Raw genomic sequence first — 104,391 nt, 5'->3', positions numbered from 1 at the left:
TTTTGTTATGAGAACTTATATCGGAATTTCCGAGAGAATTATCTCAGAAAAACAGAGCTTTTTTTTTTCAAGTGAATGCAATACGCTTTCGTATTAATGACCTCATTTGGAGTTGAATATGAATGTCTGGGTTTCCGGATACTTGGAGAACACCACAGGAGCAGTATGGAGGCATGTTATTTTTTTCTGTTGTTTTATTACGTCTGAAGACACCATTGACTTCAATTGTCTTGGATGCTGCTCGAACAAAGTTTACCCCCTGAGACTCCAGAAGTGTTTTGTGGACTCAAACACTTCACTCTGGTGTTGCATCTTTCCTGCCATCAGATGGATTTCGGATTTGTATTTCTGACAGGTCTGACAATTCTGCACAAAATGTTTCACCTCCAAGCTCATGCACTTGCACATTGCAATCTGAGTCACAAGGGCCCCTGGACAAATCATTTGGCAAATCATCTGGCATGTTGTACTTCCTCTTCCAGTACTCCACATCAAAATGGAACTCCTGCAGATGAAAGACCCAGCGGGTGAGGTGTGCCTTTGGCTTCAGAGTATTGAAGACCCAGACTAGTGGGGTGTGATCAAAACTGTGAAGTGTCTATCCTCCAGATAATACGAGCACTATGGAGAATACCACTGCTCCACCTGGAGAATCCAGTATCTCTTTGATGGTTGGTAATGGATAGGCATCAGTATAGGTTACTGAATTTTATGTTATTAATTCAGAGCCGAGGTTTTCTCGGCATGAGCACTTTCATCATCTGAAGTTTTGCTGCGGATTGACGATCAGGTCTCTGCTTTATTGGCACATTTTGGGTACTAAAGATCTTGTGGGTGACTACCTCGGTGCATCCCCACTTGGTAATGCATATGTAACAGGTGAGGATGGTGATTTTGAAGAGAATTTGGGGTTATTGTAAACTCTGTGGAAGTTCTTGTGGTCTATCAAGGGCAAGAGCAGTGTCTGTGTGACCAAGGAGATTACATAGACTGTGGATGTGCATTAAAGGGATAGTTCATCCAAAAATGAAAATTAACACATTATCTACTCACCACTATGCCGATAGCTCAAACTAAATTAAGAAGTCCTCAGAATGTGGGCTAAACATAGAAGATGAGGGGTGATCTAAAAGTCCATTAGAGGAGCATTTACATTTTTAAGCCTAAACAGGAGGATGCGTGTGGTACCAGCCAATAAACCCTGGGCCATATGCCTCGCAGGTCACTGATTCAGAATCTCCCTTTCTCCCCAGGAGACACGTCCACATCAGCCATGTGCACGCAGCTCTGCTGCCGCCTGTGTGTACGCTACCACACTCCAGCCCTGCCTCCTCTCTGTAGGACTGAGTCTAGTCACTCATGGTGTCTTCTCCCATGGCTGAGTGTCGCCTGTGGCCCTCGGTGCTGTTCTGATGTCCTTTTCTCTGTGTGCACCCGTCCACCCTTTGTGACTGGTTCTCGCCATCTTTCCCCCTCTTGCTCACGTCTCACTCTCCATTCCCAGTACCTCTCGCTTGAAGCTCCCCCTCTGTCTGGCCTGTCGCTGTTTATTTAGGTGGTGCTGTTTATTTAGCTGGTGCTGTGCCACACCTGTCGACACTTTCTTGATCGAAGCCTGGGATTGTCCGTGCCTGTGATGTTCATGGGTAGTGGTGAAATAACAAAACACATGCAATGCACAGAACAATTAAAGGACAGTAATCAGACAAGGAGAAATCCCATTAAAAACACAACCAACAAAAAAATAAAATATAACAGCAATTTATAATCAAAACATGCATAAAACCCCAATAACACTGACCCTGTCACAGATACATCACTGTTTTCTTGTAGCTGAAGGAAGAGGCAACCTTTTAGCTGCTGCATCCATTTGGGTTCCAATGGTGGAATGAGCTCCCCATTGACATCAGGACAGCAGAAAGTCTACACATCTTCCGCCGCAAACTAAAAACACATCTCTTCCGACTATACCTTGAATAAAAGTTTGAACTAACAATTTAGTAGCACTTAAATGGCACTTACTTATAGCACTTTGTAGTTTGGCTTTTTTAAAGAAATTGTACTTTCTTGATTCTTGTTGTTCTGGGTTTGTACCCTCATGGTTGAATGCACTTATTGTAAGTCGCTTTGGATAAAAGCGTCAGCTAAATGAAATGTAATGTAATGTAAGCGTGCATGGAGGTAGTTATCTGTTGTATTTAGTGTACAATGAGTGCATATGTCTGATCCGGTTAATCCCATTGTGTGTATCTTGTGCTATGTTCTGGGAATTATCTTGTATTGTATTAATCTTATTGTGGCAAAGGACGTTGCCATCTCGGTCTCCCAGCAACAGCCAGAGACGAATCATTCACTTTTCAGCATGTTTATTTGTATAACAGGGGCAAAACATAAACTCAAACACTGAACATAAATTGTCCAGCAGTCTTTGCTAGTGTCTTGGCTTGGCAGCTCAGCTCAGCTCTGTCTCTCCTGAGAGTCTGTTGGAATGTGCTCACGAGGTAACAGTCATGCCATTAAACACCCACACACAGGATGCTGACAAAATTTCACAATGCTACCTGAGATGATTGATGACGTCATCATTATAGCTCATCGCACATCTTTTCTCCTTTAGGTCTGACAACTCTGCCGATATAAAGTTTCTCCTCATGTGTCTCTCTGCCATGTGTCTCTCCTCTGTGGCAGCTCTCCTGCACTGATTACTCCCCAGGTACAGGTGGAGGTTCTCTCTGAGCCACCTCCCACATTCTGAAGATGCAATTTTGCAATTGCAATGTTTTTGAAACATCTGTGGTGTTTGATTGAGTCACTGAGGAAGGGCAGATCTGCGATTGCTATGTCTTGGCATGCAGTTTGTTTTATGTCAAGCCAAGGTGGAGAATCTTATACCTAAATTTGTGATGTGAAGTGGTAAGTGGGAGGATCTGTGATGTAGCATAAGAGCTATCTCCATGTATTGGTAAGACTGTGGATTTTTCCAAGTTTATAGTATAATCAGACATATTTGAGTAAGTATTGATGATTGTGACAATTTCTTTGATTTATTTATTTGGGTTTTGTAGAAATAGTGGTACATCATTAGTTTTAGTGTTGGGGTTATATTTATCAGGTTGACGAGATGGTGTGTATTATTTGATAAATGTCTGCCTTTGATAAATCCTGTTTGGTCTAGGTGAATTAAGGATGAGATAACTGGTTCAATTCGAATTGCTTGTGCTTTGCTGATGATTTTGAAGTTCGTGCTTATTAAGGACATTGGCCTGTAGCTTGTGCAGTGAGTTGGGTACTTGTTTGTTTTAAGCAGTAATGTGATTAGTGGTGATAGTGTTTGCCAATGGATGGTAGTGGAGTGTCTAAGCTATCTGCTTGTGATTACATCGAGAGAAACTGTTCTATATCTTCTATATTGTTTTCCATGCTGTCACGATATACTGTAAGTCATGGTACTGTTGTCTGAAGATATTATGTATTGCTTGTGGATAATTAGTTATTTTTTTCTGTTGAGTCCTTGATTGTTGAGATTAGTGATTTCTCCTTATTTCGTTTGAGTTGATTTGCTAGGTATGTGCCGGATTTGTCATTATGATCAAAATGGTTGTAGCATAGTCTCTAATTTCTTTCAGTGTTTGCTCTGTTGGGGTGGCTGCATGGGAATTGTTAGATTTTTTTTCTTCCAATTTGTTTTCTACTTTGTGAGGTAATTGCGGAGTCATTGGTTCCCATAAAAATAATCTATTCTCTCTTGAAATATGAGTCAAATTCTTTATCTTTAAGTAAGGATGTGTTGACTCGCCATCTTTGGTTGGTTTTAGTTTCTGTTTTGTGGTGCAATATGAAGCTGATTGGGGCATGATCTGATGTGATGATTGGAAGGAAGGTGGGGTTAGAGATATCTGTCATTATAAAGTTGCTTGTCAGGAAGTAGTCTATTTGTTAAAAATGATTGATGTACTGGGGAAAAGTAAGTGAATTCCTTGGCTGATGGGTTTTGTAGCCTCCAAGTATCGCCAAGACCCAGATCAATTGTTTATTGTTCGGTTATCTGTGATGAGTGCCAGTTTTTGGTATGATGTGAGTTTGTTGAACTGTTTTCTGCTGGGTTGACAACTGTGTTAAAGTTGCCCCCTATGATTATGGATGATGTTGCGAAATCTTGCAATGCTGGAAAGGGATCACAATAGAATGTTGGGTCATCTGTGCTCGGGCCATAGAGGCTTGTAATTGTTAGATTGATGTTATTGATTCTGGGTCTGTTATGGTATGTTTGTGGATTAGTGATGTAGTTTTATTTATCAGAATTGAGATTTTTTGGAGTTATTTGTGGCAAAGTGTATTTGCTTGAAATGCTGCGTTTTTAATTTCTTGTGCGTCTGATAATTTGGTTTGTTGTAGTAAGCACACATCGGCTTCTTCTCTTTTTACGTGATTCATGATTTATGTTATTTTTGCCAGTGAGTTAATGCCACGTACATTCCAGCTGAAACACTTTAGTGCTATGGGCTATGGATTTGTTTGTAGATTTGGTACAGTTGTAGACATCCTGATTTTTCTCCATACAATCTTCCCAAACAAGAGGGATATGATGAGTACATCCTAGTCAAATACAAGTGTTACTGTTTCCCTGTGTACATATTTATATACACATAGAATACTACATATTCACTTCTTTAGCACATACGTACTTGTAGTTCAATTGGTAGATGAGTTTTGTTAATTGTTTATATACAGATATTCAAACATGTGCACATTCATTCACACCACCATACTTGTACAAACAGGTGGCCGTCTATTTAAAGTTTATCCAGTCAGTGGGAAAACCCTGCAACCCCTCTTCTCCCTTTCTCACCGTACTGCCTGAGAATTTAGAACATTTAGGGATAAGTACAAAAAAAGATAGACTAAAGAGATGTAGCATATGGTCTGCAGTTGTCAGATGGTACGATAAATAAAGTCTGTCCTTGTCTGATTAAACTGATTGTCTGGTGTGTTAACTAGCACATAATCAGTTCGCGCTCTAGGACATAGATGATCCAAAAAGCACAGAAGAGTGTCTGTCCTGTGGTCTGCAGCCATTGGTTTCACCAAACATGTTGAAAAGAGAATGGGATGATCAATGATGATGGGTCTCTCACCTGCAAGGACTTTTTAAAAATGTGATTCACCTTTAATAGAATGTTTTAAATTAATATAATTTCTTCATTTGGGTTTAGGGTTTGACATGCATAAAGCAAAGTGATTTATGTTTTTTTTAAAGCCTAATACAAATGTCCCACAAAGTGACCTGTCCCAGATAAACAAATTCAGACAGAATTTTCTTTTTTGGCACATCAAAGACCACTAAAAGCTGTGCCATTATTTCTTCTGGTGTGATGAGAAAACATCTTAAGGTTTACAGAATTGTATAATATGTTGATCTAATGTGTAAAACAGATATCGGAATAAGTCGCATAATTACAAATTGCAAAAAATGTTTGCAGATTACACAAATTCACCCTTGAGATAAAAAGCCCTGCTTTTCGTAATGTGATAAACACAAGAAAAACCCGCCATTAATAAACAAAGTCTGTTTCATAAAATCTGAAGGTGTATTTACTTGTCACTTCTTTCAATTCTAAAAAGGTGGTTGTGATGAAAGTTTGTAAATTAAAAAATAGATTTATTATGAAACTGTGGTTATTATTCATTCATTATGAAACTGTGGTTGGGCAAAATAGACTATGGCAGCCACCATGTAATGAATGAGAATGTAATGATACATAATCCATTTAACAGGATTGTGATGGGACTCAAAATCTGAACTGTTCCATTATTGTTCTATTTATTGCTTGAATTATTATTATTACTGTTATCATTAATTTTATTATTAGTCGTAGTAGTAGTATTTTTTTTCTTTACCTCTTCTATACTTTTGTTTATAGTATGTTGCTGTAACTGAAGAATTTTCATATTATTTTGCAACTTTCACACTTCATCTCTCTCGTTTGCATTGTCCTGTGCCCTATTACATGTAAACTACTGACATGTGACTTCCTGATCCCCATATTGTCCTTTTACTCTTTACATCCAGAGGGTGGTGCTACTGCACTCAAACAGAACTCAGAGGTTTGCATCATTTTGAAAGCGATAATCATTTAATACTGTTCATCAAGCTTTGACTTACTTCTGTGATAGTGAATGAATATAAAAGTAAAAGTGTTGAGATAATTATTTGACTGAGTTAAAAGCGTTCAAATCAACAAAAAAAAACTAAAACCAAAAGGGTAGTTTTTGATCCTTTGTTAACCTGTTAGTCAGCCTATGGTTTTCCTGTGCTGGAACTGAAGGAGACAGCAGTTACCCATTCACCGTGAGAACCCTGCACCCCCACTTTGTCACAGCAGATTCTGCTCTTTCTCTGGTTAGTTCCAAGATCCTACTCACATATTATTTAGGCTAGAGGTTGGAAGAGAAATGAACCACAATGTCATGGACGGTTACCTATGGCAGATTATCAATACAAGGAAAGGGCAGCCACTGTCAAATTGCTGCATTCCAGACCTGGGAGGATTGTCTGACCTCCAGCCAACTGGAAGGATTGTTATCCCATTTCCTTTGAGTGTAAACCCTAGCATACTCATATTACTCTGTTCACCACTGCAGGGCACTGTATGAGCTTCCTTTTCATGGTATTAAGATATGCTTTGTGAAAAAGAATATATGACAACCACGCAAGAGCCTTTTGTATATTTATATTGAAAAATGAACATATTATTTCATAATCACACAATTCCAACAGCTTTTTTGTGGAAAATACATTACATCTTAACATCTTGTGCAGGGAAAAAATCTGTGCAGTGCAGACTGGAGGCAAAATAAGAGGGGGAGTGAGACAGAATAAAAAAAAGCTTGTCCAAAGATCTTTTTCTCTAAACATTAAAGTTAATTCAAGAAAACACAAGTGAATCATGGCCGAACTAACACTGGCAAAAATAAGGATGTAAAGAAAAGAATGTGCTCACGAGGTAACAGTCATGCCATTAAACACCCACACACAGGATCCTGACAAAATTTCACAATGCTACCTGAGACGATTGATGACATTATTATTATAGCTCATCGCGCATCTTTTCTCCTTTAGGTCTGACAACTCTGCCGATATAAAGGATTGAGTTGGTCTTATTGTCCTTCACCAGGAAGATGAAGGGATGATCCACGTAGAAGAGTTTAGGGTCCCTCAGCTTTCCAGAGCCAAAGATGTTGGTGTCGAATGGATTTCCATCAGCATCCAGCTCCAGGGCCGAAGCGTGGAAGACGTTGGAGAGGTAGAGGTCCTTCTTTCCAGAAATGTTGGACAAGTCTGCCTTGGCTTTGTCTACTGCTTCAGTTAGCCCGAGATCAGCCAGGTGTTTCTAGAGAAGACAGAGAAAACAGTGGTGCTCAGATGATTTTTTTGTATGCACAATATATCTATGCTTGTGAGAACCATCAATTCACCACCCTTTACCTGCAGATTATGGCTGACTTCCAAAGAGATTTTAGGAAGAGAGATGGCCACAGCTCTGTTCTCCATCTGACTGAGCCAAGTGTCCACCTGGTTCCTGGTCAGGAGTTTCTCCAGGCGTTTCAGAGGCTCCAGGTGGTAGGGCATGATGAGGATCATGGAGGCCTGCTTCTGGCCCAGAGGCATGTTCAGCACAAAGATACCGTTCACAGTGTCCTCGTAGAAATCGTACAGACCTGTGTGAAGAGCAGTCAAACAAATCAAATATTTAGTTCACACTCTTGTTGAGTCAGACATTAAGAACCAGCAATGATGGAGAAACTCACCTGTACGATGCATCATGGGAACCCCAACGGTGAATGAGCGAGTAACCAGGAAACCACGATCGTCCACCATTTTTTCATGGAACTTCTCATCCCAGTGAGCTGTGGGACAAAGATAAGAAGACTCTGTTACGCCTCTGATTTAATTAAGTCATGATCAGAAATGTAATAACTTGGCATTGAATCAAAGAGATTATTTATACTTACGCTTGAAGAACATGGCGTTGACAATCAAGGCTCCATCTGGGTTCTGCACGTCCTTGGTGACCTCGGAAAGCTTGCCATCAGTTGACTTTGCCGCCCAATCGTTGATGGAGTTCACAGCGCTCCTCTTGTCACGTAAGTTTATTTTTGAATGGTCGAAGTTATAGTGCTTTTTGCTGCTTTTCACAAAATCGTCAGCAAAGGAGACGGAGCTTGGGCCATAAAGGCGATTGTTGATCTTCCAGGTGGTGTTGCGTGTCTTGGCATTGCTCACCTGGGAAGAAACAACATACGATCTGTGAATCTAAACTCAGGGTCTATTTTAAGGCCTCTTGGGTAGAATTACAAAGGATTAGAGGAAATAAAAGGTTTCATTTATTGTATCAGTGTACTTACCTCAGAGAGCAGCTCAGACAGTCCTGCATGCAGATGCTCGTCCTTTAGTTTGTCAGCACTGAGGACAGTTTTGACCTGCGAGGCAGTGGAGGACTTTCCACCAAGAGCCATCATTCCCAGAGAGGAGGCCACCACCACAGGAGAGATGAGGATGTTCTCTGAGTCTTTCTCATTTGCCATCTTGTGGTAGAGGCTAAAAAAATAACAAGAAAAAAAAAGTGCTTTCTTCAAGTGCACAGTCAGGTAAATTAACGTTACATATGTATAGCCATCATTTTATAAATGATTATTGTCAGATTGACAGACCTGAAAGCCAGGTTGGCACTGTTGTCAGCCAGCGTGATGGCATGACTGCTCAGCTTCTTGTCCTCTGCAGAGGCCACAAGGGCCAGCAGACAGAGAGCTGCAATGTTTGTCACCCACATCCTGTCTGTCTCTGAATGCAGCTGTAGAAGCCTGCAAAAAAGAGGATAGTTAGCTTGAACATTACTTAACCTGGGTTGGTTGAGTAAAATCAAATAAATCATGTAGTGAGTAGCATGCATTTCTCCATGGAGGGAATGTGTGGAATAAATAAACATTCAGAACTATATTAATTTATCAAATATATTGAGTAGAAAGAAGTGGGAAATTGTGAGGACACAGACTGGGATGTGAAGCTGTGGTAGAGGCAGGGCTGGGCTGGCTCTGCCCAACCAGAAGTTTGGGAATGCCTCCAATTTGAGGCAGACATGTTCCTCGCCACGTCAGCAGCAGCTAGAGGCTCAGCTGTACAGCCACTGTGTAGCGTGTATAGCTCTGTGCAGACTCAAGGCTGTAACAAGATGGCTCTCATTTTTCCTGCATTCATTGCATTCGATGCAAACTGTTCTACATCTGCACTGATATTGTTTTTAGGGCATATTCTTCCCAAGCCTGTGGAAAGGATCAGAAATCACTGTGTTCGACTTGTTCTCTGTAGCAACACTCCCAGACAAGAGTTTGTACCTACTTCACACTGTATCTAACTGATCTCGTCAAACAAAGAACTGCCTTTGCGCAATCAGATTTTTCATTTATGGGCATCATACATTGGAATATGCTTCAAAAGCAGATGGAAATTAGCTGATAGCTCATTTTGAGATCAACGTTTTTGTGCATTGTCCTTGTTTGATAAAGAATAACGAATAACTAGATTCATAGCCTTAACACTGTAATAAACCAGCTGCCCTGATAGGTCTCAACACTTTTCTTCAATCCACCATTGCAGAGATACATTGTCTTTATCTCTATGCTTGCATAACTTGTTTTACAGCAGAAATTACTTTTGCATCATGTTAGGATACCTTGAGATGTTTTGATGTCTGCGACATCATTTTCATTCTGAAAGACAAGAGTTGTATGTAGTAATCTCCACAGAGCAGTCAATAAAACATTATTCAGGCTCTGATGGAAACATTCTGTGTCATCTGATTCCTCCGTCTTATTTTCCAGTTATTCATCCGTGAGAATTAGAGACTTCCAAGTTGAGGTTATTATGCAAGTCTGTTCTGCTTGTTCACACACGATCAGACATGCAAAAAGTTTTCATTTGCTGCGGTGTGTGACCCAGAAAAAAAAGTTTCATCCAATCAGATGTGCCACAGCAGAGCAGCACTGATTTCTAGAGGACAGATGAACCGTCCATCTTCAAAACCGTGATGGATCCAGATTAAGTCAAAAAGCTAGATTGGGTGCATATATCAAACTTTTCACTGAATTTGTACTGAAATACATTTGAATGCTCAACAAAGCAGTGACCGGCAGGGGGCTAACTAATATGAGAATCATCATGCTGGGATAAGTTGAAGAAGGATTTTAAGCTCTGCTGAGTTGTTTTCCTAAAAAATAAGTCATGTGAAATATGCAGGTCAAACAGCAAGAGAAATAGCAGTAGATTTCAAACGGGTTGAAATGGAGAAATGCTGGACTGAAACCTTAAACCTGAAAAACAATGCAGCCCATTCACCCTCTGCGTTTCCTCCTGAAAACAAAGACCATTATCTTCCAATCCTTACCTGGCACAGATTCACTCTATGTGTCCCGTCTGAGTTGTGTCCTGGGAATGTAATGTAACGTTAGTTCCCTCTTCTGCTCTATATACCCTGTGAGAGAACTTTCTAGAAGTGGGAATGGGATATTCAAATGAGGGGTGTCTGTGTTGTCCTTAGGAAGTTGGAGCTGGGACGTCCCACAGGCTGGAAGGAAAGGGGTTGGCTGGAGTTGAACTTCTCAGCACTGGTCTGGGCTCAGCTTTGAGACTTTTGCCACAATGGCTGAAGAGAAACTCAGAGAAAATCTGACTGTGGATCAGTTGTGGTTTGCTGATGTGCAAAAATAGTGCTCAGCCTTCAGGTCCTTATGCCGTTTGCTGACTCAATCTCCAACACAACTTTCATCACATGGAAAAGATGATGCTGCACTTAAATATGAACAGAATGATTTCAATGCACGAGAAAACAGATGGAATGTTCAAGTTGTTTTTTCAGCTGTTGAAGCTTGTGGGAGTGTGTGAGCCTCTTTAGGGAAACTGCCCCTCTGCACTCTCAGCAGACGAGGCACCAGAGAATGGAAGCAGTTGTTCTTTGGAGACGAGCAGTATTTCATTGTAGTAGAACTTGTTTGATTTCATACGGAAACATCCAGAACTTCAGTTCATTCACTTGCAGTAATCTTTCTCGGAAGTTGCAACATCTCCAGCCCAGCCCCCATCACCACCCCTGCCCCCACCCCCACAGTGCCACGTCTGTCCTTCTCAACTGCTGATTACAGGGTGGTTGAAGAATGGGGTTGTTGAGGACAGCCCCTGTCGTAAAAAAACAACAACTGCCGGACATCCTTTTTCAATTCATGCAATATTGCTTCAAATATAATAAAGTAAGGATATAGGCCTAAAGTATGTAACCCTGCTCAGTCTCAACTTATCCTACATCTGCTGCTATTTTACTTATTAATTACTTCCCATGAAGTATTTTGGACTTCTTTTTTGCACTATTCTGGTTTGCACTACTCACATTCTATCTACCCTGTGCCTTTTGACTGTGTACTATGGTGTGTACTTTAGAACTTAATATGTTGTGTACTTATATATTTCTTCTACTTCTATGTCCTGTACATATGGCAGAATTGACAATAAAATTGACTTTGACTTTTTTGGTTTTGCCTGAATGCGCCAGAATTACAAATGCTGTTAAAGGACAGAGCAAGACTGTAGATGGATAAGTTAACACTTGTCTGTGCACAGTATGAAATTTGGATCACAGTGTTTTTCCTATCAGAGGAATTCCATCAATCTCTTAATTCCCATACTCCTCCTCTTTTACGTCTCTCAGCAAACTGTCCTGACATGCCAACTGATGAGTGACGGTCGGGGGAGTTACCCAGAAAGTTTGACAAAAGTTTGAGGAAACTAAATCTCCATAATCCAATCATGTTGTAAACTTACAGATGTTTTACAACATGAGTCATATGTTGGGGACATTAACATAATTAGCCATTTTGACTTTGTGAGATTCACAGAGCATGTTTGCAGCCTCTTCCCTGCTGTGGGGGGGGGGGGGGGGGGGGGGGGGGGGGGGGGGGGGGGGTGTTAGTCATTCTGAGAAAACCCCAGGAGCCACAGTCAGCAGTCAAATTCCTCAGCATGTGGAGAGTGGGGGGTATTTCTGGGTCAAGCAAGTCAAATCCCCAAGAACATTTAATGTCCATTTAAAGAGTTATACTTTCATTGTGTTCCCTGAGAGGTATAAAGGCACAGACTTAAGATGGGGTAAGAAGAGGAAGCTCATGAGCAGGAGACAAAAAAATCTATATAGTAACAGTAAAAGGAACATAAGTTTACTGCATTGTCGCGTTTGGTTTAAAGAAAAGGCTCCTATTATATGCAGCATTAGTGCACACATGTGACGTTACTAAGTATATCTAAATACAGTGTGTGTACAGTATGTGTCTTGAAGGACCTTTCTGATCCACCACCACACACAAACTGAGGGATGTCAGTGCTGTAGAGTGTAGACGTAACAAGAAATGATGCAATATTTCAGCAAATTGAAAATGAACATATTGTCACATTTCTTTCAAAGACAGTCGGTAAAGTCAGGAACCAGGAACATGTCCGTCACGTTTTCTCCACCAGGGACTCCAATAAAAGAGAAAGACTAGCAGACCTCACAGGTTGGAGCTACTCAACAAAATACTATTTGAGGACCAGAGCCCATTCAACATCTGCACGTCATCAAACCAGCCTCAGCACCAGTTTTGGTCGGCTGCCGTCTCTTTTGCAGTTGCTAAAAAATAATCTGGATTTTGATCTCTAGTTTCCTTCAGTAACTTTAGTTCAGTTCTGGTGTATGAATTTGGATTGAACTTTTGTAAGATAATATCAACATTTTTACTAACAAGACCGGATTGTAAAACGACTAACAGTATTTAAGCAGACTGTTACAACTGTTTTCTAAACACCTCTCTTCCTGCTCATCCCTTTTAGATGGACCAGTGACAGTTTCCTATGTAACATACTTTCCATATCGCTGATATTGTATACTCATTCCAATGGTATATAATTCCACAAGTGCAGCCGAGACAGTTTAAGGGACACAGAAAGGACTACAAACTAAATATTTACAATAATATGATATATATATAAATAGTATATACTGTATATCTATCAGTGTTGGCTGTATTCTATCACACACTACTACAATCACGACTCCACACTGAAGAAATGTAGAGACAAAATGAAAGAATCAGAGCACAGCTGCAAGAAGACCATGATGCAAAACCTTAGAAAAGTTTCACCTCTGCTATGTGATGAAATTGTGATGAACGGTTTCAGTTCAGGCACTTACTGGATGATATACAGTTTGTAATCTGTCTATGTACATTGTCACTGTAATCCAGACGCATCATCATAATGTTGTAGCAACAAGGAACCTGTTTAGATCTTATGTTTTATGAGTAGCTATTTTAATGAATTTTACATTTGTCCAAGAGTTAAAAGCATTTGCTGTCTCTATTCAATGAAATCTGATATTTAGGTGAATGTAGATAAAGGCTGTGTAGCTGTGGACTTGGAAAACATTGAATGTGTAGCAAAGGCATTAAACAAATGTTTATATGGTAAATGGTCTGCACTGATTCTTTGACCCCTCAAAGTGCTTTACACTTTGAGGGGTCACTTATAAAAATAGTGCATTCACTATCTCTGGGATTGAATCATGCACTGACATTCTGATCAGTGGACATCCCCCTCCTTCTTTTGAGCCACATTATACATGGATTATAGCTTTGATACATAGGTAACAATACAAAAGTATCACACAATTCATCTTCAGCAGTTTCTGGTGTTAAAGGCGATAAACACTGTTTTCTCAGTTATTTGATTATAAAAAATGTTTTTCATTCTGCTGTTTTTATTCATAAATGCTTCAGCCCAGAAGGTCCATTAAAACTTAACAATGTGAGGCTCAGTTAGAATATGATTGTATTCAGTTTTATGATATACTTAAAATATTCAACATTCATCTGAATTTCTTTCAATTAAAATGAATGGATGGGATGTTAAAACTTTCTAAAACTTTAATTACCTTGAAATTGCACTGTTCTTTCAGCTAGAAACTTAATTTAGGCCTTAACTTTAAACCGGTCACAAGACTTTCAGCTATTAAACTTCAGATTTTTTAATTATGGCAGTCTAAGTTTAAGGCTTTTTTCTGACAATTTTTCTGACAAGACAAAAATTGTCAGAAAAAAGACACGTGCCTGAGGTTGGTTGATTAGAAGCTTGGTTTTGTTTAGAAGAAAAAGAGAAATTAATGTGTTGTTTATTAATACATTTTACACAATAAGCTAAATACGTGAATAAAAAAAACAAGTCTTGAAATTCAAAAGAGTAAATGACCTCACAATTTAAATTTAAATGTACATAAAATGAACTTGAAAAATAATTGAGTGCCTTAGAATATTCATCATATTGGACATACCAATAAGACGAAATGCATCATGTGTCTGAATATGGGAATTTGCTAAACTGTTTTTCATCAGTGGAAATTTGTGCTTGTGTACAAACACTTAGTGTTTTACTTACATTACCTGCATATTTGCAAAGGAAATAAACCACCCCACAAATATAATTTGATTAAAAAGATATAATCACTTAAAATAACAAAAAAAGTGTATTTTGGCCACATAATTAGTGAAATGTAGTTTTCTTTTGTTTGAATGTAGAGTGAAGATGCCCCCTGGTGGGAAAAGTTTGAAATTTTCTTCAAAGACCACAAAGTTTCCTTAACAGTTATTGTTCAAGTTTGTATTGTTGCTTTTTCACCAAAGATGTTTTAAAATGAAATAAAATGAATTTTATTAATCAGGATTCTTCTTACAATCCAGGTTGTTGCAAGTTTTAATTTTCCAGCACAAATATGCACATGAGCAAAACTGAATTAGACGAGTTCTGCAAGTAAACCAAAGACATCCACCAACTCCTGTATGGTTTTAGGGAAGCTCTATAATAACTTTACATTTAAAGTATATATATTTACTGTGAATATCTACAATATTCGAGGAAGCAACTGCAAAAATATCTGAACCGTGTGGCAGACATAACTTGTACAACAGATAAACTGCCAGCAACTGTATTTTGGAGTAACAACCACTAGATGGAGTAAAAACCAACCAGATAAAGAACCACCACTGTATTTCACTGTAACTATCTTCTTCAAAACAACATCCTGAAACTCACAACAGACATGATTGATTTTTGAGGACTAACACGCAAACATCCTAAAGTTACACGCTTGGTTGGCAGATCAAGGGAAAAAGCAAAGCTGCTCTGATTAGAGTCATTAAGAGGAGCTCTACACACACTGATTACCTTAGTCTGATGTTGGTTACAAATATTATATCGATATTATATTAATTTGTCTGCTTTAATAATTCCATCATATTAAATCAAAGTTTTAAATTAAACATTTGTGAGCTCATAGCTGAATCTCAACATCAAGGCCTCACTCTCTTCACCTGTGGGATAGTTATACATACATGTACTCTATATGTAATATAAACGTGCATATTTCAGATGCATGCAGTTATGTTCATACCAACTCCTTAAACTGTAATACAAAGTGAGTGCTGTTCAAATGTCTCTCTGGAGATGATAGAGGCCTCTGGGAAGATTGTACCCTGCCGCCAAATTCCAGCAGACCTTCAAAGTCAGAATGAGCTGTTGTGTTGGCATTTAAACAATAACACAGTCAAACTCTTTGCGCCCCTCCTCCCCATTTTAAAGTACATTCTGTCTCCTCTCAAACGCTATCAGTCACAAAAATCTCCCTCCTGACCCCGGCTGCATCACGTGACACCACCTGCACAGGAGACCCCTACCAGCAGTCCTCCTCCTTCCTGCCTGTGGATGCTGGTTGGCATTTTAAAATGGGTGGAGTTCTATACAACAACTCGGCAGCTGGAGCTTCTGATTAATGCAAACCTGTGGAGAGAGGAGCAGGGAAGCCCAGGTCAGCCACATCAAACAGGGATATGCCACAGGAAATCACCCTGGGAGGAACATTTCCCCTGCTCCCCCCACCTGTGGATGCACATGGAGAGACATTGTCAAGGTGTGTGTGTACATGTGTGTGTCTCCACTAGCACGAGTGGCTGCATGGTTGTGAGGTTGGAGATGTAATCTCCACATTTGTTTGACTTGCCAGATGTTTGGTCTAAATGTAAGAAATCGTGTAAAACAGCATCTACGACCCTGATTGGTTAACGTTAAAGAGTCATCTGATACTCTACTGGATTGAAGATGAGAGAACTAGAAAACACACATTGGAGCTCCCAGTGAACTCCCCTCTTTGCTCTGATCATAAGTTGAATTAATTGGCCTGGTAGATTTGGATTTTTTTTTCAGATGCAGTGGGCTGCATAGATTTTGGAAGGTATCAAATTTTAAGTGAATAACAATCACATTCTTAAAAAACCAAAAGTGATAACAACAAGAGGAGTAAACCTCAGCTCTGATGGTGTAAGTAACAAGACCATCATCCAAGCCACGGACGACATGATTTCCCCTGCCAAATTGCTCAATTGCCACCTGGTAACTGGCTGCACTATAGGTCATAAATCCTGTATCCTCCATGTTAGTGGATAGGACATGGATCAAAACAGTCAAAGGCAAAGAGTAAAACATGTCTAATTCTTTCTCAAAGATCGTTCCTGTCATTTTAGGTAGTTGTTATCACACTGATGTTTAATCAAGTGTTCACTTTTTAAGTTTGGTTTTAATTAATCATGTAATGCTTTAAAAACAGAATGAAACATCATTATTGACAGCTGAGACTGACTCACAATTGGTTGCGCATGGGTATAGGTGGCACTTTGTTTCCAACAGCTCCCTCCCCTGATCGCAACAGCGCAGTCGCTGGCCCCAAATGGGCAAGATAGCAGAGTTCATATCCAGGATATTTTGAATACATTTTTCTGGATAGTGGGAGGAAGGGAATTAATGAGATAGCCCCAAAATCCCCAAATAAGCTTTTATTTAGCATAGAAAGCGTTAAAGCAAACATTTGTCCTTAAATGTTGTTAATTCAGAAATCATGTTAATTACAAAAAACAGATTTTCCCTCAATTGAATGCAATAGGCTTCCGTAGATACCTGCTCAGACCTCAGACCATATGTCTCAGACACGCTTGAAAATAATTGCATGTTGTTGCGTTCAGGGCCCATCGGGTTTTCTGCTTTCACCTTGGGAAAACCAACCGCGGATGGTAGTTCAGTTTAGTGGCTGAGGCATCTCTCTGTACGTGGTGCTAATTATAGCACAGGATAACGGGAAGTCACTTTGAGACCTGAACAATATCTTACAGTTTTAAATCTGCGCGGTTTAACGACGTGGCCGTGAAGGCGCCGGGCGGCGGTGGAGTCATCTCGGGAACGCGCTGCTCGCTCCCTCACTACGGGAGGGCTGGAGCTAAAAGAGCGACCCGCACTCACTCGCTGCACCCACCCCCAGCGTGTCAGCCCGCCGGTGTGTGCTCATGACACTGCCACACACACCAGGAGACACGCTTGTACCCGCAGACAGCACCGACAGAGGGAAACCGACACGGGACGAAGTGGAGACATGAGACGGGACTTCTCGTAGCTGACAACCGTTCGCCCGGCTCCGTCTCCCCTCCTTTGTGTTCGGTGTAAAACTTCGACCGTGTCAGCAGCTTTATAGCTCGACCGGTGAGCTGCTCACCTCCAGCCCGTCACTTCCCACACGGGTTGTCCCGGTTTGACTCTCTGCTCGCCGGGGAGAAAGTCAGGGAAAAGCCGCTGACACCTTAAGCTGAGGCAGGAGAGAAGTGGCAGCAGCCCGCACACAGGTGAGCGTGAACCGTCCACAGTTACTACACCAGTTCCTACCGTGGACACATTGGTATAGTTGTCTTTATGTTGCATATATGTATATAGATGTACATATCTTAATCTTTGTGCATTTGCATGTGTTTTAATCTATGTTGTGTTTTATTTTAACTGGACCCTGAGTCTGAATAATAAAAGTCATTATTATTATTACAGGATAAAACTATGGTAACAGTGGCTAACATGTGTCCTAATGTCAGTACAAGCTAGTTAGGTTTTCAGGATTGACATTTTTTTTCCCGTGTGTGTGTGTGTATATATACACACACACACACACACACACGCACATTACCCATCACGTGCTTACAGCAGTGATCGTCCTTCAGTTCTCTGGATGGGACACACCCATGATGATGGTTTTCACCCCATGAAATCCAGCGTTTCATTAACCTGCATGTGTTTCACATCCTCGGATTGTATTTGTCACTGAATAATAGATGGAATGCAAAGCTTCATAATGCAAGTAGGGCTTCAGAGGCTGATCGTTGGTTCATCCATCAAAATTGTTCCCCACTCTTTACTCGTTTTGCAGCACTCTTCCTACTTACTTGAATAATTCATGACACCATTAATTTCGTTTGAGGATGAGGATTGTCATGTTGATGTTCCTAGTGCATTATTTAGCATATCAAAAAAAGACGGTCATATTGTAATAAAAAAAAATACTTAATTGTAGTGGTGCCAGATTTCACAAAATTGTACATTTGCTTTGTTTAATGTTAATCATATTTATAGCAGTCTTACAATATTCATGTTTTTTATGTTGATTAAAATAAAGGATGGTGCAGAAAAGGTCTTCATAATAATGATAACTAAAAATATAAATTAAGTCAGTATGCATGTACATACATGTACAGCCTATCATACATGTTGCATATTTATACTTTTACATATTCATCTGCCCATAATCACACCCACAAAAAAAAGCATGCAAATAGACACAACTCTTCAGGGCATTATTATTTAGTTGTATCCATATATTTGATCCGTTTATTCGACCGTTTCTAATATTCCAGGTCTTGATTTCCAACTTTAGTTTTTTTTTTTTTTTCATTTCCAGAATGCTCTTTGCATTTGACCTCAAGTTGTTACATGAAGGGATTGTTAGTTTTAACCAGCTCCTTGTTCCTTCGGGTCATGTTTGAGTGTAATTTGTTGAACAGCATCTTAAAAATCTTTGGCTGCTAGAGCGGAACCATTTGGTTCAGTTTCTCTATCCGTTACATCCCTCGAGTCTGTTTTTAACACTTCCCCATCTGTCACTCCTCATCTCCAGTAAAAACAGCTAACACTTATTTGTGTTTGTTCTGAGCTCCAGTTGACAGATGACATTTGTTTACATCCCACATGTATGTAAATAAGTATTTTAAAGAGATTAGAACCTGTTTACTCAGAGTTTCAATAAATGGATGAGTCAGGACTATTGGAGAGTGCAAGGCTGTTATCATTTTATCACTTTAAAAGGATTCAAGGGTTGTACAGTTGTCTATATGCTCCTGTGTAGGACAGTGGCCTTAAAGTGCAAATCACTAAACAACAACAAATCACAAAACTCCACAGCAACAAGAAAAAGCTAACGAAAAGCAGTCAGCAGTTCCCTCATTTAAAAAGATGGCCAGTACGTGTGTCCAATCAGTGTTGAGCCTTGTTGATAGCCGGTACCTACTTTTCTGTGAGAAGTTAATGTTGTGTTTTGCGATTTTTCATTGTGGTTCCTTTTTTGTCCTTGTGATTTACTGTTTTATTGTGTGATTTTTGCCGTTGTGATTTGCACCTCAAGGCCACCGTAGTATAGAGACAGGCTCATTTCCTGATAGCAGCCATCACTGTGAAAACGTGTTTCAGTTATGACACCCAAAGTGATTATGCAGAACATGAGGATATATATATACTACTCTTGATATTCAGACTTCTCCTATTTCAGCTGAGGAACTTTGAGAAAATGGTTGAGTTGATATTGAGGTTATCTGGAAAAATTCCAACATAACATGCATGTCTACAGTTTGTTAAATTTGATTGGATTAGAATAGAATATAGGCAAGGTTATGTGCAGCCATGCGGAAACGGCTTGGGTTGTGTAAGCAGTGCTTTAAAGATCACTCTTGATTTATACAATTCAAAGGAAGAGGTCATAAGGTGGTCTGACTTAATATTGTCTGTTTCAGTCAGTCTCAACTGAGGGTCTGCATACCAGGCATTTTGATTATGACCTTTTTGAACTGCGAATCGTGCAAAGATACTCTCAGAATAAAAATATCAAGTCGAGCATAATACGCCCCCTTTAAGAGAATAAATTGATGATAAAGGGAGATATAATAGAACAGTGGAATTGGTTACCAACTCTTTTACACACAGCAGGCTTTTAGATACATTTCTCCACTGGATATATTTTCTGTTGTGGAGCTTTATCAAACGCACAATAGTAATACTGGGCAGGGCCTCCCTTTGCTCTCAAAACAACCTCAGTTCGATGGCATGGATTTACAAGACATTGCAAGCATTCCTTTGAGATTCTCCTCCATGTTGGCTTGATTATGTCATAAAATTTCACATTCAGCTCATGAATCCAGAGATTTTCTTTGAGTCATGATACATTATTGTGCTGGAAGTAGCCACTAGAACATAGTAAATCATTGCCATAAAGGGATGCACATAGCAAAACAATAGTCTGTGGCATTCAAACAATGATTGCTTGCTATTAAAAAAAAGCCAAAGTGTGCCAAGACACCAACATCAGCCTGGACTGTTGTTACAAGGAAGGTTGGGTCTGTGGCTTCATTTTGCCAACACTGTATTCGAATCCCATTCTCTGTAGCCTCAGTAGAAATCCAGATGAATCTCACCAGTCTACATATTTTTCTGTCTTCAACCATCCAGTGTTGGTTAACCTGTGCCCACTGCAGCCAAAGATTTATTTTCTTGGCTGAAAGGAAAGGATTCTGACACTGTCCTCTGCTGTTGTAGACCATCAGCCTCAAGGGTCAAGGTGTTCTGAGATGCTGTTCTGCTCACCACATTTGTAAAGAGTTTTGAATAACTGTAGCTTTTCTGTCCTTCCCAAACAGTATGACCATTGACGTCATGCACTGAACCCCAGATATTCTCCTGAAATTATCTGGAGGGGGTGTTTGAACTGTTTAGTCAGACATTCTCTTGAGCTTTTCCTGCTAGCCCCCTCCAGAGAATGTCAGAGTGAACCCATGTGAGAATACAGGAGGATACAGTCAGGAGAATTCACCGCAAGTGAATGGTCATGTTGATGACTTTTCTAACACGGGACATATGCAAAAACTGAAAATAACAGAATGCAAATAGTTTAGGATGAAAAGTAGAAGCCATACATGTAGAAGACGGCAAAGAAGATGTCAACTTTGAAAGACAAGAATATTTGAGAGCTTTTAGTGATAAGGGCCAACGCTGGTGTCAATGTGCTTAAAACAAAAACGGGATTTTTGTGGGTGAATTTATACATAATGTCCTGCCTACTGCATGCTCTACCCATGCATCACCCCTCGCTTGAACCCTCCGGAGAGTCCTGTTATTGTGAAGGCGTCTGCACATCTACTGCTGCGTTATGTATAGGTGAAAGGCACCTATATCTGAAAATGGCTCATGTTTGATGTGAACATTAACTGAAGCTCATGACTTGTATCTGCATGATTTTGTGCTTTGCACTGCTGGCACATAGAGTTGGGGAGTGTCCTTAAATAACTGCTTCTAACCTTAAATAACTGCTTCTAACCTTAAATAACTGCTTCTAAGCAGTTATTTAAGAAACGCACCCAGCATTTCTCCTATGAAAGATGTGGTAGGTTATTTGCTAGCTTCATATATCAGAAGATCTCAGTTGATCAGTCAAACGAGTGGAGAGTTATCCAGAGTGAGACTTGTAAGTTTTCTTGCAATTTTCATGCTGTCTCACTGTCACACGGTCATGTCTTACTGGGACAATTGAACTGAACAGAGCCTTTGTTAATGTTATTCTTAATATCTGCGGTTTTCCTACTGTGACATGTCAAAATCTTCCTGTTATTGCTACCCTGACGTAGGGAAATTAAGTCCAGCCCTCTCTGTCTCACACCTGCATTCAGCTTTTCTGCCTTTATCCAGTAAGGATAATGAACCTCCACAAAGAGCTGGAGTACTTTTGAAAACCGTTGCTATTTATTTCCAGCACCCACATGAAAAAATAACATTTAATTTCTCAGTGGTTTCATTGACTGAAGTAGTAGCAAACATTTCATTGGATTGGGTAACAAAATTGGATTAAAGATTTGAGAAAACGAGCAGGGACATCATGTGTGCAAGGCTGCGTACATAACAGCCTTTACTCAGCCGAGGACTATTATTTCCACAGTATGTTACATCTTGCTGTTTCTTTTCTTCAACAATTTTTTCCTTCTACAATACATTTTTCCCCACGTTTAGAGGAGGGTTCCTAGAGCTAGATTCTGTGATTGTTCGGGGGTTGGTGAGATGTATGGATGTTATATGTGCTATGGAAACGGATGAATTTATAAAATCTTGGTTTTTCAAAACAGATGTTGAATACACAGTCAGTGACATGCATCAAACAAAGGCGCCTTGTTTCACAATGTTGAAAAGAACAATCTTACACAACACACTGACTGAAAATAGTATGAAATTGAGTTATTGCACCTTTTTATCTGCATGTGATAACACAGGCTTGGTCAGTAACTTTCAGTCCACAGCTTTCAATATCTCAAAGATCAGAGTTGACTGGAGGACTGAGCTTAGATCATCCATTTTCCAAGAAGGTCAGAGCCTCGCCTTTTCCCCTCCCTGTCAATCATGCTTCATATTTGCGATTCATAGCAGATCCTGTCACTGTCGACAAGTTCACTGCTCTACATTACATGAAATATGTGGACGGCTTCTACTGTCTCTACTATGATTTGTCACAAATTGTTGTGAAATGGGCACCATCGGTTAAGAGTCAGACAGAATATATAGAACGTGTACTTTTCTGTGCCTCGCCTTATCAGTACAGGTAAAATTTCCAGGGCTAATTGCCATTAATTGAGCTCCCATACGAGCGTGAGAGGCTTTAGTTCACCGTCTTTGCTAGTTGGCAACTTGAGCTCTCTTCAAAGCCCAACACTCAGACAAACAGGGAGGTGCACAGTTATTTTGTCAAAGCTGAGGTTCCCCTTTGAAAGACGGCAACAATACCTCCTTGACTGGATAACAGGTCGGCTTATTTTTCTTTCATTCTTGGTAATATTCCCACCATCTGATATCCATCACCATAGAGTTCAAACATTGACCTCTGCAGCTGAGACAATGTAAATTTAGAAATATGAGAATGAGGCTTTCTAGTTTTTCATATTTTCAGTGCCTCAAGTATCTCTGAATTGCCACTTAGTATTAGCTAATCCTATGAACTGGAGAAGGAAAGATGTTTTCATGGTATTTCATGATGTGAGCTCATTTCAGATAGGCAGTTCTGTGCTTGTCTTGACCACTATTTTATTACTGGTGAAACAGTTTTGTGTAACCATTACATTAATAGAATTAAAGAGACAATTGTTCATGTGAATAACACAAAGCTGAGTTTTTCTCTTTATTTTCAGAAAGCCAAGTTCACTGTGGTTGCTCCTGCCTCCTGGGCTCAGACAGCCTGTACAGTAGAGGACAGAGCTTGGTGTAATGTCAACACACAGATGGTGGTGAAGAGCCCTCATGCAGACATACAGATGGTACCTTTATAAAACATGACAGTCCACCCACCTTTTTATTGGCCCCTTCCTCGCAACAGCCGTGGTTGGAGGAATTGTTGTCCATTTACTGCATAGACTGTATTTAAAAATGGACAATAGGACAGCTCCCAAAAGTGAAGCAAAATACTCTTTATTGGCTGTTGACATATTTTCAGACAAATATCTTATTGAATGAAGTGGTGACATTTTATATTCTAAACATTAATTTCTACAAAAAACACCAAATCTCAGCAACAGAAGAGGAGACTGTGACCGTATTTTCTGCAACTGAACTTGTTGGCAGAGGTGTGATGCGATAATTCTAGTATCTTCTCCTCTTTGCAATGAAAAACATTCAGACTGAGGAGGCCTGAGTGATCTGAGCCAATGGTGTTGCCCATTTGCCCACACAGTACAACAATGGTTTCAGCCGTGTTTCTGCATGCCACGGATGTCTTTGTCAGATGTTTGCTTTCCTGGCCACAGTATCAGCACCACAGTATCACCTATGATTAGGAACCAGCCCCAGAATACGTTTTCGCAGCCCTAACAGGCAGAGAGGCCGGGGGGGGTCAAAACTCCTCCTGCCATTGCTCTGTGTTTCCAGGTTGAGTAACAGGAATGATTGAAAGTTTTCTGCCAGGCAGCAATACAATCAGTGATATGCAAGGCATGTAGCTTTCATTACAATCACCGATTTCACTACAACAATCTGACTAGCCAAAGAACGAATCATTTAAATCACCTCAACACCTGAATGTGTCATGCCTCTATGAAACATAATTACACATGTATGTTTATGTGTTGCAGGAAGCAAACAACTCTGTGATTGATTGTCGCAGTGGTTTCTTTTGACAGGTGAGGGGAAAGGCAGTTGTGAAAGCAGTGACAAAAAACGAATTGGATCTTTATTTGAAAAGTATTTCAAGTGGGTTGGAGATGTAATTGAAGGTATATCTGTTGCCTGTATACACATTCAAAATCCATTATTTACATGCGTACATGGGCACTTTTTATGTAGGCAAGTATCCAAAAATATCTGCATACTTTTTTCTCTCTCATTACCACGTTAATTAACCATTTTATGAACTGTTTGGTGATTTAACCAGTATGTGCTTGGATTGCTGGAACTGGCTGTTTAATGGAAGCTGCTGACGTGCCAGGCTAGCTGGGTAGAAGCTTCAAGCGTAGTTCTCTTTCACTATCACAGATTTAATGATCAGCAAGAAGGAACATCAAATCCAGATGAAAGTGAGACTATAAAGTTGTTTAAAAAAGAGCCTTTTCATATAAAGCTTGAATATGATCCAGATGTGGCTGGTAATCGCACGCTGAAATTAGCTTGACAAGAGGCCGTCTTTATACCCCCTACTCTCCCCAAAACTATGTTTATACCCCTGTCTTTTTGTTCTGGCCTTCTTTCTCACCCAACACGTGGTTTTTAGAAACAGAAAGTATATCTGAATATACTTGTTTTTATCTTTGCATGCTTGTTACTTTTAGCTGCTTTCATGTAGGGTAGAAAATCATAGCCTTCTTAAATAGCCTATCTTACTGCTGTACATTTGCATTTTTATCCATTCTAGCGACATGGCCTTATGAATGGAAACATTTAGTTTTTGTTAATTGGTTTGGGTTAGCCATGAGGTTCACATCTGTGGTTGTGAGAGAAATGTCTATTGGATGGATTGTCATGATATGTGTGACAAATTAATTTGCCTCTTTTCTTTTTTTATCATTTTCACTTTTCAGCTAGTGCCATCATCAGGTCTTAATTTCACTTTTTCCCAATAGTTTTATGTATGATTGAGTTAGGTGGTGTTTCAGTGTGGTTAGAGATGTTTTGTGTCCACAAAGCCTAAAGAAGGTTGATTTTCATTGAATGATCGACTCGCAAACGCACCTGCACATGAAGCTGTCCACTTGAGATCAGATCACTTGAGAAGGATGCTAATACCAGGTCTGAACTGGGCCTTTGTGTATGAATCATGGACACTGACATTGAGCCCTGGGCTTCCTGTAAATGTCCATTGGCTCTTCTCAGCTGAATCCACCTCCTGTCTTAGATGCTTCCTTTCCTGTTCAGTGCCTCTCCAGAGATCTATAACCACAGGCTATGCTGAAGTTGATGAGGGGGTTCGGTGCAAATATACATTAAACAGAGAGTCTGTGTCATCTAGTCTTTAAAGTGATAATTATTCAGACCCACGCAGCATCAGCTGCCTAAACGGTAGCATGGTGGATCAGAGGTTAGTGCTGTCACCTCACAGCAGGAAGTTTCTGATTTCAAACCCCACAAAGGGTAACTGCGGGTGTTAAGTTCCCATCATACTCCGAAACACATGTATTAGGCGCATCAGTAATATTCTTATCCTTGCACTTTAGCTGCTCAAAATGTAGATTCCAATTTATTCATGGTATCACAGGTGATGCCTCAGTGGAGAAGTATTGCTTTGACTTTGCAAAAAACTCATAAATCAGTTATGAACCCCCCCTATTCACAAGGCTCCATAAAGCTCATAATACGACTTTATTGTTTATTTATCTACATTGCTTTGCCAAGTTCTGTCCCTGCAGCTACATGCCAGCTCATACTTCTCTATTAAACCAACTTTGCTTCTCTATCAAATCCCCTTTGCTCAGAAACCAAACCTTTCTTCAGCCCTAGGAGGTGGCTTCATACTCATATGTATGACTATACTCCTTATGATCTCAGGATGAAAAATGTATTATAAATCCACATGTCAATTGATACACTTAAATCTTAAATTAGATCAATTTACTTTTCCTCTCCCAGTCATTTGTTCCATGCCCTAATAATGGAAATTAATGAGAGTCATGGTACTTCCTCTTCCTGCTTTCAATATTCTAAATTGAAGATACTGATGGCCTGTGATTTTATTATTATTTTCTTGGATTATCTCTGCCCCATATTTTTTCAGATTGATGAGCTGTCAGTCTGATGAGCAGTGAGATGAGAAGTGTCAGTATGTCCGTACACCAGCGCCTTGCCCCCAACACTCCTTATTCAAGTTATTGCCTCTGTCAACCAGTTTTCAATGCATCTCTCCTCATTGTTACTTTTATTTATTATTCCCCATTGGCTTTGAGCTACTGCTGCACTGTTCACTACCCTGCAAGGCACAAACTAAGGCATTAAAGGGATAGTTCACCCAAAAATCTAAATTCGCTCATTATCTACTCACCACTATGTCGATAGGAATGAGTGTTTGAGTCCACAAAACAGTTTTGTAGTTTCAGGGGTAAACGGCGTTGCAGCCAAATCGAATACAGTTGAAGTAACCTTTTCAAACGTAAAAAAAACCCAGAAAAAAAACATAAAATGCCTACATACTGTTCCTGTGGTTTCATCCAAGTGCCCTTGGCCCCGACATTCAAATTTTACTCAAAATGGCCTCGTTAAGACCATGTTTTTCGCCTAAATGTTCTCTGATATCCTCCTAGCCTCATGTTTGTGCGCACACACCGTACAAGCTCTCGCCCAAGGGGCCCGAGACTAGATCAGTGAGAACTTGCGATAGCTGATAGTTGTATTGCAAGTTCCGGTAGCATGTAAACGTATATGTGGAGCTATCGCGAGTTTATCTATTGATATTGTAAGCTGCTGTGAAAATTGGGCACAAGAAGACAATCATTCTCTTAACAGTGAGTTGTTTGTGCTCCATCAAGCTGTCCATTCTCCCACTTATCTGTTCAACTGTTACATTAATGCAGTGCCTTTTTTTTTTTTTTTAAGCCTTGTTAATTTCATAGAGGATAAAGTTGTTCAACATGATTGATGTAATCGGTTCTGTTAGTTTCAGAAATAATAGTAATTATATATGAGCAGGAAGGACATTAACACCCTTGTGAAGATTTTACAGTACCCCTCTATTCTCATTTGTCAGGCCAGAATGTTCTGGCACAAGTGTCTCTGAACAAGTATGTGTCAAATACTCAACTCTTCTTTTTTCCATTTTGCTGTCATAAGCTTTGAGAGATAGAGAAACATTGATTCGTGTCTCAGGTCTTATATGCTGTATAGATAAAACATTCATTTTTGGGAAGGGGAATTTTTCTGAAGGTAACCCAGCTGATGTCAAAGAACTGGCACCACCAAAGGCCGATTGATGTGTCACCTCACATTCTATGAAAGCAGACTACTAATTGTTACACATTCCTATTCTTAAGTGCATGGTCGACCCTGGTGGCCCTCACAAAGTGGAATCGATGGCTATTTTCTATCATAGATCAATCATTTGTCTCCTAAAGCTATTGAAATGCCTTGGTAATTCTTGCAACAGATGCCTGGATTGAGTAGATACATAAATCTAAAAAATATACTCTACTTGGCTGAGAAACCATAAGTATGTTGTGAGGTTGTCTTTCTTACCATGTGGACCTTTAACATATGTCTGAAACGCACAAGGAAGCTGATGTTTTCAGTAGTGTCCTAAATCAAATTCTTTCTACATGTGCAATGGCTATCAATAGACATGTTGACATGGAAACCAATATCAACCAGATTAAGGCAATAATCCAAATAATAGACTGCGATGTAAACAGCATTTTGTGAATACCTTTCTAATTCTGAATCGAATTAAGACATCTGGAATAATCTCACCTTAATCAAATTATGTAGGTATGTATACATTCACATTATAACATCCTCAGCTTTCAAAGCATTTTCAATATTGACATACAAACTGCTGGACGATACATGCCCATGTTCGATTTGTAAACAAGTGTTAGGATTTAATATAGACTTGAGTCATAACCAGACCTTACTCTTTAACATGTGAAACTGAATATTTTATTAGCAACTCATGAAAACATCATGATCGAGATAGTGTCTCATTCAAAATAAGGTTAATAGTTTAAATATTGCTGTCCATGTAAAATCGTCAGTGACTGGTGCAGCTGACAGGGCAATTCTTGGCGGTTTGTGGTGTCAGACTCAGGATGAACAGGAGCTGAAGGCACAAGTCTCTGCCACACACCACACTGACTCATGGGAATGATAATGGGATTTTCTCAGAGTTATGTTGATAACTTGGGCTGAACTGATAATATTTATGACTGCACTTAAGATTACCGTTCATGGATACTTGCCAAACATTGTTTTTAGTGGTTAATGCAGAAGATTTCTGTATGAATTAATAACAATTCTGAGCTCTAGTTGAAAAAAAACCCAAATATTTGTTAATGCACAACATGCAATACTTTAAGACTAACGGAAATATGTTGTATGCTTCTTTTCTGAACCTGCAACTCAAGGGTTCTGTGCTACTTAACTAGGTGATGTTTCATGTCATGGAGATGACAAGGAGTTAATGGATAACTTGATTTAGAAATGTAGAATGTAAATTCAGTCCATATGTTGATGATTTTGAGCAATGGGTTTTGGAACCTTAATAAGTTCTTTGACAACAACACATAAAACAAGGTGGTAGGAGCGAGAAATCTGTTTCCACAGAGGGTGAGATACTACATCGTACTGTTTACAAGACTTTATGTCTTCTCTTCTGACGTCACAATTGAATCCTCTGCTCCTCAACTCCTACATAGTTGAAGAGGGTATTAATTAGTCTGTCAGCACATAGTGATGGGTGTAACTTGTTTGGCTGATTTATTTGCATCATACAGGTAGAATAAACTAAATGAAACTGTTTCTTTTACAGCCTGAGAAGACATTTATTGTGAAAGGGTTAATTGACACGGTGAACGCAAGTCAGTTAACTTTGTTTTTTTTATTGCTACATCATTGTCTTTGAAAAATTTTCAAACTTAGTTGTGAGACACGGTCTGTTCTTTATGATACAGTTGATTGCAGGCATTATTTTGCTGCCTTCAAAATGTACCATCAAGATAATATGAATTTATGATACAATGTAATGGGAAAAAAATGATTAATTAGGAAAATGGGTCTAGTTAGCACATCATTTTTCTGATTTAATGGTTGTTTTGTGACCTGTCATGGTTTAAGGAGAGCTAGACTGTCCCTTTTCTTTCTATACAGCTCTCTTTTTATATAAAAGTTATTTAATATTCATATAATGATCGTAGTTTCTCCCATTCCCCTTTTTGAAATAATAATAATAACATACATTATGCAGTCTGCCTGGCCAGTAAGAACATGTCTTCATTTCTTTTCTTTCCCAGGAAACTCACCCGGCTTTGTCTCATGGTGTGAGGAATTAAAGAAAGCAGTGTGAGGTGTATCCTGCATTTGTGTATTCTTCCTTATTATCTGTGCTTACCTTTGCTTGGACTCTTAAGTGCATTATCTATAACCTCACAGACTTGTTGATAACAGAGTGTATGCTTTAAATTCCTCTTTAAACAAAAAATCTTTATGTTGAATTTAGTGCGATATTCTATTTAACATAACACAATAATGACTCTATTCACGACTGGATTATAAAAGTGTGCACATATGCTGTTATAAACACAGGCGTGTTTTATTGCAGTTCTGTCCTGCAGTGCACAGGAAGGGGCAGGATTTACTTCAGAAAGCAGCAACAATGGTTTGTTTAGACTAAACAGCAGAAGAGGTGGGTATTGGGAGTTACTGAGAGTACTGCTTCAGTGATGATGGATCTTTCAGGACTTAATTTAAATGTTGGCAAGTCTCTCTCGAGTGAGAGCTTTCGACTGTCATTGCTGAGCTGATGTAATGACTCTCATTGCTTGTTAGCTTGTGCTTTATCACCGATGTGTCATTTATCAACTCCCTCACAGGCATCTTCTGATGCCACATGGTTTAGCCAAGTCTCAATGGTGATTTACTCTGTGTCAATTCACATCTCAGTTCAGATCGTTAAGACATGATCACGAAAAGATGAAATTTATGATGTTTGTTGATGATTGGTTTTCAGAAGACAATAGATTACTAAATGCAGATAGATATTTGCATGTTGTATTTATTCTTTTGTTTATGAAAAGACTACTCCATGCTGTTTTTGGAGTCTTAGTGTCAGTGGAACCAAGGTGCTTGTATCTAGTTTTATTGCTATATTGTCTATTAACATACAGAGAACAATAAAAGATCACTTGACAGTGGCCCTACAGTATAGATTGTGAAGCTTGGAGTGTCACATCGTTCAGTTCTGTGTTAACGCTTCGATTCATCAGCGATTTATGAACCACAACATCTTGTAACACAATCTAGTTGAAAAATAAAAAAATATCAAGAGTTGTATTGAATTGGAAAGTGTCCATCATCCATTTTCCTCAGTTTACCTGAGGTTCGGTAGCCACAGCAACATCCACCCTACGTAGAAAACTAATTTCAGCTACTTGTATCTGCAATCTTTTTCACTCAATCACTACCCAGAGTTCATGACCGTAGGCGAGGGTCGGAACATTGATGGACTAGTGGATAGAAAGCATGGCCTTGTGGCTTGGCTGCATCTTCACCACAATAGTCCACTACAACACCTGCAGTACTGCCGACACTGACAATTGCAAGCCTGTAGTATTGGATTTCGTGATATTGAGCTGGTATTACGTTGATTTTATCCAGTCTGTAAATGACTTGGGTTTTTAATAACAGTGTAGAGGCTAACTAAGCATAATTTGTCAAATTATTTTGGTCAACTATTCTTTTAAGTGTCTCTTGTTTGTCACTAGTGGGTTGGATAGTTATCTGCTGCTTGGCCTTTCCTTCAGTTCCCTTGTCAGAAGAAGACACTGCTTTCTGCCAGGGAATCTGCTGAAACATTTCCTCCCCTGCAGACTATTTTCCCTCGCCGGGCCAGTTGATGGGAGGAAATGAGGCAGCAGAAAAGGAGATGACACCAGCCGTTTAGGGGGTTTTCATACACCCCAATTGTTGACCTAAGCTGGACAACTTGAGACAGTCACATATGTTAAGAAAACTGCTGCTCCTGTTTTTGTTGATTTCACTTGTTGAATCTGTTTCAGTCTTGAATGAAAATGCAGATGACAGGGTTTGTGTGAAGGTTAAAGAAGAAGATTAATTAATTATAAAACCTGATGTGCAACTTTTGTGTTCAGTTGTTTTTTATTAAGATGATCAGCTTTTGTGACTTGGGTTTTTTGTGTCTGTGACATGAGTGATTGTGACAGTGCAGCACACTCTCCTTACGGTGGTCACATTTCTACACTTGTCAGAGGAGTTGCATGTATGTTTGCAATATAACTGCAGTCTTCCATTCAGTCTTACTGTGCAAAACATCACTTCGCTTTGCCAATTCATTGCAGTCTCTTGAAGGATTTAATGTTATTGTGTCCACTAGGGGTTATGAGTTTCTGCTGAGAATTTGTGCTGATAAAGGAATTAATTGCAGCACTTCTCCATCTGTGTTTATACCGCCCAGAGGAGAGCTGGAGCATATGAACTTTGAAGTTAAGAGTGATGAGCCAAGGTGACAAATCTGTAGCCTCAGTGCTGCTCTGTCTAGCTACAGCATAATAAACTCCAACATCAAATATTTGAAATTAAAGAGATTTCTGATGTTTGGCTCAACTGAAGTAGCATTGATGAGTGAGATATTTTTTATATTTGAGGATACAAGTGGCTGTGACACTGCCATGACTGGAAGCTTTTTGGAAGGTAAACATGTCGCAACATAAACCACTTTGATATTACAACATGGAGACATTGCTGTGGCTACAGCTTTGAACATTATGAGTCAACAAGTGACAACATGACAGTGCAGAAAGTGGTTGTTACTTTGCCTTGATGAACGCACCAACAGAGACTCACTGTGTCGCTGCTCGATTTCTTTTTCTGTCTTAAAGGCGTGGTCGACGTGCCCAAACATCCATATTTGTCTTCTGTTCATGTGTGAAGTCATTAATTATACCCAACCATCACTGAATTTCAGGTCAATCAATATTTAAAATAAATAATTTATCCAGTTGAAATGTCATTTGGCATTTGTGTGTTAATGATACAGGACTTGATGTAAATTAATAGTTTTATTTTTACTTTTTTACGTCAGCCACGTAAATGTACTTAAAATTAATGTGTAGTTCTTAAAGTAGTGCTAGGTCAGATTTCAATTTATCAACTAGATCACAAGAGTTAAATGCTGGTGACTACATTTTTTTTACGTGAAGGAATTGTATGAAAGACATGACACTAAAATGGCAAAAGATAAATAAAATACCAACTGAATGGCACTCAGAGAGCACATACTCCCACCAAGGATAAAGCCCTATTTTGCCTTTTATTAAAGAGAGTGGGAACAAATGTATACATGTACACATACACATTATATAGAGCAGCAGGTTTTGTGCTATTTTCCTTTTTGCATTTTTGCAAACTTTACAAATTTGAATTCTGTTCTCACAAAATTATAATCTCCATTTACCCGACAGACATGGTTTATTCGGAAGAAGTTTCTGAAGAGCAGTAGTCCAACAATGCCTGATTTAGGTCTTAATCCCTGTAGTGTAGTTACTAGGTGAGGTTGGAAGCATATAGCTAAATGTTGGGTAATACATTGGTACAGACATCAAATAAGATAAGTTGATTATTGATTAAACACTGGTGAACATTGGTGGGACATAGCAATGTGAGTCTCAGCCTCCCTCTGGTCTGAGCTTGATTTTGTTTGACAGTCAGTGCATTAAGATGAGTAGACTACTGCACCAACCATGGTATTGCTATTCTTAAAATGTTTGACTAATAGGGTCACTAGTATTCAGTATTTATTTTTAATTTAGCAATACTGATGTCATTCCTTCTGATGAGAAAATCCAAACTCTTCAGAATGAATTGCTTGACATCACAAGTTATTTCTAATTTGCAAATGCTGATATGGGATGTGTTTAAGAGTTTAGATTAAAAAACAACTATTTTTAGAATATTTTTATTTTTCACTACGTGTTGTTTCCTTGTCTTCTTCTTACACTAAATGATCTATAATTGCTCTCACTGTATGTGGTTAATTAAAGTATAGTGCTCCAACCTTTTCATTCCAAGGCATAGAGCAGCACTGCACATTGCCTGTCAAAGACCCTTGTGGTCCTGCTGGGGTGGGCCAGGATTATTATACCCTCGGGGTCAGGCCCGCCCTCCTCAGAGCAGTTATACAAATAACAGGAAACATGGTTCCTGCTGTAGATGTTAATGAGCAGCTGCCCAGAGCCGGAGACGGCATGATTACAGCAAGAGGAGTATAACATGCAGAAAGCCTCTGGAACATCAGATGAGACTTAGCCACTTGCTAGCTCTGCTTCACAAACTGCAGCTAGGCATGTTGGTGTGTCTATACTTCTAATTGTGTTTATTTGACTCATCAGCAAAGAGCTGTCATTAATTACACATTATTAATGCTTTGACGACACCAGCATGCACTTTCAACCCCAGATTAAACAAAGTTATGCATCTGAAACTGCAGCAGCACAACAGGCTCCGTCATGTCCCCGGAGGGTGAGGTAAACTTGTGATAACAGTCAGCAATTCTGTTCTATCATTACTGTTATTGCTGATAGCAGAGTATCGGTGCTGAGTCAGCAGCATGGGAAGACTTGAGTTAATGGGAAGACTTGAGTTATGACTGAATATTTACAGCTAACACCGCCTGGTGCTTCCTGTGGTCGCTCCAACAGCGTTAGCCAAGAGCTACAGAATGGGTGCTGAGGTTTTTCAGCAGTATCTTGGTGCTCTGCTGCTCCTCCGCACTGGGAGGAGGTAGTGGAGCTGGAGTAGGCACAGGGTAGGGTGCCTCCCTGATAAAAGCCTTAACATTTTCAGATAAAAACATTAAATGATATAAAAGCCCTGTTTGTATTCACAACATCAAATCATCATTGTTTTGTTTGCAGGTTCTGTTGCCATGTATCCCATAAATGTTCCCCAAAGCTGAATACGCTGATTTTATTCATTTATTTTTAAACTGAAAGTTGAAGTGTTTTGCTCAAATGTCACTGTTACATAACATTCTTGTTAGGCCTGTTGGCCTTTTCTTTCCCTGTTTTTTCTCTGGCCTGACATGAAAGGAAGAGATAGTAACTACATGCTGCCTTTTCCGCTCAGATATGAAGTGACTGCTTGATATATTCATGGTCAATGTAATTTAACACAATGGTCAATTACTGGTCGGTTCACCAAGCCCTCTTTTCTCCTTGATCATACTTATGAAAGCTGCTTCCACTCTCAGTTGTCATTGGAAATGGGAGCTAGGTTTTGCCTCAGAAGCATGGTGCTTTTCAAGCAGGTCCATGAATTATCCAATGTGGTCTTCCAAACAACTTGTAACTGCTTACTTCAATGTTAATCCTGTTTTCTCTTTTCATCTCCTTACAGGGTTCTTAATAGTCAGTGGGATGTTAGAGGTCTGGAAGCAGGACCAGGACTGACTGAAGGAGCATGGTGAAACACCAACCCCTCCAGGTCTATGAGCGGCAGCTTTGTCTGTCATGTATCACTGGGATCTATGGTTGCCGCTGGAAACGCTATCAACGTTCCCACGATGACACCACCAAGGTGAGTGGGGGAGGAAACCCCTTTAGTGGATGAAGTGTAGCAATCAGAACCGCTGTGCATCTGGTTTAGAAGGAGGCCCTTAACAGTCTGACACCGTGTAGCATATAGCATAGAGTGCATGATTCAGTGCATGTACATCACTCGTGTTTGCCCTCAGCAACCAATCTGACAATGCACCAGAAAATGACATTTGACAGACCTTGCAGCATCATGTGTCTGAATCCTTCGCATCTTACAGATTTACTCTAGTTTTACATTCAAGAGATTGTAGATAACCCTTTTCCCTGTGGTGGTTTAATATGTGGAATTGTCAAAGCATAAAAAATAATGACAAAACACAAAATAACAGAGCACATGTGTTCACATCAGGTGGCAGCAAATTCTGTCTAATTTATGTCAAGGTAATTTTCCATGATAACTGCACTGCTGCACCAAGACAAATTTATGTCGCTGTGTTGGTTTGGAAGCAAGCTTACACAAAAACTACTAAACGGATTAACGGATCTTAATGAAAAAACTGGCATAATTAGGGGACTGATATTTATGAGTGTGTACAATTTGGTGCAGATCAAGTGAATTTAAATGTGGTTTCATAAGAACTTGGCGGAGGTATGTGATCTAGTGAGTGCCATTCTAGTTTCCTTTCTATTGTACTTCCAATGACGTTATCAACTTCATTTGTGTTCAAAATATTTTTAAGTAAATCATTACACTCCATTATTTGGCTGCTGAATTCAAAAGTTATTACTGTAGCTGTTACATTAATCTGTGTCTTCTCACACCTTGAATAACAAGATGGCTGTGGAGAAAGGGCTCCATTACTGACTGTCCTACTATGAGAAAAAAAAAAAATCAAACCCATACAAGGCTCTAGTGTACATCTGTGTTTGACATCCAAAGCAGTGTTACACCCCCTGGTCTGTAGATACCCCCCCCTGATGTTTGTCTTTCAACATTGATTTACCAAGAACAATTATCTTTGACCAAATATGTCCTTGCTGGCTTATCCTCCACCCAGTAACCTTGAGCTTTTCACACCGAGGCTCATTTGACATCACAAAACTCCAGTGTTTCCACTGTGTTTAATTCGTTTTTACAGATTTTTCTAGTCATAAATGTCTACCTATATTGTTTGTGTGCATGTGTGCATAATTGGTATAGAACTTGGCTCTTGTTTGGTGCAGAATATAGTGTTCTTTATTGCAGTCATATCTGGGATGACTTTAAGAAAATTAAAGGATATGAGAGTAATTTATTTGGCATTCAAATTATTGTTAAGCACTTAAAGGTGCTCTTTAAAATATGCCGTTTGAGATGAATGTTTGAATGCATTTTTATTTTGTAGTTTCCCTTTTGTAGCTACAGTTTCTTTTTAAAATTTAAAGCCAAAGTTGCAACCATAGCTGTCAAATTCAACCCCCAACCAAAGAATTTAGTCATTCATTTTGTATCGTATTAGGCACATGCCAGAATCAGTATCACAGCCTGGTACACAAGATGAGCCATGTGTTCTGAGCTTTCCCTTAATCTCCTCTGTTCTCTATCTAAGGACGCAACGGTTATGTTGCTGCCACAAACCCAAACACGCAGCATATAACATTTATAACCTCTAACCAGCCTAATTTTACTCATGTCGGTTAATTTGGTTAATACGTTCCCCAATGCGTATATTCACAAACTGTTGGATTTCTGCTACGTTCCATGCTGTATTACCACGCTGCATGTCCTCCAACCTCACTCCCTTGCTGACCTGCCCTCACTTTACACGTTGACAATAAACATCAACACAGATCAGAGGTTATTAGGACACGTAGGCTACAGTACTTGAAGTTTACGTTGTGTTTAAATGTATTTAAGTATTTAAACGTAGGAAACGCGTACATAGTTCACACACAACACGAGATGTAACATGGTGGGCACAGGACATTAGGTTTAAAGTGACTGGAACTATTCGGATTCATTGTGTGTGTGTGTGTGTGTGTGTGTGTGTGTGTGTGTGTGTGTGTGTGTGTGTGTGTGTGTGTGTGTGTGTGTGTGTGTGTGTGTGTGTGTGTGTGTGTGTGTGTGTGTGTGTGTGTGTGTGTGTGTGTGTGTGTGTCATTAATTGTAAAAGTTTAAAATAATCGTGATTTTGATTTGAAGTCATATCTCCCAGCCATAGCCATATTATACTGTATATGAGCAGAGACACAGAACAACAATCTCATGTCTTGTAGGCACAAACAAATAAAAAATACATATAGCCTACAATAACCCTAAATGAGATGTTTAAACAACACACTAAGTCATTGACAGCACTTGGATCAAATAAGCATAGCAGAACTAAATAAAGACGTATTGATTTTCTTTCCCCCTGTTTGCAGGAAACTTGACACTGTGTAGCTCTATTTCCTGTTGCCAGTGGTTGTCTTTCAGGCTCACTGACGGGATAGTGCAGAGTCTGCATTTTTTGTTCACGGTGCTCATCCTTTTGTTTTGACCGTGTGGTGTTGTACAGCACACGAACATGCTCTTGACCCAAGTGTAAGAAGCTAACAGACACATGCACTCTGCTACAGGCTGCACACCCTTTCCATCCAGGTGATTCCACATATCGAACTGACACACTGAGCCACTACCAAGTGCTGCTTTGTCCTGGTGCTGAAAAGACCTGTCATTTCCATTGCGAGTGCTACCTAGCGTAGGTCAAGGTGATGTCACATAAGCCTGCATCTGTAACGATCCCAGTAAACAAACTGTGACCAATCCAGGGCAGGTATCAGCTACATGTAACTGGACCTGAGCGAATCACAGAAGCGTGAGACCTGAGAGTGTCGTGTTGAAACAACGGTGCAATCCTTCATAATCCACAAGTAGCTCATGCTATTTCACCCCTTTATCATCTTTGTTCACTGTGATGAGCCGTTTCAGGTCGACCGGTTGTCTCAGCGAAACTGCTTCTGCCTATACTCAAGGTGCTTTGTAGAGGGAAGGCCCACGTCATGCAGTGCAAGCCGATCTGACCTCTCAGTAATAATTGAAAGTATTTCCATTTAGCCACTCATTACCATTCAGTCACACAAAGGCTTCAAAAATAGAAACAAAGCTGCTCTGCCATCATCTGTCAGTGATCTTGTGGTCTTCATTTTCCCTGCACTGTGAGGTATTGGACGAGGCAGGCAAAATAATTACCTAGAATTAGGAGTTACAGTTACTTGGCTGCAAGAGGATATGAGCAAATAGTTGTTGAAGAGATTTTGTTCGTGAAATTATTATATTTGTCTTGCTTCAGACTTACTGTGAAATTTTAATTGTTCTCGTGAGTGTCCAGAATTCCATTTTTATGTCCACCAAGGAGGTAATGTTGTCATTGTCTGTTGATTACGAAAATAAACTAAAGAACTTATTTTCCTGAAACATGGTGGAAGGTTGGGATCGAGCCAATGTTGAGCAGAATTGAATAATGGGGAGGATACAGGAATAATAAGGACTAATAAGGGAAGTGTATAAAGAATAATATTGGGTTATTTCATGGGGGATGATTTTGAAGGTCATACATATATTATAATAATAATAATAATAAAAATCAAAACACAGCATTTAAATAATACATAAAGATGGGACACCCACTTGTTAGTGCCAAGACAGCAGAGAGGGTAGGTTTTTGATTTGATTTTCATCATAGTTTCCAAATCATCCATTGTTGTTACTCACCTGAGTAAAGGCAGATATTTATATTTACAGTCTTAATAAACCAAACCCTTTATCTACAACATATTTACAATATGCCCTGAAATATGTAGGAAATGCCTTGTTGGCTCATATTATCAATTCATCATCGACGGTAAATATTTGCTTTCAGAAGCTGTGAGCGCAGCTGTAAATGATTCATAGATTGTTATTGAGAGTTATCCTGATGAAGAAAAACTCTCACACTGTGCTGGGGAAAAAAGGTTAAGCAGGGTCAAACAAAAACTATTTTGGTAATAAACGCATTAATCCTTTTCTCATTATTCCCCTTGAACAGCCTATGATTTAACTTAACTTATTTTTACTATGCTCACCCCACCCGTGCTCGAAAAAGCTTAACGGCTGTGTTCACGGTCAGCTCACTGGTTGGAGCGGGGTAGCTGCAGCATCCCTCAAACACATGAATTGTTTCTCTCTCTGTGTTTACTGTTTGTGTTTCTGATCTAAAGATCTAGATTAGTTTGTGTAAACTATAATGATTTGTGCTAATCCCCAGTGCCAAACATTTACCTTTACATCTTCTCGTTTGAGAGAATCAGCTACTCTGTGTCCTGTGATGGGATACTGAATATCTGATGTCAGCCCGGGCTTTAGGAAAATGTCATCAGGTTTTATGACTATATTCTTCAATACGCAATAGATAATAAAAAAAAGCCATGAGCTGCACCCTTGTTAATCACTGACTATAGTATAATATATATATATATATATATATATATATATATATATATATATATATATATATTGTCTCCTGACTTCCCCACATTTCCTTCCTAGAAGATGTCAGTCATGCAGGATACTCTGACATGTTCCAGATCGTGAAAATAAGGCCTTGAAGGACAAGGGATGTATTTTTAGCTTCTCTATAATGTTAATACACTGCAAGGCATGGGTTGCAATTTCATTCTCTAGCCAGTGTGATTTATTTGAATCTAAAACCATCCAACTGTAAACATGCAAGTGTTCGGATTGTTGCAGAGCAACATATTGACTTTATTGGCTGTGATTAGCAAAGCCTCAAGCTTCTTTCTGTGCATCTGCTGAGCCTTGTGACACATATAGTGAGTGACTTGTGCCACATTGTCTGATTGCTCTGACTTAAACAAATGATACCAACCATCAAATGCTACAAGCTAAACAATTGGTAGCTGGAAATGGTCGCATGATTTGCTGCTAAAGCTTTACATTTAATATTAGAAAATGGAGTAAAAAAATAAAGGGAAATACTTTGACATTGTTATCTATATTTCTTCATTTTAAAGTAATGGGAAATTTCAGTTCAGTACTTGGCAAGTGTTTTATTTTTTGATCCTCAGTTCCTCCTCCCTATTTTTGCAGACACATTACTTTCTGTGCCTTACTCTGGTGCTGCATTATAAAGCTGTGCACACCCAGTGTGAAATGCCAGGGACTTATCGGGATATGCTCAGGAATGTGACAAGGGACTGAGGTGTTAAGTCCAGTGAAGATAGAGGCAAAGAGGGAGGCATGTGAGGCTGCACAGTCAGAGAAAGATTAAAAGCTGCAGTAGCTTTGTCTTTTTCTTTTTGCCTTCTCTCCTACATTTACATTAGTTTATAAGTTTATGAAAATATGTTTGTTTGTTTGGATCTATCTGTGAATTCATATTTTTCTGTATCCATCATATTTTCTCTCTGCAGTGTTGGCATGTTAGATGGCAGCATACTGTACTCATAGACTATATTAAAATAGATACAGAATCCAGTTCTGGAAAGTGATGTCAATGCGGAAGTGCCTGAAACCTGAATTCTCTTGAATGACCAGCAGAGGGTGATTTTACTGGTTGCAAATAGAAGTTTGTTTCTCTAGAAACTATAGCAACTTCTAATGTGAATTTCATCATCAGTAAACATTTTCATACTGTGTTTATGGTCTAGACAGCTAATATTGACGGCTGATAAGTGCAGGTGGGCGTGCAGTATCCTCAAGCTCTGTCAGGCTCCACCCCCTGATCCTCCAAATATAGTTACTTCTGGTTTCAAAAAAAACAAGATGGCGCTGGACTAAATCCCAATCTGTGGGCTTCAATGAAGAGTTTCACAAACCAATGCGCGACGTCGTATGGGTTGACACTTGGTCGTACCTAACTGAATCAATAATTTGATTGTGTGTTAACTACCGTAACAGAGATCTACTTTGCACTGAAATCGTCTTAACATAAATCATCTCATAACTGTAATGTGTATTGTGTATGGAGTAAATTATGGTCTATAAATATACATGGGTAATACATTATTAAATTACAATAAATTGCTTACATACGTGTGCTCTAATTTTTGGGTTCTATGTCTTTACATACATTTTCATCCTCTCTTTGTAGTTACTTGTACAGTAGCTACTGTCTTCATTCTGACTAATCTTGTCAGTTGTGTAACCCACACAAACAGCAGCTCTATCACAGTCAGAAGCGCATTATCAGTTAAGCACAAAGTGTGTTGGGAAAATTGTCTGAATTGTAGACAAGTTCAGACACCTTTTTGTAGCCACACACAGTAATGTACTGTACATAATGCAAGGACCACTCCTTCATACATCCTCACACACAGTAACCAGCACACACCCAAACAGGCTCATTTAGCATAACATGTGAGTTCACTCTGTAGTTATACCAAAGAATGCAGTGCTATGTGGTTGAAATGTGTGCAGTTGTTATTATAATAACGATCCATATGCTTGCTTGTGTGATTAATAGGCCGTTGGGCTGTTTTCTCTCCCTGTCTGCTGGTAAGGAGGTCAGAGTTATACACAGAAGGCTTGTGTATTGTAGCTTGAAGAAAATGTACACAACAATACACAACCTGACCTATGAATCTGAAGAATGACAGGTTTTGTTATGCAACTTTTTGTATAGCTTCCTCGACCACATTGCATCCTCATTATAACTTACAAATTAGTAGATAAGATTGTCATGTGCTTTGTTTAAATAGTAATACAACGTGTGTGTGATTTCTTATGTGTACCTAAACAAACATGCCCATGCATGCATGTACTGTGCAATAGAGCAGCAGCTGAGCATGCATAATGTCCCTCCTGTGGATAGCACTCTGTATTGTTGCCTAAATCATGTTGGCATTAGACGTTGTGCACATAGGGAAAAGTAGGACAAGTAAATATCAGAAAACTGCTGTAACCATTATGGAATCTACATTACTACAAGTGATGATACATTTGTCTTTGATTTAACCATGTTCTGTGCATGTGTCATTGCAGTCAGTCTCCACTTCCTCCCACAATCTAGTAGTTCAGTCATAATATCATGGATATGAACACTGTCATTTGGAGCATTTGGAGCCAGAGTGTGCAAATTTGTCAATCATGACATTTCACCACATTTTTATAGCATCAAATAACTAATTAAAACCAACTTTACTGGAAAAAATAACACTTGAAGAAACATCATAGATAGCTAAGATGAAGGAGGTGGGTTTTATGACCTTATGTATCTAGTCACCGGGGGAGATGAAGACGCTTTGCCTTCACTTTTGTGTAGCTGTCATGTCGTCCATCTTTAAATACAGTCTATGATGGGAAGCAATAAAGCACAAATGATTTCCACTAGATCTTGAACCAGAGAGATGCTACTTTGCCGCTGTGATCACACAGCATTGAGAACTAAACGGCTTGATGGTGTCAGCTTAACAAGAAGAAATAGACGATGGTAACCGAAAGGTTTCCCACAATTACTTCAGACATTTAAGTGCTTCTTAAATGCTAAACTTTGCAAGGATATATCTGTAGACGGTTTTAAAAAACAACACAATAAGCCAAAATCATAAATCTATTATTGGCTGCTTCAGTTGTAATCCACTGTACTGGACCAGTTGATAGACATTAAATTTCAAGACAGAAAAATAGACGAACGCAAATCCACCAAGAGAGAGGTAAAAGTGTGTTAGCTGTTATTGCAGTGATTTTGTTATTTTTAACTTTGTCTGAAAAAGGGCAGAAGTTACCACACCTGCTTTTCCCAGATGTTAAATCACTGATACAACTTCCTCTGATGCAGTGGTGATTTATAGTGACTGGGGGGGATTATAAATATTTAGTAGATACAAATGTCTACATGCTGCAGTAATATTTGTCCCTATCCATTTAATGCTTCTGTTTTTAGCTGTGACATTTGTCCAATATAGTTAGGTTCTTTACTTCCATCCTTTTTTCATATTTACGGTTAATTAGTTTTCAAAATATATTTAATGTATGCTATTGCAGCTGTTTGGACTACATTTCTTAAATTAGCTACAAAAAGGTCCTTGATGATTTTGAAAAGTCATTTGAATATTTTGGAATTATGCTTTAATTACAGCTCAACTTAATAATTTGATTTGAATAGGAGCTAATTCAGTGGCTCTTAGTTTTCCCAAAGGTGAACTATGTCCTCTTTTGTCTTCCATGATTTCTCCAAGGGGCGAACAGCGTAACACTATAGTCAGGGTAATTACTAGAGCAAAGCATGGATGGCCATTAGCGTGCACTGTTCTTCAAACAGTCTGATTCCCAAAGCAGAGCTTGTGATGTTCTGATAGATTTCTGCTGCCATGGGGGTGCTGCGCCTGAATAAAATGCCAGCCATGCAGAATGTTAACGTGATGTCGCCAGGGCAGGCTAAGTCAGGCCACACAAGCTCTGCTGCTTAGTTAGCTGGGAAACAGGAAGAGATACCATCAGGCCTGATGGGAGGTTTAAAAGCTCACTAACAACAAATATAAGGTATTCTTCAGAGCTTTCTTTGTCTTATTTTTAAAACTTTTACAACTAAAATCCAGGAACTTTAGTAACTTAAAGAGATACTGCACACTTAAATGGGCTTTTTGAGCTGTAAACTGTACTGTTCTTTAATAAAATGCATGAATGTACTGATATCACAATTATTACAGAATTTATAAAAAACAGCATTCATGGGTGAGCTGTGAGTGGGGAATCTCTAAAGCTGCTCTCATTTTCAAATTTATGCACCACACTGTCAACCATTCAGAGACGTCCCCCATCCTCTCGCGCCACCGCGCGCGCGCACACACACACACAATGTTGGACCGCTGGCTAAGACAGCCGTCAGTGTGGTTGTGATGTTGGAACGTCTCTGGACTTCTGCGCTCCTCACACATTGCCTATGCCTGCAGTTCAAGCGGCTCAGGACAACAATGGTCTTGGCCGTCAGGAAACTCCAGAGGCATAAGGCCTCTACTTCATACGCCATTTCTATCGCTAAAGTGTGTGTGCTGCTACTGGAATTGTTGCTCATAGCAACCTAGATCATTAACAAGCTAATTGGTATGTGGTATGTGTATGAGAGACACTTCAGCTGAAACTTGGGGGTTGACACTTTAAATTAAATATCAAAACTATCCACTCCTTAAGGCCAAAGAGCTACCACTAAGACCCTGGACTGTAAACACAGGATTTTCTTCCCTAGAAACAGATTCCTATTTATCCAACAATAACAGATGACTAATTGTCATATTCATGTCATGTTCTTATGGAACGTATGAAATGTTTTTTCAGTTTATTAGAAGATCTAATCTATTAAAGAGAACTTGGTTCTCTCAGGGGCATCTCGGATCACATCCACATTATTGCAGAGAGGAAGGAGTGAAAGAGTGAAGGGGGTGGAACAATGTCATCTCTCAGGAGCAAGGTCAGATTTCCCAGGTGTTTTCAGGTAGTCACCAAGGACCATGGGAACCAGCAATGGTGCTTTGTCATCAATGAGCAGAGCTGTCTGCCACTTCTGATGTTGTTTGTGCAGAGAAGGTTAAAAAATAAAGGTAAAGCTACAGAAAAGTCAAACAGTATTTGCTTTTTATTTCATTTTAGGGTAATTAGCTTAATGTTGAGAGATGTGTGTAGCCAATTATTATTTTGATGGTGCCCATTTTATCTGATGTAGGAGGACCTTAAAGGGATAGTTCCCCCCGAAAAAGGAAAATTCACTAATTATCTAACACCACTATGCCGATGGAGTGTTTGAGTTGCCAAATCACTTTTGGAGTCTCTGGGGTAAACAGTGTTGCAGCCAAATCCAATCCAATAAAATACTGGCCGAGTCTGAATGCAGAAGACAGTGTGCATATAGACTATTGAAGTAACTGGTGATCAATTTTTCAAACGTAAAACAACAGCAGATACCATACTGCCCCTGTGGTGTCATCCAAGTGTCCGGCAGCCCCGACATTCAAATTCGACTGGAAACGGCTTAATTTATACCGTGTTTTATGCCTTAATATCCTTCCATGGAGCCGCGTTCACGTTCGCACACACACCCTGGAAACACTCACACACACACACGCTGCACACAAGGTCTCGCCCAAGGGCACGCCGGGGTGGGGGTTACCATCTGCTAGCATCGCCACTTCCAGTTGCGGACTTTTAGACTTAAAATTTAATTTTTTGGTGAACAACCCTTAATAAAGTTTATTCTCACACTTCTGAAATGTTCTTCATAAGTCATGTCCAAATATGAGGGGGGATAGAATCAGCATTCCCCTTGACTCTTTTCACTTCTCTGTACAACTGATCGCTCATGCCATAGAACCATGTCCATAAATTAAGTAATAGAACTTTATACCATCATGATTCCCAAGTTCAGTTTGTCCCAGGTCTGAATAATGAAATGTGGGGAAGCAGTATGTTTTATTTATGATTAGAACTTCCATATTAAATACGTGAAGAACTTAAGATTTAGTGAACTAAACCACAGTGAGGATGAGATCAGATATAAACAGCTCGGACAGGCTGTCTTACCTGTATCACATCAGCTGGTCGAGGAGATAATAATCTGATACTTCTGGCATGTACAACACTGGTGCATTCAAGGTGACTGAGAGTCTATCTTGACACTAGTGCGTATAATGCACACATACAGATGATTCTAGGATATTTAGGCAGCAGCTTATAAATATGGATTAGTCTTTGTTTTTCTTGATTCAAATTCAGCTTTACTTTTTACTTCTATATTACACGTTAGATCGTACAGGGCAGCGAAATTTCGTACTCTACAGATCAGGGCGCAGGTCATAGTTAACAACAACATAAAACACATAATCCATGTAATGTAAAACACAAGTTAGTTTTCTTTTTTATTCTTTAAACCTCTTGTTTAAAGACAAACTAAATCCTCACATTGGAGGAGCTGGAACCAGTATAGGTTACATATTTCTCCATTGATTAATCAAATGCCAACCAAATGATCAAGTAAAAACATGTCATACATCTTTGTTGTTCATACTCGTATTGCCCTTTTTTTTGCCTTCCATTACCTTGCCACATGCATGCAAGACACTTGATTACACTTACAGTTGACCCACATCTAAGGAGTACATTGACTGAAAAAAGGGATTTGTGCAATTTTGTCTAGATTTGACTCGCTGCTAGCTAACTAACTACTTATTATCTTTTTAAAATATGCGCATATTCTCTGACCTTTCACTTAAAGAGTTCACTGACGTTAGCTGATAAAGTCCGAAATTACTTTTCAATACAGAGACATCATTCTATTAACATTGTGAACGTGTGTGTCAGCAGCTCATTTGAAGTCAGCCGAAGCAGATGCTGCTCAAGTTCTCTTGCGTTTGTTGTCTTTTAAATGAGAAATAGTTGTCTTTGCTTCATAAAAAAGGTCAACAGGTTCTTTTCTGAGTCACCGCAAAAGAGAAAATGGATTTTCAGTCGCTTACTTTGAGAAAGATGTACTGTAGCGGAGTCTGCCTCCAAATCCTCTCGGGTATGGCCCAAGTGTTCGCATCTGTCTATCTTTTTCTGCTGATGTGGCCGGTTTAATATTTGCCACAGTACAAAAGTGCAGGACAGAGGAGAACAGTAATTAATTGTCCTGCATGTGAAGTTATTAAAAGTAAATCCTTGATAATTAGCAAAGTGTATGAGGGAATACTCTTTGAAGAGTTCAGCAGCCAGTTCAAAACATGTGCTCAAAAATGGATTAGCTTTTGAAAAGTTAACTTCACTTATAAAGTCTCTGAAGATCTTCTGGAAAACGTGTGTGTGTGTGTGTGTGTGTGTGTGTCAGTCAGTGTATGTCCGTGTGAGAATAATAATAGTATCTATATAATAATGTAATATAATCATGTTTGTGTGTTTGCCCAGTGGGAGCTGCTGTGGTCACTCATCCTCCTTCTCACGTTCTGTCTGCTGCTGGTCTGGTGCTACTTTTGGTGGGAGGCACATAATGACTACAATGAATTCAACTGGTGAGTACACAACCAAACTGACTGCTTGTGTGTGTGTGTGTTGTCATGTCTAAACTAGCACCAGACGCCTGTCACCGTATTGGTTTGGCTGTAAATAGATTTTATCTGTGCCTGTCTGTTTATTCATTTCCTAAATCACGAGCTTAATCTGTCTACTGCCTTAATCTGAGCAGAGACCCAGGACTTCACAGATTACACCATTATGTAACAGAGGTATTGCTCAAAAAACATTTCCTATACTGTCAGCCCTGTACAACATGTACAAAAAACTACTTGATGTGACTGACATATACTGTAAGATACCATGTGTAAGCGTTATTTCAAATGCAAGTAAAATGTATCTATTTTTTAAATCATGCATACGATTTTTGTCAAAGCACTAATTCACCTAAATTGAGACTAGTTATTAGGACTGGGTGTTACAATACCTGTGGATCAACACTAATTGACTGGGGATATTCTGATGAAAAGCACCAGAGGATGTTATTTGGAACTCATCTTCATTTGTGTTTCTCAGTGTGTTTCTGCTTTTTGCTCACAAGACAGCCACTCCTGAGGCAGGCCCAAAGCAGGCTGATCAGACCCCCGGGCTCTACTGTTTATGGTCTCTAATGGCTGTCAGTTATTATCAGTGGGGGAGCTAGGATTTTTCTAAATCTGGGCCATAATTTACACAAAGGGGCCAATTCTACATCCAACATCCATGTACAATTCCTGTAAATTGCAACTAAATTGCACATATGAGTCAGTCTTTGTTGTGTAGGGAGGTGGTATCTTTAACTGTGTGAAATCTGTTGCAGCTTGACTGACTTTAAGGCAACTGTTGGGCTCTGCCATTCTTATTTATAATTGGTAACTGAAAATTGGAAATAGGACAGGCAGTCATCCGCTACGTCAGTCTCAAGGGCTCATCACCCGAGGAGGTCCAAGAGGACACGAGGGTAACACGAAGGAAGGGTGCCCCTTCTTACAGCATGGAGAAGAAGAGATGACACTCATTCTGGAAGACTAATCAATACCCAGTAGGGTGATGACAAGGATCCTTATACTCCACGACTGGACTAAATGTAGGGGGCGACTATATTGAAAAAAATAACAGTGCAAATTTCCCTAAAATTTACTTCATTAGGCCACAAACGTATATCTATCGTCCCTTGTGAATACATCGTTCTATAGGCTAGGCTACAGTACAAATAGCTACTGTGTCCCTTTAATGTAACATACACTGGTCGTCTTTCTTGCCAATTTCCTTATTTCCCTTCCCCCTCCCCTGCTGCTGACAGGCACCTCTACAATGTCACCTTTTTTATCATCACCTTCCCTTCCATTACCTCTTTTAATCTTCCTTACCCAATGTCATTTGTTTCTGTGGTATCCCAGTTCCCTTTTGTCCTCCCTTATTTCCCACCCATTTTACGTTTTAATAGACATCCTTTGCTGTCTGTATTCTCCATCCTCTTTTTTTCAGTTCCCCGAACATTCACCCCAGTCCACCTTATCAGCAGTCTCACCACCAGTGTGTTTTCTTGTTATCTTTGGATATCATTGTTGGTGGGCAGACATTAACCATTCATTTTTAATAGGAAGTGTACACATTTCCTGCTCTTCCTGCGTTTTGTGTGGATTCCACAGATAATCACAGAGATGACGTCCCTGCCCTCTATGTTCTCGTGATTCAGTAGCCTTGTGTCCTGGTCCATCTGCAGTATACATGTATTCACAAAGGCCTAAGATCATCAGTGCTAAGTGACCCTGCTGCAGATCCGGGCCTCTCAAACCACTGATAAGGCTTTTGGATGTAATTAGTGCTACAGGCCACCACACACACTTACACACACACTCACACACACATACACACAAACAATATCTTTGTTCTGCGGCTGTAAACCTTTTGATATGCCCAGTGTCAGTCTTTTGAGAATTACAGCTCGGAGTGACATGGGTGTTTACTTATACTAGAGTTGTAACTGTGGGAAATCTTCATGTCAAAATTATAGTGACCAAAATGATCATGGTTATCTGTATTCATGTGGTTAAATGTAAAAAAAAAACATAGACTAAACATACACTAAAATTATTTTTAATATTATTTCACTCATGTTTTCTCTCCCTCTCTTACACAAACACACACACAAAATGTAATGTCCCATGTAGGGCTGCACGATATATCAATAATGTATCTTCATCGCCATATCAACATGCGCGATTTACGTATCGCAAAAGACGACTTGAAATGCAATGAGTGGTGTGCCATGGATTCACACTGTGCATGTCAATATATTTGGCCAATCAGATGGAGCCCTACTGCCCTAGATAATAAATAAATTATTTATGATAGTCCTAGAAAATGAAAGAAAAGTAATAGCGCGCACACACACACTGACTCCGCTGCTCTCTCTCTCTCTCTCTATCTCTTTTTTTAACTTGTTGGTTAAGTGACTAAACATTATTGTGTGCGATAGGTGAATAGTCTGCTAACACAATGCAAATTGCAGCACAGGGATATGTAGGGTCATTCAGAAGCCCCCACATCAGACTTTGAGCTTTCTTTCCACGTGTTCTGCAGATAAGGTCTTTGATCAAGTTTCCCCAGCACTCTTATATCATTAAAATATGGCCGCACTGATGACTTTATCGTCTTAGGAGTCAGAAGGCTGAAAAAACTCCAAGCGCTGGCACTGCCTTCCACCATGATTACACTGATGTAAAACAAGTTACACCTGTAAGAGTGTTGCTAACTTTGATTGATACTGGGCATCTACTTTTTCAAAGAGGACTAATGAGATATGTTTTCACTAGTAATAGCAACGGTAATACTAACATTACAGTTTCATGGGTATGTATTTGTGTATGTCTTGCTGCATGCTGTGAAGTCTGGATATTTTTGTTGTCTGTGTCCTACTCTTACATTCCTCCTCAAGACAGAAACCAGCTATTAATAATTTGCCACCCTTCCATTAATTTTAGCAATCACATAATCTATTTGGTCTGTATGCTCCGTGTAGCCCAGTTATGTCTGCGGTTTGAGGCTGCTGTCTGTTATGTTTGTGTTAGTTTTATTGCAACAATAAAGCATTAATCTCAAGGTTACTTGATCGTCTGCCTGTATATCAGAGACCTTTGAAACACAGCAGCCTACAATACTAAAGAGCATGGGTCCTCATTTTTTTCAATGTGCTTAACTTTATATAATTTCTATATAATTTCAAGTCAATTTATAAGGCATAGTTTATATTTGAGGGATTAAAGGTGACAGATAATCATTTTAAATTCAAACCGCAGCCTTCACATCAGTTAGTTGTGATAAAATGCAGGTGAGTGTTCAGATGAAGAGAAACATTATTCCCTCTCTTGTTCCTGCAGGTTCCTCTACAACCGCTCTGGGGAGTGGAGTGATGGCACTGTTCCCATCCTGGCAACTACCGCTGCTGGCTTCACCTACATTGCATTTTTAATGGTCTGTCCCACATCAAATACACACAAATGCGGAGGTGCTACAGGCTGCGCTCATGATTAATGTGTTGCCATACAAGCATAGTCACATGTTGATGCTGAGCAAGTGGAAATCTGTGAGACAGAACTTGTTTTTGAAAGTTGTACTCTTATCTGTCTTTTTTTTTTTCCCCTATCTAATTTCAGATTTTAGCACTTTGCCACGTTGCACTTGGACAACAGTTAAATTTGCACTGGCTCCATAAGGTAATGTGCCAAGTGTGAGAGCAACTGTGTTTGTGTGAGTGTTGGTGTGGAAAACTTGGAGGTAGAAAGGAGGTCAGCAAGATTTATAGATGTATGTTTCTCTCTCGCTCTCTCTCTCTCTCTGTGTGTGTATGTTAGACTGTATAAAGATGGACAATGAGTCTCCACTTTCTCCCACTTCCCAAAAATGAAGCCCAAATCGTCAAAGCTATGCCCCCCAAACGCATGAACTGCTAAAAGCTGACTGTGACTCGCTCGCTAATTTCTGACTGTCTTCTTTGCCTCAGCCGTGTCTCTATAGCTTGTGAAGACTCTGGTTATGCACAGTGAGAGCACGGACAGGGTGCGCGCAGGCTGACAGGTCGGTTAGTGACAGACAGGTACACCTACCAATTATTTCATTCAGTCCAAGTGAAATGATTGGTTGTCTTTATTACAATCCTACAAGGGCAACAGATAAAAAGTGCTACAGAAACGATTTACCAATGGTACCATAAAAATGAGCACTTGAACATCAGAACTTATGTAAGAACTACTTAAAAAGACAGAAGCCATCTTTGATAAACATTTTCTTAACCTATACTTTGACTATTACTGCAGCCAGCCACCAGGATGGAGATGCTTTGGCTTCACTTTTGGGGAGCTGTCATTTTGTCCCCCTAATATAGTCTGTGATGTGTGTGTGTGTGTACATATTCTGTGTGTGTATCCTCTTATCTGTTTGCTGTTTGGTGATTGCACGCTCAGCTGAACTTGTCCTGAACCAGCTTGTGAAAGCCCTGCGTAAATGACCTGCTTGAGAACGTTATCTGCAAAACAAACACAAGAACCAAACAGTGTTGGAGGTGTGACAGGCCTGGGAGCTATTCAGGGTTAATCTGTTTTTTGTCTTTGTGCATCTGTCTGTGAGAATGTATAAGTACTGTATGTAGTCAAAGTTCTCCCTTTCTGCTCACACAGGTTGGAGTGTCTGTTGCTCTGCTCACCACCGTCGCTGGGGTGATATCTATCAATCAAACATGGGGGCAAGAGTGGGACATCATCCCCATCTCCCTGCAGGTCAGCACACTAAAACACAGGAAAGCCCCAAAGACACTTTATATACCTTGACATCACTTTTTTTTCGGGGGGGGTGACGGTTCCAGTATGGACTCACACCAATGATCTTGTGGTTATGTGGCATTTTCTGTATCCATTCAGCCACAAGGGGCTCTGAGTTTGAGTTTCAGTTCTAAAGTCTTGTCATGCATTGGGGAAGGAAGTCTGTTATTCACAGTATACACAACAACTTAGACTTTAACTCTTTTTTGTTTCAAAGAACAATTAAGCTATGACCACCTTAACCAGTGTGAAGAAGAATAATCTATCTTTTCCATATGAAACTAGAAGAGAGAGCAAACCTTCAACAAAGAATTATCCTTAAATTCAGTCAACCTGCACCAAATTTCACACACTAGAATAGAATAGAAATCAGTCCCCTAACACAAAAGATTCTTTCATCTTGCTAACTAACAGACGGGGGTGGAAACAAAATCTCCTTGGTGGAGGTAACAAAGTGTAATATCTGCATTTTGTCTGGTAATATTAAGTTCCTTAATAATATCCAAGGAAGTGCATAATCAGGGTGTCTCTGTGAGGAGTGAGTGTTTGAAGTGGACAGATCACGCTACTGATGCCATTTAATCGGCCTTCAATTGTATCTATTATTTCATATTTTGAGTAGTGTAACCGATGTGTTAACTCCAGATAATCTTTGTCATTCCATGCCTCTCTGACTTCTTTCTTTATATCTCTTTTGTTGTCTCTCTTAAATTCAAATTCTCTTTGCCCTATCTCTATCTCTTTTTGTCCCTTTCTGTTGATCTATTGTCTCTTATTATTCCTCCCTGTTCTGGCGCACGTCTCTGACCAGGCGACAGGTCCGTTCCTGCACATAGGGGCTCTTGCTGCTGTCACAGCACTGTCTTGGATTGTGGCTGGACAGGTCGCCCGTGCAGAGAAAACAAGTATGTGTACTTTCGCAACACAGAATACGAGACACTGTTGCATGATGTAACATTGTGACGCACACACAACACACACAGAGGCACAGGAAGAGTGGTGAATGATTAACACTTTGTGGACGGAGGCCAGGACCTCTACCCAGGGTGTCGGAGATAACAAACATTCTTTCAGTCTCATGTGATGTTTTCCCGCCCGGACACCTTGGATTGTTTTCTCCTCAGGTGCAGGACTCTCTCTGGGGATTAGCAGCACTGAACGTGTATTCTAACTCACACTGCTGTAGAATAGAACAGGTGTGAATACATTTGAAGTTAATTGTCATTTATGTACCAGGCTTATTGTATTCCGTAAAAATGATCGCCAGATATCTAAGGTATTTATTGTAAATGATGTTGGTCATGTACATTGTTTTTCAAAACTAAAACTAAGCTCAATTGGGAGCTCGGACAGCTCACATGGAGCATCGCATTTCCGGCAGACTCGCCACCATTTTTGAATTAAGTTTAAGGAACGAACACGGACGATGTCTTTCTTTTCCTTCATTTTTTACAGGATTTGTAAATAATCACAGCAGAAACCGGAAGACACGCAACACAGGCCTAAAAACTCTACCGCCACTAGTGTTTCGGGGGGTGTAATACCAGCAAGACTCACATACCTATGCACAACTATGAATGCTCTGCCCTTTGCGTAGGCTACCTGCGTAGCACGCAGAAGCATGAATTGGGCTTTACCATCCTATATCAATAAAGATGAAATGCCCAAATATAAGAAGACTCCTAATCTGTTTTGGAATATGAACGTGTTTGAAGAACACTCACCAACTAGAAATATACACCCACAGGACAGTGACCGAGGACAACTTATTCAGGCATTTGCATTCACACATAGTACTCGTCTAGAAAAGTTCAGGATTGTAAGTGCATTCCTGGACGCACCTTTAGTTAATATTAAGATACATTTTATTGATGATTTTACCTCCAGTGGGTTATATATAACTTTCTGGACAAGGCAGTTTCTGCCTTGTACTGTGAGAAACAAGGGTCTTTTGCTTTTGGAGATGTAGATGAGGTGGAAAGGTTTTGGCCTGATTCCTCCCACTGTAGCATCTCTGCTGTAATGCAGAATGGAGTCTGAAAACCAAGGAGTGTGTGTGGACTGTGAATCTCCTGTGTGTAACAAGAGTTGTCTCCTCAACCCCACCCCACAGCTGACCTTGAAACAAATACATTCCTGTTTGTGTGCGTGCGTGCGTGCGTGCGTGCGTGCGTGCGCACAAAGGGAGCACGCACACACACAAAGTGAGTCATTTGTAGCCTTCATCGCTTACTTACACTGATGTGGATGCAGGGAAGGAAGTGTATTGTGTGTCCTTGGCCTCTGATGTCAATGTCACTGGCTTCTTAGTGCAGCTATAGACAGTTGTGAACATTACCTATATTCACAGCCACTGCTTCCATCATACATCTGTTTGAAAACTGAATAAGAGTCCTAGATGTTGCATCAATTTTCTCTTTGTTAAAATGTTTCTCATCATTTTCCAATGATTCTCAGAGGTATGGCTTTATTTATTTATGTCTCAGAATATGAGCTGTATTTTTTACTGGTCACACAGGTGAAGATGATAACTGTTATCGGTCCTAGACTAAATATTACCAAGGCAGTTATTTGGCAAGATAATGTCATATTTTAGTATATTTATGTACTTGTGCAGTGCACATGCTAAACCTGCCTGGTTGTAATGGGCTTTTTGTTTGGCCTGTGGTGATGCTGGTTGCGTTTTTCTTTCTGAAACTGTAAAAGTGACCTGCAGTATTTGAAGACCAGCTGTGGGGCTCAGTCCACAGAACCCTCAAGCTACGCCACCACTTCACAAAGAGCTGTTCATCTGTTTACTTAAAGTTCTGTGACGTTCGACTCGGTATGCAGAACCCTGAACTGGAGAATTGGTTGATGTTGTAACAACCTCAATTACATTGAGAAGGACCAGCCACTGCTGCTCCAGAGCACTGGCTGCCTGTTTATTCAAAGTTAATTATATTGAAAGTATTGTGAACTATTGGGCTCCTGACAATATACATGCCAAGTGTAAAGCCAATAAGGTGAACGTTTCTAAAGATATGTGCTCCACATACAGACAGACGGAGAGAGATCTCTGTAATTATTAGGTGGATAAAAGCAAAAAAGAGACAGTACAAATTTGTATGTGATATATTTGTAACATTTTAAAAAATTGTTTGACATATTTTAAACCTACTTTTTTGATTTCTTGTTGGGAGTTACATCAGAGAATTTATGCCACGTGCATGTCTAGCTTTATAAGATGGGGTTGGGACTGGGTGGAGAGGTGAAACAAAGGTAACAGAATCTGGTCCATAACTCTCTGTAAATAAATGAGATATGACATTTTAATTAGTGATATTCTGAGGTGTTAGTGGGCAGATTTTTGATAGAGCCATGCTAGCTGTTCCCCCTGTTTCCAGTCTTTATGCTAGGCTATGCTAATATTTAATATACCGACACAGTGACAGTTGCATCAATCTTCTCATCTAAATCTCAGCAAAACAAGCTAATTGGATCTATACTTTCAACTTCTGCAATCGTATCTGGATATCAGATCAAACTATATTGTCATATGTATGTGCCCCAGTGTTCCAGGTGGTCGTCATGCTGCTGTATCTCAGTTTGTTACTGGGACTCTATGTGATGCCCATCTACATCACCTCCCCCTGCATCATGGAACACGCCTCTCTCAAACCCCGTCCTGACGTTATTGGTCTTCGGGGAGCCCCCATGGTAAGTCAGCTGACCTCTCTCATGCAATCAGGAGGTGGGAAACAGGCAAAGTAAATTGTATTACATATGCTCTTTCATTACCATACACTTTCAGCTATGTGATACTGGCTTCAGAGGGAATCAAACCCAAACCTTGGTGCCATTGATGACACTGAGGCTCTGTGAAATGGAGCCTCTAGCACCACTTGATTCTGATCTGGAGATAGCAGAGGAAAAACTCTGCTGCCTTTTATAGATATTTGTCCACCTCGTTTTTCATTAACTTTTCTTCTCTGCTCTTCCCAGAGCTATTCTAGTCTGTTAATGACCTCATGGTCCTGCAACTGAAAATAGTCCACAAACATTGGCCGGTCAGAGCTTGGAGCTTTCAACTGCCGGATGCATGGCAAGAATATATTACCAGCTGTATTCTGTGTATTTCTGGAAAATACACAGAATACAGAAGACATGCAGAGATCTCTCACTGATCCAATTTTAGACTCCAGATTACAGTTTTTAACAGGCTTCTGGTTAAGTTTGCTTTAGAAGGAGGATTTATTATGGTTTATGCAGACCTCATTTTAATTTTTCATATTTTGTTTATGTGCTTAGTTTAATGTAAACGCTTCTAAACCACTCCTAAAGAAGTATTAATGTACCTGGTAAATTAAACTTCTGAGTATTATACAACACTTGGAAGAAAAGGGAAGGTGGATTTTTGCTCCGAAACGCTCCTTGCTTTTTGTGGTATTTGCATAAAGCGATCGATCGTCACAGTGGAATCTAAACTTAGGAGTAGATCTGCGAGGCTGTAAGACTCTCACTGGAAAACTGAAAAAAAATCACATGACTTGACTCAGTTTCCCAGAAGGAATCTGTATTGATTATGGCATCATTCCCAGATATTAGCTTTACTCATGGGGTTTTCATGGGAAGATACATTTTTTGTAAGTGTTTAACCTATTGACTCTGTATTGAGCTAAACCTTGACTTGAAGAGAAAAAGATGACTGCCCGTTTTCATTTTCCACCATTTCTCTGTGTTCAGTGGAAGGAGTCCATGTTCATATACGTCATAATGTTTATGGTTTTCTTTTTACTTTGTAGATCTGTTTTGTGTTTTTCTCACATTTTGTTCATCAGTAGTAGGACTTCTAGGAAAGTCATCTATTAGGTCATTGTTACAGGAATAGGTTGTGTAATTGTGTGTTAGTTTTTACTGTGTGTGTGTGTGTGTGTGTGTGTGTGTGTGTGTGTGTGTGTGTGTGTGTGTGTGTGTGTGTGTGTGTGTGTGTGTGTGTGTGTGTGTGTGTGTGTGTGTGTGTGTGTGTGTGTGTGTGTTTCCAGCTGGCTCCAGAGAACACACTGTGGTCCTTCCAGCGAGCTTTGCAGATGAACGTCACTGGGTTGGAAGCTGATGTGGCTATCAGGTGTGCATACACACTCAAACTTGATCAATACAGCCATATGACAAAGCTTAAAAAATTAAGTATTATTTTTTTCTTCGTCTAGATTATGCCTCACTGATTTATTTCAATGACATCAGAATTCTGGTTTCCCTAAAACACATGCATACCAGTATTAAGCATTACGTACTATCAACCACAACACAATTTGTTGCTTTTGTTAACTGTCTACTCTGTCAATATAATGGAATGAGGTGGATTATGATTTCTGTCAGAAAAGACAAGTAATGGCTACGTGCTCTTTAGAAATGATGTGTCATCAAAGAGAAATGAATGAAGTAGTAATATTTCAAAATGTGACAAGAGTAACTGGACACACACTCAGGTTATTAACTGCTGAAGTCAGTCGATGGAGGCATTACATCACCAACATAATGGGAGGTGACAGGCTAAGCCCAGCGGGGCACACTTGGAGGAGGAGAGGGAGGTTGGAGAGTGGATACTATAGTGGTGTATGATGGATAGCGGCTAAACTTGTCATCTCATGCATGTGAAGTGATGGAGGAGGAGTTGTTGTGTAGGAGTAGGGGGGGGTTTGCTTTGTTGGCCCAGCTAGGGTGAGTGTTTGTTGGCCTGTATTTACCACTGCAGTGTGTTTCCGGTAAATGTCAGTACACTCTTACATGTTACCCAGCTGCAGACTGTGTGTGTGTGTGTGTTCGCCCGCCCGCCCGCCCGCCTCACTGTCGCTCTGGTTGTCATCAAGTCTAATTACTCAGAAGCTCACCTGTCAGCAATCTGCACCAATCACACAACCCTATATGGGACATAGTCAAAGCGCACAAACACACACACACATTCAAACTATGCCAAAACATTGTTTTGTTTTTTTCTCATGACTATATCACGTTTTCTTGCAGTATATAAAGCTATTGAGAGGCAACACATATTGTAAGGTTATGCAATGAGTATTATGAGATATAGCAAAAGTATTTCTCATAAAACGCTGTGATCCTTATTGGGCACCGTTATGTCAGGAGTTAACAGTTAACACACTCATATTGATAGAGAATTTTTTTTCTCTTCAGCTAAGTTTATAATGTCAGATATTAAAACAATCAGATGCCATTGTTGTCACTTTTTTTTGTCAGAATAACATCCTGATGATCATTTGGTATTCAAATATCCAGCAGCTTCATTTTCCAAAAAGTTTCATCCCAAAACGTTTGTCTCCTCTGCTCTCCTTTCAGTTTTTCTCGTTTGACATGATTTCATATTTTTGGTAATATATAATAATTGGGAGACAAGCACTGCTGCCTGTAAATAAACATTTATTATCCTTATTGTGACAAAGAAATGATGTATGTACCTAGAATTAAGGCACATGAATAAGAACATTAATGATGATAATTATAATAATAATACATTTTATTTATGGGCACCTTTCATGACACTCATGGACACCTTACATGTACAAATAATACAAATAAAAACAGACCAAACATAAATACAAAAAATATTGAACAACAGACTAATAAAAGAACAAGTAAATACAACAAATTAAACTGAGTACGCCAATCAGAAGAGGTGAGTTTTTAAACAGGATTTGAAGGTGGGGAGAGAGTCAGATTCACTGATGGCTTGTGGGAGAGAGTTCCAGAGTCAGGGGGCTGCAAGGCTGAAGGCCCTTGACCCCATGGAAGACAGCCGGGCAGGAGGTGTGTTGAGGAGCATGGAGGAGGAAGAGCAGAGAGTACGGGTGGGTGTGTAGTTGTGCAGGAGGTCAGAGAGGTAAGGAGGTGCCATGTTGTGGAGAGCCTTGAAAGTGAGGAGGAGAATCTTGAAGTCGATGCAGTATTTGATAGGGAGCCAGTGCTGTTGGAGGACAGGAGTGATGTGTTCGCTGAATGGGGTCCTGGTGATGATCCGGGCAGCTGCGTTTTGGACCAGTTGGAGTTTACGGAGGAGTTTGAGTGGGAGACCGGAGAGGAGAGAGTTGCAATAATCGATACGGGAGGTGACAAGTGCGTTGACAAGTATAGCTGTGCTGGTAGGTGAGAGAGACGGACAGAGTCGGTTGATATTGCGTAGGTGGAAATATGCAGACCTAGTGATGTTATTAATGTGAGATTCGAAAGATCGAGTGCTGTCAAGGACGACACCCAGACTCTTGACTTGGGGAGATGGAGAAACTGTGGAGTTGTCAACTGTAAGTGAAGAACTGTTACATTTGGCCAGAGTGGACTTGGTGCCAACAAGGAGAAGTTTTATTGCAGTTAAGTTTGAGGACATTTTGAGTGAATCAGGATTTGATTTTTATGAGGCAGTCAGAGAGGGAAGATGGTGGGAGGGCAATGTTGGGCTTGGTGAAAAGATAGAGCTGGGTGTCGTCCGCATAGCAGACATAAGTCTATTATTCATCAGTTCTATATACAATCTCCTCTTTCTTGCCTTTTTTTTACCTTCCTTTCCAACTCCAACCTGTCTCTGATCACTAGTGTGGACGGAGTGCCTTTTCTGATGCACGACCGCACGCTGCGGAGGACCACAGACATAGAGAAGGTTTTCCCAGAGAGGCAGATGGATGAAGCCGCACTCTTTAACTGGACAGATCTGCAGCAGCTCAATGCCGGACAGTGGTTCCTTAAGGTAGTTCTGGGTTGCTAAAGTCAACTGAATTATTTTATGGGTTATTTTAAAGCCATTTCAGCTTTTCACACAGCGTGACGTGCAATATAAGTCATAGGCCATTGAATCATGTTTGTCTAATTGATCTGCCATGACGGTTTCATCTAAACGCTGAGATCCATTTATGTTACAGAGATTCCCAGGGTCAAAGCATGCGTCAGAAAAATTATTTGTTTTAACCTGATGTGCCAGACTAGTGCTCCAGACAGGATGAGACAGACAAACAAGCAATGAAAAGTGTGTATAAATTAGGGATGTCACAGTGTCGAAATTTTCCCACGGGGCAATAAACTTGTGACAACAGCTGTGTTATCGGTCACACTGGACATTTAACAAGAAGACCGTCTAGTGATGTGGGCGCTGAAGCACAAAAATAAACTACATAAGTTTATGTCTATGAAAAAAATTTAACGACGTTGTGGCCGCTGGGCAAGTAATGAAATGGGTTTGTGCCTGAACACCATGTAACCAAGTGTAACACCGGTAACAACGGTAACAACCACTACCAAGGCAACCCGAGTGTACATACAGCCTGTCCTGTAGTGTGTTACAGGCTGCATTTTTCTATCCGAACCCGTCGGAGCCCGAGAGAAACTAATCGAGCCCGGGCCAAAACATTATTTTTTTTGTGTCCAAACCGAACTCAATCCCGATACAGTTAATATAACCTGCTCAGAGTATTTTTCACTTTATCCTTCACATGGTTATTAGTTGTTTTTCCTGATTACAGACATGTGCAGTGTAGAAAATGAACACAACCAACCTGACCAACCAGACTGGAACTCGCAAGTCATTTAAAAGTTAATGTCTTAACCGATGTCAAGTATCCACGCTCTACCTGCTACCCACAATTATTCTTACCAGCCTGCATCCATATGATTTACCATCTACAGGAAATGAAATGTGGAAATGAAACGGTGACATGACATTATCCATTATTCCTACTTACCCATTGCCTGCTCCTGCACCCTTAACTTCTTACTTAACTGCTTCTTTGTGGACTCTGTAATCCTTCATTAGTCAAGAGTTTGTACTCCTCTTGTCATCTTGCTTCCAAGCTACTGTGGTAAATAATCTCTGTAAAATCTGTTGTTGTTTGTTTGATATTTTCTTCTGAAACTGAAAATGAGATCGGACTGCTGCACAGACACACTTTGCTGCTCTGCCTCTGCTGTGTCAGTATTCGTTTGAATCTACATTATGTTCTCCTTTCAGTCTATTTACACTGCACATGCATACATTGTTGCTGGATATGTATTCCACAAAATACCATTATTACTTCTGTACAGTCACTGTCATTGTCAGTCTGATTTATCTGCCAGAACATGCCACATAATATGTCCTGATTGATTATTAAAAGTGTCATCAAAATGACATGATGAGGTGAAGCACATCATGGATGACCTAAAAAAGAAGCTTGTACGCTTTGACAAGGAGTGAGGGAGCGCTGAAGCGAGAAAGAATGTGAAGGAAATAAGGAAAAATAATCCTCTATTTTTTATTTCCTGTAGGCGTTGTCCAAACAGTCTACATCACATTAAAATAAATGCATTTATTCAAAGGAACAATTAGGATTATGAATGCATATATATTTCTCTTCAGGTTTCCAAAAACACAGTTGAATTTTTAGCAGTTGAAGCGTTGTTATGTTGTTTTGATCATATTTTAAACAGTAAAACTCCCTTATATGAGGTCCTGTGTTTTAGGATGACCCCTTCTGGACGGTGCACATGCTGTCCCCGCATGAGAAGACTCTGATTGCCAACCAGAGTGTGTGCAGCCTGGAGAAGCTTCTAAAGCTGTCCTCCTACCATAACAGCACAGTGGTTTTCAGGCTCAGGAGACCACCTCTGGAACACCCCTTGTACCACAGCTGGATCAACGACACACTGCATGCTGTGCAGCAGTCTGGGGTTCCTCAGAACCTGGTAGGTGTAGAGGAACCCAATCCATGGGCCAAGCACCCACAGAAGAATGTCTGGCTATTCATTCTGAACATATTTAATGTGATAGGATGATTGGAAATGTCAAATATTCCAAACTATAAATGTATTGATTATCTTTAACCACAGTTTTAATGCATGTATATGTTGAATATGTCACAAACATCTTTATAAACACTACCTATACCTGTTTCAAAGTAAACGCACTCAATGTTTCTGAGACTGAATCCATTCATTTGTCAAGGACTGGAGGATGCACAGCTTCATACCATAGATGCCTGGCATTTATTTAAGCACATAGACTTCTTTTATTAGTAGAAATGCAGTCGTCATGCCAGAAACCTCATGTAGCACCTCCGCAGCAGACACTCCCTGTGTGAACAACAGACGCCCGTAGCGCAGCTTCATTCGCTGCACATGTGACAAGTATGGCTGAGGCGTTAGAGACAGGTGTAACAGAGGGTTGTGTGTCCTGTGCTGTCTGCAGGTGATGTGGACTCCAGATGAGCACAGAGCTCAGGTGAGAGAGCTGGCTCCTGGTCTGATCCAGACTTCAGTGGAGAAACAGAGTCCTCAAAGTCTCAATCAGTCGGGCATCAGCAGGCTGCTGCTCAGATACAACCAGGCCAGCACACGGGAAATCAGGTGGGGAACACACATGTGATGGCAATTTAACACTTGTATTATGTTTTAAAACCAATGTGTTTAGATGTGTGTGTGATTGGTTTCAGTGACTTCTCTGAGAGCTACATCAACCTCACCCTCTACACTGTCAACGAGCCCTGGCTGTTCTCTGTGCTCTGGTGCAGCGGGGTGTCATCGGTTTCTTCAGAGGCTCCGCACATCCTCAAAAGGGTGCTTTACCCCATCGGGCGCATGGTAATTATGATAAAATACACTTTTATATGAAACCTTTTATTTTAAAATCCTTCAAAGTCTTCTTCCCTACATATGAGTCTGGACTGTAGACTCTATAAAATAGTTCTGAATAAACATGGATGTAAACTGCGACTTGATTGATTGGCAGTAATTTTAGATTAATCCAGATTTTTTTTTTAGATTCTCTGTTACCTCCGCCACGGAGGTTGTGTTTTCACCCCTTTCCGTTTGTTTCTTGGTTGGTTTGTATGTTTGTAAGAAAGAGTACAGATGCTATTAGATTATAATCAACACACAAGTGTTTCTCTGTTTCTGTAACGGACCACATTTCATTTTAAAATGCTAGACTCCTCCTGTGATGTGTTCATCTTCATTCATGTTTGCGCTTGCTATAAGCTCATGGTCAAGGTGTTGACTTTTGTCCTCAGCCTGTCTCCTCTCCTTCAGCTGCACCTCCTCTACATGACTTAATTAGATTTTTCTGGGTGATGTCAATTTGGGACCCTTGCTTTCCACTGAGCTCTTCCAGTGTGTTTATTACCTGCACTGAACAGGCTCGTCCTATTATTTTCCAGCACTCATCTGAAGTCCCGGGACAGTGAAAATACCTTTTTATTAAGAGCATCAATAAGCATAGTCACTGTAGCAGATCCTATAGAGAACAGCTCAACACTGCGTCTCTGTGGTATTGTTTCACCTGCCTCGTCTGTTCAGCGTGCCAGCCTGGTCTTCCTGTCTGTGTCGCCATATGGGAACTCAACATGACAACATGTTAATGTGACCCTGGCCCCCCTGCTGTGGTTCAGGGAGAGTTTGCACGGTGAATTTAGGTGAAACTAGAATGGCACTTGGTAGAGCGCACAGCTCCGCCAAGGCCCAATAGTCCCCTTAAATTCATTCAAGCTGCACCAAATATCTAACACTCGCAGGTATCTTTCCCCTTAATGTGCATGATATTTTTAATCAATATTCATGGATTATTCCCTGGAAAATAGATGAAAATATTAATTCCTGGATCCGCACCAGATTTGATGGGTTCTTCCCTGGCTCATACCACATCCTTCAACCTAGTTTGATGGAAATCTGTTATGCTGTTCCTGTGTAATTTTGCTTAAAAAACAATCCATCTGTCAAACTAATGGATAGGGGTGAAAACATAACCTCTTTGTCAAAGGTAATGTACATCTTTCTGTGGATGTTGACAAGAATGCACATTTCAAGACCTAATAACTTGTCCCAATGTAATTATAGAGGATTCAGCCATTAAGATCATATATTGTAGGACTAATGTACATATCATGTAAGACGGTTAAGATGATGCTTCTAACATAAGAGACTGTATGTTGATATATACTGCCATCCAGTGGTGGGTCTTGCTATAACATACTTTTGCAAAGTTCACACAAAACATAACTCAGAGATTCATTTTTACTAAGTATGTTCATGTAATGTGCGTGTGGCTGTTTGTGTGTGTTTGTGTGTTTCCAGAGACCACAGGATTACTGCCTGATGTGGGTGACTGCAGACCTCATCTCCTTTGCTGTAGTTGTAGGAATATTCATTTTCCAGAAGTAAGTACGGACACTGGGTGAAGTAGCTGTAGTAAAATCACTGAAGTGAGTTCTAACGCACAAGTTAATGTTTCTCAAATTCTATGCTGATGAAAGAAGTGGAAAGAAAATTGCGTGTGTGTGTCACTTATTGCTGCCAATTAACAAGAACCACTGTGTCTGGAACACATCATGAAAACTGCAGCTTATACCTAACAATTCTCTTCTCCTGTGTTTTCAGTATTTAAAAATGATTTGCTATAACACATACTTGTTATGTGGTTTTATAAGATGCATCTCAGCTGTCCTCTCCTGTGGTGTGACAGAGAAGATGTACTTTCTATGAGCATGTGTCCTCCTGGTTAAAGTGTATACACCCTTCCAGCATTTCTTTATTTAAGAGTTACTTAAAGATAAGTCTTTCTGTTTGAGAGCAGGATTTATGGATTTCATGTTCAGATGTCTGTCTAAATGTCCGAACCAGTAGAATGCCAGGTGTAGTGTTGACAAATGAAATAACCTCACCCTCATTGTGGTTACTTTGCTGTCGGTACTGTTACCAGAAAATACAGCGGGAAAAGAAAAAAAACTATTTGGTTTTATAGATGCTTGCAACAGTTCTCCCATAATATAAAAACTGGATTGAAATCCTTGGTGTTGCTGCTCCATCGTGACCAGCAATCTTCTAGACTCCTGCTCCATGAAGGTGTCGTCCACAACGGGGGCAGGACATTTTCATTCGCCATCGCTACACCTGGCATTCTATTGGTTGGGGAATTTTGACAAACGTAAACAAAATCCAAGAGCAGAGGAGAAATCCGAGAGCAGATGTTTCACGTGCGCACAGAAGCTGCTTGAGCACGAGAGGCGCTGAAGCTGGAGCGCAGGAGATCTGAGCACAAGCAGGGTATATTTGAGTGCAAGTGCAGGGTTTTAAGTGAGAGCGTTACAAAATCTGAACAAGATATTACTCCTGCTCGCAAACTGAAAGACCACACTCTTGATTGAAGAAAGGAAATAAACATTTATTTTCCTCTGTTGGAGAGCAGGAGAGTGTGATGGTCTGTCCTTCAGGGGCCGTGATTTTGTTTGTTTGTTTTCATGATGCGTTGCAGGTTTGCTCGGCTCAGTCCAGTTCAACAGTAGCTTCTGCTGGCTTCTAAACTGACCTCTCTTGTCTCCCGTCCTTTTTTTGTCCTTCCGCCTCTCCTTCCTCTTCCTCTGCCTGATGTGCATGCTCTTCTCCTCCTCTGCTGCATTCTGGCATCTTCTCTCAGCTATCACATGATCAGGTAACTGGGTCACGTCTTTCTGACCCAAAGTCTTCTACCTTTTCATCCTCTGTCTGTCTTCTGATTTCTTTATCCATCACTCTCTTCTTGGAGGCATTCTTTGTCTTCTGTCTTTTGTTGCTCTTTATTATAACATCATTCTCCATCAGATTTTTCTATCCACATTACTTATGTATTTATTTCCTCTCTCTTTCTTCTATGTATCTCAACTGAATCGTAAAGCACTGCTGCCACTTTCCTCTAGAGGGTCTTTATCCCTGTGGGCTGAAGATAACGCAGCACAAAATAGCCAGAGCATTTAGTCCCCAATGATATTTATTCATTTATTTTCCGTCTCATTAGCCAAAAGACTTAAACGTCCAAAATGAACGAAGGCCTCATCAGGGGAAGTGCCTCAGGACTGATGCTGATGAACTAAAGCCTCGCTTGTTTGCATTTCTGTTTTTGAATGCCTCTCTGCATTAGTCCTGATTTATTGTGACTAATGCTCGTCAGTTAAGTTAATTGAAATTAAGGCTGTTCATTTAAACAAGGATGTGATTTTCGTATACAGGAAATGACTCAGTCTTCCTCCTTGACTGACGTACTAATCCCAGATAGCGAGGGATTGATCCTGTCAGCGACTGTAAAAAGTTAATTAGCTGAATGCTGTCCTAATGTTTCACAGAACAGAGCAGAATGTTCTTTCATGATTATTCACAAGGCACAGTATTATATAGGCTTATAGCACATGCAGGAAAAGTCATAAATATGCCTAGACTGAATTGTCAGATCACATATTCAGTGTAGCAGCCAGTTTTAGAAGCACTCAAATTAAACAGATTTATTTGTCTCCATAAAACAGCCAGATTTTGTCAACTAACTCATTAGTTATTAAAAAATGTAAACTTTAACTTTCCACCTGTCGACCCTAAACTGCACATTTCGAGCAGAGGCCACAGCGTTTAGTGACGTCCTCATTGTCTCCAGGTGATTTCTAATGTAACATGTGACCCTGCAGGTATCGGATGAGTGGCATGCGCAGCTACAACCCTGAGCAGATCATGCTGAGTGCTGCCGTCAGGAGGTCCAGTCGAGACATAAGCGTCATGAAGGAGAAACTTATCTTTTCAGGTGAGGCCCTCACAAAGAAATGAAAATGTCCTCTTGTGCGTCTTTGTCGTTTGGTTTGTATTGTGTTGTTGTTTGGGCTCCTGAACTCAAAGACAGATTCCTCTCTTTTTACTTTATCCTTTAAATTTACCGATTTTACAAAAACAATCTCACACTTTTTCAACTTGAAGATGAGGAATGGGCCTTTTCTTGAGTTTCAGGTGCCCCACTAGCACGTGACTCCATCCCAGCATGAATCTGTCTGAGTGTCTGTGAATGTTCTCGCTCCTTCTTTTCCTCCTCTACCTCTCATCCTCATTGAAGGTCAGCCCCAGTAAAGCCGCCTGCCTCCTCCATCCTTCGTGTGTGATGTGCACCACCTCCTGTCCATCCTACCTCCTCTCCATCTCTTCACCAGCAGTGATTCTTCCATTTTTATTCCATGCATCCATTGCATCCCTCGTTACCTGCCACCTCTATGCCTATTATGCCCTTTCCAACCATTCATCCATCGCTTCACGCACCTTGTGATCTCCCCATCATTCCTCCCCGTGGAGACGTCGTTCTGTGTAGGGGAGTTTATAGACACCCTGTTCTGTCTAGACAGCCTGTAGTGCTGGGGGTGAAAGGTAAGCAATGTCAGCTGATCATCATTTCCTGTTTTGAATTTCAGTTTTGCACCCTATTACTACTTTTTCTTTGTTCACTAAAGCCCTTTTCAGACATGAAAATCTTCAGAAAATTGGAGTTTTCTTTTTACATATCAAAAATACAGCAGGAGACTGTCCAGGTCAGATGCTTTCACAACAACAGAAACATTTTCAAAAGAAAGGATATGATGTTTCAATTCAGCTGCAGAAATTACGTGTTTTTGTTTACAGCACATCGAAACAGGCATCAGCAGATATAGCTCTCGAATGTCCTTGTCTTTCCATGTTGTCATTTTACTCAGTCTTTTTTTTTTACTGTTTAACGTCTGTCGCATGTTGGATACATCATCGGCATGCCTTCAATTTTCTGGACATTTTCCTGCTGTATTCTCAGGTCTTATATCTTGTTCCCTCCCTGGATATTCATTTTTCAACCATCTCTCTACGGTCACTCTCAAAATGATTTTGTTCCTCCATTATCTCAGATAAATGTGAGTTCATGTCATGACACTGTTTCATCTTGGTCAGAAACCCTGCTTGCTTTTCTCTCTCTGAAGCTCGAATGGAAGAAGGTCCTGCCTCCAATAGCCAGAATAGGATAGGTGTATTAGTCCTCACCCCAAGTAGCGATTTCACTCCAGTCGCGTAGAGGTTCAACAGACTATCAGGGTACTTTTAAATGTAGCTACGCTACTAAACTATTAGTTATTATGAGAAGAAGAAGTAGGATGCTATGATGATGATAAAGTACAGCAGCAGATGGAGCTAATGCACCTTGATGTTGGTTGCCACCTGCCAATAAAGTGAACAAAGAAGAAGAAGCTTGTAGCTGTCACATGGGCTCATTCGGACGTTAAAATTTAATTAAAACATCCAGTTCATTTCATGTCTGGAAGCAGCTTTATTGACCAAGAGTGATAATGTTTATGCAAACAAGAGTTTAAAATTGTATTATAGTTTACTGACTTTTTTTGTTTTATCCTTTGGTGCCCTCCAGAGGTGGGAAACGGAGTTGGCAGTGCTGAGGAGCTGTATGCGGACAATGACTGCGACTACTACACCAATCAGGGCATCAGCCAGTGATTGAAACTGAGCCCTGTGTGGATCTGCTGTGGCGTGATGGAGACAACAACACTCTGTGTTCAAATCATTACTGTTTTTATTCAATGTGAGGTCTCCCCTCTGTCCTACTGATGAACTGACAGATATGCTGTATAGGAGAAAACAACCACCCAGTTGTTATGTGTACATTCTGTAAATAAGTTTTTTTTTTTTGCTTGTCAGATTTACTGTCTATCACATAGGACGATACTTTTTATTAAAAGAATTCGCCAAATCCGAGGCCGAGAGGCCCCCCAGGCTACCATCGCCTGCTTCTCTTCAAAACTTTGTTTCCAGATTCTTTATTTTAAGCAGTTTATTGCTGCGAGCAATGTAAATGATATTGTTCTCTTTGTAGATTAATTTATTTTTAAACAAGGATTTTTAAAATCCTTTATTGCCGCATGAGACGAAAAGCTTCATCCCTCGTTATGCTCCTGCCTTCTGTCACCACTCTGCTGTGCTGCTGTTCATAATGGACCGAATATTACTATTTATATTTAAAGAGAAGAAGAAAAGAACACAGACAATTTGTTTACAGAGATCCTGCCTTCTCCAGGTGACGTATGTAAGATGATTCCTTTGATCGAGGCTGAATGAAAAGCGCCGCCCTCTGATCAGTGCATGTTACAGTAACCATCATATCAGACTTGTGTGAGCTGTGCTTCCCCTGTTTTACAGGAGGACCTGGTGAAAATGGTTTGGGGTGGAGATATTTGATGTCTTTTAGTGGTTAATGTGTTACGGATAATACCTTCTTTTTTTTTTTTAAAAGATGTGTATTGAGTGTGTCCTGACTGGATATGTATTTTTTTTACCCTGTGTGCAGTGCTGTGTTGAGTGTGTTGTTGTACAGGAAAAGTGAACCAATGTTAGAGATGCTCCAGCCGACTACACGTTACATTTTAACAATGTGACAGTTTAATATTACGGCAGGAATAGTCATTTCACTTCACACACGTTCTCTGGGCTGCAGTAGAGTGTGTGTCGTGCTGAGGAACTTCTCACTGTTGGTGTCTGGATGCTGAATGCTGTAATGTAAATGAAGTGGGTACTAAATGTGAAAGTGAAGCTCCAAGCTCGCAGAAGGGACACGGCTTCAGGTGTCACAGGGTCAAGACATTGGTTGCCTTTTGTGTTGACTTCTTTTCTGTGCCTCAGAATTAAACATTAAAACATTTTAAAATACAAGAGCTCACTTGTGGTGATTGTTCGGTTTGTATATCTATTTGTTTAGCATTTTCATGCTTAACAAATTGTGTGTTTTGTCCATACGCATTAAAATGTATTCTAAACTATTTTAATGTCGTAGGCCACTTTTGATCTTGTGGCCAGAACAAAATGGATGTTAGCCTAAAGTGGCCCATGTGGTAAAGGGTGGATATGGCACAAACAGTACACAACTAATGTGTGCCACATCTGGTTGAGATGCAGTATTGCCATGGCTAATTACTTGTGGCCCAGCTCTGGCAAACAGGAGCGGACTGCCAATGCGCCATCTACAAGTTTCAAAGGGGTCTTTTTTACTTCTAAGATTGTGTTTTAGAAGTTATTTGGCAAAATAAAACACATTTTCGGGGGGTTTGCTAACAGGCACTACAGCATGTGCTCAAGAGGAGCTGGGGATCACCAGGTCTGTGTGACAAACCAATAATAGAACTCATGTGGCTCAGTCGAGTGGTGGCGAGCATGAGATTTGCTCCAGCTAACCCTAACCCTCCAGCTACAGGTAAATTGCCTGAAATGGGTCTTTCCAACCAGTAGACAAAAAAACCTAAAGATGGACTACGTGTTTTTTCTGCAGACGTGGCAACCCTGCTGAGGATCAATGAACTTACGTGTCACTCTACCACCTGAACTACCATCTCACTGTGAACCTGGAGTTATGTTTGAGTGTGTGAAGAACTTAAATTTGATCTAGAATAGATCGGCCACAAAATACAGTTGGTTTAACTTTTTCTCAAAATAAACACACACTGGAGAAGCAGAGAAATGCAGTTTTAATTGGTCATAGCAAATTAACTTCACTTCCTAGGTGGATAGACCGACAATGAGTTACACTTGAAATACAAAAATAGTTCGTTTGTTTTTTAGTCTCTATTTCCATAGACAAACAGTATCTCTACAGTATCAAATGCAAAATATGCAGCCTCATATTGCTTCATCTTAATTGAAAGCTCTTCTTCATTTGATGAAAATGAAATGAAATGAAATAAAATAAATACACCTACTCATGAATGAGTAAAAAAAACTTGATGGTTTTACAGGAATGTGGTTACTATAAGTTCTCGGTGAGAAAGGTTGATACTCACTGGATATTCTGTATTTCAGAGATAGAGTTCTGGGTTTCACTCCTTCAAAGAAAGAGCTTTGGAACAGAAATGGAATTTAGCCTCCATGATGGATCAATAACCAGCTTAACGTCCACCAGAGTCAATGCAGGTGAACCATCTTCATGCTACAATATTAAACAGATTCATCAGATTTCAGGCACTGATCAAACATCTTGTGTGTGACAGTAACATGTTTCTCAGTATCAAATATGCGAGGCAGCAGTAAGCAATGCTTTGGTCCTTCTGTGGAGTCGAGCTTCTCTTCCTACAGCAGCAAACACAACCTGGGGTTCCAAACACTCACGTGCAGTGTTGTGCAAGTCAATTCCCTTTAAATAAAGCAATCACAGAGAAGCATAATGCACAAGCAAGTCCTGATATACGACAGGGAAAAATACATCATAATATAAACATGAACAAAGTCATAATACTGTTACAAAAATAAAGTAATTGCTTTATTTTCAAGTTAAACCTTAGTAAAGGCTTCACATATAAGAATATACTTCTTGCTCAATAGCACCACATTATCATAAGTATTATTCACATATTACAACTTTATTCTTGTAATATTACAATTTTCTTCTCGTAAGCGACTTTCTTCAATGTGAACATGATACAGTGTTGTACTGAAAAGTGCAGCACTAAAAGTAAATTTACTCATGGTGCAAATGATTTCAGCAGTCTCATCTGTTTGCTGCCGTCTCTGCACCTGACCAGGATTCATTGGTTATCAGGTGAGCAGTCTAATCAGTATTACGGTGAAATTGTATTAAATAACTCGTCTACGTATTTGCATGACTTCCAGTGGACATGGGATCATGTCAGGGACCTGGACAAAGGCCTCTGTCTGAACCACCAACTCACGGCTGTTGGGTTCAGACTATAGCAGCTTTCTGAAAAGGCACAAACACACTGTACATCTGCCTTCAATGAGAAGATGTGAAAAGGGATTTAAGGCCTGTAAAACACCTTCACTCATACATACATACATACATACATACATACATACAGAGCCATACTGTTAATGAAATAAATAAATAAATAGCTGATGATGATGCACTGGTTCGTCTTTACGTTCTTTAAACCAGTGGTGGTTCCCTGAATCAAACACCATCTAAGTATCTACCATCACTCAGCATCATGGGTGTAGCTGAACAGATCAGTAGACACACGACAGAGAAATGTCTCTTTCACATTTCAAGGTCTCGCTGTGTTACATACAACAAAAGCAGCCGTCACTGTGAAATGGGAGGGGAATGTTGACTTCTGCAGATTATATCAATCACTACACGTCAAATAGGAATGTCGGCATGTTTCATTACACAATCTGCATTTGTTTTCTTCTGTTACCGAAATCTCTCACGAACAAGGAAGCAGGACACAAGTTGAAAACCAGAATGTCTTGTGTGTGATCAGCAATATTGACATTAAGCACATTAGAGACATCTGACACAGCGAGGATTCTGTGGCCAGTCTGTTTCATCCCTTTTTATCTTTGTGAAGATTAGCTGAAGTTCGTCTTGCGCAGGTGCCTATTGGGGATTTCGATAGCGCTCACTTGCAGTGGCCAGGAGCCGCCCATGATGCCCGCCTGAAGGGCCACACCTGTTACCACAGCCAGGTCAGGGTCGACAGATGTGTTGGGCTCCTTCCCAAAGTACTCAGCAATCAGCCTCCTGATCCGCGGGATCCTCGTGGAGCCTCCGACCAGAACGATCTCATCTACCTCCTCTTTCGCCAGGCGGCCTTCAGCCAACACCGTCTCAACAGGAGCCAGGATCTTCTTGAAAAGGTCCTCGTTGAGCTCCTCAAACAGCTCACGATGGATCAGGGCCTGGAAGAGAACCGGAGCAGGAACGGAGCCTTCGGGCGACTCCGAGCTTCCGTGGGTTTGAAGGAGCAGCGGCACTGTGATGGTGACGCTGGGCTGGAGGGTGAGGTTGAGCTTTGCAGCCTCCACAGACTGTCGGAGACGGTGAATGTCCTCTTTGAGAGTGGGTGGGACGCCAAACTCTTGCCGAACTCGCTCTGTGGCGTACTGGAGCAATCTCTGGCTGAAGTCTTGACCTCCCAGCTTGTTGTTTCCTGCAAAAACCCCATCAGCTTATTTACAGTGTTCAGTTCTCTTCAGAGAAAAAAAACACACAAACACTTCCTCAAACCAAAAAAAGGTTTGTTCTTTCTTCACATCAGACAAACCAGGTGACAATTATGACCCCAAATAATAGCTGTTGAACCAACTTCAATTAAGAACAAAATAATGAATGGTGCTTTTGAAGAAGCAGTCCAAAAGATATTTATTTCAATAAATGTCTGTAAAATTACTTTCTAAATTCTATATCCACATTACTGTGACATCAACTCCACTACACTACCCCGCAGTTTTAGAGCTAGAACGCTGCTTGCCCCATTTAGTCTCGACGGGCAGAAACTGAGACGTTTAGAAACAATGACGCAGTTAAATTCTGCATTTTACAACATGACAACTGCTTCTTGCATAAGAGAGAAGCTATCATTTGACCTATACGTGTCCATGGGGACATGCGTGCCTTCCTGTTCTCAGTGTACACAAGTGGTCATGTAATAAGTGAGACAGTGAGCTTAGCACTTAATGCTACTGCTCATTAAAATGTTTTTTGGCAGAGGATCAGTCATTGCAGGGAGTAACCAAACAATAAGATGAAGAGCTGCATGCGACAGGCGACACACCTCCAACTTTCATAACCAACTAATCTCCCTGTGTTATGTGCAGCATGTGATCAGATCATTGTTGCTGATGGAAAACAGCCAATACTTTCTGACTGCTTTATTAAAACAACATTAGTTTGTTTGGCTGAGGCCAGTAATCTGTGACCTGTTGTATCAAAACACAGTTGCTGTTACCACCACAAACTACAGGTGTCGCCAGACAACCAGGACTGTTGTAGCAACATCTGTCATGAGAGATCCAATAACAAGTGGTCGGCGTTTAAATCCAAATGTGTCCTGAAGCGTCTCCTGTGATAAGATCTCACTTCCCCGCTCTATTTGCAAGTTAATATGTACGTTTCTGTTCACAATGACCAAATTCTGTGTTTTTTAACCAGTCTTGAGTTTAAGGATGTGTCCCATGACAAAGTGTCTGTGTCACCACAAGCGAGTGATAAGTGAATAAATGTTGTTGATGCAGCTCTATGAGAGATTTCACCTAACTGAAAACAAATACAAATCCTTATGTAGTCAGTGTTGATATTATGGCCACAAATTAAAGTTTGGACACAGAGAGGAGTCTGTTTGTGAAATTGAAGCGGGTCAGAGGACATCTTGTCACTATAGGCCTTTGCTGTGCAACTACAATGAGTTCATGTCACTTCCTAATTACTAGAGCAGTGAAGCACCTACCTGCCATGGCTCTGGTGAAGAACATGCCTCCCTGTTTGTTAAGCAGAGACACATCCAGTGTTCCTCCCCCGAGATCGACCACCAGCACGTTAGAGACGTCCACCTTGTGCAGGCCGTAGGCCATGGCAGCAGCCGTGGGCTCGTTGATCACTCGCAGGATCTCCAAGCCTGCAAGACAGTAATGATGGAGTTAGTGTGAACATTATTCCAGTGACATATTGTGTATGGACCTTGTATGTTTGATGACTCTGGGAGAGAAAAGCTATCAAGGATCTCAAGTGAGTTTTAGACTAAGGTGTCTGATGTTCTGTTTTGTCAGGACATCTAACATCCTTAAGAAACTGTTAAAGGACTGACCGGCGAGGTTGGCGGCCTTGACGGTGTAGTTCCTCTGTCTTTCATCAAACTCTGCAGGCACAGAGATGACGGCTTTCTGGATGGGCACACCCAGCTGCCTCTCAGCCATCTTTCTCATCTTCAGCAACAGCCTGGAGCTGATGAACTCTGGGCTCACGGTGAAGGTTACAGTGGTGGAGATCAGAAACTCTGCACTTCCATTGTTGTTGATCACCTGCAGGAGGAGGAGTCAGAGAGAGAGTGAGCAGGGAGGAGAGATTTCAGTAGATCAGATCAGGAGGAATACATCAAAAATGTTTTTTAAACAAATGCATTGTATTTAAGTGTGTGTGTGTGTGTGTGAGAGAGAGAGAGAGAGAGAGAGAGAGAGAGAGAGAGAGAGAGAGAGAGAGAGAGATCCTATTGAATTCATAAACGAGTTTCATCAATGAAATCAGCCTGGTTGTAAATCTACACCACAACCCAGCGGCCACTGCTCCCCCCCCCCCCCCCCCCATTACCCACCTTAAAAGGGTAGCGGGCGCTCTCCTGTTCCATCAGCGGGTCAAACATCTTCCCGATGAACCTCTTGGCGTCATAAACGGTGTTCTGTGGGTTGGTGTCGGCCAGCTCCACGGCATCGTGTCCGGCCAGCACCTCAGTGGTGGTGAAGGAGACGGCGGAAGGGATGCTCTTCCTCCCCGCTTCATCCGCCAGCACCTCCACCTCCCCGCTGCCCGGGTGGAAGACGCCCACCGAGCAGAAGGTGGTGCCCAGGTCCAGGCCGATGACTCTGGGTTTGGGAGGAGGAAGGTACTGCTGGCCCAGGTATCCTGCCAGGAACAGGGCCAGGATGACGGAGCCTGCGGACCCATGACGACACAGTTAGCTCATGTGTTAGCATCCAAACACCGGCGAGTTACCGGGAGGAAAGATATCTCCCTTAACTTACCGATCATAGAAACTTCTCCGGACATTGTCTCACACTGTTGCGAAGCCTCGCGCCGCTGAAACGTCACAATATGTCGGTATCAGTTGCTTCAGTTCCGTTTAAATTACGCGAAGCTTCAACAGCTGGATGAGAATTCTTCAGACCAGCACTTAAACACACGTCAACGCTGCATGGCCCCCGGTGCTTTCTGGGTAATGTAGTTTAGCACGTTTAGTTTAGCACGTTCTCCTAGAATAGCGAAGCAGATTTGAGCTCAATACTACATCTCCCATCAAGGCTTGCGACACGTGACGTACTCTAAAAGGTTTCGAGACGTGTCCGTGTTTTCAGCCAACCAGACAGAGCCTAAACAGTCCAGGTTAAAAAATATGTTATTTATAAAGATAAAAAATGAAAAGCACATTAAAACTAGGGCTGCGAGCAGGACTGTGCGGACCCGAGCACTTTCGAACTCTGCACCTGATGCGGCCGCGGGAGAGCGGTCGGGGACCGGGCGAAATGGATAAACTCTTCACTTCCTGTGTCCGTCACGCAACGCCGAACCACGCCCACTAATCACGCACAGTCCCCACCATCAAGTGCAGACCACATGGTGGAAATTTTATGTACATCTAATTTAAGTTGTAAAACGAGGCTTACTTCCTCTTGCCAGTAGGTGGGGCTATCACTATCACTACATACAGACTAATAGATCTGTTCAGGTCAAAAACACTTGTTGATTCTCTTCAGATCGTATAAATCTTTCACCTTTGCAACATCTAAGACATCAGAGGAATCTACGACCACTGACACTATACAGATACAACCACCTTGTGTTTTGATGGCGTGTAATCAAACTTTGACCCTACGCCACGGTCACACCGTGTGACAAAAACTCTAAAATCTAGGTAGTTTTAATCTCCATGTTGTTGAGATGACCCTGATTGAAATTGAAGTTGATCTGATGAAAGCTCTAGGAGACAAAGAGACTCTGCTGAGTTTACAGACGGACTGTAGAAAACTTCAGGACAGATACAATGAGCTCAAAGCAAAGCTGACATACTCGAAAACTCACTAAACTTTGCGGGCGCGTCAGGCCTGATGAAAATGTACGTATTCTGGAGTCATTCGAAATGGGCATGGCAAAATGGCTCAACAGCGCCCCCTAAAACTCAGAAATTCCGTCTGGTTTAACCGATCATCAGGAAACACGGTACACACTTGCATCATGACCGGACAAAAACAATTTGATTAACGCAACAGGAAGTCAGCCATTTCGGATTTTGTGGCCATTTTGTGGCCATTTTGTCAAAAAATTTCATGAATAATCAGACAAAAAGCAATGGGAAGTAATAAAAGTCATAATAAAAACTGTATTAAAACGAAGTAAAATTATAAATATGGACACTAGTTAAATTATATTAAATCAAATTGAATTAAATATTGTGATAACATTTAAATTAATTAAATTAAATTAAATCAATTTTTTTTACTCTGTTATAGTTCATTAATGCCTGTTTATGTGTCCAGCACTGATAAATCATGTAGTGGTAGTTGAAATAATTCCCAATACAAATACACTAGTAACAAAAAATAAATGTAAGCGTATTTCTTTAATTTTATTTACAAAAAGTTGTGGAAACAGATAAATGGCTTTCACATACAGGCTCTCTTTCTCACACTCACACACACATTCAAAAAGTAACATATGTGTTTTACATCATACATACATCTTGTACAGTTTATATTATATTAAAAAAACATCCCTTCAACAATACCACTTGATTCACATGGGAAAAGAAAAGACGATGCTGGACGTTGAATTGAGACTGGGTGTGATGAGGATGATAAAAGTGATATATAAAGGCAGTACATGTAATGACACTGAATGATTGTTAATGCAATAAATAAAAGTGACGTTAAATCAGTGACATGTCACTTCTTCAACATAAAATGGTTAAAAAAAAAACTCTTGTTAAGTTTATTATGATCTTGATGAACTGACAAATAGATGAGATGACATTTAGAGTACCGGGGGTTTGTTCTTTCTATATTAGCTGTAGCTTGTGGCTTTCTGGTATGAAGGATGTTAATGCAACATTAAAGACATGAATTGTTAAAACCATCAGTCATAAGAAAATAACAAACACTTAATTCCCAAACGAGCAGATCACGAGTCCCCAGCGTCTGTGAGCGGCTCGGCGTCCTCTTTGCTGTCTGAACATTCTGACGGGATGAAGCAGCCCGAGTCTCTGGGACAGTCACTGTCTTCTTCCTTTTGACTGTGGGAGGATTTGTGCTCCTCCACATCCCTGACATCATCACCTGTGGCCACACGACAAAGTGGAATTAATACAAATGTCATACTCTTACAATTTTTCGTTTCCAACCACATGAGGGAAGTTAAAATGTGTGCTGAGAGAAAAAAAAAAGCCACATTTAGACATGAAAGGCTGATGCTCTTTGACATTTTTGATTTATTGCTGTTATAGCAAAAGCAATGTGCAATAATTTTGACTGCAAAGTTCGTTACTGTCCAAATGGATGTGTGATTGGGTCACTGCAAATAGCAAAATCACACAAATGCTAAAATAACTTCTGCAGGTGTGACCCAGCAAAAAGCAGCACGAAGCACCTCAGATTCAAGTTGTATTTTTCTACTACCAGACTGATCTGACCTGCACCATTCTTTAATATTTTGACCTCACTGACAGAAGCTACTAATCCTCACGTCCACGGTGCCAAAGCACTAACCTAATGGAGTTCAGCTTGATTAAATTACTGGCATCTCCTGTGAGGCAGGCAGGGTCACACTGCAGCCGCCATCTGTTTAGTCAAACTGTCGCCCAAACAGGAAAAATGACAATGACCTTTAATTTTCCTCGTATAAACCTACTGAGGTTACATGTAGTATAGCTAACACACACCCACAATAACACACACACACACACACACACACACACACACACACACACACACACACACACACACACACACACACACACACAGACAGACTGAACAGAAGCAGCCCGTGAACACTACTCCTTCCTCTTGCTGGGAAAGTATTGTTTTGCATCATTCATGCAGCGCTCTGCGATAATCAGCCTTCTGCTTCAAGACACCAGATTACTGGAACAGCTTCTGCCCTCTTAAGCACTTTCTATCTGAGTAACAGGAAATCACTGATAAGCCTCTCACAGTGTGCAGGATGTCTTTCTATTCAGAGTGACACTAACCTCTCAGTTTCCACCTGCTGTTTCACATCGTTCGTATGTGATGATAACAAACTCGATGTGTTAGAAATGCATTCGTTTTGTTCGTATTTCTGTTTGGATTTGAAAGGTTTATTCTTTTTGTATGAGGACAATGTGCAGTAAAAACCCATATTGGACAATAAGCGCTCTCATGGTGACAGGAAGCCTGTAGGGACACTATAGTTTTATAGTAGTTTATTGAACATGAATTCTTACAGACACCTGCAAAGGAATTTTAAAGGTTTAAGTATGGGGACTATTTTTGTATATTATCTCTAACATACAGCCTTAGCATCCATTTAGCATTTGTAAAAACCCAAGTGATGAAACCAATCAGTCATCAATGAGGTTTACCTTGCCTGAGACGCTCCTGTGTCAGGATGAGAGGCCTCCAGCGTTGGGACTGCTTTGCTGTGCCTCAGCCTGGAATTTTTACATTATGTTTATTTTATCTTTTTAATGTGAATAAATCCCATGGTTTATTTAGTTTTTAAAGGTTTGAGGTATACGCCCCATGGGACAACTTGATCACAGCATGTAACTTCGATAATAAGTGAACCGTGACATAAGCATTTGTCTCAATTCAGGGACTTTATCCTTCTGGGTTCCTGGTCTATTAGACCACAAAGACTGAACCGAAATACGATGGTCTGGTCTACAGAGGGTTTCCTTGAATTTGAAGGTGCTTTTCGAAATGGCACAGCCTAGTCTTGCCGCTGCAACGGAATTGGGCTTCAAATGCAGCCTCTGAATTGAGACACAGTATTAAAATCATTCGTCGCAGTCATAGTTTGGTGTGTTTCTAACCTTCTGTGTAGCGACACTCAGCAGCAGCCAGAAGTCTGTGTCTGTGCTCAGGGTCGTTGACGTTCAGCTCTATCAAGTGTTTCTCTTGCAGGTGCATCAGGTCCTCCACCGTCTGGTAGCCATTCAGCAGCAAGGCAGAGGCATACTCCTGCAAAGCCCAAAGCAAACCTCAGTGAACAAAAACCCACATCAGGTTTCAGATCACGTGTTAACAAATGTGTTGTTTGTCTTCCAAAGCAGTGAATCACCGAGGGTTGATAACATCGGGTATTTATCTCTTTATGTCTGAGGTTGAGGTGTAAATGATCTTGTTAAATTTGCAGCACAGTTTTATATATGGTGTTTTCTGTGCATGAAAAACAACAGTTGCATATTGTTCTGGTTTTAACCTCAGTTTATTAGATGAAGTTTAATAACACCAGAGGAGGAAGATGAAGACTCCTCTCCTGTTGATCTTAACTCTCTGACCACCCTGTGGGATTTGACCAGACTGAAACAGAAGAGCGACTTCAGGCGAACACCCCCTCACCTCCAGATTCAGTCGCTCCAGTAACTCCAGCAACGTTTTAGGTCGAGGTCTTTTGCAGAGCTTCTGCTGTCTGATCTTTGGAACTTCTTCTTCCTCCTCCTCTTTCTCCACTAAAACGTCTACGTAGATGAACTTGAAGTTTCCCACTTTGTTGTTCAACATGCCCGTCCAGATGCCCATCGGAGGCTTACAGATGATGTTGATGATGTCACCCACCTAGGAAAAGATAACAGGATGTGAATTGGAGTTCAACTGGGATGCTTCACCTTATTGTTTGAAGGATTATAGTTATCTTTTCTTGAAGCAGAGTCTGTAGGACACAAACATCACTTTAGATGTGTGTGTGTGTGTGTGTGTGTGTGTGTGTGTGTGTGTGTGTGTGTGTGTGTGTGTGTGTGTGTGTGTGTGTGTGTGTGTGTGTGTGTGTGCGTGTGTTTGTGTGTGTGTGTGTGTGTGTCACCTTGAGTTTGAGAGAATCCGTGTCATAAGGGCTTGGAACAAAGTCTGTGTGGACACGAGCTCTGCCACAGAACGGTCCCTGGTAGCATACGTCCTCCTCCAGCCTCACACTGTCTTTCTGAGCAGAACCATTGGACTCACTGGTCACACCACCTGAACCCACAAACACAGTGTGATTACACAGCGATAGTGATAAAACAACTCTGTGTTCTGTGCAGGATCCTCTATGTGAAGATACTCACTGGAGGTGCTCTGGCCGCTGTACAGACTCTCTAAGGAGTTACTTGTCTTTGCATAGTCTTTCTCAGCTGCAGTGCTGCTCTCTGCTTCTGCCTCCGGATCTTTATCCGTGTCATCACCCTGCAGGGAGAAAAACATTGGGAGGCATGTTATATAAAACAGATTGACACTGTGAAGAGCTGAATGAAATGTGCATATGAGAAACAACAATGAAACTAAAACTTCAGGTGGAGATGTAGGTTGCTACTGAAAAGATTCATCTTTGCATCGCTATTAGAATCAATCTTAGAAAGTGCAGTAGGACACTTTGTGGTGTCTGTCATAGTGAAGCATGTCAGCAGCAGCAGCAGCGTCATATATGAGGATGTGGGTTTGTGAGAGATGAAAGTGATAAAGACTCTTAAGAAAAACAGCACAGGTTTGCTGTAACTGACGCTGGTCGTCAGTGAGTCTGGACTTTTACTGCGTATCAAGAGTGTTGTAGATCCTTTGTGCACAGGTGTTTGATGGGTTTGCATTTATGTTTAGGGTGGCTAGGAGCGCCTGTGGATCATGGGGGAAAGCAGTTCATCCACTAACCAGAAGGTCAGTGGGTGTATCCCTGACTCCTCCAGTTTGCAAGCCACAGGGCAAGATACTAAACCCCAAATTGCCCCATGTGCCAGCAGTGTGTGATAGAAGTACAGTGTATAGTACCGCTGTATGACTGTGTGTCTAAATTAGGGAATGGCTTGTACTGTAAAGTGCTGTGAGTGGCCGATAAGACTAGAGAAGCTTTATATAAATACAGTCTATTCACCAAATATTGACATTTACGCTTGAATGAGGGATTATGGACACAAATAATTAGGAGCTTTATTCATGGTGCCTGATAGAGTTTGTGTGTGTGTGTGTGTGTGTGTGTGTGTGTGTGTGTGTGTGTGTGTGTGTGTGTGTGTGTGTGTGTGTGTGTGTGTGTGTGTGTGTGTGTGTGTGTGTGTGTGAATTTTCCAGGGACTCACTGGCTCCTCAGAGAAATACTTGGCGTGCTTTTTGCCCATTTTTCTGCGCATGGTTAGTGAAATAGCCTTCATCTTCTTCCCAAGTCCAGCTGCTTTGTTAGGGTCTGAACTTTCACATTCTTCCACGACCTGTGGGCAGAAAGTTGGTTTAGTAAAGACAACGGATTAAGACCATACTGTAGCTGCTCATATTTCTCCCATCTTCTCATCTTTTGTCCACCATGTGTACACATTTTTCTATATAGTGCAACATATCCTGTGCTGCAAAAGTTTTTACCCAGTATGAACCTTTTCCTGTTGTTATGTTTTTAAAGTGAAAACAAACACATTGACGCACCATGTTTGTGCCATTCTCCTCTGGTTTGGCCTGTGACAAGTGATGTCTGAGACCCTCGAACCTGCCGAAGCTCGTGGAGCGCTGTGGGGAGGATTTAAAAAACAAGAAGGAAAGATGTCATAAAAACGTCTCGCAAGATTTACCAGCATTACATAATATCAAGTCGCCATGATAAAATAACACAGAAGCTTCTATAGCTGTCTTTGTCTATAGGGGCACACACACACCCACACACACACACACACACATACACACACACACACACACACACACATACACACACACACACGCTCGCTCTGGCCCCACACACACACTCACACACACACACATACACACACATTTTCTCCATACAAGTGCACTGACAAATTTATCTGTATAAAAAATTAAGGATAAGTGAATAAATACATAAATAAAACACACGTTATCTTTACTTAATTTTTACTCGTTATTATCATTTTGTTATTACTGGCAAAATTCACTCACAGTGGCTTCACTCTGGCTTAGTTTTAATTGTTTCTCCTGTTTTTTTCCTCCCACATTTTTTCATAAACTAAAAGTCATTATAATCTCTCCCAAACCCCCATCATCTCCACAGCAGAGCACCAAAACAATTATATAAACCAATAATCCCTGGAAATCCTGGTTAAATATGAACTCCTAGACAGCTCACTGCGGATTGATTTAATGTCGTGTCGTTTTACTCCATTGTCCACAAACGCAGCAGCAGAATCAAAGGATTCTGTTTCAAAGCAATTATTTCCCTTAATTATTTTTCTGTTATTACATAGTAGGAATTTTACTGTCATTGTCTCTTTTACAGCATGATAATTGAAAATACATTTTATTGTATCTGTGTGCAAAAACCTGCCTTCTAGTCTTTGAGAGTATTTTAAAAAGCATAAATTATCCCTAAATCCTAAATATACAAACATTTTATTACGTTACACAGTAATTTCAAGTACAACCAGAACTAATTTGCACAGAAGACATTTAAACAACGATCTCGGTCAGACTTTGTCACAAGTTTTGAAGAAACTATTTGAACATAAACTTGTACATCATTGGCTTCACATGTATATGCACATTTTCACCTACCTTTGGTTTGCTGCCCTTTGCTTTGTCCGACACATTGGATGCCGCCCTATGTAACATTTTCTATTGTTCTTTAATCAAATATCAACTTTTTCTCTTCTCTTTTCCTTTACCCCACTCTCCCCTGACAGTAAAGTGCTAACTAACACATTAACACTGAATACTGGCTGTCTGAGGTGCTGGCTAGCCCACTTCCTTACAACATACAGGATGTGAGGCAATCGACACAGTGACTTGCTGCAGTTTAGCGTTGAAAGGGAAAAACACAAGTGCTTGAGTATGCATTTTGTGGCCCGTTCAACGATATCGTCAAGATCTACTTCCAGGAACAGCGGTGTTTAAGTTTTGTAAATGTCGTATTTGTTTTTTTTTAATTGTTATCAGATATGAGATATCCTGGTGAGGAGGAGCTTGAGTCATATTTGCTGCTGTGTTACATTTCTGTAGTTGGTTAAGCTCAGAGTTGGACTGTAAAGTCAAGTATAACAATGACATAAGAGTGACTCATAATGTTTCACCCTGACAATGTTTATTCTAAGTGGCCCTTAACCTCATAATAACAGCGTTTTGTTTTAAATAGCATGGATAAAATAGGAACATTTTATCCATGTAAAACATACCTATCTTTGATTCAAATCAGATCTAAATTCATTATCCCTGAAGAGTTTCCATTATTACTAATGAGAAGTTGCTTTTGTAAATTATGTTATTACTCATTTTCATTTATTTCTTCATGTGGGGTGAGTATGTTGAGGAAGTGCTGACGTACGACAGAGGAACAGCTGAAAGTGGCAACTTTACTGTGTCGAAACCTTTTCCTGTTTATCTCTGCTTTCAGTATAGAGGGCAATACTGAATATTTTATTTTACGTCTCAGAAACACTAAACTGTCAAACACGTGATCCATCATTATTTGCCACTGTGTTTACATTAATGACAGTTTGAATCAGTCAGATGCAGAAAAGGGAATTCAAATACATTGCCCAATCCTGCTGCTTGCAATCACTCGAAAACTCCTGTCAATCCAGATTAAAGCTTCTAATCTATTACTTCAGAACCTCCTGACGGCCTGGAGAGGCCGTCGTTTTTGTTGATGTTTTAGACGATTCAGAGAGAGGGTTTTCGTATTTGGCAGTATTATTAGGCAGATTACTTTCCAGTAATTTTCAGAACTACATGATACGATGAAAGTTTGCTTATTCTAAGATAAAATAATAAAACTGTTCACTGGCAGAAAACTGTCTGTGAAACATCAGAGTAATTTGACCATGTGCTGACAAAAGGTGAAATATTCACACTGAAAGAAGAGCAGAGCAAAACCAAGTATGTTGAGTGTTTTCTTTTCTATTCTGTGTATGACGAGCGAGTCATAAACTCCACACCATCTCTATAGGCTTCATGTCTAATGAAATGACATTTGTCTCTAAGAACCATTGACACTATAGATCCATAGGCATCTTGTAATCTCTACTCCGGATCATCCTTTTCATCTGAGACAATTTTCTCCCAAGTGATGTTAAGCTTTAACGACTGCTTTATGTCACACTGCACGTGTTCGCTGGATATCAGTCCGGGTCTTATGCTTCGAGAGCACGCAAAAGCTTTGACCTCTTTGGTCAAACAGCTCTATTGTGTGGTATTAGCACTGAGTGACCTCTGACCTCACTGCACTGAACTGCAACTGACTCAAAACCTTCCCACTGGGAGAGTTTATCTTTTATCAGAAATTAATTTAAACTTGGAGACATTTTTCCCATTTAATGGATAGGCATGCATCTTAAAACAATGTTCACATGCTTGTATAAACACTCTGTCCTAGAAAGCATATGGATGTGGGCCACTTGATGCAGCACTTCTGGACTTCTTGTGGCCCGAAAAAAATGGATGAGAGCATGTGAGCTTGTAAAATAGAAAATGTGGCCCAAATATCCCAAAACATATATGGGCCTTTTCTTAGCAAGGTCTTATCTGTAAATTAACCTAAGTGGCCCATTTGATAAATGATAAATATGGCCGAAATAGCCCAAAACTAGTTTGGGCCACCTTTGGCACCTTTGGTTGACATGTGGTATTGCTATGGCTTGTGGCCCAGATCTGGCAAACAGGAGGTGGCCTTCCAAATGCCATCATTCCATGTGGTATACAGGATGTGAGCCAAATCTGGGCCAAAACTAATTTGCTATGTCGGTTGGTTGTCGTTCATAATGGCCTCGAACAGACTCCTTCCCAGTGTAAACTCAAACTAAGAAAATCCACAAAAATGTATTTTCAAAGTTTAACCAAAGCTAATAATGTAATGATATCAGCAGTCTGAGTGAAGCATAAAGCAAGTCAAGCAGGTATACTCAAAGTAATGATGTAATGTTGACAATATGGATTTGACAGACTGCTTACATCAGCTCCACTTCTGCTGTTAATGGATTTCTGTACGATGTTCAAGAGGCCAAAAACATGTTTTGTGAAGCCACGTGACCTTTGACCTCCCAAATCGTATTATTTAATCTCTGAGTCTATGTGAAGAAATTTGAAAGGATCCTCTGGAGGTTTTTCCTGAGATACCGAGTGCACAATGCAAAAAGTGTAATTTGTGGGGTCACACTTTTGTCCTTGTCCTTTTATCCTCGACCACCAAAATCTTATCAGTTCATCCTTGAGCCCAACTGAACGTTTGCACAAAATCTGAAGAAATCCCCTCTGCTTTTTTTTTAGATATCGTGTTCAGAAGAATGGGACGGACAACCCGAAGACATAATGCCTCCAGGCACTAGCTGTCTCTAACGTGGAGGCATGAAAACTATTTCAATTAACACAACTGACCTATAATATTGTGGAATCTTGAAGAGACTCATTCAACCACTTTGTAAGAATCCAATACTGTTTTCCTAGAATAAAAACACAAAACATCAACATCAACTTACGTCTGGTTCTGACAGATCCAAGTCAGTGACAGACCGTGACACCTTTGGGGGAATCTGGGGTTTACAGTCCTGTTTCAAGCTGTAATCCTGGGCCTGCTCCTGTGTTTCCTCCCATTCCTTCCCATTGGCTGGGGTGAAGTCATGAGAGTACATGCGGTACTCTGTGAGCGGCCTGCGACAGGTGTGTTGGACGGTCCCCCAGGATGGACTGCTGTCGCCTGGGTTGCTCCAGCGCTGGTGGTAGGTGTGGGTGGGCGTCGCACCACCGGGTAGGCTGGCCATGTCTGTGCAGCGGCCTGGCGTTGTGTTCTCCTGAGAGGGGAGGGTGGACGACTTGCCAAGGTAGGGCCTCCTATCTGATCTGTACGGCACGTCCAGATAGTGGGGTCCCATGGGTGGGCTCATGGAAGTGGGTTGGGAGTGAACTGAGAGAGAAGACAGAGTGAGATAAAAGTGACATTTGTCAACTTCCTGAGACTGAAGACGTGAATTGTTAGGGATGGATTCATCATTACCTCGCCAAGGAGGTTATGTTTTCATTTGCGTTTGTTTGTTTGGAGGGATAGGACATGACCCAAAGAAGAAACCATAACCTTTTGTTGCGAATCCAGGACTTTTTTTTTCACTTTCAATTTAACATTGTAAGATAAGGTGTTTTCAATATTTATGTTGTTTGTGCAGAGAATAATTAGTAGATCTTGATGAAAAACACCAGACATGTTTAGGGGACTGATATTTATGAGTGTGAGCAATTTGGTGAAGATCCAAACAACATCTAGATGTATTGAATTTAAATATGGATTCATAGGGGCACGGTTGAGGTGCCATTCTAGTTAGAACTGGAACCAGACCTGTATATTATCTTATTATAAGGTGCTTCATACTTTATGTAAAAGCGTAACACAAGCACAAAACTACCTGGCAGCTTCATACAGTCATGTTATACATAGATAGGGCAAATCATCTGTTTTTCTGTTTTCTGTGGTTTGTCCTTTGCCTGTCTAACCACTATGAGTAGGTTGAACAGATACTTGTTAACCATCAAGCAGCCCCCTGTTGACCTGTGACACCACACACCTACACTGAAGTGGTTGCAAAGCTTAAAAGCAGAAGTGTAAATTCAAAATCTACCAGAGGAAAAAGAAAGTCCCAAACTTTTTTTCCAAGGCTGATGATGCATTTGTCAAAATGTGGTAAATGTAATTACCACATTTTGACAAATGCATCATCAGCCTTTTCTGCTTCTGTAAGCACAAGTCTAATTTAGTTATAGCTTAGTCATAGAGAGGTGAGAAAGGCCAAAAGACAGTTTGATCAGAGGAGAGTGGAGACATATCTTAATGTTTGAGTATTTGTGGAAGGTTGTCTTACCTGTGGACTTGTGACTTTTCTTTGACGCCTCTTTTCCGCTCTTTCCAGCTGGTTTCTTTCCCGTCTTTTGGCTTCTTTTGACGGCAGGTTTAGACTCTGGCACCACTCCAGTGACATGGACACTCTGGTAAGATGCAATATACATCCCATGTAAACACTCAAATACCTAAATCTGTAAAAACAAATTTGACACCTCTTCTGATTTCCACCCATTCATCCATTTTTTTATACCACTTATCCTCTGAGGGTCATGGGGGGAGCTGGAGCCAATTCCAGCTGGTATTGGGCAAGAGGTCAGATGGTCAGATGGACAGATCGCCAGTTTATTGCGGGGCAAACATATAGAGACAACAACCATTCACACTCATGGTCAATTAAGTGTCGATTCAAACTAACCCCAACCCATGTCTTCTGACTGTGGGAGGAAGCCCAAGTACCTGGAACAAACCCAGGCAGACACAAAGAGAACATCTCCACAGAAAGACCCCAGCCAAAGCAGGATTCGAACGGGCAACCTTCTTAACATTACTAATCACTGTATCACCGTGCCACTATTCTTCTGGTTTTTACTCTCAAATAACATAGCTCAGTTTTACAGGTAGGTTGGTGACTGTATCCTATTTGTTGAAATCCTCTTTACATCCCGATTGACATCAATACAACTTGCCTGAAAAGAAACGCCAGTGTCTGTGGCCTTTGCAAGATTACACCAGTCAATCATTTCAAATGAATAATATAATTTAAAATAAAATGATTGGCTGGTGTACCTGTCTGTCACTAACAGACCTACCTGCCTGTGCGCACACCCGCACTCTCACTGCACATGATCGCAGTCTTTAGCCAGAGATACATTCACCGCTGAAGCAGAGACATATAGTCAGAAGTTAGCAAGCAAAAAATTTGGCATCTAGCAGTTGTCACTGCATATTCATGTGTTTTGGGTGCGTAGCTTTGAAGAAAGGGCTGATGGGAGGCGGTGAGATGTATCAGTTGTATATTTATGCTGGTCTTACCATCATTACCAAACCTAGCTTTAAGCGATTTGAGTTGTCTGTCCACCATTGTGGTGTAGATGGAAATATCTTAACAAATATTAGATGGGTTTTCATCAAATTTGGTATAAACGGTTCAGTTTCCATGGATCTCCTCCTTTTCATTCGAGCCCAATTGTCAGGTCAAAGCTTTTTTTGCATTTTCTCTGGTCTTTTTTAGTTGCTTCCACTTTTTGAGGTAATGGAAACCACTGCTGATCCAGTACTGGCAGACTCTGCTTTGTTTGCTTCTCACTATGATGGGCTTTAGTCGAAATGGTCACTGGGTGTCCTGTCGTGAGGCCTCTAAACCCTCATCACCCCAAACACACACACACACACACACACACACACACACACACACACACACACACACACACACACACACACACACACACACACACACCATGTGGCCCAGAGATTACTTTGAGCGCAGTCCCCCTCTTTAGACCATCTGTACTGTAATAAACCCAATCAGCATTTTTGTTAAATGATTGTGGCCATTTAGGCCACCAGAGGCTCTCTGGATGTTAAAAGCAGGTGGCAGCTTCAGACTCCTAACTCAACAAAAAACAGTCTGATGTGTAATGAGAAATTACACTCTCACACTTGTCATGTACTATCACCTTATTGACTTGAAAGAAACTGCTCTCTGGCTGTGTCCGAAGTCTCTCACTAATCACTACATAGTCTACTTTTTAGGTAGTTCGCCATTTTTTAGTGCTATCTGTATGTTAAGTGAGGTTTTTTATACCTTATATAGCACCCTCATTGTTTCCCACAATGCATCGTAAAAAGTAGTGTGCACCTGATGGTCATTAACCAAGCAATATGTACCATCATGCATTGCGCTCGCGGCAGACGAGAGGAGAGAGGGCAGCGGGAACAGCCCGACCTGTTGTACAAATTTAAATACGAGCAGAGCCGCTCATCACAGCACAAACTGCGGCAAACAAAAGTTTAATTCTACATTTAAACTATAATCATTCAATGTGCATTTTACCTAAAATTATTAATACTAAGTGTAAATTAAACATTTAAACATTTTCCACAGTTATTGTTGTTGAGGGCCAACAATACCATGATCACAAAACCCTGAACGAGGCACCCCAGTTTAATGTAGTGGCCCGCGGTCCCTTTTGCCCTGGAGCCCCCAAAGTCTCTTGAAACGCCCCTGGTGTTCTGACACATTCTTGGCAACTGAGGGAGAATAGAAACTCAAAAACAGCATAAAAAAAGCTTTTCAATAATCTCACCTGACTCGACGGCAGTTTCTCCTTTTTCCTTGTGCCGGAATGATGAGCTCCTTTCCCTCCTTTAGTTTCTGTTCTGTGATTAGGTTTCCTCGTCTCTAGAGGGGAAACAACATATAAATGTATACAGGATATCACCAGGAGAGTGAAACACCACAAAAACCAAAGACAACCACAACCATCAACCGAAGGCTACTGAACTCAGTGAGGTGTTTTATTTATGAGCTGCTCCGCTCCTATAGTTTAAAACTCCTGAGTAGTGGTGAGTAATTTGTTGTCTATTAAACAACTGTTCTGAACCTCAGTGCAAATCATATCAGAAAAAAGGCCAGTGCTAAATTTGTGATCACTACTGGCCTGTGTACCATGATTTAACACCCAGAAATGTGGGGTGTGATTTTGGTGCTGAACTGGTTAAAAAACCCACTGGTCAGCATCTTCAGACGTCATGCTGAGACTCCAAATGACTGCTGGCACACAGATGAGCTTAGCCCATTTATTTCCTATTTACCTTCATTGTGATTGTTGGTGATGTGGACTAAATCTTCTTGGCTCTTGGCGCCCTGCCAGACCGTGGTATTACAGCCGGGGTTATCTGCAGTAGAGAGAGACAGACAAATCACAAACACTGAGGATTTTAAGTGAAAAGTCTGGGGTGAATGGAGGCCACGCAGAGACACATGGTGCTGAATGAAATCGTTCTCTGATCCACAGACAGGAAGCATGGAAGATTATTGGAGGTTTTAATCTAGAATTTACTAGCAGCTCTCTAAAGGTCATTCTTTAGTCTTGAGAGTAGGGGTACAAATTTGCACAAATTACCTTAAACAATATAAAGACAGTGGCTTTCTTGTTCCCATCATACCTTTTTAAACTCATTTTTAGACATGACTTCCAGAGCAGCACAGCAGGAGATTCTCTGCTCAGACGCGTTCAATGCAGCAACAAATCCTCCGCAGGATTCAGGTGAGGGGTGGTGCAGCAGGCACAGGCAGGAAGTAACATATGAATTCTGCTGCGGAGACCACGAGTTTTTGTTTACAGCTCATCGACACCAGTGTCGGCCCTTATGACCAAAAGCTCTCTTGACCCATTTGTTGGTGTCTTCCACATGTATTGCCCTACTTTTTTATCCAGAGATATTTGTTTTCTTTTTGCTTTTATCGTTTTTGCGTCTGTCGGGTGTTAGAAACATCAACACCCTCACTCACTCGCGGTAAATCCTGCAGAGGATCTCCTGCTGTGCCGGCTCCTTCGGACTTTCTGAGGACTAGGGGGCCAGATGGAGAAAGTCTGCATAAAATGTCCGGAGGCTCTCACTCGGACGTTTGGGTTCACACATACAGCCCCCACGGAGAAACTCCGGAGGATCTCTGGAGTCCAGTGTACATCTGAAAGCAGCTTACGTTAATCACATTATTATTAATCAGGAGGGAATTGCTCTTACTCACCCAATGTTTCATTATCTGATGCAGATTTGTATATATGTGTTCTGAAATAAAAATCAACAGAGATATAATATTAGATGTTTGCCTTTAACTATAGCATCTGAGTAGTGTCTTGTAGTTAAACTACACACCAGAAAAAAAACACACTGATATGATGTTTTGTGTTATGTACAGTCAGTGTACACAACAACAAGCTAAAAGGCACTCAGTACATCCACAAGATTTCATGCAAATTGCTTAAGCAGTTTTTGTGAAATCTTGTGAACTAACGAACAAACGCAGACAAAAACAGTGACCTCCTCGAAAGACATATAACAAAGACACTTGGCAAAAATGACAACCACAGCACATGATGAAGATGAGAGTAAAAACTATCATCTCATATTGAGAAAGTACAGTCTGTGCGATGTACCGACGAGATCTAGTCGATACCGAACTGTGACATAAATTGTGTTTCTTTGAACAGAACACCAGGGGAGTAAAGGTGTTGTGGCAACTGGGGACTATAAGTAGGTGGGCCTTGAATCCGCTTAGTCCAACTTGCCCAAAGCCATAATCTGCCTTCTGCTGGCCCAACACTCCACAGAGCCCTGCTTCTCAAAAAAAACTTTCACTATCAGACAAACTGAACAATGCGTACAAAGCTTTCGTTTCAATCATTTCTAATGGGGCTGCCACTCCCTCTTCTTAAAGCAAAGCGTTGTCTCAAACAGGCCACATGAAGTTGATATCAGGTTAAGAAGAGGAGAAATGCGGAAGAGCCTGTTTGCTCTGCTGCACGAAGGATTTACAGAATAAACCCACAGAGAAAATAAACAGGGAGCCTTTCAAGCCATATTATTACTCTAAGGGAAAACCCTTTCACTTGCAGGGCGGCTTTTTTACTCGGCTTTGCACGCACATCCAGCCAAACGAAACAGAACTAAAGCTACAGTATACAGCAGACATACACAGGCCTGCATGCCTGACAGGATTACAATGTCTTTAATACATTTCATTGCCTGTTTACAGTCGAATGACAATAATAATATAGGAACAACCTACAAACATGTAAAATGGATTTCCCAGAGATAAAAACCAATGTACTCTTGTTCCACTAATACAATGTAGGCATGATTGTGTCTAATTCCCTGCTGAGCTCACCTTCTTATCTTTTTATTAGAGTTGGTCGCCTGCGTCTGAGGCATCTCCTGCAGGAAAAAACAAAGCTTTTTCAGTTCGATGTTCATGTGTTGTTTTTTTTGTCACATTCAAATGGATTTGATAAATAAATCTCTGTTTTACTCATTCACTGATACGACATCAAGGACATCTGCCTATTCAACAAACATCTGACATCTTAATGGGCCAGGGAAGTGTAGTGCAGATTTTGGTACCATTTGGGCACGCAATACCTCCAATCGTCCAATCTTCTTTCAATCTACCTTCCTCCTTGTTGCATTCAATGTAAAAGCACAACGTTTGTTTTGTTGCTGTAATCAAGCTGAATTTACAGAGCTTTTATTTTGAAACGTTGTGAACCGCAGGGACTGAAGATTGTGTTGATTGTTTAACAAACCTCTGAATAGCCAACATGCAATGTAGGAAAAATAACTAATTCAGTAAATCATTCATTGCGGATAAACCAGGTATGATGAACACAAATTTTGACTCTGCACAAAAGACTATTTATAAAAATCTCTGCTCACAAAAAGGCCAGCACACAAAATGTAAAAAGAGACATTATACATAGAACTGTGGAGGACTCACTAATGACAAGGAATAATTATTAAGCTCCAGAGCATTAACACAGTCCATTCCAAACAGGCAGGTTTAGAATAGGCACTACACCTTTGCTTAATTAAAAATTAAAAAATGTGAAAAGTCTGGCAGCAGCAGCCGCTCTCAGATGACTTTGTTCTTCATTTCATCAGTTTTAGGTCACAGGTACATTTTGGTTGATGGTCATGATTGTTCACAATAATCCACCAGTCACAACCTGTGCTCTGGAATTTCACTCAGTAAAAAGCATTGTTGACAACCTGACGATCTTAACAAGTGAAAATCCCTTTCTGCACCAGCTGCCAAATGTGCTTGTTTTGAGTAAAATCATGCTTATATCTGGGCAGTTTGGCCTTGAATGTGACATGTTGTTTTCAGTATAGCATGCTGTCTTTTCCCTCTCACCATGGATATTGATCTCCCGGAGCCTCGCCACTTTGTGTTGTTGTCCAGCAGGACCGCTGGGCTGCAGGAGCGGCTGCAGGAGCGGCTGGAGGAGCGGCTGGGAATGGGCTTTGGGGGCCCGTCGCTGGAGCTCTGCACCGCCTCATACAGGCTGTCCATAGACCCCTCCTGACATACAGACAGACACAGAGCTGTTAGACAGTAGAACCCTGGAAGCAGTGTTCATTTATGAAGTGTTCCATTTGGATTTAGTCTGATTGTGATCGTGTGCACAAATCATGCAGCTTTTGTTGGTACCACTCTCATGATGAGGACATGTCATGCTGTAAAGGGACTGTTAAGTCAAACCTCACACTGCTGCATTTCAGGAATCAAAGAGAAAATCCTCCTCTACTGCAAACACAAACATCATCACTCATTTCAATGGTTGATCCCAGAGCCTAAAACTCATGAAACGCATCACATGCAAAGCATCAAAGTTGGAGATATGAGGATTTGATATGACAGCAGGGATCTGCTGCTCACACTGCTCGATAAAGCTCTTTTGAATTTGCTTGTCGATGTTGGATGTAAGGGAGGATTGAGATTCCTCTCACATCTCAGTGTGGATTAATATTTTGTTGGACATATTTAGGTTCCTTTGAGGAACAAATATCCATTTTCTGTTCTCATCCATTTCGTCTTGTGTGTAGAATGACATCTTATCAGTGTACTGGACAGACGGATATTTGTTTGATTTCATAATTTGTTCATGTTGTCTTGATTGTGAAAAAACAGACAAACTGAAGATTTTGGAATACGAATTCCTTTTATCTATGTTTTTAATTGTAACATGTCACCTTCAATATAAACCTGTGATTTCATGAATTTTTACAGTGCTTTGTCTTTAACCTTTGTGCCCAATGAATACATATAAGCAAATTACATGCACTGACAATAATTTCCCTAATGCCTCATGAACGTGATCGTGAAGAAAAAGAAGAAATCACGTACACGTGATGTGGAATATTGACAATAGAGAGGACGATCAGTGCAACCACAGTTCAAGCCTCTGTTCGCTGTAGCAAGACGTCAGTTAATCATCCTGATTATTGGTCAACATCCTTCGACATCTGTGCACAAGACGAGTTGCTGTATATGTGCCCTCGTGTCCACGTGTAGAATGACAGCTGCAGCAGCATCTGATGGACCATATGTGTGTTTGTGTGTGTCTGTCACTGATTCAGTAACTCTTTTCCCCCCACCAATCAAGATTTTCTTTGTGCTTTCTTCTGCATTATCAGTGTGCATGAACACATCAGCAAATTAAATGAACTATAGAATTAAGTCACATATTACAGTGCCACTGTGTCACATTTTTGTACGGCAGCATACAGTGGTCAAAATGAAGCAGGTTTTTTTCATTTTGAGAAAAAGTGAGATGTGAATTGTTCAAAAGGAGCAACTCAGTGTCAGGAGGATATTTATAATAATTAATAGTCAGTGGGTTTATGATGTAACTACAACAAGAAATAACAGTAGGTGTCTCCTTCGAGATACAGTAATTTGTCTTTGGAATAATATTTTGCTTATTTCGAGGCACACTATGATAAACATAGGTCTTTCTCTGTAATATCCACTATTTAATGCATTCCTTGTGTTGTCAAGTTAACATTTCCATCACAAGGCAAAGTTATTTCCCTCTCTCTCTCTCTCTCTCTCTCTCTCTCTCTCTCTCTCTCTCTCTCTCTCTCTCTCTCTCTCTCTCTCTCACACACACACACAGCTTGGTGAAAAGGTACAGACAAAAAAGTGAGTGTCCTACCAGTGAGAAGCAGAAAAGGTTCATGGTGGCGGACAGGGTCTCCTGTTCACGTCCGTGCGTCTAACGGGTGGTGAGACAGCGAGCTGAATGGCAGCCAGAGACTGAGAGAGAGAGAAAGAGAGAGAGAGAGAGAGAGAGAGAGAGAGAGAGAGAGACAACAGCTCAGTGTGAGCCCTGGGTCGCCTGCTGTCTTCTCAGATTAATACCACAGTGAAATCCCTCCACTAATCCAATAGATGGACCACCATTTCTCTACCAGCTGAGGCTGAACTCATTCTTGACAACAAGCCCACCATTGGCCAGTGGTGGAGCAACAGATTGAGTCTTTGTTTTGTTTTGTTTTTTTGCAGAGGAGCTTTGTCCTGCAGCCGTGCTCTTTTTAACCTCAGAGGTGACAGAAGTATTATGTCCTGCATTCAAATTAAAATACTTTCTCTGCAAAATATCTGCGACTGATATATTATTAAATGGTACATTTTCTGTATTTATATTGTTATGCTAACTATTCTTTTTTACATCTTTATTTTCAGTCAGGTAAAGCAAAACAATACACATATACACTTATACACATTCCAAGAAACAGAAACAGATGGCCGTCCCATTTTTTGATTTCTATTCTTTCACAAATCTCATAACAAATTAAATATTTATCAATCAATAGCCAACATCACAACACAAATGTTACTATAACAGTTAATTATTTTTCCTTATAAGTTTTCTCAAGTTGAATATTATTTGAGCAAAATTTAAAATCATCGTCTCGAGAATTCCAAAGTACAATCTGTGTTTAATAAAGGTATTTAATAGTTTAATCTGTGATATTCATTTAAATGACTATTATACCTTTTTATGTAACATCTTGAAATGAAAAAAAAAACAGTGATTGTATTTGTTGCTGCTGAAGTTCTCGTTAGAACTGGTGAGCATTGCGAGAACTCGTGATAATAGTAACTAGGAGGAGAATAACAGAGGACATGTGGGCTAAAAACATGGTGTAAATGATGTAGTCCAATTTGAATGTTGGGGCTTACGGACACTTAGATGACACCATAGGAGCAGTATGGAGGCATTTTATGTTTTTTTTCTGTAGTTTTTTTACGTTTGAAAAATCGGTCACCAGTTACTTCAATTGTATTGGATTTGGCAGCAATGCTGTTTACCCCTTAAACTCCAACAGTGTTTTGTGGACCCCTCCATCGTCATAGTGGTGAGTAGATAATGAGTGAAGTTTCAGTTTTGGGTGAACAATCCCTTTAAATTCCTCCAAATGATGGAAAGTTTTTGGTTTGGGGACAAATCACCGGATTGTGATGCATTTAGTCATTTGGTCCATCTGTGTATATGTGGACAATATGTGTGTGTATTAACCAGTGACACATAAAGTGTAGAGGTTAATCCACCAATCATCCATCTCTGTCTGAATCGCTCATGTAGAGAAGAAACAGCTGGAGAGATTAACACTTATGACCTATATTTTCATGCTGGTGTTAGAGGCAGCATGGTGGTCGAAAGGTATTTTGAACACACACCCTGTTAAGCTCAGTCGCTTCATTGTCATATTTTATGTTTTAACTTATTTGTGATGTGGAGCCAGATGTGGAGGCTTTTGTGCTTTTTAGCAACATGAATCATAATAATAAACAGAAAAGATTCCTGAATACTTCAAAGTCAAAGTCAACTTTATTGTCAATTCTTCCAAATGTAGAAGACATTGACAGGATTGAAATAGCATTGGTTTGTGGAAGACGCACAAACACTCAACATATAAGTAACACACTCAACATATAAGAACACAACACAGTAAACAGTCAAAAGGCGCAGGGTAGTTAAGATATAAGGAGTGGAGAGTGGTATAGTGCAAAAATAGATTGTGCAGTACAAAATGACTTAATCGTCGTCGCCTGGAACGCCTTCATAGAAAAGCTGGTCTCCCTATCCATAAAAACATGCACAATGATCACATTATATACTACAAGGATGCTCTCTCCAAAGCCAAATCAGACTATTATGCCAACCTAATTAGGTCTGGCGATGGGAACACAAGAACACTATTTTCTACTGTTAATACCATCTTGCGGCCTCCAGACACTCTTGCACCTCACATGCTCTCCACCGATTACTGCAACAACTTCATGTACTTTTTCAATAGTAAAATTGAAACAATCCATCAGCAGCTGTCCTCTGTGAAACACACCTCTTCTGGTCCACTTCATCCATCCTCCTACGATCCTTCCTTCTCTCCTTTCTCCAGCTTTGAACTTCCATCTGTTGCGGAAATATTAGGTCTCATTCATAAATCCAAATATTCTACCTCTCAGCTTGATCCACTTCCTACTCACCTGGTCAAAACCTATTCACCCTCTTTGTCTTCCCTAATAACTGAAATCAATCACTCCTCTCTCTCCTCTGGTCTTGTTCCACCATCTCTCAAAACAGCTGCAATAACCCCTATTCACAAGAAACCCGGTGCAGACCCCAACAATCTCAAAAACTTTTGATCGATTTCTAACTTACCTTTTCTAGCTAAAATCCTGACAATAATCTGTTGTCACCAATGATCTGTTGATGGCCGCAGACTCTGGACTCTTATCACTACTCATCCTCCTCGAACTCAGCGCAGCATTTGATACCATTTCTCATCACATCCTCCTTGATAGATTAGCTTCCATCAGTATCACTGGCACTTCACTTACCTGGTTCAAATCATATCTCTCAGGCTGCTACCAGTTTGTTCAACTAAAAAACTTCAAATTTACCACCAGTGTTCCTGAAGGTTCTGTTCTAGGTCTTCTCTTCTTTATCATCTATCTCCTTCCAATCGGTCATATCTTCAGGAAATTTGGTATTCATTTTCACTGCTATGCGGACGACACCCAGCTCTATCTTTCCACCAAGCCCAACATTGCCCTCCCACCATCTTCCCTCTCTTCTCACTCAAAATTTCCTCAAACTTAACTGCAATAAAACTTCTCCTTGTTGGCACCAAGTCCACTCTGGCCAAATGTAACAGTTCTTCACTTACAGTTGACAACTCCACAGTTTCTCCATCTCCCCAAGTCAAGAGTCTGGGTGTCGTCCTTGACAGCAATCGATCTTTCGAATCTCACATTAATAACATCACTAGGTCTGCATATTTCTACCTACGCAATATCAACCGACTCCGCCCGTCTCTCTCACCTACCAGCACAGCTATACTTGTCAACGCACTTGTCACCTCCCGTATCGATTATTGCAACTCTCTCCTCTCCGGTCTCCCACTCAAACTCCTCCATAAACTCCAACTGGTCCAAAACCTGCTGCCCGGATCATCACCAGAACCCCATTCATCGAACACATCACCCCTGTCCTCCAACAGCACTGGCTCCCTATCAAATACTGCATCGACTTCAAGATTCTCCTCCTCACTTTCAAGGCTCTCCACAACATGGCACCTCCTTACCTCTCTGACCTCCTGCACAACTACACACCCACCCGTACTCTCCACTCTTCCTCCTCCATGCTCCTCAACACACCTCCTGCCCGGCTGTCTTCCATGGGGTCAAGGGCCTTCAGCCTTGCAGCCCCCTGACTCTGGAACTCTCTCCCATAAGCCATCAGTGAATCTGACTCTCTCCCCACCTTCAAATCCTGTTTAAAAACTCACCTCTTCTGATTGGCTTACTCAGTTAAATTTTTAGTATTTACTTGTTCTTTTATTAGTCTGTTGTTGAATATTGTTTGCATTCATGTTTGGTCTGTTTTTATTGTTTTGTATCTATTTTTATTTGTATTATTTGTACATGTAAGGTGTCCTTGAGTGTCATGAAAGGCGCCCATAAATAAAATTTATTATTATTTAATGAAAAGTAATGTTTATATTACAAATAGCAGCAGATGTAAAATAACAGCATTTAGGGTTAAAATGACAGCAGATGAAATGATTACAAAAAGTGACCTGTGCATGTTTGCACTGAAAAGGAGTTCAGGTGGAGTTCAGTAACAGTTGTTGTTTGGATGAAGGAGTGTGGGTTGGTGGGGTGGGAGGGGCATGATGCTGGGATGGTGTCAGAATGTTAAAGTCCTTGGACGCAGGCCTGGATCTAGACTGCTTAGATTTGGGTGCAATTAGATATCTGGGGTGGGCACCTTTTCAAAAAGTAGACTTAGTGTGGAGTTTTTCAAATTTTTAAAGAACACTTCACAATAGGTATTTCAACCAAGCTGTGGTATAATAAGTATAAGAATAACAATTATAATAAAAATGAGTATTATTATTTGATTATCATTTTCTTACATGTGCCATGCAAACACAATTGCCACCAAACTTTTTTACGCCTGCACAGAAACACACATGCAGGTTCCAGTAAGGAAGCTGTGAATGGACGACACTGCCAGTAAACACAACACTGTAGATATTTCTTTGTGATAAATGTGTCATTAATTTGAAATATGTTACAAAACAGGTTCAGCCCGGCTTGCTTTAGTAAATAAACAAACTGTGAACACCCGAGACTTGGGCTTGGTTGTCCTTTGTGTGTCACTGTTAATGAGTCCCAGAGAGACTGTCTGAAAATGTCATTATCACTGTTTTTAAAAGCAGCAAATCTAAGGTCTAAAAGCACCTGTTTTTTCCTTATGAATGTAATATCTCAGGACCACCTCAAGGGAATTCTTGTTCACTTGGACTCACAGATTAACTGATTTACTGACCTTTTATGAATCCGGGGGGGAAATGGATAGATTGAAACTGCACTGCTTGGCGAATACAACTGCAGTGCAATATTTCCGTAACCTTGTTTTCCTGTTTTATTTTGACGTGCACCCCACTTCCTGTTCCACCTGTTTTCTACCCTTGTGACCGGCTGCACCTGCACTAATGTATTTCACCTGTGTTCAGTTACATCTACTTCTGATGTCTCTGTGTTTCCTTTTGCATTTGACGGTGTGTCTGTTCACATCCCTGGATTTGTTTCTGCTTACTTTTTGCTCTTTCCTGCTTTGTTCCTCTGCTTTCTAAAGTTGTTTTATTCATTTTGGATTTTCACTTCACTCCCCCTGCTCACATTGTCAGTCCACTTTTGTTATCAAATTTACACATTTCACCTGCCTTGCCCTTTTGTCTGCAAACATTTAACCCTGACACACGAGGTGCTCATAAAGTGGCTACACTGTTATTAATCCTTGTAAGGCTCAGTAACTGTGACTTTAAAATATATATTTTTTATTTTTCATTTTATCAATTTCTTATTTTTCTATTTATTAAGTATGGAAAAGATGACTCCAGTTTTACAGTTCTGCAGTGACAGACAACGACCCACATACAGTAGCAGTCGGCTGGTGCAGTGACCCACTAAGTGACATCAGAGAGGGATTACGTGTGTGTGTGTGTGTGTGTGTGTGTGTGTGTGTGTGTGTGTGGTCGCTCTGCTTCCAGCTCTAGTGCATTACAAAAAAGAAAATAAATCATGTCTGTGATAACTTTTGTGTTGCGTAGTTTCAGAAAAGTGGGATGATTGAATAGGCAAAACAAGCAAGGCAAGTTTTTTGTTGTGTTGATTCTTTTAATCAAAGATTAAACAAATCAACAGGATTATTGACAGATTAACATTTGATAAACTAACAAATAGTCTTTCATAATGTTTGTGAGGTTCATTTTTCCACACGACCGTGAACCATCAGAAAGTGAAAGTGGTCTTCGAGCGAGGCCTTGGGCTTAGCATTCGTCCGTCTGGCAGCAGGATGTGAAATCGTCCGGATCACAGAATTGCTCACAGGTACGATCCATCTGATCACCTATTGAAAAACAAATACAACAATTAACAAAACATAAAGCAATAAAACTGTTAAACACGGTCAATCATGGACATCATGGAAAAAGTGAATTCAACTAAACAAGTCGTAAATGTACCATCCATGACAGTTCTGCAGTAAACCTCTGTCAGCTCGCACTCGACCGGAGTCTTGCATTCAACATCTGCACCACTGGTACAGGTGTTGCATCTGAGTGTGAGCACTGATGATTAGAGAATCAAAATTAGAGACATGCTTTTTATTGACCACTTACAATATTGTTAAATTAACAATTAGTATTTAAATATTTAACAGAAAACAATGTCCTCCCAAAAGTTTACATTATTGATAAAATCTAATAGTTGGACTATTATTGTTAATTATTCTAATTGAATGATTTTCAGCGTTTTAATAAAACTATATTAAATCATATACAATAATATAATATAAACCAAAGTTCTCTCACCTTGAGTGCTACACACAAGCAGGAGCAGCAGCGTAAGAAACAGGACCTTCATGTTGACGAATGGTTTGTGCACGAACCTCACGCTCTTTTATACAGGCAAATACTGTCACGCGCATCACATACCAGTCTATTACTTAGTCGTGCACTTCCTTATGTAAGATATTCCAGTAAATGTTCCTTCCTGTAAACCCTGTTGTTGATAAAGGAAAGACAACACCTGAGAAAACAATGAGGAACTTAATTTGGGGTTTTGTGTTACACGAAACCCCAAATTAAGTTCCTCATTGTTTTCTCATGATGGATCACCTTCGACTCTAACTCACTCGTGTGGTTTATCGATGTGGGCCAGACAAAAATTCATCTATTAATTTGATTATGCATCAGATTTTATGAGATTGCTTCATAGAGTGCGGCACTTCAGTTTATATTTTTGCATTCTTTGGCTCTGCAGAAGCACTTGGAGCCTCAGTGGGGCTCGGCACGTCTGACCGGTCAGACAACATCCTTCCCGAAACAGGACAAGAACATTCTCAATAATTGTTTCTGCAGTCGCCTGTGTTGTTATCATCTTAAGGGACTTTTTACAAAACTGCACCTGATTCATGATGTCACAGTGCCACCTCGGACATATTTGTGCGGTTGGTTGATAACTAAAACTATCATGATTCCACCCCTGTGTTGAACTTTTGAAAGACTTTTGATTTGTTATTGGAACTTTAGAGGAAACTTTCTGTGCTTATTTCTCCTTATGTTTGGATTTGGATCCTTTGCTTTTGAATATTTGTATTTTGGGATTCATATCTTTGTTTGCATTTCCAGTTCATTACCTACACCAAGGAGGTTATGATGTTTTCTCCACAGTCCATTTGTTTGTTAGTTGGTTTGTAAGCAACATTCTACTTGGATTTTTGGATTTGTTTGCACTTTGAACTCATTATTTCCTGTTTTAGTTCAAGCTTCTTCGCTTTGTCTCAATTCAGGGGCTGCATCCTACAGAGGCTGCATTTGAATACCGATTTTGTGTCACAGCAGCATGGCTAGGGCTGTTCCATTTGGAAGGCTCCTTCAAATGTGGCCCAGAAATGATCCCATCCCAAAAAAACAGAGGCTGCTATGGCTGGATCCTTCCCAGACGACCAACCTATTCCAGGATTTATTGCACTTCAGTGATGAATCGTTTTAAGAAGAGGTAATGGAGCCTAAAAGGGAGTAGACGTCCAGTTCTTGAGTATCACAATTCAACTCAAATGAACAGCTCAGGGTACACATGTTTAAAAAAAAGGGGGCATTAAAATTGTCTTATCGTGTCCAATATTGCTCTGTTGCTATGCAACCGCAATAAGGACAGGACAAGCTTGTGACGCCACTCACAGAAATCCAAGGTAGACCAGACGTCTCATTTCGGTTTGGCCTTTGCGGTCTATCCGGCCAACGAAGGAGGCGTTCTTTGGGGACCATGTAGTCTCTGTTGTGTCCTGTGTCAGTTGCTTTGTCAGTACTTGGGGACTGCTGTGGTTTAACTATAAAATGCTAAAATCAGAATGCTAACATGTTAATGTCAATATCCTGATGTATAACGAGTATAAATGTAGCCAATGTCGCATCCTAGCATGCTAACATTTGTAAATAAGCAAAACGTCTTGCTTTTCATAGACCTGATTTAGAGCTTATGAAAAGTAATAGATTCATGGGACTGTAGCCAACTTGCCTGGGTGTGGTCACAAGCCTGAACAGAAGGATTGTTTGAATGGTAGAAAAAGAGGTGTGCAAAGTTTGGTAAAGTTTGGTAAAATACACAATGACAAGCCACAATGCATCCAGAAGAATGGACAGACAGTTTTCATTAACATCTATAAGCCATTCCCTGGGAAATCTGTGAAAATATCGAAGTACATCTGATAGTGCAATGTTAAAAAAGAAAATTCCTGGATCAGGCCTTTTGAACATATCTGTGTGAAACTTTAATGGGTTCTGTCTTGGTCCATATACCATCCTCCACCAAGTTTCATTGAAATCTGTTAAATACAAACATACAAACAAATGCGGAGTTAAAAGTGAAGCTTTCAAAGAGACAAAAAAATGTCATCCTGACTGTGAAACATGTTATATTTTTTATATTTTTATATTAAATATATTTTTATATTTCAAGAAAAATTGCAGGTTTTAATTTATTAAGTGGGAAGGTATTGACAATTTTAGCCATGACAGTTTGTGAATCATCCCAGCACTTAAAATTGAGAATATATATTTGATAAACAATTATCATTTGGATGTGTTGTTAAATGGCCACAGTACTGTTGAACATGATTAGCTCATGGTGCTGTCCTTTACTGACCTCTGTAGGCAACCATGGGGACATGCAAGACAGTGTGTGCATGAGGAGTTTTTTTGTCATGATTCAACTTGTTTTCAGTGATGTACTCCTTAAAAGAAGCCGCTACTTCTGTATTTATTAAAAAACCTTCATGTGGCAACTGTGAGATAAAGTTTGTTTGTAAACATCTGCATTAACAGAGATAGTGCCATTTACAAGAAATCAGAAATACATCATAGAGCCCAAGCTGAGCCGTAACAGCCCTTCAGGATGCTTTCTGTGCCTTCTGTGCTTTTGTTGTTGTCACTGTTGTTCATCACTAAGCAGCTTCAACTGTGAGTTACTTGAAAAAAGTGAAATGGAAAATACAGCGATACATTTCTCCGGGAACAATGTCCCAAAACACTCCAGATAATCCACTGATCACACCAGTAGGTTTCACAGCATCCACTCTGTAGAATCATAATGCTTTTTATTTTAAATTTTTTAATTAAAACTTTTTTTTTATTGGGTTAAAATGTTTTTCTGATGTAATTTTTCAACATGGTCTTCATTACAAACCACAGTCATATAAACTGTTTGTAAAAAAGTGCTGAAAAGACAACAGATATTTATTGACTTGGTTTCACTCCTTTCTTCTAGTCCCCAAAGAAAATATTTGACAAAGGACCAGGTTTGTAATGAAGAGTCGACTGTTTCATCCCTGCAAACATTTTCCTTGCAGTCATTTCAAATAGCCTCAAGGAAAACAAGTGAAAATACACATGTATACAGATATATAAACAATGTCAGAGTAACTGTAACTAAGCTTTGTATTAAGGGAAGGACAGACAAGGACAGACTAAGTTAAATACATTTTAATTCAGGATCTGACTTGAAAGCAATGCTGTTACGTTGCTCTGAGCTCCCTGAGGTCCCCAAGAAAATGATCAACTGAACTGTGGTCAGACAGAGTTCAGCTCAGCACCACTTTGTCATCATACTGTGTCATTTATACAATTTATAAACAAGAGCTGTTACAGTCACGCTGCAGAAAAATTCACAAACAAGCTGTAACACAGCAGATCTGCTAGTGATCATGTGTGGACACTATGTTTTTAACATG

General features: G+C 40.4%; 5 protein-coding genes across 12 annotated transcripts; 1 reads left to right on the top strand and 4 right to left on the bottom strand.

The window, feature by feature from the left end:
• Positions 1–6,951: 6,951 nt before the first annotated feature.
• serpinh1b (serpin peptidase inhibitor, clade H (heat shock protein 47), member 1b) lies at positions 6,952–10,573 on the bottom strand. Of its 2 annotated transcripts, XM_034603390.1 has the most exons (8): positions 10,443–10,546; positions 9,732–9,768; positions 8,713–8,862; positions 8,407–8,599; positions 8,014–8,284; positions 7,810–7,908; positions 7,487–7,719; positions 7,089–7,391 (listed from the first exon to the last, which is right to left on the bottom strand). In XM_034603390.1, the coding sequence occupies exons 3-8, from the start codon at positions 8,829–8,831 to the stop codon at positions 7,089–7,091; spliced, it is 1,218 nt and encodes a 405-aa protein (XP_034459281.1). In that variant the 5' UTR covers positions 8,832–8,862; positions 9,732–9,768; positions 10,443–10,546. The 2 variants fall into 2 exon arrangements, with proteins under 2 accessions (XP_034459282.1, XP_034459281.1); XM_034603391.1 differs by lacking the exon at positions 9,732–9,768 and having other exon boundaries at positions 6,952–7,391; positions 10,443–10,573.
• A 6,692-nt stretch (positions 10,574–17,265) lies between these two features.
• On the top strand, positions 17,266–69,237 carry gdpd5b (glycerophosphodiester phosphodiesterase domain containing 5b). 7 transcript variants are annotated; one of them, XR_004615750.1, is made up of 18 exons: positions 17,267–17,793; positions 34,835–35,014; positions 46,865–46,968; positions 50,332–50,425; positions 50,608–50,667; positions 51,628–51,726; positions 52,580–52,673; positions 55,322–55,467; positions 56,793–56,875; positions 59,350–59,500; positions 61,246–61,467; positions 61,970–62,127; positions 62,214–62,361; positions 63,850–63,932; positions 65,189–65,203; positions 66,204–66,316; positions 66,620–66,924; positions 67,943–69,237. XR_004615750.1 is itself a non-coding variant. In XM_034603354.1 (17 exons), the coding sequence occupies exons 2-17, from the start codon at positions 34,898–34,900 to the stop codon at positions 68,026–68,028; spliced, it is 1,749 nt and encodes a 582-aa protein (XP_034459245.1). In that variant the 5' UTR covers positions 17,268–17,793; positions 34,835–34,897; the 3' UTR covers positions 68,029–69,237. The 7 variants fall into 7 exon arrangements, 5 of the variants coding, with proteins under 5 accessions (XP_034459248.1, XP_034459247.1, XP_034459245.1 ...); XR_004615751.1 differs by lacking the exon at positions 65,189–65,203; XM_034603354.1 differs by lacking the exon at positions 66,620–66,924 and having other exon boundaries at positions 17,268–17,793; positions 62,214–62,337.
• Positions 69,238–70,814: 1,577 nt separating this feature from the next.
• Positions 70,815–75,624, bottom strand: hspa13 (heat shock protein 70 family, member 13). The gene is made up of 5 exons (XM_034603388.1): positions 75,049–75,624; positions 74,622–74,959; positions 74,118–74,331; positions 73,761–73,928; positions 70,815–72,464 (listed from the first exon to the last, which is right to left on the bottom strand). Exons 1-5 carry the CDS (start codon positions 75,071–75,073, stop codon positions 71,884–71,886), a joined length of 1,326 nt encoding a protein of 441 aa, XP_034459279.1. The 5' UTR covers positions 75,074–75,624; the 3' UTR covers positions 70,815–71,883.
• A 997-nt stretch (positions 75,625–76,621) lies between these two features.
• samsn1a (SAM domain, SH3 domain and nuclear localisation signals 1a) lies at positions 76,622–94,800 on the bottom strand. The gene is made up of 16 exons (XM_034604847.1): positions 94,738–94,800; positions 92,934–93,101; positions 91,911–91,957; positions 90,771–90,811; positions 89,831–89,914; positions 89,323–89,417; positions 87,036–87,159; positions 85,665–86,089; positions 82,750–82,809; positions 81,655–81,735; positions 81,318–81,446; positions 80,319–80,436; positions 80,078–80,229; positions 79,618–79,833; positions 79,089–79,236; positions 76,622–77,352 (listed from the first exon to the last, which is right to left on the bottom strand). The coding sequence occupies exons 1-16, from the start codon at positions 94,759–94,761 to the stop codon at positions 77,198–77,200; spliced, it is 2,067 nt and encodes a 688-aa protein (XP_034460738.1). The 5' UTR covers positions 94,762–94,800; the 3' UTR covers positions 76,622–77,197.
• A 5,555-nt stretch (positions 94,801–100,355) lies between these two features.
• On the bottom strand, positions 100,356–101,112 carry ly6d (lymphocyte antigen 6 family member D). The gene is made up of 3 exons (XM_034603412.1): positions 100,973–101,112; positions 100,625–100,729; positions 100,356–100,509 (listed from the first exon to the last, which is right to left on the bottom strand). Exons 1-3 carry the CDS (start codon positions 101,022–101,024, stop codon positions 100,430–100,432), a joined length of 237 nt encoding a protein of 78 aa, XP_034459303.1. The 5' UTR covers positions 101,025–101,112; the 3' UTR covers positions 100,356–100,429.
• Between the last annotated feature and the right edge of the window lie 3,279 nt (positions 101,113–104,391).

The sequence above is a fragment of the Hippoglossus hippoglossus genome, chromosome 13, assembly GCF_009819705.1.
Source record: "Hippoglossus hippoglossus isolate fHipHip1 chromosome 13, fHipHip1.pri, whole genome shotgun sequence".
Classification (NCBI taxonomy): Eukaryota; Metazoa; Chordata; class Actinopteri; order Pleuronectiformes; family Pleuronectidae; genus Hippoglossus; species Hippoglossus hippoglossus.
This window is presented reverse-complemented; position numbering and strand designations above follow the sequence as displayed.

What these genes read in the sequence shown, in the direction of transcription:
- serpinh1b (XM_034603391.1), bottom strand. Translation starts at nt 8,831, where the DNA reads ATGTGGGTGACAAACATTGCAGCTCTCTGTCTGCTGGCCCTTGTGGCC. An exon ending in TGTCTGAGCTGCTCTCTGAG is followed by an intron (nt 8,285 to 8,406) that starts GTAAGTACACTG and finishes GTTTCTTCCCAG; the next exon opens with GTGAGCAATGCCAAGACACG. An exon ending in TCCCATGATGCATCGTACAG is followed by an intron (nt 7,720 to 7,809) that starts GTGAGTTTCTCC and finishes CTCTTCACACAG; the next exon opens with GTCTGTACGATTTCTACGAG.
- ly6d (XM_034603412.1), bottom strand. Translation starts at nt 101,024, where the DNA reads ATGAAGGTCCTGTTTCTTACGCTGCTGCTCCTGCTTGTGTGTAGCACT. An exon ending in GCTTGTGTGTAGCACTCAAG is followed by an intron (nt 100,730 to 100,972) that starts GTGAGAGAACTT and finishes TCTAATCATCAG; the next exon opens with TGCTCACACTCAGATGCAAC. An exon ending in CTGCAGAACTGTCATGGATG is followed by an intron (nt 100,510 to 100,624) that starts GTACATTTACGA and finishes GTTTTTCAATAG; the next exon opens with GTGATCAGATGGATCGTACC.
- hspa13 (XM_034603388.1), bottom strand. Translation starts at nt 75,073, where the DNA reads ATGTCCGGAGAAGTTTCTATGATCG. An exon ending in CGGAGAAGTTTCTATGATCG is followed by an intron (nt 74,960 to 75,048) that starts GTAAGTTAAGGG and finishes ATGGGTCCGCAG; the next exon opens with GCTCCGTCATCCTGGCCCTG. An exon ending in GCGCCCGCTACCCTTTTAAG is followed by an intron (nt 74,332 to 74,621) that starts GTGGGTAATGGG and finishes CTCCTCCTGCAG; the next exon opens with GTGATCAACAACAATGGAAG.
- samsn1a (XM_034604847.1), bottom strand. Translation starts at nt 94,761, where the DNA reads ATGAACCTTTTCTGCTTCTCACTG. An exon ending in TGGATCTGTCAGAACCAGAC is followed by an intron (nt 82,810 to 85,664) that starts GTAAGTTGATGT and finishes AAAGAACAATAG; the next exon opens with AAAATGTTACATAGGGCGGC. An exon ending in TGGAGCGACTGAATCTGGAG is followed by an intron (nt 79,237 to 79,617) that starts GTGAGGGGGTGT and finishes TGGGCTTTGCAG; the next exon opens with GAGTATGCCTCTGCCTTGCT.
- gdpd5b (XM_034603352.1), top strand. Translation starts at nt 34,898, where the DNA reads ATGGTGAAACACCAACCCCTCCAGGTCTATGAGCGGCAGCTTTGTCTG. An exon ending in GAAGCTGATGTGGCTATCAG is followed by an intron (nt 56,876 to 59,349) that starts GTGTGCATACAC and finishes TCTGATCACTAG; the next exon opens with TGTGGACGGAGTGCCTTTTC. An exon ending in TTTACCCCATCGGGCGCATG is followed by an intron (nt 62,362 to 63,849) that starts GTAATTATGATA and finishes GTGTGTTTCCAG; the next exon opens with AGACCACAGGATTACTGCCT.